We start from the raw sequence: 144,179 nt of genomic DNA, 5'->3' as shown, positions 1-144,179 counted from the left end.
CCCCATTGGTAATGGATGACACAATGTTGCCTTTCCTTTAGAGATAATCTGATAAATAAGAATTAGTTATATGAGATATAAAAATATTTAATGGTCTTAACTGAGCTATTAATACTATGTAACTAACCAGACAAGATAACAATCTAAATTTGCTAATTGAACATTCACATTTTATCTAACAGCCAAAATGATGAATAAATTGTTTTGACTCTCATGTTTACAGTTTGTTTTTACCATGGGACTAACCCTCTCCAGAATGGTGTAAGCCAGCCTGTGCTCCCATTGTGGGTCACTGACCCTGTTTTGGAGAAAGCAAAGTAACCCCTATGCACATACATGGATGCCTGTATATTGATGCCAGTCTATCAGGTGGCAGCTTGAAAGACAGAAAATGGAAGCTCATTTGAGGCACCCACTCCCAGAACTTGCCCTGCTGGCAGAATGCGGCAGCCTGCTAACTCCTAAGACAGTATAAGAAACAAGACAAAGTGGTGAAGGGCAAAAGTTTACCTGTTTTAAGTCATAACATGGAGCACCCAGGAGACAGAAAATATCTATTTCACAGGGAGTAGAAAGGGCATTTGAATTCCTGTAAATAGGAGAATTTCTAAGGCCACAAACAAGCACAAATGCAGGATAAGACTTGGGCATAGAAAAAGGGAGAGAACAGTGAAATTCACATTTGCCTGGACCTGATCTTCTTGATAGGAGGGCTAAATCCTGAAGGAGAGCAACAGCCACTGCAGAGCCAATTTGCAGAAACAGAGAAAGCAGGAACCTACTATATATTATTTACATGAGACTCACCTTAAATTTAAAGACACAAGTAGGTTAAAATAAATGAAGGGTATATATACCATGCAAACAGTATCCAATCAAGAGCTGAGGTAGCTATACTAATATTAAATAAAATAGACTTTAAGTCAAAACTTGTGAGAGATAAAGAAGTTCACTATATACTGATATAGGGGTCAATTCAACTAAAAAGCATAACAATCAAAAATATATATGTATCTAATAGCACAGCCCCCAAAATATGAAACAAGTAATGACAGATTTTAAAGAAATAGACAGTTCTACATAAATAGTAGGAAACTTCAATATAACACTTTCAATAATAATAGAACATCTTGACAGAAGATCACTAAGAAGGTAGAAGATTTGAATTATACTAAAAGCCAACCAGACTTAACTGACATACATAAATGTTTCACCCCAAAGTAAGAGAATATACATTCTTTTCTAATGCACATGGATTATTCTCCAGGAGAGACAATATGTTAGATCACAAAACAAGTCTCAATAAATAAAAAAGTATTGAAATTACAATTTGTCTTTTCCAAACACAATGGACTGAAGCTAAAAATCATAACAAGAGAGAACTAGAAAATACACAAATATGTGGAAATTAGGCATTCATAAACATCCACTAGGTGAAAGAAAATATCACAAGGGAAATTAGGAAATACCCTCAAGCAAAAGAAATTAATACAAAATATACAAAAATTTATGGAATGCAGCCAAGGCAGTGCTGAGGAGGAAATCTACAACTCTAAATGCAAACATTAAAAAGAAGAAAGATCTCAAATCAGAGACCTGACCTCAAAACTGGAGAATCTCAATAAAGAAAAAACAACACAAAGTGAGCAAAAGGAAGGAAATAAGAATCAGTACAGAGAGAAATAAAATAAAGACTAGAAAAACAACAGATGCAATGAAACCAAAAGTTGATTATTTGAAAAGATCAATAAAATTGACAAATATTTAGCTAGACTGACAAGGAAACAAAGAGAGAGGATGCAAATAACTAAAATCAGAGATGAAAGTGGGGACATTACCACTGATCCCACAAAAAGAAAAAGTATTATAGGAGGATAATGTGAGCAACTGTAAAGCAACAAATTAGACACCCTAGCTGAAATGGACAGCTTCCTAGAAACACACAAACTACCTACACGGACTCAAAAAGTAATAGAAGACTTCAACAGAGCAATAACAAGTAAAGATACGGAATCAGTGATTCAAAACCTTCCAAGAAAGAAAAGAACAAAACCAAATGTTTTCACTGGTAAATTTTACCAAAAATTCCAAGAATTAACACCAACCCTGTACAAACTCTTACAAAATGGCAAAATATTGAAAAGGAAAGCATCCTTCCAAATTCATTCTAAACCAAAATCAACCTAATGTCAAAGCCATATAAAGATACCACAAGAAAAGAAAATTAGAGGAACGTTCCTTGTGAATATAGATACAAAGATTTGAAGAAAAAATACTACCAAATCAAATCCAACAGCACATTAAAAGAATTTTACAAAAAAAAAAGGGGGAGGGGGGCAGGGAGCAGATGTAGCTCAGTGGTTGAGCATTGAAAACAAAAAAAGAATTATACATGATCAAGTGGGATTTATTCCAGGTATGAGAGGGTAGTTCAACTTCAGAAACTCAATTAATGTAATACATGACATTGTAGAACAAAAGGAAAAAACCCACATCATCCCAATTGACACAGAAAAGGGATTGGACAAAATCAAGAACCCCTTCTAGATTTAGCACACTTAGAAAACAAGTAATACAAAGAAACTTTCTCAACAAATAAAGGGCATATATGAAAAGCCCACAACTAATACCTTACTCAATGGTGAAAGACTGAAAACATACTCTCTAAAATTAGGAACAAGACAAGGATGCCATTGTCACCACTGTTATTAAACATTGTACTGAAAGTTCTAGACAGAAAGATTAGGCAATAAAAATAAATTTTCAAAAACACCCAATAGGAAAGGAAGAATTAAAACTCTTCCTATTTGCAGATGACATGATTCTGTATTATATAAAATACTAGCAAATCCACAACAAAACTGCTGGAGTAAAGATACGAATTCAGCAAAGTGGTGGGGTCCAACAAGCAAAAATCAGTGGTGTTTCTATACATGAATAATGAACAACCTGAAGAGGAAATAAAACAAAAATACCTTTAAAATAGCAACTAAAAGAAGCAAATATCTATAAATTTAACCAAGGATGTACATGGAAAACTATAAAACATTGCTAAAAGAAATTAAAGAAGATTTAAATAAATGGAAGCACATTCCATGTTCATGGATTAGAAGACTAAATATTGTCAAGGTGCCAATTCTTCCCAAAGGGATTTGCAGATTTGACACAAAAATCCTAATGAAAACTCCAACAATCATATTTGCAGAAATGGAAAATCCAGTCATCAATTTAGATGGAAGAGTACGAAGTCCCAAACAGCCAAAACCATCTTGATAAAGAAGAAAAAGGATTCCCACTTCCCAGTTTTGAAACTTATTACATAGGTACAGTAATCAAAACACCATGGTACTGAAACAAGGACAGATAGATCAATGGAATAGAATTGATTTCAGAAATAAACCCTCACATCTACGGCAAACTGATTTCTGACAAAAGTGCCAAGTGCACTCAATAGAGACAGAATAGTCTCTTCAAATTGTTTTGGCCAAGCTGAATGGCCATATGCACAAGAATGAGTGATTCCTATTTCACACCAGATATAAAAATTAAATCAAAATGGGATCAAAGTTTTAAATATAAGAACCAAAATTACAAAACTCCTGAAAGAAAACACAGGGAAGCTTTCTCAGGGGCTTGTGCTAGGCAATGGTTTCTTTACACCAAAAGCATGAGCAACAAAATTAACAAATTTTGTACATTAAAGGACTTTATCATGAAAGTGAAAAGATAGCCTACAGAATGAGAGAATATATGTGGAAACCACACATCTAAGAAGGGTTTAATATCTAGACTATCAAAACTTCCTACAATTCAACAACAACAACAAAAAAACACCCAATTAAAAAATGGGCAAAAGATTTGAATAGACATTACCTCAAAGAAAATATACAAATACCAAATAAGCATGTAAAAAGAGGTTCAACATCATCAGGAATCTGCAAATCAAATCACAATCAGATACTGTTTTATACCCACTAGAATAGCTACTATTTTTAAAAAATGGAAAGTAAGTGTTGGGTAGGCTATGGAAAAATAGGAACACTTTCGTTGTTGGTGGAAATGTAAAATGGTGCAGCCACTGTGGAAAACATTTTGATACTTCCTCAGAAAGTTAAGTATAGAATTACCATATGACCTGGCTATTCTACTTCTAGGAATATATGACAAAGAATTGAAAGCAAGAACTTGAACAGGTATTTGCACACCGATGTTTATAGAAGTGTATTAGTCAGCCAAAGGGGTCCTGATGCAAAGTACCAGAAATAGTTGGTTTTTATAATGGGTATTTATTTGGGGTAGAAGCTTACAGTTACCAACCATAAAGCCTAAGTTACTTCTCTCACCAAAGTCTTTTGCCATGCAAGATGGCTGCCAATGTCTGCCAGGGTTTAGGCTTCCTGGGTTCTTCTCTTTCCTGGATTCATTCATCCCCTGGCACAGCTCCTCTGTTTTCTCCACAAGGTCACTTACAGACTAGAGGCTCTCTAGTCTTTGCCTTGCTCCACAGGGCCAGCTGTAGACTATTAGGAGAATGGCTTGTTTCTCTTCCCAGAGCCTTCTCTTTTTCCTCATGACCAAGCTCCTTTGTGTACTTACTTTCCAGGGCTCCAGCTCAAGACTTCAACATCAAAATTCCAATATCAAAACTCCAACTAACTCCTCTGCTCTGCCATGTAATTTTATCTGTGAGTTCCTACCCACCAAGGGGATAGGGATTCAATGTCCTACTGACTTGGCCCAATCAAAGCCCTAATCATAATTTAATCATGCCCAGGTACAGTCCAGTTTACAAACATAATCCATTATCTATTTTTGGAATTCATAAATAATATCAAATTGCTACAAGTAGCATTATTCACAATAGCCAAAATAGGGAGGTAATTCAAGTATCCATCAACAGAAGAATGGATAAACAAAATATATATATGCACACACAATTTATAATGCAACTATGAAAAGGAATGAAGTTCTAATACATGGAAGAATATCAGGTTGAGTGAAAAAAGCCAAACACAAAAATACAAATATTTATGTTGTATGAAATAATTATTAGAAGCAAATTATTAAGAGAGTCAGAAATTAGAATATAGCTTAACAGGGTCCAGAATGGTAGTAAGGAATACAGAGTTAATGCTTACTTGGTACAGGATTTCTGTCTGGAGTGAGGCAAGAGTTTTGGTAAGGAAAGGAATAATAGTAGCACAATGAATATAATTAACACCACTGGATTATATATTTGAATGTAGTTAAAAGAAGACATTTTAGGTTGTATATGTGTTACTAGAAAAAAATTTTAAAAATAGACCATAAGACTGTATAAGACAAAAAGTGAAGATTTATGTAAACTAAGGACTACAGTTAATAGTAGAACTATAATAATATTATTCCATCAACTGTAACATTTTATCTCTCAGGAGGTGGTGAAGGTACACAAGAAATGCGTTAAGTTAAGGCAATATTTGGTGAGGATTTTTGTGTATTTTGCATGTAGTGGTATCTCAGAAACCATTGTGTGAGAAGGCTCAAAGATCTGAAGACCCAGGGAGAAAGGAATCATTTTCCCTGATATCTTACAGCTGACCTTGGGAAGAGAGCAGGATAGCCAAGACTGATACAGGAAACCCTAAAAGACAAGTGCTATGTCAGCCTTAAAATGAAATTGGGAAGAATTAGAGCAGCTGAGCCTGAGAGAGGAATCCCCAGACAGGAAGGCTGAAACCTCACAGATATCACCCATCCCCCCCCCCCCATCTTGCTTCAATACGTGGTAACTGGCTTTGGTGTGAAAGTACCTATTATGGTACCTTGAGTTGGACTTTCCATGGCCTTGGAAATGTAAGATTTTACCCCAAATAAATACCTTTTAAAAAAGCCAACAGATTTCTGGTACTTTGCATTGGCAGCTCTTTGGCAGACTATAAGAAGGTTCTTAACCATAACCCATTCCCACAGATGTGAACTCATTGTAAATAGGACCATTTGATGAGGTTACTTCAGTTAAGGTTTGGCACAGGATGGGTCTTAAACCTATCACTAAAGACTTTATAGCAGAGTCGATGTGGCTAAGAGCTTGAGCACCTGCTTCCAACAAGGGAGATCATACATGGTAGACCCCAGGTTCAATCCCCAGTGACTCCTAAAAAAACAAAAGGAAACAACAAGCAAACAAATGAAAATACCAACCAGGGGGAGCCAATGTGACTCGGTAGTTGAGTGCCAGCTTCCCACATATGAGGTCCCAAGTTCATTCCCTGGTACGTCAAGACAAAAAAAAAAAAGACTTTATACGGAAGGCCATAGAAAAAGAAAGCCACAGGGAGGAACCAGAAGCTGGAAGTCAACAGAACTGAGAAGCAGCAAGGAGAGGTCACCAAGTACATTGCCACCTAAGAGAAAAACCAAGGACCACAGATTGCCAGCAGCCAGCCCCAGAATATCTCAGTCTTCAGGAAGAAAGCATCACCTTGATCGCACCTTGATTTTGGACTTCTCTTAGTCTCAAAAATGTCAGGCAATAACTTCTCATTGTTTAAGCCAACCCATTGCCTGTGTTTGCTTTAGCAGCCAGGAAACTAAAACAGTGAAAAATCCACCCCAAGCTAAAGACCATTGACACGTGGAGGGGGGTGGGGAGGGGGGGAAGTCAATTTAAATGTCCACATTATAATCTTGATTACTAGATCAAGGAGTTTTCACTTCTTTAGGGAGTAAAAAGGAGCCATTGACGGGCCTCATTAGTATTTATGAAGGTGATATTTTAATTTAGCTGCTGTGAGATGATATTAACAGGAAATTTCCAGACAAAATGACCCTCAGGATGCATCATAAGGAAATCTGGAAATGGACCAACTAATGCTAAGACTAGGGAAGCCCTTATACTCCATACCAGGCCAAAGGTTATTGCTTCTTAAAAGTGAACCATTTATCAATAAATTACTTTCTTAAAAATCATTTAGATTTTATTAGCTCAAGTGTTTTTCTTTCCCTATCTTTTGTCCCTACATTTCCCCCTTTACTTTATTGAACAAAACTCTGCCATTTGGGATCAATTCCTAAAGCCTGAATAAGAGACATCTGTTGCTGAAGTGGGACTCACTGCTCAAAAAACAGCCTGGAAGTTAATAATGGGATACTATTGCTGAATAATAACTGTTACTTTCCTTCTAATGTCCCTGAAGCATTATGAAATGTGGCACTTACAGTTCCTTATATGTAATTTACCTCTATAAAAGGTCATCTCCAACTACAGTACTTAAAAATATGCCACCAGGAATTGTGAGATTACATGCTAAACCAATCATTACCTCAACGTAAGGCCCACATTGAACAAGTCTCATTTACAGTTTAGCCTCTCCTTGTTAAAAGTGACTATGGAGTTGTTTTCAATGCACATTCACAGTGAAAACCACTCTGACTCACTGTTTTTTGAACATGTGAGCAATGCCTTGACTCAGAAATGCTAACAAATCAAACATTGAAGCAGGTGAAGTTCATCTTAAATGTGTCCCACCCACTGCTCCTTTCAGTTATCCTAAAGATACAAAGGACCACTTAGACTCAGGACCACTTAGACCCACTTTAGATTTTCCCTCCCAAATGTACCCTATTCTTTGGACCTTACCCAAGTCATGCTCCCCCCAAAATTGACCTGTCCATGGAGTCCCAGGTTAAGATGGTGAATTAAAAAATTGTTACATATGTTCCACACCAATGCAAGGTGTTAATAATAGGGCGGTATATGGGAATCCTAAATTTTATGTACAATTGTTCTGTAAACACACAACTTCTCTGATTAAAAGAAAACCACAACTTTAACTTTATACCTTCAACAAACTCCTTTAAATTTAAAATAAAGTGATTTTTAAAAGATAGACCCAAAAAACCAGCAAGACGAAGAAATGGAACAAGAGCAAAATGGAAAGTGAACTAATGAATGTACTGGATTACCCTTTATGTGCCTTTGCTCAGGAACAGGAGGCACCAGATATCTGTGGTATTAGGAATAAAATGGGGGGACACTAAAAATGGGGAAGAGCTGATATCCATTCACTAAGAGAAGCAAAAGTGATGCAGGAGGGAGCAGCAGACTGCACTCCTCCAAAAGAAGCTGCAAGAAGATAGGCAAGCTTGCCAGGCATAAGGGAAGCTGCAAGACCATGGGGCTGATGAAGGTGGGTGGCTGGAAAGGAGGATCCCAGCAAGACACCAAGGGAGCAGTGGGCCACATGATGATCTGGCCAGAGAAGGGGTGCCCAGCCAGCTACCAGCAGAGCAGTGAGCTGTAGAATGATCTGGCCAGCAAGAGGGTACTTAGCCAGATATAAGAGGCTTGAGAGCCCTGTTTCTCTTTGTTTGTTTTCCCTTCTCTTCTTCCCCAGGTACCTATGGAATGGCATGGTCAGCAGCAGTTGGTGAAGAGAAACTTAGCCAGATGTTGGTGGCCAGGAAGGCTCAGTTTTGGCTATTTTTCTCTTTCTTTTTCCTATTCTTTCTCTTTCTATTTCTTTTTCTTCCATTTCTCTCATTTTTTCTTCCATTTCCTCTTTTTTTCACTTCTTTTTTCTTTTCCTTGTTTACTTTTCTCTTTTTTGCTCTTTTATTTTTTCAATTAAACGGGTACTTCTAGATTTAGAGTAAGTGGAACTAAGTGTCAAAGAAGAGCCTTAACATAAAGCAAAAAATAAATTTAAAAACACTAGCCAAGAGAGAGACACTGACAAGTGGAGTAAATTCGTAAAGATGAACAGATACCTAGACACTGACCAATGGAGTAAACCCATAAAGATAAACAGATAACTAGACATCAGCAAAAAATTACAAGCTAGGTTAAGAAACAGGGAGATATGACCCAGTCAAAAGAACAAACTAAAAAGCCAGGGAAACACAGAATTTGGAACAAATAGTCAAAGATATCCACAGAAATCATCTAAATCTAATTAAGGAGATGAAGGAAGAGATAAAGGATATTGAGAAGACACTGGATAAGTATGGTGAAGAAACTAAATATACATGAAAGAATAACAGATCTTATGGGAATGAAATGCACAATCGAAGAAATTTAAAATGCACTAGAAATATACACAACATATTTGAATGGACAGGGGAAAGAATAAGTGAATTGGAAGATATGATATCTGAAATCACACAGATAGAAGAAAAGACTGAGAAAACAGAATAAAATCATCAGGACTCAGGGAATTGAATGACAGCATGAAAGCATAAACATACACATTATGGGTGTCTCAGAAGGAGCAGAAAAGAGGAAAGGAGGCAGAAAGAATGCTTGAGGAAATAATGGCTGAAAACTTCCCAACTCTTATGAGAGACATGGATGTACATGTCCAGGAAACACTGTGTACTACAAACAGAATAAATCCTAACAGATCTACTCTGAGACACATACTATTCAGATTGTCAAACACCAAAGATTAATAGAGACTCCTGAAAGCAGCAAGAGAAAAGAGATCAACCACTTAGAAGGGATCCTTGATAAGATTAAGTGCTGATTTCTTATTTGAAACCATGGAGGCAAGAAAGCAGTGGTATGACATAATTATGGTGCTGGAAGAGAAAAACTGCCAGCCAAGAATTCTGTATCCAACAAAATTGTCCCTCAAAAAAATGAGGCAGAGATTAAAATCATCACAGATAAACAGAAATTTAGAGAATTTGTCAACAAGAGATACTTCAAGAAATACTAAATAGAGTTCTAAAGGTTGAAAGGAAAAGACAGGAGATAGAGGTTTGGAAAAGAATGTAGAAAGGAAGAATATTAGCAAGAGTAAACTAAAAGGGTAAAAAGAGAATCAAAAATAAGATATAACATATAAAACTAAAGAAAAAATGGTTGAAGTAAGTACTGCTTTTACAGTAATAACATTAAATATTAATGGATTAAACTTTCCCAATTAAGAGATGCAGATTGACAGAATGGATATAAAAAATATGACTCATTGATATGCTGTCTTCAAAAGACTCACCTTAGACCAAGGATACAAATAAGTTGCAAGTAAAAGGTTGGAAAATGATTTTCCACACAAATGGTGTGGAAAGAGTTGGGGTAGCTATACTAATGTCAGACAAAATAGATTTTAAATGCAAAATGTTGTAAATACAAAGAAGGACACCAGAGATTAATAAAAGGGCAATATACCAAGAAGAAAACACAATCATAAATATGTTTGCCCCCAACCAGGGTGCCCAAAAATACAGGAGGCAAACACTGGCAAAACTGAGGGGAGAAATAGATATCTCTACAATCAAAATGGGGGGATATAACACACCAATCAATAGAACATCTAGGCAGAGGATCAATAAAGAAACAGAGATCTTGAATAATATATTAAAGGGACTAGATATAACAAACATATACAGAACATTGCACCCCAAAACAACAAGATATGCATTCTTCCTGAGTACTCATGATGTATCATTCTCCAGGATAAACCACATGGTAGTTCACAGAATAAGTCTCAGTGAATTTAGAAAGGCTGAAATTTTACAAAGCACCTTCTCTGACCACAACAGAATGAAGGGGGGAATCAATAATTGGTGAAGAACTGGAAAATTCATAAATTTGTAGACATTAAACAACACACTTTTAAAAAGCCAGTGGGTCAAGGAGTAAATTGCAAGAGAAACCAGTAAATATCTCCAAGCAAATGAAAAGGAGAACTCAACATATCAAAACTTATGGTATGCAGTGAAAGCAGGGCTGAGAGGGAAATATATAGCCCTAAATGCCTACATTAAAAAAGAAGAAAGAGCTGAAAATTGAAGGCTTAACTATACACTTGAAGGAACTAGAAAAAGAACAGCAAACTAGTCCCAAAGCAAGCAGAAGGGAAGAAATAACAAAGATTAAAGAAGAATTGGATGAAATTGAGAATTAAAAAATAGAGATTATTAACAAAATCAAAAGCTGTGTTTTAGATGAATAAAACAGACAAACTCTTAGCTAGACAAAAAAAAAAGGAAGAAAAAAGAAAGAGAGAGAAGATGCAATTAAATAAAATAAGAAATGAGAGGGAGGATATCACAACTGACTCCACAAAAATAAAGAGTATCATAAGAGGACAATATGAAAAATTGTATGTTGACAAGTTGGCAACTTAGACAAAATGGATGGATCCCTAGAAACACACAAGTAACCAACACTGACAAAGAGGAAACAGAAGACCTCAACAGAACAATCACAATGAGATTGAATCAGTCATCAAAAACCTCCCAACAAAGGAAAGCCCAGGACGAGGTGTTTTCACAGTTGAATTCCACCAATCGTTCTGAAAAAGAATTAATACCAAAGCTACTCAAACTCTGCAAAAAAATTGAAAAGGAGGGAACATTACGTAACTCATTCTATGAAGATGGCATCACCCTAATACCAAAATCACATTAAGATTCCACAAGGAAAAAAAATTACAGACCAATCTCTCTAATGAACTTAGATGCAAAAATACTCAACAAAATATGCACAAATCAAATCCAACAACACACTGAACAAATTATACACCATGATCAAATGGTATGTAAGGATGGTTCAATATTTTAAAAATCAAGTAATGCAATACACCACATTAACAGATCTAAGGAGAAAAATTATGTGATTATTTCTATTGGCACAGAAAAAGCATTAGACAAAACTCAGCATCCTTTCTTGGTAAAAATACTTTGAAAGATTAGAATAGAAAGGAAATATCCCCAACATGATAAAGGGCGTATATGAAAAAAAAAAACACAATGAAAATCAAACTCAATGGTGAAAAGCTAAAAGCCTTCCCTCTAAGATCTGGAATAAGACAGGGATGATCTCTATCACCACTGTTATTCAACACTGCACTGGAAGTTTTAACCAGAGCAATTAGGCAAGAAATAGAAGTAAAAGGCACACAAATTGGAAAGGAAGAAGTAAAACTTTCACTATTTGCAGATGACATGATCTGATATACAGAAAGTCCTGAAAAACTACAATAAAGCTAAATAACAAGTTCAGTAAAGGGGTAGGATATAAAACCAATATGCAAAATCAGCAGTGTTTCTCAATACTAGGAATGAGCAATCTGAGCAAGAAATCAAGAAAAAAATTTCATTACAATAGCAAATAAAAGAATCAAATATTTAGGAATAAATTTAACTAAGGCTGTAAAGGACTTATACATAGAAAACTACACAATGTTGCTAAAATAAATCAAAAGAGACCTAAATAAATGGAAGGACATTCCATGTTCATGGATTGGAAGTCTAAATATCATTAAAATGTCAATTCTATGGAAACTAATTTACAGATTTAATGCAATCGCAATAAAATTCCAACAGCACTTTTTACAGAAATGGAAACTATTTATTATCAAATTTATTAGGAAGGGTAAGGGACCCTGAATAGCCACAAACATTTTGTTAAAGAAGAAAAAACTTGACTTTCAGGCATATTATGAAGCTATAGTAATCAAACCTGCATGGTATTGGCACAAGGATAGACATATTTAATGACCAATGAAACCAAACTGACAGTTCAGAAATAGACCCACACATCTACAAGGCTACCTAATCCACTCAACTGGGACAGAATAGTCTCTTCAACAAATGGTGCTGGGAGAACTGGATATCCACATTCAAAAGAATGACAGAAGCTACTTACCTCAAGCCATAGACAAAAATTAATTCAAGATGGGTAAGACTTAAATATACAAACCAGGACCATAAAACGCCTAGAAAATAATGTAGGAAAACATCTATGAGATTTTTTGGTAGGCAATGGCTTCATAAAGTTTACATTTAAAGCATGAACAATGACAGAAAAGATAGATAAATGAGACATCCTCAAAATTAAAAACTTTCATGCCTCAAAGGAGTTTGTCAAGAAAGCGAAAAGTCAGAACTCAATGAGAGAAAATATTTGGAAACCACAAATCCAATAAGGATCTAATATCCAGCATATAAAAAGAAACCCTACAACTCAATAATAAAAAGATGTATAACCCAAAATGGGCAAAAGACTTGAACAGACACTTCTCCAGAGAAGAAATACAAATGACTAAAAAGCATATGAGAAGATGCTCAATATCACTAGCTATTAGGGAAATATAAATCAAAACTACAATGAGATGTCATCTCACACTTATTATACTGATTGTCATTTTAAAAAACAGAAAACTGCAAGTGTTGGACAGGATGTGAAGAGAAAGGAACACTCATTCACTGCTGGTGGGAATGTAGAATGGTGTGGTCAGTTTGGCAGTTCCCCAGAAAGCTAAGCATAGAATTGCCATATGATTTGGCAATCCTCCTACAAAATATACACCCAGAAGAATTGAAAGTAGGGACATAAACAGTTATATGCACACTGATGTTCATAGCAGCATTATTCACAATTGCCAGAAAATGGAAGCAACCCAGTGTCCATCAACAGATAAATGGATAAACAAATTGTTATATATAAACATTTCATGAAATATTATTCTGCTATAAGAAGGAATGAAACCCTGATGCATGTGACATGGATGAACCTTGAGGACCTTATGTTGAGTAAAATGAACAAGACAGAAAGGAGCAAATATTGTAGGATCTCACTGATATGAACTAGAGTGAGCAGAATCATGGAAGTAAAGTCTGGGAGACAGGTTAACAAGAAATAGAATGGGAGTAGAGAATGATAAATCAATGCATAATTTGTGAAGAATTTATAATTAGGTTGATTGCAATGATTTAGAAAGGTATGAAGGTGATGGTGGTGCAGCAATGTGACTTAAATTAACAGCACTGAAATGTGAGTGTGATTGTGGTTGAAAGGGAAAGTTTTGAGTCCTACAGTTGTGAGAAGGAAAGCTAGAGTATAAAATGGGGGAATGTATAACACAGTGAACTCTACAGTGGCAAAATTGCCATCAATAATACAAATATAAGAATGTTCTCTCAGAATCTATAACAAAGTACATCATTAGTATAGGATATTGATAGTGTGGTGGTATAAGAGGGAAAATGCACCTAAAACATACTTCTATGGAATATAAATATATTGTTGTCATAGGTATGTTTTCTTGATAGAGACCCATAGAATAGCCAACAAAGCACTAAACTTATATCCTGGGGAAGTCCTGCTACTTTCTCAAATAAGATGAAAAAAATCTGTGGGATATATAAGCCATGCCTAATAAAAGCCATCAATCTTAATGCTTGTGCATATGAACTTTATTCCTGCAAAAATGAAACTAAGCCTGATTAGAATTAATGCCTAAGACTCACCTCCTGAAAACCTCTTTGTTAAACAAATGTGGTCTGCCTCTAAGCCAAATTCTGCAAATAAACACACTACTTTCCCCTTGGCATGGGATATTACTCCCAGGGATGAGCCTCCCTGGCACCAAGTAATTATTAAAAAGCATTAATCAGCAATGCATTTGGAATGAGACCATGACCAAAAAGAGGAAATATTAAATAAAAAAGAATTTTTATGGCTAAGATATCTCAAAATGAATAAGGAGGTCATTCCGGAGGTTACACTTATACAGGTCTCAGGTAGATTTCACAAACTTCCACAGTAAATGAGCTTCAAACGAAAGCATTCCTGAGGGCTCTAAGGATGTCTAGACTTCCTAACCAAGGCACATAGACTTGGCAGATCCTATTTGGGAATGTATAAAAATCTATTTCCCCAATACAACATAGTTATATTCATGATTCCCCTAATCATGATTCTTCTACTCCTTTTTTTTGAATCTATAATTTTCAATATACCTGTTAAATATATTTCTCAGAGACTTAAGTCTTTGGTTTGTTCATATGCCAGTTAAGGCCTGAAACCCAGTTGAGTTATGGCCAAACACTACTCTCCAGTTCTTCAGACATGCCCTGGAAAATAAGAAAAATGATAAAGATGGACAAGTCCCAGTCCAAAAACGAGGAGTACCTACAACTGCAAGCAAAACACTTCTCTCCTCTGCCTCATAATATCTAAATCCTCTCTCAGCCTGATGTGGTCAGAGTGGATATCATTCCAAATCCCTCAAAATTGAGGCATGAACAAACATAAGGGGGGAGAGTAAACATGGACCAAAACAGATGTATTGTTATTGTAGTTATTATTTTGTATTAACAGAGTAACTTGTAACACTAATATAAAATAGTGCTTGCCAGGGCTCAGAAGTGAGGGGGAGGGATGAATTGGTGGGCATTTTTAGGGCAGTGAAACTGCTCTGTATTATACTGTAATAATGGATACATGACACTATGCATTTGTCAAAACCTATAAAACTGAGCAGCACAAAGTGTAAACCATAATGTAAACTATAGACTTTGGTTAGTTGCAGTGCTTCAATATTGGTTCATTAATTGTAACAAATGTGCCACACTAATGTAACATGTTAATAGTAAGGGAAAGTGTGTGTGTGTTGGTGGTGCGGGTTATATGGGAACCCTCTGCACTTTCTGTGTAATTTTTCTGTAAATCTAAAACTTCTCTAAAAAATTTTCTTAATCTATTCAATAAGTAATTATATCCAAGATCTCCTTAACTCACAAACTGGTGGGAATCAGAGACTCTTTTCATATGAGAAGGATAAAAGAGGATCTCTTAACTGGAAGTACCTGCCATGGAGAAGGTTGGGGGTATTCTATTGAAAGCATGGGATTAAAGGAATATATGCATGTTCAATGCTGAATCCTGAAAACTCCAACCTAAGGACCCCATTCTACTCCCAAAATATAACAACCATCCTCCTACTCTCCATGCAGGAGATTGGAAAAGACTTCTCTGAAGAACATGACAATACAAAAATACAAGGGAAAACCTAAAGAACCTAGCATTTGGCAGTTCCCCTCAAAATAGCTTATCTATATTGCTGGCTAAATACTGAGAGCTTCTGAACAGGTCTTTAGGCCCTCACCCCTAATCATGAGCAGACAACCATGGATTACCAGATATTGAAAAACATAGAAATAAAGATAAAACAAACAACAAACAAAAACAATATATATAATATAAAGCAATCAAGAAAAAGGAAGAAAAAATTTGCTGAAATAAGAAAACTTAAAATTGAATTTTACTAATATCAATGGAAAATAATAGAAGATATTGCTTGCATGAAGTAAGAACAAGATATTCTAAGAAAGAAAATTCAGAGAAAAAAATCTACTCTTAGAAACTGAAAGCATGATAACAAAAATTAAAAGATTCAAAAAGGAATAAAATAGGAACCTAAAAATATCTCCAGAGAATATAACAAAAGCAAAGATATAAAATTAAGAAAGAAAAGACCAGAAACCTGAAGGAGCAATCCAAAAGAACAAATATAAATTATTAAGTGTTCCTGGAGTGGAAAAAAAAAAAAGAGAGAAAATTGGAAAGAGTAATTAGGAATAAAATAGTTCAAAAACTCCCTAAATTAAGAGACCATTTCCAGATTGAAAAGTCCCACAAAGAACCCAGCAGAATGGGTAAAAATAGATAAACCCATAATATTGCAAAAATTCGGCTCACTGCTAACAATGAGCTTTCTAGGTAGAAAATGGTCTCTAGATTGTTTGTAAACACAATATAAGCCAGAAGAGTGCCTTTAAAATTCTGAAGAAAAATAATTTCCAACATAAAATTCAATACCCAACCAAAATATCAATCAAAAATATAAGACTAGTTTGAAGATATTTTCAAACTTATAAGATTCCAAACAATTTACCTCTCACATATTTCTTTCTCAAAAACTCCTGCAAGATGTTTTGCAACAAAGTTAATTACCAAATTTATTTGGAAGGGTAAGGGGTCCTGGATAGCCTAAAGTGTCTTTAAAAAGAATGAAGTTAATGGACTCTTACTTCCTGACTTAAAGCATATTACTTAGCTACAGTGGTCAAAACAGCATGGTACTGGCATAAAGATAGATTAACCAATGGAACCTAATCAAGAACTCAGAAATAGGCCCTCAAATCTAAAGTAAAGTGATTTATGACAAGGTTATCAAGCCCACCTAGTAGAACCAGAACAGTCTATTTAAGAAATGGTTCTGGGATAACTGGATATCCATATCCAAGAGAAAGAAAGAGGACCCTTTTGCACACCTTTTACAAAAATTAACTCAAAATGAATCAAGGACCTAAATATATAAAAGCTACAACCATAAAATTCTTAGAAGAAAATGTAGGAAAACATCTTCAAGATCTTGTGGTAGACAGTAGTTTCTTAAACTTCAAACCCAAAGCATGAGCAACAAAAGAAAAAATAGACAAATGGGACCTCCTAAAAATTAAACATTTTTTTCTTCAAAAGACTTTGTCAAGAAGGTAAAAAGGCAGCCTAATCAACAGAAGAAAATAATTGCAAACCACATATCCAAAAGGGTTTGATATTCATGGTATATAAAGAGATCATACAATTCGAAGATAAAAAAACAAGCAACCTAATTTTAAAATGGGCAAAAGACTTGAATAAACATTTCTCCAAAGAGAAAACACAAATGGCCAAAAAGCACATGAAAAAATGCTCAACATTGCTAGCTATTATGATAATGTAGATCAAATCTACAATGTGATACCATTTCACACTTTATAGAATGGCCATTATTAAAGCAAAAACAGAATACTACAAGTGATGGGAAGGAGGTAGAGAAGTAGAAACACTCCTTCACTACTGGTGAAAATGTAGACTAGTGCAGCCTCTGTGGAATACAGTTTAGAAATACATCAAGAAACTGAATATTGACTTACTGTATGACCCAGAAATTTCATTACTAGGAATATATTCAGAAGAGCCAAAAGCAAGGACATGAACTGACATTCGCACACCAATGTTTATAGTAGCATTATTCACAATTGTTAAAATAGAGAACCAGACCATGTCCATCAACCGATGAATGGATAAACAAAATGTGGTATATACATGCAATGGAATATTATTCAGCTGTAAGAAAAAATGAAATTGAAATGCATATGACAGCACAGATGAACCTAGTGGATATTATGTTGAGTGAAATAAGCCAGATACAAAAGGGCAAATATTATATAGTCTCACTAATATGAACTAAATATGATTAGTAAACACACAGATACAAAAGGGCAAATATTATATGGTCTCACTAATATGAACTAAATATGATTAGTAAATGCACAGAGATAAAATCTAGAGTGTAGATTACTAGGAAATAGAATGTGCATTAAGAATGGGAGCTGATGCTTAATGTGTGTAGCAATATTAATAAGGTTAATATTAATAATATAGCAATATTAATAAAATTAGTGTAATATTAATACGGTAGAAATTAACAGAGTTGATAGTAACACATCATAGTGTATATAACGAACACTGCTGATTTATTAATGTGATTGTGGCTGAAAGGGGTCTGTGGACATAAATGCCAATTGAAATGAAACTAGAGAAAAATCTCGGGAATACATTCACTGATTTCATGGTGGATGAAGACTGTTCTTCTAGAAGGAGGTAGGGGAAAGATGGCATCCAAGTTAGTACACTGTCGTCTTCTCTCCTGCAAAGGACCGGCTGTGTGTAACAGAACTCTGTCAGAGCGGACTGTTTCGGGAACCTACGGGGCTGGAGGTGTCTGGACATTGATCTGGAGAGACTGAAGCAGAATTAGTGCTCGCTCAAGGCAGGTTTCTAACACTGAACACGGAAGCTGTGGGTAAGTAAATCCCTTCCCGCTAGGGCTGAGAGCATAGCCCTCCGAGAAAGCTGCCGGTTGTGTGGTACTGTTCCCAAGCCCCATGTTCCCCAAATGTGTGAGCCCCAAGTCCATGTTCCCTGAACCTCCGCCACCCATATTCACAGACCTACATACCCTGAGTCCAAATTCTCCAGGAACTCTGTTTACCGAGGCCAGCACTCCTGGAAACCCGGCATTGCCCTACCCCTCTGGTTGCGGACTAACTCCAGGAGTGGAAGAGTTTAGGTAGGAAGGGCAGAGGGGCCCAAGGAGTGCAGGTTCAATTTTATGGTCCCCCCCCTCCCCTTTTACTGAGTTTGGAGGAACATATAAGCTGACTTGGGGAGAGCCCGTAAGAGATAGGAAACTTGGTCAGGGAGAAGGTGGAGTCAGAAAATTAACTAGCCCCCCTGTAGCACAGCTAAGGGAGAAGGACAGTAGGACAGGCTTTCCAGGATTCCGGTGGCATATTTAATATTCCTGGCAAGGGGAGGGTGCTCTTTTTCAAGAAATTAAGAGACATTATTTTCTGAGGTGAGTTGGTTCACCAGAGACCCATTTGGATTTCCTACAGGAGCCCTCAGGCAGTCTCTTCCTGCTGCCCTGGGAGAGAGGGAAGTGAGGAAGGAAAAAACCCGGAAGGTCGGACTCCTAAGCAGTTTATTCAATTGCAAAGAGGATTCCTTGCCTGAGGCCTTGTCTGGTCTTTTTTGCTGGTTTGTTTTCTTGTTTTTCTTTCTCCTTTATTCCCCCCATGGCCCCTTCCTTTTTTTTTTCTTTTCTTTTTTTTTTTCTTTCTTTCTCTCCCTTTTTCTTGCTTGCTTTTTAAAATTTTCCCTTTTATTTATTTTTCCTTTGTTTTTTTTTTAATATTAGGTGCTACAGGAAACATTTCTTATTTGCTGTGCTTACTCATTCTCAATTTCCTCTTTTCAGTTTTCAGTGTGTACTGATTTTGGCTACCAATGCTATCTCCTATCCTTTACATCATTCTATCCTCCATCATTTATTGTTTCCCTAATCTGTTTCTATCTTTTATTCACACTTTATATTACCGTCCTTTATTTTCTCTTTCTATCTCTTCTGGCCACACTGGCCTTTTAATTCATACTTTATTCCTCCCCATATTCAGTTTACTATCTCATTATAGATACTCCACTTTTTTACAGTTATAATGATACACAGCTTATGTAAGTTCAATATCTATCCTCCTAGATCTCATATGGTTCTTCTGCTAACATTCACTGTCAATACTACTATTATATTTTATTTTCTTACAACTTTTGCTTTCTCTGGCCCTAATATTTTCCTTCAAGGGAACATAGCCAGCAACAAGGAAATAGAATAAGAAGAACAAACTGACAAAGAGGAGACTTAACACACACAAAAAAAAACTAATCAAACCTGAGACAAAGAAGCTAATCAACTGAATAAACACAGCAAGATAAAATGATGACCAGACAGCAACAAAAAACTACAGACCATACCAATAAACCAACTAAACAAATCCAATGAACCAACTAAAAACCAGGAAGAGAAGTGGAACACTGAACAAACAATTAAAGCTCTCAAAACATATATCATGGACCAATTCAATGAAGTGAAGGAAGAGATTAAGCATAGTAAGAAAACACTTGGAAAGCATACAGAAGAAATTGTAATCATGCACAAAAAGATAATGGATTTGGTGGGGATCAACAGCACAATCCAAGAAATCAAAAATACACTCTGCAAATAACAGCAGATTTGAAAAGGCAGAGGGAAGAATTAGTGATGTGGAAGACAGTATATCTGAAATCAAACAGACAGTAGAATTCATTGATAAAAAAGATAGAAAAAAAATCCAGCAGGGACTTAGGGAACTAAATGACAATGCAAAACACACAAACATATGCATCATAGGCATCCCAGAAGGAGAAGAGAAGGGAACGGGGACAGAAGAGGTGTTGGAGGAAATAATGGCAGAAAATTTATCAAATACTTTGGGAGAGATGCATGTACTTGTCCAGGAAGCACAATGCACCCCAATCAGCATAAACCCCAACAGGCCTATCCCAAGACATATACTTGTCAAATTATCCAGTGCATGAGACAAAGAAAAAATACTAAAAGGACCAAGACAAAAGAGAACCATCACATACAAGGGAGGCTCCAAAAGATTAAGTGCTGATTTCTCATCTGAAACCATGGAGGCAAGAAGGCAGTGGTATGGCATAGTCAAAGTACTAAAAGAAAACCATTTCCAACCAAGAATACTCCATCCAGCAATGCTAGCCTTCAAAAATATGCAAGTTCAAAATATTCACAGATAAACAGAAACAAAGACAGTATGCCAACAAGAAACCTGCCCTTCAGGAAATACTAAAAGGAGTACTGCAGAGGAAAGAAATAATCAGGAAAGACAGAGGGAAGAGAGTTTAAGAGCAACTAAAATGACAAAAGAGGGGGGAAAAACCCTAACAACATATGACAAACCAAATCCAAAGAAAATATGGCTAATGTAAGTAATTCCTTGAAAGTAATAACACTGAATGTCAATGGATTAAACTCATCTGTTAAGAGGCACAGATTGGAAGACTGGATAAGGAAATATGACCCATCTATATGCTGTCTACCAGAAACACATCTTAGACCCAGGGATTAAAGGTGATTGAAAGTGAATGACTGGAAAACAGTCTTACAGGAAAACAATAACCAAGAAAAGGCAGGTGTAGCTATATTAATATCAGACAAAATAGACTTTAAATGCAAAACTATTGTGAGAGACAAAGATGTGCACTACATATTAGGGAAAGGGATAATCTTTCAAGAAGAAAAAACAATCATAAACATTTATGCTCCTAACAAGGGCATCTCCAAATACGTGAGGCAAACACTGGAGAAACTAAGTGAAGGAATAGATGCCTCTACTATTTTAGTGGGGGACTTTAATACACCAATATCACCATTGGACAGGACATCTCAAAAGAGAATCTATAAAGAAACAAAGACTTTGAACAATATATTAGAGGATCTGGACCTAATAGACATATACAGAACATTACACCCAAATACAGCAGGATATACATTCTTCTCAAGTGCACATGGATAATTCTCCAAGATAGACCACATGCTAGGCCACAAAGAAAATCTCAATGAATTTAGAAAGATTAAAATCATATACAATAACTTCTCTGACCACAGTGGAATGAAGCTGGAAATCTGCAAAGGCCAGAGACACAGATTTGGCACCAAGATATGGAAGCTAAACAACACACTATTAGAAAAACAATGGGTCACGGAGGAAATCTCAACAGAAATCAATAACTACCTTGAAACTAATGAAAATGATAACACAACATATCAAAACTTATGTGATACAGCAAAATCTGTACTGAAAGGGAAATTCATAGCCATAAATTCATACATCAAAAAGGCAGAAAGAGTTAAAATTGAAGAACTAACTGCACAATTGGAAGACTTAGTAAAAAACAAACAAACTAACCCAAAGAAAGAAGAAAGCAATAACAAAGATCAGAAGAGAACTAAATGAAAAAGAAAATAAGAAAGCAATTGAAAAAATAAACAAAACCAAGAGCTGGTTCTTAGAGAAAATAAATAAAGTTGACAAACCCTTAGTTACACTAACAAAGAAAAAAAAGAGAAAAGATGCCGATACACAAAATAAGAAATGAGAAAGGGAATATCATCACTGACCCCACTGAAATAAAGACTATCATAAGAGGATACTTTGAAAAAATATATTCCAACTAGAACGGCCATTTAGAAGAAATGGACAAATTCCTAGAAACACATAAGCAGTCTACATTGGAAAAAGAAGAATCTGATAACCTGAACAAACCAATCACAAGTAAAGAGATAGAATCAGTCATTAAAAACTGCCCAACTAAGAAGAGCACTGGGCCAGATGGCTTCACAGGTGAATTCTACCAAACATTCCAGAAAGATGTAATACAAATCTTGCTTAAACTCTTGGAAAAAATCAAAATAGAAGGAACATTGCCTAACCCATTTTATGAGGCTGACATTACCCTAATACCAAAGTCAAACAAAGACACCAGAAGAAAGGAAAATTACATACCAATCTCTCTAATGAATCTAGATGCAAAAATCCTTAACAAAATACTTGTTAATCATATTCAACAACACGTTAAATGAATTATACACCACAACCAAAGTGGGTTTCATTCCTGGTATGCAAGGATGATTCAACATAAGAAAATCAATTAATGTAATACACCACATAAACAGACTGAAGGAAAAAAATCACATGATCATATCTATACATAAAGAAAGAGCATTTGACAAAATACAGCACACTTTCTTGATAAAAACACTGCAAAAGATCAGAATAGAAAACAACTTTCTGACCATGATAAAGGGTATATATGAAAAACCCACAGCTAACATCATTTACAATGCTGAAATCCTAAAATCTTTCTCTCTAAAATCAGGAACAAGACAAGGATGCCCACTATCTCCCCTTCTATTTAACATTGTGGTAAAAGTACTTGCTTGAGCACTGAGGCAAGAACCAGATATAAAAGGGATCCAAAGAGGAAAGAAGAAGTCAGAATTGTACTATTTGCAGATGACATGATCCTATGCATAGAAAGCCCTGAGAAGTCTACAACACAGCTTCTAGAACTTATGAGTTCAGTGAAGTTGTAGGCTATAAGATCAATGTGCAAAAATCAGTAGCATTTCTGTACACAGTAATAAGCAATCTGAGAAGGAAATCAAGAAACAAATGTCATTTACAATACTAAATTAAAAAATCATATACCTAGGAATAAATTTAACTAAAGATGTAAAAGACTTATACACAGAAAACAACACAACACAGTTCAAGGAAATCAAAGAAGACCTAAATAAATGGAAGAATATTCCCTGTTCATGGATAGGAAGACTAAATATTAATAATGTGTCTATCCTACCAAAACTGATCTACAGATTCAATGCAATACCAATAAAAATCAACACAGCATTTTTTAATGAAATAGAAAAACTAACTATGAAATTTATTTGGAAAGGGAAGAGACCCTGAATAGCCAAAAACATACTGAAAAAGAAAAATGAAACTGGAGGAATCATCGTATCTGACTTCAAACATACTACAAAGCTACAGTAGTTAAAACAACATGGTATAGGCACAAAGGTAGACACACTGGCCAATGGAACTGAACTGAGAGTTCTGATATAGATCCTAATATATACAGTCATCTGATATTCGACAATGTCACCAATCTCACTCAAATGGAACAGAATGGTCTCTTCAACAAATGGTGCCTAGAGAATTGGATAGCCATATGTCAAAGAAGGAGAAAAGGATTACCATCTCACACTTTATACAAAAATCAACTCACGGTGGATCAAAGACCTAAGTGTAAGAACCAAGACCATAAAGACCTTGGAAAACAATGTAGGGAAGCATCTACAGGTCCTTGTAATAGGAAATGGCTTCATGAACTTCACATCCAAAGTATGAGCAGCAAAAGAACAAATAGATAAATGGGACTTTCTCAAAATTAAAGCCTTTTGCACCTCAAAGGAGCTTGTCAAGAATGTGAAAAGAGAGCCTACGAATAGGGAGAAAATATTTGGTAACCATATATCTGATAGAAGACTTATATCCTGCATATATAAAGAACTCCTATTATCTCAAAAATAAAAAGACAAACAACCCATTTAAAAAATAGGAAAACGATTTGAACAGATGATTCTCCAAAGAAGAAATACAAATGGCTAAAAAGCACATGAAAAAATGCTCTATTAGGGAAATGCAAATCAAAACTACAATAAGATACCATCTTTCTCCCATAAGACTCACGGCTATTAAAAAAGAGAAGACTACAAGTGCTGGAGAGGATGTGGAGGAATGGAACACTCATCCACTTCTGGTGAAAATGTAGAAGGATCCAGCTATTCTGGAGGACAGTTTGGAGGTTTCTCAAAAAGTTAGCTATAGATTTGCTATATGACCCAGCTATTCCACTGCTGGGTATAAACCCAGAAAACCTGAAGATAAGAATACAAACTGTTGTATGCACACCAATGTTCATAGCAACATTAGTCACTATTGCCAAAAGTTGGAAACAACTCGAATGCTCATCAATATATGAAAGGATAAATAAATGTGAAATATACATGGAATACTACTCAGTACAAGCATGTGTGATAACATGGATGAATCTTGAGGACCTTATATTAAGTGAAGCAAGCCAAATATTGCAGGACAAATAGTACATGACCTCTCTGATATGAAACAAGCAAACCAAGCTGTCTCAGAGAGCTAGAGACTGCAAGATAGACTTAAAGGAATTTGGGGGCAGAGGAAAGTTGTGAGCTGATGCCTACATGAGTGAAGCCTAGGATAAGCTGGAGGTAAGTATTTGGACAGAGAAGGGATAAGATGGGGGCATAGGGATACCTTTGGGTGGGGCTTTGTGGACTTGATGGGCACTAGGGTTGGGAGGATGGGTCAGATGGCTCAAGAAATTGGGGGGAGGGGTGGAGGAAACAGTTGAATATGGGATAATGTCAGGTATATGTTTGAAGCTATAATGTTGAGAAAACTCTTTAGAAAATATAATAAGAAGTATTATGTGTTTAAGGTGCTTTAGGGGGGTGCATCTGGTACAGGGCGAGCTTCTAGGGAGTGTGGGAGTACTCATTTTGTCATATTGTGTTATATCATTGTGTGGAGACCCATACAATGAATGTGAAGGTGTACCCACATCCTGGGGCAACCTGATGTTCCCAAAGAGAAGGAATTGTGTTTCTCCAGAGAATCGGTGGCTCCCTATTAGTTAGGGTAGTCTAGTATATCAAGCCCTCAGCATCATTGCAGTATCTGTAAATCTGGTCCCTCAAGTAGTGAAGATTGTTTGTCACTGTGGGCCCTAAGGGAAGGGGGAAAGAGGTATAGAATAGATGGAAGCAGGGCAACTGGGGGCAAGATCATGCAATGATGGGTATAGGACATGTTAACTTATACCAAAAGTGTATAAAGTCTATAAGCTAGAATGTAAACCATAACATAAAACATAAGGAAGCTAAAATATTAGAAATTTGTACAGTCTAAAATTTAAACTATAATGAACACCAAAATGGAACCACACTTGATGGCTCTGTTTCAAAATTTGTACATCAGCTACAGCAAATATAACATGAACATATAAAAAGATCATTGCTGGGGAAAGGGGAAAAGGGTTTGATGTTGGGTATATGGGAGTCCCCTATATTGTGTATGTGAATTGTTGTAATCTAAAACTTTTTTGAAGACAAAATTAAAAATTAGGGGGAAAAAAGGATGTAGACACTGAGGTAGAAATGAAAGAAAGTGCCTTGCCACTGTACATACAGGGCAATACCTATTACACGGATGAAAGGCAAAATGTTTGAAATAAAGCTTTATAATATTTTTCATTTTATTAATTCACCAATTTATTTTAGCTTTATTTTAGTATTTCTAAATTATCATATATTCTATTTCTAAACTTTAAATCCATCACTATATTTCAACTTCCTACTAACTGAATTTGGCAATAAATTAGGCTTCATTTTTGAAGTTTTGGACCACAGAAAGGTTCAACTATGGCAGGGGAGGAACACTGGTATGGGGTGTTATTGATGGGGGCACATGAATGGGAGGGAGTTCTCCAGGTCATGTATATATAGGACATAAAAATGTTCTGATATATGTTGGTTATTTTTATAGTAGTTACAGTTACAATGTCAACTGAGGGAGTGCTGAGATCCTAATCAGGGGAGCGCTGTCACATCCCCCAATGGAACAATAATAATCCCCCAAGTGCAATGGCAAAGTCCAACAAGAAAGGATGATCCAATAATGAGCCCTTGATACTGATGACTATGCTTATGAGCCTGTGTGCCTGGAATATGAACTAGGCCTACAGTTGCAGGGTGTCTAAGAGTTACCTCCAGAGAGCCTCCATGTTGCTCAAATGTTGCCACTCCCTAAGCCAAACTCAGCATGTAAATGCATTAAATTCCCTCCAGCATGGGACATAACTCCTGGGGATGCGCCTCCCTAGCACCTAGGGATTATTACCAATCACTAACTGGTGATGCAACTAGAAAGAGACCTTGAATAAAAGGGTCAACTCAGACCAGCAGAATATCTCAGCCTACATGTTGGATCAAGTGTTAAAAACTGCTTTTTGACCTTGAGTAAAAGGGGAAAATGACAAAGACAAATGAGTTTACATGGCTAAGATTCTTCCAAAAAGAGCCAGGAGGTTATCAGAGGGGCATGCTTACACACTACTCAGCAGGAGCCCAGAAAAAGCCAAAGTAGATACAACCCTAGGTACTGGTTCTCCTGAAGGCTATGGAGATCCACAGGGTATATGGTCATGGCAAATGAATTTGGAGTTCTGTGCCATGTCAGAGGGCCTCACTTTGGAATTTGTGCTCCTGAGTGTGATCAGCTGGACTCAGATGTGACCATCCTACACATGCCTCTTGTCACTTTAACTGAACCTATGGTTGGTGATTGGGATGGTGCATACTCTGTGGACCTGTATCTCTGAACTGGCATGTGTCATCTGGGCTCTGAGCCTCAGTAGAGTTGTGACTCCTACTCTCTGCTATACTGGACTTACCCAGATCAGCTAACAGGAGGTCAACCACCACACCAAGGAATCAAGAGTGCCAACAACTGCAAGCAGAGGATCATCCATCATCCATGTGTAACCTAAGCCCCTCTTGATCTAGAGGTGGAGAGGACATCACCATCCCAGGGTACACAGAATGGAGGAATAAAATATGAATTAGAGTGGACTTACTGATATTCTACTATAAAACTATTGTGGCTAGTAATAGAAGAAATTGTAGCATTGAGGAGGAGAAAGTGACCACAGTAGTTGTTGAGTGCAGGGAGAGGGAAGAAGAGATGTGATGTGGGGGCATTTTTGGGACTCTGAGTTGACCTAAATGATATTGCAGAGTCAGATTATGGACTTTATATAACCCTGCCTTAACCTACTGACTGTACTGGGGGAGAATGTGAACTACAGGGTAAACTATTATCTATGTGGTACAGCAGTGCTCCACAATGTGTTCACCGAGTGCGATGAGTGTGCCACAATGATGGAGGAGGTTGTTGGTGTGGGAGGAGTGCGGTGGGGGTTGGGGGATGTATGGGAACCTCATATTGTTTAACGTAACATATTTTTGATGTATAGATCTTCAAAAAAATACAATTTACAAAAATGATGGAGTGGGGGGCAGGGCATATGGGAAACTCTTATGTTTTTTAATGTAACATTCTTTGTGATCTATTCACTTTAATAAAAAAAAGAATTTAAAAAATTGTTCTTCATTTAAAAAGTGCTAAGAATATGGTGATAATGGAAAAAGTACAAGTAATGTAACTTATGGACAATAGTTAACAGTAATATTATAATACTTTGCATCATTGGCAAGATGATATTATTTCAATACTAAGGGATAACAATTGAATGGAATAAAAGGTTTATGGGATTTTTCCATTTGGAATAATGGAAACATTCTAAAATTGACAGAGATTATATATCAGCACAACTCTGTGATGAAAATGAGAGCCAGTGAGTATACATTTTGAATGGATTGTAGAAAGCCTAGGACTGTATAAGACAGAGAATCTATTGGTGAATGATGGACTATTGTTAACAGGACAAATATGAGAACACTTCCTCAAGAAAGATAAAAAATACATAACACTAATACAGGGTGTTAATCAGGTAGTTTGGGAGGAAATTCACTAATGTAAGACATGGGCTATAGTTAGTAGTAATATTTTGATGATGCTCTTTCATCATTTGTAACAAATGTTTCACAACAATTCAAGGTATTGGTGAGGGAGAGATATATGGGAACTTTGTATGATGATCTGCATGTTTGCTTTTTAAATTCACAAATTTTACTATGTTCTTATCGTTTATGTATATTCCCGAATGAATGAGATTTTTCAATAAAATTTTAATTTTAAAAAATTTGTTTTCCAACAGTATTAGATATAAGAAACAGGAGATAAAACACAAGAGAGGAGGAAAGGGAAGTCTTTTCATGATGGTGAAGGGCTATCCCAGAATACCCTATGCACACCAAATGCAGACTGCAACTAACCCAGAAAGAAGCAAGTTCAAAAATTTTGGCCAGGAAGAGAGCAGGGACCCCAATCCACCCTTTCCTTCAAACTGAAATATTAGGCATACAAAATCAAAGGAACAATCATTTTGGTGAGATCCATCATAATGACAGTGTATGACTAAGACTAAATGACAAAACAGTGAAGAAATATGTTCCTATCAGGAATGCTCACACCAAAGCCTGCTGTCCGTCTTTTAATCAGTGTCCTGGCAAGATCTTGCTCCTTCCCTTAAACTACAACACAGAATAAAGCTAAAGTTTGATTATAGAAAAGGAATTCTCCTGTGTACATACTTACTTGCTTATATATGCATGAAATGTTTTTAAAGGATTCCTTACAAACTGGTAGCAGTAAATTCCTCTGAGGAGAAGAAATGGATGGCTAGATGTGGGCTGAAGACTTACTTTTCACAATTTACTCTTTTGTTCCTTTTAAAAATTGCAACATGGTCAATTACTAATGTAAATAAAATACATTTCTATAAAATTATTGTGATTGCATAGTTTTTATCCTGCAATTTTACTTCTAGAAATTTATCCTACAGATATAGCTAATGATGTGAAAGATGACAAGGGTAGGAAATTATTCATTGAATCATTGCTTCTAACACCAAAAGACTGGCAACAATAAAAATAACCACCAATAAGCCAACAGTGAGCTAAGCGAGGAAAATTATATGAAAGAAATAAAATTAGCCATATAAATAACCTCAATAAATGTCAATAAGTTAGAGAAACTCAAGGGAAAATGTCAGAGAAGGGAATTCCAGGACTCAGTTCTTCTACAAAAACAACTATTAAACAGGAAGCAACTGTTTAAACAACTATTGTGAAACACCAGAGGCCAGAAGAACACTGTACAGTACCCAGGGAAGAGGCTGATAAATTGCAGTAAAGAACTGAAAGCTGCTCTTTCTGCACAGTGGCTACTGGCACCCATCACCCACTCTCATGACAGGGCACCATGGGGTCCAGTCTCTGGCTAGTTCTTAGTGACAGAAAAGGATAAAACTCCACTTTCCCAAGAGCAGAGATGTACACAGCCAATCACTGATCATGGCTTTTGATTAGCAAATTCAGATGGCTGGGTGCCAGCTCTGAGGGCAGCTATTGTTTTCCCCCAGCCCAGACAAATGCAGCAGGGTTGTTTCAACCCTCCTCGTTCAAGGTGGGGGAGGTGGTAGAAATTTAGAGATGCAGTATGTCCTCAAGCCAGAGAGAGGGGGGCAGTTACCTGAAGGACTACATTTACTGGGCAGACCAAGAAAGCTCAGCTTTGGGAAGCCATAGGAGAAGATTTTGCTGCCCTTCTTGATACCCTCCCCAGGGCACATAAAGCCATTCTGCACCCCCTTCATGGATCCTGTCCCTGTTTGTTCTGGGAAAGACTAACTTGTGAAAGTCCTTTTGTGGGTGACTCTCCTTCCAGAATTTGCCCTGCAGGTAAAAGCAGCATGAGTCAATGAAAGGAATGTAAAAACTATAGAAGTAGACAGTATGGAATGAACGACTGGAGGCTTCAAATACCCAGGAGAAGGAGGTCTGTTCTTGGGAAACAGAGGGGACAACCAAGCTCCCATAAACAGGGGAGCTCCAAAGAAACTAGCAAGCCAAAGCCCGGGGCAAGACTGAGGCCTAGAAAGACTAGGAAAACCTTGCACACTGCATTTACCTTGGGCAGAACTTCCTGATAGGAGTGGTGAAGCTCAAGAAAATCTCTTCTTTGCTGAGATCAGCTCAGCAATAGGTCTGCACAAAGGGAAGGCAATGCAGAGCTGAAGAAATAAAAGGACAGAAAGACAGACACAAGAGAAGAAGCAAATATGGGACCAGGGGACTTCACAGCTTTTGAAACTGAGAGCATCAACACTAGTTTCCACATTGTATTTATTCGAAAGCTAATGAGCAGCTGTTTGCTACAGGAAGCAACTTGCAACATCTTCTGCAATAACAGGAAGCAACTAATAGGTAAGCAACTTTCCCACAACAGTCTTATCATCAACTGATTACAAAATCAAGAAACTTTATATTTTCAAGAAACCTCATCCCTGGACCCTAAGTCAACAGAGTTTGAGGATAATCCTTAAGTACACAAATCACATGACCTCTTATTTCATCTTATGTTTATCTTTGACTTATTTAAACTCTGGCTTTATGTGTGGGTTTCTAAAGGCATATAAATATGCTCTTTCTTAAGAACTTACTCTTTCTCTTTCAATATCATAGCAACACTTTTCTTTGGGGATTATGTATGAAATACATAATCCATGTATTATGAAAATTCATTTACTCCCAATTATGCATAGGTTTCTATTGTGTAAATAACCTGGTTTTCACTTATAAATGTTTAAATTTGCATATACCTTACTTTCTTCATTGTTTTACAGTGGCTTTTCTTTCATCATTATATTTTAGAACTTGTTCATAAATTCAAGATGTAAATCCTTTAAAAAAAAAAAGAAATGTATCTCAGGGAGTAATCCCAAAGTTTACTTTTTAAGATATTAAAATGTACAGTGTGCAACAAAAGAGTATGAGGGAAGCAGAATTGGCACAACTGATAGAGCATCCACCTACCACATGGGAGGTCCAGGGTTCAAACACAGGGTCTCTTGACACATATGGTGAGCTGGTCCACACACAGTGCTGATGTGTGCAAGTAGTGCTCTGCCACACATAGGTGTCCCCCACATTGGGGAGGCCCATGCACAGGAGTGTGCCCCATAAGGAGAGATGCCCCACATGAAAAAAGTGCAGCCTGCCCAGGAGTGGCACTGCACACACAGAGAGCTGATGTAGCAAGATGACACAACAAAAAAGAGACACAAATTCCTGGTACCACTGACAAGAATGCAAGTGGACACAGAAGAACACACAGCAAATGGACACAAAGAGCAGACAATGGGGGGGGGGGGAGGAAGGGGAGTGAAATAAATAAAAAATAAATCTTAAAAAAAAGAGTATGAGACAAATAAAGAAAAACAAAAACAGGAAATGATGGCCAATCCAAAGGAAGAGGATAAAAATACAGAAGACACCAATGAAGAAGATGACAAGGTAAATGTAACAAGCAAAACCTTTGAAAAAGTTATCTTAAAAATGCTCAAAGAGATGAAGGAAAGTACAGAGAAAGCACTAAAGGATATCAAGAAAATAATTAATGAACAAAAATAGAGTCTAAATAAAGAGATAAAAATTTTTAAAAGGAACCAAACAGAAATACTGGAGTCGAAGATCAAAATAACAGAAATGAAAAGTACCTGAGATGGTTTCAAGAACAGACTGGAGCTGGCAGAAGAAGTAATCAGTGAACTTGAAGTAAAACACTTTAAATGAGTCAGGCTGAACTGCAGAAAGAAAAAAGAGATTAAACACAAATATAAACTAAGGCAGGCTATGGGACACTATGAAGCACACCAATATTTGTGCTATGGTGGTCCCAGAAGGAGAAGAAAGAGAGAAAGAGGCAGAAGGAATAGTCAAATAAATAATGACAGAAAACTTTCCAAACTTAGCAAAAGATGTGAATATGCACATTCATGAATTCAGAGGACACCAAACATGAAGAAAAATACACTCTGCCATAAATTGATTATACTACGAAATGTAAAGGACAAGGAAAGTGTTCTGAAAGCTGCAAGAGAAAAACAGCATGTTACATAAAAGGGAATCCTTATTAGATTGAGGCCTATTTGGCATCAGAAACTATGGAGCCAAGAAGGCAGTGGGTTAAAAGATTTAAAGTGCTCAAAGAATACAACTGCTAGTCAAGAATTTTACATCTGGTGAGACTCTCCTTCAAAAATGAGGGAGATAGGGGAGCAAATGTAGCTCAAGTGGTTGAGCACCTGTTTCCCATATATGGGTCCCAGTTTTGATCCCCGGCACCTCCTAAAAACAAACAAACAAATGAAAAAACCAACTGTCTTTGGGGAGTGGATGTAGGGCAGTGATTGAACACCTGCTTCCCAAGTATGAGGTCCTAGGTTCAATCCCAAGTACCTCCTAAAATACAAACTGAGGAACAGATTAAGACATTCTCAAATAAATAAAAGCTGAGAGCTGAGAGAATTCATCACCACTAGACCAGCTCTACAAATAACGCTAAAGGGGGTTCTTAAAACTGAAAGGAAAGGACACTAAACAATAGTTCAAAGCAGCATAAAAAATAAAGACCAGCAGTAAACGTAACCATTTGGGTAATTATAAATGACAGTTTTATTGAATTCTTTACTATTTAACTCCACTTCTTACTTCCTACAGGTGATAATATGCAAATGCATAAAAAGTAATGGTAAAACTAGGTTTCTGGACATACAATGTACAAAGATATTAGAGGTAACAAACACAAAAATTATGGTGAGAGGACAAAGGGTTATAGGAAGAGCATATGTGTAAGCTATTTAAGTTAATTTGGTATCAAAACGAGTATGATTGTTATGTATTAGGATGTTAAATTTTGATCCCTGGTGTGCACTGCCTTTCTATCAATGCTACAATTTACCCCATTCTCAGTATAATAATACATCTACTTTAGTCCATAGTTGCATTCCCACCTTATGTTGTTCATTCCTCAGTCTTGAGGATTTTAGGATGGCGATGCCCAATCTGTTTCTGATTGAGAGGGTGCTTAGATCCCATGGGGCAGATGGGTGGAACGGTCTTGCTCCCATGCTAACCACAGGAACACAGATGAAAATATATCCAGGTAAAAAGATAATGCACTCAATATGGTACAACACAGAAAAGCAAATAAATATAAAATGTATTAATGGAAGTGAGGGACAAAAAAGGTACAAGACTTACAAAGGCTAAAAAGCAAAATGGCAGAAGAAAGTTCTGTATTATCAGTAGTGACTTTAAAGGTAAATGGATTAAACTCTCCAGTCAAAATGCAGAGATTGGCAGAATGGATTAAATAAAAAAGAATTGTGTTTGCTGCCACTCACCCATGCCTGCAGTGCCACTTGCTCCATGCTTAGCCTGAGGTGAAGGGGTAGTGAGGAGGTCACTGTGTCATGGCTCATACAAAGTAGACTGCCCACAAGTTCAGCATCAGTAAAACCCCCTGGAAGCAGCTGACCACCAAAGCCACATGCAAGAGCATGCCCTCTGCCAGAGGGATGAAGAAACCTCATCATTACAGACCTGGTCCTGTGGCACTCCATGAAATTAGACGTTATCATTTGTGTTGTTTTTGTAAGTTTGCTATTAAAATACATTAAACTACACAAAAAAAGAATGTTCAACTACACGCTGTCTGCAAGACCTTAAAGTCAAAGATACAAGTAGGTTGAGAATGAAAGAAATATACCATGGAAGTAGTAAACAAAGGAGTTGGGGTGGCTATACTAATAATAGATAAGTGGCCTTAAGTCAAAAACAGTTACGAGAGACTAAGACAGAAATTATATACTGATAAAGGGGGTAATTCAACAGGAACATGCAGCAATTATAAATATATATGCATCTAAATATATTTGCAACAGCAAATCCCCAAAATATATCAAGTAAATAGTATAGATCCTAGGGAAGAAACTGATGGTCCTACATTAATAGTAGGAGAATTTGACAACACACAACTTTCAGCAATGGATAAGGAAGTGAAATAAGTATCAGAAAGGAAATAAGACTTGAATGATACCTAACCTGCTAACCCACTAGATGTAATGGACATGTGCAAAACACTTCACCAAGTGAAAACAGAATGCATATTCTTCCTGAATGCACATGGATCATTCTACAGAATGGACCACATATTGGGTCAAAAAACAAGTCTCAATAAATTAAAAAATATTGAACTCATACAATGTATATTTTCTGACCACAAAAGAATGAAGCTAGAAAACAGAAAGAGATGTAGAAATGCAAAATTCACAAATTTCTGGAAATTAAACAACTAAGGGGTTAAAGGGGAAATCAAAAGCAAAATCAGGAAATATCTTGAGGAAAATGAAAATGAAAATACAACATATCAAAACTTAAAGGGTGCAACGGAGATAGTGCTGAAAGGGAAATTTGTAGTTCCACATGCTTTTAATAAAAAAAAGAAGAAAGACTTCAGATCAGAGACCTGATCTCACAACTGGCAGAACTAGAAAACAAAGAGAAAATCAAACCCAAAGCAAGCAGAAGGAAGGAAATAACAAAGATTAGAGTGGTGATAAATGAAACAGAAATGAAAAAAACAATAGAGAGGATCAACAAAACCAAAAGTTGGTTCTTTGAAATGATCATTAAAATTGACAAAACTTTATCTAGACAAGGAAATACAAATAATGAAAATCAGAAATGAAAAGGAGGACATTACTGATGACCCTGCTGGTAAAAAGGACTATAAGAGGATATTGTGAACAAATATATGCCAATAAATTAAATCACTTAGATGAAATGGACAAATTCTTAGAAACTTACAAGCTACAATATTGACTCCAGAAGCTATAGAATATTTCAACAAGCTGATTACTAGTAAAGAGACTGAATCAGTCATCAAAAACCTCCCAACAAAGAAAAACCCAGGGGAATTCTACCAAACATTCCAAGAAGACAATTCTGCTCAAACTCTTCCAAAAAAATTGATGAGCAAGGAACACTCCATAACAAATTGTATGAGGCATCAGCCTTATACCAATGCTGAAAAGATAACACAAGAAAACTACAGACCAATATCTCTTATGAATACAGATGCAAAAATTCTTAACAAAATACTAGCATACCAAATCCAACAGCATAATAACAGAATTATACATAATGATCAAGTGGGACTTATCCCTGGTATGCAAGGTTGGTTCAGCACAAGAAAATCAATGTAATACCCCACATTAACAGAATGAAGGGGAAAAAATACATGATCATCTCAAGTGAGCATCTCAAGTGATGAAGAACTTGATAAAAACACTTCAAAAGGTAGAAATAGAAGGGAACTCCCTCACATGTTAAAGGGCACACATGGAAAATTCACAGTTAATATCTTACTTAATGGTGAAAGACTGAAAGCTTTCCCTCTAAGATCAGATACAAGACAAGGATGCCTTCTATCACCACTGTTATTCAACATTGTACTGGAAGTGCTAGCCAGAGAATTAGGCAAGAATAAGAAATAAAAGGAACCCAAATAGGAAAGGAAGAAGGAAAACTTACACCAGTTGTAGGTGATATGATTCTACATACAGAAAATCTTGAAAAATCCTCAACAAAGCTACAAGAGCTAATAAATGAATACAGCAAAGTGTGGGGTACAAGATCAATGCCCAAAAATCAGTAGTGCTTCTATATACAAGCAATGAACAATAAGAAGAAATCAAGAAAAAAAATCCCATTCACAATATCTAACAAAAGAATCAAATATCTAGGTATAAATCTAACCAAGGATGTAAAGGACTTGTACACAGAAGATTACAAAATATTGCCAAAAGAAATAAAAGGACGCGTAAATAAATGGAAGGGCATTCTGGGCTCATGGACTAGAAGACTAAATAGCATTAAGATGTCAATATCACCCAAAGCCATTTATAGTTTCATTGCAATCCAAATCAAAATTCCAACAACCTTCTTTGCAAAAATACATTAGCCAAACATCAAATTTATATGGAAGGGTAAGGGGTCCTGAATAGCTACAGCCATCTTGAAAAAGAAGAATGAAATTGGAGGACCCACACTTCCCCATCTTAAAAATTTATTATAAAGCCACAGTTATTAAATCAGCATAGTACTCGTACAAGGACAGACATATAGGCCAATGAAATAGAATTAAGAGCTCAGAAATTAACCTTCACATTTATGGCCAACCAATTTCGCTGATTTTTGACAAGGTGACAAAAACCACTCACTTAGGGAAACTAATCTCTTCAACAAATGCTGCTCAGTAAACTCTATCTCCATTTGAAAAAAAAAAAAAGTATAGGACCCCTACCTCACCTCATATAAATTATCAATTCAAAATGGATCAAAGACCTTAAAATAAGAGATAGAATTATCAACTCCTAGAAGAAAATGTAGGAAAGTCTCTTCAGAATCTTTTGTTAGGCAGTGGTCTCTTAGACTTTACACTAAAAGCACAAGCAAAAAGGAAAAATAGATAAATGGGACCTCATCGGAATTAAAACCATTTGCTCCTCAAAGGACTATAACATGAAAGTAAAACCTACACAATAGGGGAAAATATCTGGAAACCACATAAGCAATAAAGGATTAATATCCAAAATTTATAAAGAAATCCTTCAACTTAAAAAAACACACAACCCAATTTAAAAATGTGCAAAAGGCCTGAAAAGACATCTCTCCAAAGAAGATATGTAAATGGCCAGAAAACACATGAAAATGTGTTCAACAAGCATTAGCCATCAGGGAAACACAAATCAAAACCACAATGAGATACTATTTCACATCCATAAGAATGGCTATTTTTAAAATGGAAAATAACATATTAGAGAGGATGCAGAGAAATATGCTGATGGCAATGTAAAAATGCAGCTGATGTAGAAGAGTTTGGCAATTCCTCAGATAGCTAAGTATAGAATTACCATATGACCCTGCAATCCCACTACTAGGTATATATCCTAAAGAATTGAAAAGAGGGATCAGATATTTGCACACCAATGTTCATAGCAGCATTATTCACAATTGCCAAAAGAAGGAAGCAACCCAACCATCCATCAACCAATAAATAGATAAATAAAATGTGGTATATACAAACAATGGAATATTATTTAACCATGAAAAGAACGAAGTCCTGATATATGCAACAACATGGATGAACTTTAAGACATCACATTGAGTGAAACAAGTCAGACACAAAAAGACACATATATTGTATGCTCTCACTGATCTGAAGCAATTAGAATAAGCAAACACAAAGTCAGAATCTAGAATGTAGGTTATAAGGGAAAGGGTGGGGCTAGGCAACAGGAAGCTAAGACTGAAAATACACAAGTTCCCATTTGGAATGGCAGAAATGTTTTGATAATGGGTGGTGGTGATGCTAGCAGAACATTGTGAAAGCAATTAATAGCACTGAAATATATATCTGAATATAATTAAGAGGGGAAATGTTAGGTTGTATATATCATAACAGAAAAAAAAATTAAAAATCCATGGTACTACACTACAGAGTGGACCCTGATTGAAACCATAGACTAATTAATAGTACATTTTAAAAATGTACTGTCATCAATTGTTCCATACCCATGCAAGGTTTTGGTGGTGGGATGGTATATGGGAATTCTGCATTTTATACACTGATTGTTCTGCAAACTCATAACTTCTCTAATAAAGAAAAAAGTCAAATTAAACATTAATTTCCAACAAATTATGACAAGATGTTCAATTACACTAATTCTTGGGGATAACCATAATAAAACATCAATGAAATGCATTTTAATACTCATCAGATTGACAGTCAATCTGTCAATATCAAATATTTGCTATAATGTAGCAAACAGGAACTCTCATGCAAATTCTAATTTTACTTGAAGTTGTTAATCTTTTTTCATCAGAAACTATATATTCCAACAAATCTGGCCAGGAATCTACTTCTTTCTACCTATTCAACGTGGGCTGTTAAAAATGTCCCCTTTGCCCTCTCACTTATCCCTTAGAAACTATCTGATTTTCACCATCCCAAGAAACCTCTCTAGATGATTCAAGATACCATCCTCACTCTTTGTGTCCTTTGACTTCATTGTAGTTTATTGTCAAGCACCACACCACATTTGCAGTTTCGAGTCCCACCACCTGTTGCCCAGTTTGCTCTTTTGTGATCCTCCTGGGGTGGGACGTCTTGGTTACTTACCATCCTTTTGATTGGTGAAATTTACTGCATTTTGGCCAGTAGGCTTTTGCTTTTAATCTGTCCAACCTCAATGCTTGCTTCCTTTGACTTTCCTAATTCTGAACGTCATACTTGTTGCTTACAAGCTACAGCAGCATGACAGTGAGGTATGCAGACAACACCGTTTGTGGAAGATGAAATGAGAAAGAGAAAGAAGGTGGGAAACTAATTTAGTGATCCTTAAACATATGTCTATAACTGTATATAATTTATTTTATTTTAGCCTTAAAATAACTTTAAAGGAAGGTATATATTATTTCCCCCATTTTACAGATAAGAAAATAGGTCCCATTTTTTTCCCTTTTCTCTTATTTTTAATTGCTTGATTTCACTGTGCAGAGGAGGAAGGTCTTGAGCTACGGCAATATTTCTAAGTCAGCATTTCAAGAAAATAGTATTTGAAAAAAACAGTAAAACAATTTTGTGGTTAAACATGATCTATATAGCACGTGGCCTCACCCCACACCACCCACTGTTATCTCCCATCTCCTATGCTCACTTCCTGTTCTAAACCCATCCGGAAGCACTGGTCTCCTTAGTTTCCTGACATACTCCACACATGTTTCTTTCTTTCTTTTTTTTAAATATATTTTTAATTTATTTTTAAAAGCTACTTAGATTATATAAAATGTTATATTAAAAAATATATGGGATTTCCATATGCCCCACTCCCCACACCACCCACTTTTCCCACATTAACAACTTCCTTCATTAGCGTGGTACATTCATTGCAATTGATGAACACATTTTGGAACATTGCCACTAAGCATGATTATAGATAACATTGTAGTTTATACTCTCTCCCTCTCAGTTCTGTAGGTTATGGCCATATATATAATGGCCCATATCTGCCATTGCAAGGTCACTCAGGACAATTCCAAGTCCTGAAAATGTCCCTGTATTACACCTCTTTTTCCCTCTCCCTGACTTCAGCACCTCCAGTGACCACTGTCTCCACGTCAATGATATAATTTCTTCCATTGCTAGAATCACAATGATTCTATAGTAGAATACCAGTAAGTCTGCTCTAGCCCATATTTTATTCCCCAGTCCTGAGGATTTGGGGATGATGATGCCTGCTCCACATCTAATTGAGAGGTGGCTTCGATCCCTTATGGCTGGTGGATGGGACTCTCTTTCTTGCAGCTGTAGACTCTCTTGGTTCCTTGGTGTGGCAGTTGTCCATCCTCACTTCCTTTTTAGTTGTTCCAGGTCAGTCCAGTGAACTGGAGAGTAGGTGTTGCAACTCTCCTGAGACTCAGGGCCCAACTGGCACATGGAGAGACAGAGAGTCAAGTCTCTTAGATATACATCTACCAACTTCAGCACCAACTATAGGTTTAATTAAAAGGGACAGAAGAGGCATGTGTAGAGAAGTCACATCTGAGTGCAACTCTGTCACACTCAGGAACACAAACTCCAAAGTAGGGCCCACTGGTAAGGCACCAAACTCTGAAGCTATCTGCCATGACAATAGGACTTGGGTGTCTCCAGAGCCCTCAGGAGCTCCACTATCTGGGGTAGTATCTACTTTGGCAGTCTATAAGATCCTGCTAAGATGTGCATAAGCATTACCTCTGGGAAGAAGACTCACTTTGAAGTCTCTTATTCATATAAACTCATTTGTCCTTACCTTTCCCCCTTTTATTCAGTGTCTTTTTCCAGTTGCATTGCTCATTGGTGTTTGGTAGTAATCCCTTGGTGCCAGGGAGGCTCATCCCTAGGAGTCATGTCCCATGTTGTGGGGAGGGTAATGCATTAATTTGCTGAGTTTGGCTTAGAGGCCACATTTGAAAAACATGGAGGCTCTCAGGAGGTAACTCTTAGGCACCTTACAACACTGGGTTATGTTGCAACTTGAAGAACAAGGCTCATAAATATCAAGGGCCCATCAAAGGACATTAGTCATTGCCCCTGTATTTGGGTGATTATTGCTCTTCCATTAGAGAATGTGGCAGAGCTTCCAAGGATGGGAATTCAATATTCTTTAAGTTGTTGTGTGAATTTCTACCCACTGTGGCAATGCCCCATGAACACTTGAACACATTTATATGCCTTATATGTATGCCCAGGTGAACTTCTTCCCATGAATCCCCCATCACTGATACCCCACACCAATGATCTTTCCCTGCCATAGTTGTAACTCTTCTGTGATTCAAAACTTCTTCAAAAATGAAACAAAGAATATCAACAAATACAATTATTAGTAAAGTGAAACAATAATAATAGGTTTAAACATAAAAAATAAAATACATAATTATTTAGAAAAATTTATAGTAAAATAAAGTAAAAAAATTGGGACATTAAAAATAATGAATAATATTTTTTTTAATTTTTGATGTTTTTCCTTTCATCACTGTAATATCTGTAGTCCTTTAAGTACAGTGGCATTTTGTTCCATTTCTTCCCCAGTGTCTTACTTATTTTTCATTTTGTCTTCAAAGATGTTTTAGATTACAGTAAAGTCACATACAGAGTATAGGGGACTCCCATACTCCCAACATCCTCTCCCCTTTCCCCCTCCTGTATTAATAACCTTTTTACATGTGGATGGTACATTTGCCACAACTGGTATACAGACATTGAAACATAGATACCCACCATGGTCAATGGTTCACATATGGTTTATCCTTTAATCCCCAGTGTTCACCTGCTCCATCCCCCATTCCTCCCCCAGTTCCATAAGGTGGAAGTGAGTAGTTGTCCAGTTAAGAGATATGACAGTGGTGTAGTGATAGTTTGGGTTGGGCAGTGCAAGCTTGGCAGGGGGGTAGGGTGAGGAGGATGGGTTGGACAGTACATGTTCCTTTCTAAGGGTCTTTGCACATGCTGCTTTCTGTACTTGGAATGCCTCTATCCCCAGTGCTTGTTCTCTCCTCTCCTTCAGGTCTTTGCTCAACACCTCGCTGATAACCACTAACCACTCAGCTTAAAATCCTATGTCCCCTCATCCTTCTTTATTTTTCTCCATGGTACTAATCACCATTTGACTTATTAAATGTTTGTTTATTTTGCACACTCTGTCTTCCCCATTAGAATGCAAATTCCAGAAGGGCAGGGATTTTTGCCTGATTGTTCATTCCCTGAGACTAGAAATTTCCTGGCACATTGCAGATGCTTGATTAACATTTACATAATGAAATAATGATTTAATAAAATTCAGAAAAAGTTGAGTTAAAGTAAAATAACCAGATATTTTAAATGCAGGACATCTGTGAGAAGTAGCCTTTCGCATGCTAATAAGATGTTTTCAACCACCAGGAATGGTATGCACAATTTCACAACTTTATGTGAACATAGAGCCCTCTGTTCATGAAAGTTTCAGGGACTGTGTTAACACTTTGGAAGATGCGGCTTTAAGCTTTCAGGCACTTATGCTTAAATGAAAATGGAGTTGTAAGAGCAGGTTTTGATATGAAGAAAAAGAGGACTCTAGAATCCAACAAGTCTGAGGCGAAGTGGGAGGGACAGGAATCTCAGTCATGTATTTGTTCAGCAATGGGCTACAAACCTTCTAGACACAGGAGATAGGGTAAAGACCAAAAGAAGATGGGGTTTCAGCTCTGATAGAATTAACATCTCAAAGTAATGGCTTTGCTGATTGCTTTTTTTTTGAAGGAGTAAAGGAGGGATTGAACCCGGGACCCCATGCATGTAAAGCAGGTGGTCAAACACTGAGCTACACCCACTCTGCTTTGCTGATTGCTTTTTTTCTTCCCCCGAATGGCTCCCTTGTTTGTTTGCTCATTGTTTGCATTCATTGTCTTTTTGCTCATTGTCTGCTTTTCTTTAGGAGACACAGGGAACCGAACCCAGGACCTCCCATGTGGGAGACTGGCACTCAACTGCTTGAGCCACATCTGTTCCCTGCTTGTTTGTTTCTGCTCATTGTCTGTTCATTGTGTTTGCTTGAAGTCTGCTCATTGTTTGTCTTCTTTAGGAGACACCTGGAACCAAGCCTGGGACCTCCCCTGTGGGAGGTAGATGCTCAACTGCTTGATTCGCTTTTAATACTATGAAGTTCCAAGGAAGAGTATGACAAGGTTGTGCTCAAATCCTTTTAAGAGTTTGTTTTCTGATAAAGAAAGATAAAGAAAGTAACTAAGCCCCAGGATGGGGAGGCCAAATGCAAATTTGTGAGGCAACCCAAAGTATGGATTCCCTACCTCTCTGATTTAATCCCTTCCAGATCTGCATGGTAATCAATATCCCTCTGTGCATAAGGTATGACTGAGTGGGTCCAGATGACCACCACAGACAGAATTGTACTCGTTCATCATATCTTCCTTTGGAGCAATGGAGGTGGTCGTAAAACAGAAGAGAGGGGCCTGGCTAGGATGTTAATTGGCAGGAGGTTGCTTTATCAACTCCAGCAGAGAATAAAAAAATAAATAATCTCATTTTTATAAAGGTCCTCTCTCCCTGATAAACAGAATTGGGCAACAGTGTATTGTTTAGTGAGTTATTGAGGCCAAAATCTCACTCTGAAAATTACTTGTCATGGCAACAAGAAAGCGTCACCCCTGCAGCCAGCAGCCTGAAGCAGATAGATTGTTTCAATTATCTAATTTTCACAATGAATGAACCCTGCTTCTAGGAAATCCATAGGTGGCTGGCAGTGGCAAATAGTGACTGCAACAAGACTAGAGCTGGTAGATTTATATCCTATCTCAAAATACAGAATAGAATTGTAATTTTCTGTAAATATTCATAGTAAAAGGAGGAAGAGCAGGAGGCATAGAACTCTTAAAATTTACTCTTCCATCTTAACTCCAGGTATGCCTTTTCCTCCCACAGTTTCCTTCCCTGGCATTTCCTCACTGCTATTTCACAAAGTAAATTTCCTATCACAGGTATGGTAAAATTGCATGTGAAGTTCTCTGCTAAACCACAAATTCAGTTTCCCTGTATTTAAATAATCCCTCTTCTGTGTCTTCTCTCAACATGTTAAGGTCAGTTGGCTAGGACATTTCTAGCCAAAAGGATAGCATCGATTTCCTGCTCCACCAGATAGACATCCTTGGCCTAGATAAAACCTGGAAGGAGGCGACCCTTGTGACTTGCATTCTGGCCCTCCCACCCCCCCCCTGCAGGGGCCTGTCCTTTCCCCCTTCACACTTCTAAAAGTGGGAAAGAGTAGAGAAGGCTCTAGTATATCTCCCTTTCTCTCATTCCAGTTTCCATCCCCTATTCTTACCAACCTCTACCTATTCTGTTTTTGATTCTTTTAGGGAGGCCATTTCAACCAGGATAACTGCCAAGAAGCTTGACGGTCCCCCAAAGTAACAGACCTTCTACGGTGGAATTTTAGGTACCAAGAGCGTTTTTGTGTTGTATTGTGCTCTTTGCAGAATTTTTTTTTCCTTTGTAACTAGTAAGGGTGAAGTCCAAAGCCATGAGTTTTCAGCACTGCTACAATGACAGTGTGTAGTCAATCTCTCCAGCCAAACCTGGTTCTTAGTATAGCTGCAACCCTGATTCAACATTCTACATTTTCACTTTATTCTCAGGGTCTTTAGAACCTGACTACGATGAAAAATAACCATTCCCTGTGTTGAGTTTTTCCACTAATGATCACATCTCTTTCTCCATGCAAATTAAAAATAATTTTTATTTTAGTGTAATCTCTTTCTGGTTGGTGCTGACATTGATTGAGTTGATTTGTTCTCAAAGAAATGCTTCCTGAATGCCAAAACTGAAACAAGGTCTTAGGCATTCAGTTATGTATCAGTGCAATATATGTGTTTGGCAAAGTTCAGTTTATTCAACTTCACAAAGCAGAACTCTAATGATTTTCTTTTTAATAAATTAGACCAGCATATAAGGGAAATATTTTCCAACGTCTACCGGCTGGTGTATGCTGTTTGCGTTTAAGAAAATCTACAACCACATTCTTTTTTTCCCAAAGACCCTGTGACAGATAAAGAAGTTATAATCATCAGTGTTTTAAGTTCTGGCCTTGGGGAAAATTCTGCTCACCCTCTTCTTTTCAATCTTTGTTCAAAGAACATCTGTCTTCAGTTCAATAGTTTAAACTCTAATGACCAAATCAGTAAATGTTTATTTTATAGACTGGCAAAGGGGAAGGCAGAAACAGGCTCAACCTTTTGCTGATATTTTTTCAGAGCAGTAGAAAATGCCATCAGATGAATTAGAGAGAGACTTTTTCTTATAGGCATAACATTCTATTAGTGGAAGGTCAAGGGTTATTTTTTAAAAATGAAAAAATAAATTGAAATAGCATTCTTGAATGTTTTGAGTCACAGCCCTTTTCCTCAGGAAGAATTAAGATGACAATGGCTTATTTGCAACAAAACCAGTATTTTGGTGTTATTGGTATTAATTAGACTGAGGTATTCATAAGATATTTCAGGAATAAATTCAGTTGGGTTCCTCTAGAGAGTGAAAGGTATGGAGAGTCAAGGGTAACATAACTTAAATTTTCCCAAAACTTGGAATAAAGTCTCTTTATGAAATATAAAGGGATTTATCCTACCCTTGAGTAGCAGCAATGGTAAGGGGAAAGTTAGATGCATGTACAATGTACATTCATCATAGTTCTATTTATACTTTAATTCCCAAATGGTTTCATTCACATTCTTAAGTTTACAATTTTGGGGAATTCCCATTGCTTAGGTCTGACTTCTTATAAATTGCAACAACCATAATATGTTAATGCAGATTAATTTATAAATATTTCCACTTGGATTTCATATTTATGTGACAAGACAAGAACGTGAGTTAGGCTTGGACTGTCTCTCATGGTACATAATATAAAATCAGTTGTTTTACAAACAGGCCTAGCAGGACCCTGAAGTTTAAAAAAATGTGATGTGGACCATTGACCATGAGGTGCAGTGGTGCTCAGAGATGTATTCACCAAGTGCAATGAATGTCTCATGATGATGGAGGAGGTTGTTGTTATGGGGAGAGGAGTGGGGGGAGGGGGGTTGGGAGTATATGGGGACATCATTTTTTTTAATGTAATATTAAAAAAATAAAGACAAAAAAATAATAACATATATTTTAAAGGATTTCATTTAAACAAGCTATGAGCAAGGGCTCAGACCACCAGCTGGGGACAAGCAAGGCTCGATTTAGAACAATTGGTCTGAGGATCTGGCCTGGATTAGGGTAGGAAGCAAGCAGGACATCGACCAAGAGCAGTACGGAGAAGCCATTTAGCACAAGGACCCAACAAAGATGTGCCCACCGATCAGAGGACTGAAACCAGGCATCCTATCCAATGGTTTTAAGAATAAAGATTAAGTGGACAGATGGCATGAGAAGGTAGATTTTTAATCATTAATAAGTATTTATAGTACCTCTTATTTGTCAAGTACTCATCAGGAGGTAAGGATATAGTGGTGGGTAAAATAGACTTAATTCTTACTTAATGGTGCTTATAGACTAGTGGGAAGGCAAACTTTTTAAAAAATCACATATAAAATATACAAACGAACTACCTTAGTCTTAAGTACTATGATGTGCAAATACAAGCCAGTTTTTATTTTGGAATCAGGGGAAACTTTCAGAGGAACTAAGTTGAGTCATGAAAGATTAATAGAGGTAAGAATGACAAAGTGTGGGAGGAAGAGAGCTCAGGCAGGAAGGTGAGAAAGCATGTGCAGAGGCTATAAAGGAGCAGATGCCTTGGGTTCAGAGAGCTGATCAAACCCAGCATAGCCAGAACACAGGAAAAGAGGGCAGGGAGCAATGGGACATGGGACCAAGGACCCTGCTATGCTTCGTAGACTGCAACAGGAGTTTGGGTATTGTTCCAAGTGTAGTGGAAAGACATTGAAAGGTTTCAACCAAGTGAGTAAATTGTATAAATTTACATTTATTTAAAAAGCTTTATGGTTTTGAAAACAGGAGCAGGCAAGATGGGAAGCAGGAAGAACAATTAAGAGTTTTTTACTTGGTCAGATGAGAGTGGCCCACTGGAACAGAGAGAAATTAGAGGAGCATAAGGCCCATTTTTCAAGTTCCCTCAGCTCACCCAACACTTTATTTCAGTCCCAGCTTGAGTAACTATCTCAATTTTGTGTTACCCAGGTTTATTCATGGGGTCCATCAAAGTCAGGGTGAAGGCCTCAAGACAACTCCTGCAATTACCTAGATCAGTAATTCTCAGGAAGGTTTTTCATAACTAAGATTCACTTGAACACACTATTGTCCCAAGTTAAAAGACTGCTTATGGCGAGCAACGCAAAATCCATTTCATCCTACTAATTCTTTGGGCAATCATTTGGCACGAGACATCTGAAAAACTAGAGCCAAACACACTAGAATTGGCCTAACCACAGGAAAGGCAATGCTGCTGAATTGAAAGTCTGCAAGAAACTCGTCATTTATTATTAATGTCACTATGGGCACTGAAGGCTTTGATATGGATGCTGGAGAGACCAGCCTGCTTTCAGCCAAGCAAGACAATCTCACACACACCGTATTTTCCCTACCTAAGAGCATTTAATTCACTGGGAAGAAAGCTTTACAGCAAGTTGACCTCTAGACCATCAGCACAATAGTAAAAGTTTTGAGTGCAGAAACCAAATCATTTCAAAGGGCATGTGGGATTTGCTCTCAGCACAACTTGGAAAACCATAAGGTTTAGAAAAAACAAGGCCTGAAAAAGAGGGGGGAGCTGCTGCACACTCCTGTCAGTCACACTCTATGTCATTTAATTTGAAACCATTGATAGGTAGGTGTCCAACCCAAATGCTCCCGATTCTTACCTTACCTTACCTTAACTTTTGGTGCCCAATAGGACCAAAATGTTTAGAACTTTGATGGTCATCCCCAGTGCTTGAACAGATATGGTATGATGTACAATAAGGCTACAGTTTGTATTTCAGCTGAGCTCTAAAAGTCCCCAAAGACTCTGTGGAAGCCCCAGTGTGGGGGCCAAGGTGGGCAGAACCATGCACTCCAGATTTTAAACAGAAATTACAGACTACTGGAGAACATAATGGGGAAAACAGAGACACCTTCCCGTTCTTAGCTTATCACTGATGTAAACCACGTGGTTTAATAAGCTCCCATTCCAAGTCTACTAAGGTTTCCCACTGCCACAGGGAATATTTATTCCTATAAAATGGAGGTAAGAGGAGTTCCCTTCATCTAGTCCCTTGCTTGGCTATAGAACTTTCATCCAGTCATTATGAATTCCATAAGTATTTGAGTGCCAGACAGTGGGCTCCCTAGACAAGTTACTTAACCTCTATGAGCTCCAGAGGCTTATTTGTATATTGGGGATCATAACCCCATTACAGAGTGGTTGTGATGGATAATGAACCAATGTTTTTAAAGCACTGAGCCCAATATCTTGCAATTTTCTAATTCTTGACCTTTGTGGGATCAGGGAGGTCTTGCTTCTGCTCGGTATGTCAGGAAAATTGGACATGTTTTGTGGTCTTAAATGGAAGAGCTTCTGCAGCTGCCCTCTGGACTACCTGGAGGCACAGTGCCCCACTGGGGTAGAGGTCTAGGGAGTGTCTTGTTATTTGAAAATGTACCACAAAATATCAAGTGAGGCAAATCACACAGCAATTGAGAAAAAACGAAATGTCCATCAGAGAACATTACAGAAATAGCATAGCTAATTTCACGAAAACTCCATCATAATAGAGGAACAAAACTAATCATGCAATAGTGTTAAGACTCAAAGCCAATATAAAATAATTGAGGGAAAGGGGAAAACAAAACAAACGTTACCTAAAAATAGAGAATGAATGCATGGAAATTGATTTAAGAAAATAGTCGCAAAGCAAGTGATGACTGGAGTCCCCTCGGGTAGTTAGGAATTTACACATTTTGCCAATATTGATGTGAAAAGCCATGCCTTACATGAAAATAACTGACTAGAGCATTAATGAAATAGGAAGAGATGAAACTTAAGAACAAAAATGCAAAAGGCTGGCAAAGTAAGAATGGAGTTGGTTTTGTTGGCCAAAATTGCAAAAGTTCTCAAACTTCTTAGTCTACATTTTCCCAAATGGAATTGGTGAGTTCATTTTTACTACCCTAACTCACTGTGTGGAACACTGAGAAAAATTCCGCCCTCCTGGGACCTGCACTCCAGAGAGTGGGGAACCTGAGAAGGATAGGTAGGACGAAGGAAGTAGCTACACTTTCTCAGGTACCTACTCTCTGCTAGGCCCTGAGCCACATGGATGAACAAATTTGAGGAGCAGCAACATAAACAGGCAGAAAGAGAAACTGCCAAATGGTCGGCAATCTCATGTTCTAATCCTTCCTTTATGAAAAACTGATGCATGTTGTTAGGCAAGTCATGGAATCTTTCTGTGCTGCAGCCCATCTATTAAATGGAAATAATACAGCTTTTTGTGCCCATCTCATAGGGTTTGTGAGAGCATCAAAGAAGATAATGAAGGGTAATAAACAAATGTAACACAAATGTAAGGTTTTTTTTTATTGTTTTATTGTTTTATTGGGATCCTCTGAATTCAGAATACTGATCAGAGGAATAAATAAATTATCTAAATCTGTCAAGAAATGGCCTCAGCCTACTGCTACTTGTTTCTGCAAGGAACTGGGAGATTAAATTCGTCCTGCTTTTAGGATGGATGTGACCTTGGCAAGCTCCTCTTTATTCATACCTTGCTCTAATTATGATGCTCATGAAAAGAAGGGGAAGTTAAGCAAGCAGTTTTATACCACTTCCACCCCCTAAGAATCTCGGAGACTAAATATTCAAAGAGATTGAATTTGTGGGAGAAAAGTTCCATTTATTTCTCCAACTACAGCAACACCGAAATAACTCTCATGTCCTTTTATTTAGGAAATTGATGTAGCCAAACTTGCTTCTGCATTTTCCCTCTTCAATGACACCTGTCTTTGTTTTCCAGGCTGTTAAAACAAATACCATGCAATGGGGTGGCTTAACCTGTGGGAATTTACTGGCTCACCCTTTTGAGGCTAAGAGAAGTCCAAAATCGAAGCATCAGCAAGGCGCTGCTTTCTCCCTGAAGACTGGTGTTCTGGGGCTGGCTACTCGTGGTGCTTGGTATTCACCTTTCTGTCACATGGCAATGCACATAGCAATGTCTTCTCCTCTCTTCTAGGTGCTATTTTCTTCCTGCTTCTTCCCATTTTTTTTTTCTTTTTTTCTCTCCATGTGTGAATTTCATACTGCTTATAATGGACTCTAGTGACCCAATTGAAGCCCAAACTGATTCAGTTGGGCAGACCCTAACTAAAAATAACATCTTTTTACAATGGGCTCACATCCACAGGAATGGATTAAGATTCAGAATATGTTTTTCTGGAGTTCTAAAAATCCAATCTCCAACAACACCCATGTCCACATTTCCCTTTCATTTCAAGCACTCTGTAGGTATAAAGTTGTCTGAATTCCTACATGCAAGCTGCAGATGTAAGCTAGAGACCTTGAATGATCTTGCATTGCTCTCTAGGTAATATAGAGTATATGGCAGAGTGTACAAATGAGATTGTTCCTGTCCTTTCATAAAATCTGAGCATTTCTGATCCCTAATAGATCTTACCAACTACAATTACCTATGCAGATTTTTAAAAATTAGTCCAGTGAGGCTCAAAGGCTTGACTGATAGCAAGGACTGGAAAACTTGTCAGTGTCCTCAGCTTTCTTTTCCTTTCGAAGTCAGGAGTCCTCCAACTGGGCGACAAGGAGCATGGCAAGGTGATTTTGTGACCATAGATAACTGAAAAAAGTGGTAGGAAAACTCTGAAAAATATAGTGTCACAAATTCAGAAACAAAACACAGAAGATGATTTCCATGTTCCCAAAACAGCCTCTTGGATAAAAAAGAAAACGAAACATAAGATCTGAGTGAAAAATTTGTGTATTTACACTAACATAACCAAAGACATAATATTTAAGGCATATAATCTAAGGTGCAGGGAATCAGAAAGTACTAGAGATATCACAGTACATCAATAAATGCCAAAAACTGCTGATGTTAAAATAGACAATTAAAATAGAGGTCTAAGCATTATTCCTTATTTAATCTCTATTGTATTACTTAATTCAATGTTTGAAAATTAACAATTGAAATGAAAGAAGCATTTTTAAATGTAAAAATTATGCAAAAACCATACCAATTTTCAGTAATATTTAGATTATTTTGAATTTTTACTTTTAATGAATAATTTTTAATGAATAAAGTTAGTCACAAATTTTAATGAGCAATTTTTTATTCCATCAAGGTAATTCATCTGAAAATTAAATGGTTTGAAAATTTAACAATGAAATAATACAGAAAGGCCTAGGTTAAAAAACAAGTCTCCTCACATACAATGAGCGGGAATGTGTTGTACGCCTATTCTAGGGAGGCCTGATATTCCTAAACAGAGGGATGGGTGGCTCCTAATGGGGGAAGACAGACTAGTGTGTTAAACCCTCAGCATTGTTGTAAGTATCTATGAATCCTGCCCTTCAAGCAGTGAAACCTGGTTGACACTGAGGGCACCAAAGGGAGGAAGAGAGAGGAATTGAATAGATGGAAGACGGGGTAATGGGGGGCAATGGAAGTGTTCTGCAAGATCATTCATGATGGATACAGGCCACGTTAAACTTCACCAAAAATATATAAAAGTGTATAGTCTAGGCAGCGGACTTGGCCCAGTGGTTAGGGTGTCTTTCTACCACATGGGAGGATCGTGGTTCAAACCCTGGGCCTCCTTGATCCGTGTGGAGCTGGCCCATGTACAGTGCTGATGCACGCAAGGAGTGCCATGTCACGCAGGGTTGTCCCCCGCGTAGGGGAGCCCCACATGCAAGGAGTGCACCCCATAAGGAGAGCCGCCCAGCGCAAAAGAAAGTGCAGCCTGCCCAGGAATGGTGCCGCACACACAGAGAGCTGACACAAGATGATGCAACAAAAAGAAAACACAGATTCCCATGCTGCTGACAACAACAGAAGTGGACAAAGAAGACGATGCAGCAAATAGACAGAGAACAGACAACTGGGGTGGGGGTGGGGGGAGGGAAGAGAAATAAATAAATAAATAAATAAATCTTTTAAAAAAAGTGCATAGTCTAAATGTAAGCGATAATGTAAAGCATAATGTAACCAAAAATTTATGAAAGTGTACAGGGAGAGGGAAGAAGATGTGATGTTGGGCATTTTCGGGACTTGGAGTTGTCCTAAATGATATTGTAAGGACAGGTGCTGGACATTATATATCCTGCCATAACCCACTGAATGGACTGGGGGAGAGTGTAAACTACCATGTAAACTATTATCCATTTGATATAGCAGTACTCCAAAATGTATTCACCAAATGCAATGAATGTGCCACAATGATGAGAGAGGTTGTTGATATGGGAGGAGTGGGGAGAAGGGAGGTGGGGGGTATATGGGAACCGCATATTTTTTGAATGTAAAATTTTTGTGATCTATGCATTTTCAAAAAAATGCAATAAAAAAAGCCTAGAAAAAAAGTGTACAGTCTAAAATATAAACCATAATGCAAACCATAATGGAATCAGCTGCAGGGTGCCTAAGAGTCACCTCCTGAGAGCCTCCATGTTGCTCAAATGTGGCCACTCTCTAAGCCAAACTCATAATGGTTGGTAGCCACGTTTCAATACCTCTACATCAGTTGTAGAAAATGTAACATCCACATGTAAAAAGATCATTGCTGGGGAATGGGGTAAAGGGTTTGATGTTGTGTATACAGCAGTCCCCTATAATCTATATGTGACTTTATTGTGACCTAAAATTTTTCGAAGACATAATAAAAATTAAAAAAAAAAAAACGATGTACACACTGAGGAAGAAATGGAATAGAATGCCTTACCACTGTACATACAGGGTAACACCTATTAGCGATGAAAGGCAAAATGTCAAAAAAAAAGCTTTATATTTTTCATTTTTTTAATACCCCAATTTATTTTTTACTTTATTTTAGTTTTTCTAAATTATTATGTATTATATTTCTAATCTTTAAAACTGTCATTATAATTTCATTGAAATTGAATTTGGCAATATATTAGACTTAATTATTGAAGAAGTTTTGGATCACAGATGGGTTCAACTATGGCAGGGGAGGAGCACTGGTGTGGGATGTCATTGATGGGGGATGCATGGGTGGAAGGGAGTTCTCCAGGGCATGCACGTAGGGTATATAGATCTGTTCAGATGTTCAGTGGGTATTGTCATAGAGGGTAGAGTTACACATGACAACTGAGGAAGTGCTGAGTTCCCATACTGGGGAGCTCTGTTGCATTCTGCAATGGAACAGTGAAAATCCCCCAAGTGCAAGAGCAAAGACCAGTGGAAAAAAATGGTCCAGTGATGGGCCCTTGTGACTGATGACTATGCTTACGAGCCCATGTGCTTGAAGTTACCTCCTGAGAGCCTCCATGTTGCTCAAATGTGACCATTCTCTAAGCCAAACCCAGCATGTAAATGCATTCTCTTCCCCTCAGTGTGGGACATGACTCCTGGGAATGAGCCTCCCTGGTGCCAAGGGATTACTACCAAGCACTGCCTGGTGATGCAACTAGGAAAAGGCCTCAAATAAAAGGCAGAAATGGTAAAGATATATGAGTTTATATGACTAAGAGACTCCAAAATGAGTTGGGAGGTCATCAGAGGGGTCACGCTTATGTGTGTCTCAGCAGGATCTCAGATACAGCCAAAGTAGATACAACCCCAGGTAGAGGTTCTCCTGAAGGCTATGGAGACACCCACATCCTACGGTCATGGCAGATGGCTCTGGTGTTCAGTGCCTTGCTAGTGGGCTCTACTTTTGAATTTGTGCTCCTGAGTGTGATGGACTCAGATGTGACCTCTCTACACATGCCTCTTCTGTCACTTTTACTGAACCTGTGGTTGGTGCTGGTGCTGGTGTATGCTCAGGAGACTTGAATCTCTAGACTGTCCATGTGCCAGCTGGGCCTAAGCCTCAGGAGAGCTGCAACACCTACTCTCCAATTTGTTGGACTTACCCAGGTCAGCTAACAGGGAGGTGAGGATGGTCAACCACGACACCAGGGAATTGAGAGAGTCTACAACTGCAAGCAAGAGAATCCAATCCATCAGCCATGTGGGATTTAAGCCCCCTCTCAATATAGAGGTGGAGTGGGCATCGCCATCCCAGGGTCCTCAGGATGGAGGAATAAAATATGGATTACAGTAGACTTACTGGTATTCTACTATAGATTTATTGTGACTCTAGCAATGGAAGAAACTGTATCATTGATGTGGAGACAGTGGCCACAGAAGTTGCTGAGGAGAGAGAGGGAAAAAGAGGTGTGATATGGGGGCATTTTCACGATTTGGAGTTGTCCTGAATGATATTGCAGGGACAGATGCAGGACATTATATATCCTGCCACATAACCCACTGAATGGACTGGGGGAGAGTGTAAATTACAATGTAAACTATAGTCCATGCTGTGTAACAGTGCTCCAAAATGTATTCATCAATGCAATGAATGTGCCACATTGATGAAAGAGATTGTTGATGTGGAAAGAGTTGGGGGGGGAGTGGAGTATATGGGAACTTCATATTTTTTAATGTAATATTTTATGTGATCTATGTATCTTTTAAAAAAGACAATAAAAAATAATAAAAAACAAAAACAATTCTCCTTTTTAACCTCACCCCACTACTCCTTCCTTATACCTGAGGTAACCACTTTTAGCTTTCCTAGGATATTTCTTTTATTAGCAGTTGTTAGCAGCTTTCATATCACTAAATAATAGGCTTAGATCAATAATTCTTGATTCATAAATTAACCAGTGATTTTTAAAACTGGCTATATTTTGTGTTTTTGCTATCAATAGTTGAACAATTAGATATATGTTAATCAAAATGAAAAAGGTTTCTTTATCTACAATATTTCAATGGCATAGATGGACAAAGGTTTATATATGCCAAAGCATGGAAAGTTATCTAATAAACACTGTTATCTCTGACTCCTAGGTAACGGGTTATGTTGATTTTATTTTGCTTTGTGACATATGTTTCTACAAATTCCTTATATAGAAATTATTTTACTCCTACAATTAGGAAAACATGTTAATAAAACAAAGACATGTATGCTACCAAGTATAAACAACTGCAATTAGAGAGGAAAAAAAAAATCTTCACTAAAATTAGGAAACATCCACAACCCCCAAACATATTTGAATTTATATCAGATTTATGAAAATATACATGCACTTTTATGTTCTCTTATGACAGAGAAATTCCAATATTATACAGCAACGCCTTCAGGACCCAAAACCACAATTCCCTTATTTAGCTCAGCAAGGACAGAGGTTTGAGCAAGCTATTGAATCAATACTGAATCCTCTGTCTCTGAGGGCTAAAGGAGGAGGACAAATGGGGAGCTTAGCAGACAAGACAAGCTATGTTCTTCAAGGAACCAGCTTTTGGTGTAGATGGGTAGGTTCTCAGCTTTGCAGCTGAAGAAAAATAAATAATTAAAACATTTAGGAGAGAGGCTGGTAGGGGGGAGGAGAGAATGAGAGAAATTTATGATATACTCAACTAAGAAGTTTGGCACAGAGATCTCCTCGTTCCTCAGAGGGGTGCTTGCAGAACTCTGAGAGCACAGAACAATATACATTTTGGACAGAATAAAGTGCAGAGTTCAAGAAAAGGTATTTGAGAAAAATATACCTGAATTGAACCTAACTCTCTACTATTTCACTTCCCCTGCCTTTTGCCATATGTATACTGGGCAACAGCTAGCCCCAAAATATGTCCATACCTACATAATTTATAATCAATTAGAATCCAGTATAGACAAAAATAAAATAAAAAAGAAGACAAATGATTTAACAAACAAAAACAGATAAAGACTTCTCTTCTGGACTATGGAAAGAAGAAAGAAAATACTGAAAATACCACTTAAATCGAATAAATTAGAAAGCATGACGTTTTGGAAATCAGTTTGTAAATAAGTGATACAGAGATTTAAAAAACAACAACAAGGTATAAGAAAGAAATGGCAGGTCTCAGTTAAAAAAAGCTAGCAGTTCTCAAGAAATGGAAAATATAATAAAAACTATCAAAGAAATGAAAAAACAAATTATGAAAAGTAAAACACTGATGAAAATAGCTAGGGATGGGTTTGAGACAACTGAACTGAGAAAAATAAAATAGTAAAAATAATTCATAGTGGAAAAATGATATAGGCAGAATATTAGATATTTTATATATATAATAAATGTTCTTGAAGTAAACAACAGACAATGGAAGAAAAATGTTCAAAGATATAGTACAAGAAACACTAAGAAATGTATTCTGAACTAAAAATAGATCTGAATATATATTTTCCTTCACATAATTTTTATTCTACTATATCATGGAACATTTTTCTTTCATTATCATGTGTTTGTGTGTGATCTAAGAAAAAATAGCATACAATGATGAATAGTGCAGTAAGATACATACTTTTAAAGATGTTACCATACTTCAAGGATTAAAGAAAAACTCTTAAGGGGGTTATGTGGGCAAAAACAATAGTTCTATTCAAAAATCAAGTTTTCCTCAAAGATTTTCATATTAATGTTCAATGTTAGAATAGTAAGAGTACAAATTTTATATCTCTATTAATACCTATTACTAAAAACATATAACATGGTATTGAATGAAAACACACAAAGCTAATAGCACTGGTTACTTTTGTAAAATATTCTAGGATTGGGAAGATAGTCAAAGAAGACTGATTTTTTTTGTAAAGTTTTAATTTTTAAAATAGAATGTGAAAATAATATTAACAACAACAACCATGATGGTAATGATGTAACAGCATCTATAAAGTTTTCAGGGCAAGAAAATGTGACCCAATAAGTTACACCCAACCCAAGGGGTTTTTCAAGGAGAAAGAAGGATAGTTATTTTCAAATATACAAGAACTAAGCCTCTTAGGCAATAAGTTTTATATATATATATATATGGGATGATTGTAGAAGCCATGATTTTTAAGAAATTGTTAGAAAGCAACCAAGTCATTTTAAAATTAAATTTAGACAACTGTGAAAATTATTTTAAGGAAGAATATATAAGTTGTAAACCATGAAAATGTAGTGAGGAGAAGCACACTTTTTTCATTGAATTGAATCCAAGGAGGAATTCGTTGAATGAGTTCTTATACAGGTAGCACTGAATAATGTGAACAATTACTGAAACTTAAATTATGCCAAAAAAAAGAAATACAATTTTGATTGCTTTCTCAGATTAGGTTCTTCCAGAAAGGTTGAAGAGTTACTCAATGTTAAATAAAATGCTAATTAAGATAACAGAAAGCCATTGCCCACTTTTGGATGGTATAGTGAATTACATCACTGTTATGAAATATTTATTTTTTCCCATCTACAACCTGTGTAAGTAAGGTATAACCCCACTCCATTAATGCAGGGCCTGACCATGTGGCTTTCTTGCTCAGTGGAATGTTAACCAGACTTTACACCCAATGAGGCACTTCTAAGATGCTTGCAAATGTAGGTATGCTCTTTCTAGATGTTGCCATTTCTGTTAGAAGAATAGCAGGTAGCTGCTCACTCTTAACTTTTGTCACCATAAGTAAAATAAATGAACAAACATGGGAGTTAGAATTAAAACACAAGCCACAACTGAGAGAAAATATTTGCAAAACATATATCAGATAAAGGATTCTGTATGACACTGTAAATATGGCCATTACATTATGCACTAGTCAAAACCTATAGAACTTTACAACACAAAGAATGAATCTTAACGTATGCACATTTTAAAAAGAATCATTTAGGAGGTCAGGAGACCCCAGAAAATAATGCACACTCTGACAAGAGAATCTAATTGTACAACAAATTATAAAACAACCTCACTGAATGGGGTAGGTGACAACATGTTGACCTAAGTAACTTTGGGAAATAAATAGACTCTGTAAGACTAAAGACAAAGGAATTATACATGAGCCCTGCACTCTAATTGATAAAGATTTTTTTCCCACAGGGATATGCATTAACAAGTCTGATACTGATATACATATATATGAAACTGAATAATTAAGTAAATGGATGGCAGATAGTAGGAGCCAGGTTTCTTCCTGTTGCCATGGGAACTTACAGAGAAGCAACAGCAACAGCTAAAATTGTCTGTATGGTAATAGATTAGAGTTGTAGACATCAGTAACAACATGTTTAACGTAATATAGATACAGATGATTACATATAGAAAAATTTATAGATATGTATCTACACGCAAGTTAGTACATGCATATATTTCCTCGCTCTGTCAGCTAAGAGGTCCTAAAAGAAACAAAACCCCAGGAACAATGAGCACACCAAGAAGCCAAATCTTGGTATCTAACATCATTCTCCAATAAAAGGAATCAGAAGCCCCTGGATAAAGGGCTGATTCTAGGACTGAAGTGTGAAATATACAAGATGAGCCTGGAGCATCTTATGGAGCCAAAAAGTAAGGAAATACTAAAACACACACACATCATTAATGGGCTGTGTCAAAAGGGCACAGAGGCCAAGTGAAAAATTGAAAGATCATCCAACAGTTAAAAAGTGAACAATTTAAGCCAGAACATAAATTAAATAGTGCCAGATTAATTCATTATAACGCAAAGTATAATATAAATATCCATAAATTCATACTGATATAATAAGTGATTGCCTAAACAAATAAATGGGGAAAAACATAAATTTTCATGTAGACAGATTCTAAATAATTTCTGTAGATATTCTGCTTTCCAGGAGGTAGAGCATAACTCTTTACTCCTTAAAGGTGAATGTCCATACTGATTTCTTCCAAAGCAGAGAGAAAAGCTTAACAGTGGAGAAACCTGACAAAAACTATCTCGACCAGATGATCAAGATTAATATCAACATCGTAAATCATGTTGATAATTTGTAACCTTGATATAATCTGATGGAAATAGAATTTTCCCTCTGCGATCTTCCTTCAAAAATCTATAACCCCAGTCTAATCAGGAGAGAGCAAACAAATCCCATAGAGGGCCATCCTGCAATATCCCTGACCAGTACCCCCTTAAAGCTGTCAGTTATCAAAAACAAGGAAAGTAAGAAACTGTCACAGCCAAGAGGAGTCTAAGGAAACATGACAACTAAATGTAAGAAGGAATCATGGAACAAAAAAAATGCATTAGGTAAAAACTAAGGAAATCAGAATAAACTAGGGGATCCAGTTAATAATAAAGAATCAATACAGGTTCATTAATTGTAACAATGAACCATATTTAAGTAAGATGCTAAAAACAGGAGAAACTATAGGTGTATGGGAGGGGTGGTATATGGGTAACTCCTAGAATCTTCTCAATTTTTCTGTATATCTAAAACTGTTCTGAATATAGTATAACATCTATTGGTTAAAGGTGGGAGTGGGGGAGAGGAACCAAATTCAGCCAGATCCATTTCAGGAGGTAGAGTTGTCCAGCAGAACTCAGCCTAAATCATGACTCACAGATCCAGAAGAAGAATTCTGGAAATTCCTGGAATTCCTGACATGGAGGATATGCAACTTCATTTTTGCTAAAAATTGCCAAATTGCTCCCCAAAATCGCTCTACTATTTAAACTTCCACACAGCATAAGAGTTCTATCTTTGCTAACACTTGTTACCCAAACATTTTAAGTTTTGGTAATCTAATAGGTAAGGTATTTTCATCTTTATTGATTGAATTTGCATGTCACCAATTCCTAGGAAAGATAAGTTTTAAGTTAGTACTCATATTTTATTACAGCATAAAAAAGTATTTTATAACATTAACTTAGTTTTGCAGTATAAATATGTTATATATATATAACTATAGAGAAACTGCTGTACAGATAGCCTCCAACTTAAAAATGGATTATATTTTAAGTCCATTGAGTTGTTTAGTAACTATTTGCAGGCTAGCCTAACAAGTCCATTTAAGCAAAAAAGTAATGGAATTAGGCATTTATAAATATGGTTTGGGTTCTGGGATCAAGATGGCTACCGGAGCCCTCTATTGCAAGGGGATCAGTAGGAGGCATTTAGTTATAAAGACCTGGTTAAGTGAGAGAAACAAGGGCCTAGAATATTTTAGTTGTTTTTTATTTGTTAAAAATAATTAAATGAAATTAGACCAACCATACATTTTTTAAAATTTTTTAATTAATTTTTTCTCCCCTCCCCGCCCCCCAGTTGTTTGCTATCTGTGTCCATTTGCTGTGTGTTCTTCTGTGTCCACTTGTATTCTAGTCAGCGGCACTCAGAAACTGCATCTCTTTTATGTTGCATCATCTTACTGCATCAGCTCTCCGTGTGTGTGGTGTCACTCCTGGGCAGACTGAACATTTTTTGTGTGAGGTGGCTCTCCTTACGGGGCACACTCCTTGCATGTGGGGCTCCCCTATGCAGGGGACACCTGCCTGGCAGGGCACTCCTTGCGCACATCAGCACTGCGCATGAGCCAGCTCACCACATGGGTCAGGAAGCCCTGGGTTTTCACCCTGGACCTCCCATGTGGTAGGCAGACATCCTATCAGTTGAGCCAGATCCACTTCTCAAACATACATTTTTAATTCTCCTATTATAGCATGTTCCCTGAGATTCCCCCACTACAGAATTCTGAGAACTAGGGGAGAAGACAATGGCACTCCTGAGCCATGCGGCACATGGATTCCTGCAAAATGAATACCTTAGAACCAGAGAGAGAAATAACTAAATGGTTTGCCTCAAAAGAAAGCCTCTAACAGCAGCAATAAAACTTGTGTGCCCTCTGCCTTTAATTCCTTCTTGGTAAATAGTAACGTTAATCTTCTAATAGGAAGAAGTAGATTATGGTACCATTCTAGCACTATCTATCCAGTCTCCTTCATAGGAAAAAAGCTGTGGAGCCATCTTGTATATCTGAAGTTCCTTTAGCATTTACTTCTTTATACTAATAGAAGTGAAGTAAGAATTCACTTAAGTCACCTTATAATGAGAAGCTAAAAATTACCCAAATGCACATAAAACTACAGCTAATCCATGTATTGTCCCCTATTGAATGATCATCCAAATCTAGAGCATACACTGGCATAAACTGCATTACAACCCTGCTAAATCTGAAATATTGCTTCAAAACAATGCTCAGCATTAATTCTCAGAAGACATGGTACAGGACCCCATGAGTAACTGTTTAGTAGATGGCCCAGGAATGCTATAGGCATCTTCACCTATATATACTTCAGCAATCCTCTCTAACTTTTGAAAAACAGGACTCTAAAAGCATGAAATTAATAATATAATATATTAATATCTAGTCCAAGCTCAAAGTTCCCAGGACTGGTTTAAAATATCTCTTTACAACTGGTTTGTTGAAATCAGGATTCATAAATGTTTCACATATTGCATTTCGATTTTGTATATCCTAAGCCTCCCTTAGCATATGACTTAGTAAAATACTCCCTCTTTTTCTGTACTATTTATCTTTTAAAGAAACTGAATGATTTGTCTTGTAGAATTTCTGGATGAGGTTGATTATATCTTTGCGGCATCATTTAACATAACCGGTCATCCCCCATGTTTTCTGTAAATTTGAGTTGGGTCTAAAGACCTGATTAGATATGGGTTCTTTCTTCTGTCAACATTACTTCCTAGGTGTTGCTGTACACTTCCTATTGCCTTACATAAAGAGAAAAATAATGTTCTGGTTGTCCTTCTTTTAGTGATGGAAAGATTATTTAGTGAATTCGGGTCATGCCAGCCTGATCCAATCTATTATAAAGTTTCACATCAAACTCTTTCCTAACGTTTTTAGCAACTATTGATTATCATTGTCTCGATCCATTAAGGGTTGCAAAATGTGGTTTACTATTTCTATCTTTCCTTCTCATTTTTTGGCAATGAATCTTTTTAAAAAGGTAAAACAAAAAACATTCTCTCAGGAATTATTTGGCTACTCTAAAACAGAATCTGTACAGGACTCTCCCAGTTGAAATACAAACTTTCTGAAGCCAGGAGACATTGATTGCAATGACTTTTTGTCAGTGGATGAGGGTAGCCGATTAAGAAGAATAGCATGCACTGCTTTCCCAATGCTATTATTTGAACCCTGAATGCCTGTGCCAACCTCCTTGTATTCACCATCTGAGTCATTTGAGAGAGTTGTCAGGGCTTCATCTGGAGAATGCCGAGACACTATCTCTGCCAAACAGGCTGGGTAGAGAGCAGGGTAGCAGGAAGAGGACAGTGTCATGCTTTCAACTTTGGTATTATTGATCAACTTTGTCCTCAAAGCAGCTTTATATTGTGGTAGACTGAAAGCAGCACATGGGCTGCAACATTTTCACTTGGCATGTTGTTTTTCTCTGTAACTCTTGACATGTATGTTAGAATTTTCACTTGGCATGATTTTTTTTCTGTAACTCTTGACACATATGCTAGGATCTATAAAATAATCAAGCTAAAGCTCATGATAGCACATTCTTCCCCCACTAAGAAATTGGCTTCTGTACAATATTAAGACCACCTCCACTGAAAACATCTCCAGGAGTCTGGAAACACACATATTTCCTTCCTAACTGTTAAGAGGAAATATATTCTATTATTTCAAGTGCTTTAAAATACAAAATTTAATTTTGACCCAACCCCTGCAAGGTTATTTTATAAAGGAATAAAATGTAACAGAAATTTAGAAATGTGCCTCTGGCAGGTTGAATTATGTACTACAACAAACACATTCTTAATCCTAATCTGCATTCCTGAGGGTGTAAAGCCTAATTAAATAGGACCTCTTGAAGATGGTATTTTATTTAAGCTGTGGACAACTGAATCAGGGTGGGTCTTAATCCAGATTTCTGGAAGCCATATAAAGTGAACTTCAAAGTCACAGAAGTCAGAAAGCAGAAGACAGTGCATGTGATGGGAGGTGGGGCTACAAATCAAGTAACCCCAATGTATTAGTCAGGGTTCTCTAGGGAAACAGAACCAACAGGAGGTATCTGTAAACTAGTATGAGATTTTATAAAATTCTCTTATGCAACTGGGGGGATGCACAAGTCCAAATTCCACAGGCAGGCTGGAAACCAGCAGCTCAGATGAAGGTCCTTGATGAGTTTCCAGGAGTCACTGGTTGTCTGAAGTAGAGCTGGAAATTCTCTGAATTCAAAAATCACTTCCCCTTTTAAGGTATTCAACTGATTGAATAAAACATTGCTCATTGTGGACAGCAATCTCCTTGGTTGATTGTAGATGTAATTAGCCATGTATGGGATCAACTCACTAATGATTAAAGCCCATAAATGTCCTTTTATTATAATTAACCCAGTGGTTCCTTGACCAAACAACTAGGCACGATTACCTAGCTGAGTTGACACATTAGCCTAACCATCACACCCATGGATTGCCAGGAGCCAGCACCAGGATGCTACAAACTCCGGGGGAAAGCAAGCATTGATTTTGGACTTCTTTGACCTTCAAAACTTGAGCCAATAAATTCCTACTGTTTAAGCCAACCCATTGCACGTATTCGTAGCAGCCTGGCAAACTGAGATGGTGCCCAAGATCATTGAGAACATTAAGTGGTGGAACTGATATTATCACCTGGCTCAGTATTGCTCCTAGTTGTTCTTTCCTTTGTACCACTCCACCAAGAATATTTGTTGAGCACCTTTAATGACCTGCTCACTGTCCTAGGTATAAGAGAAACAGAATAATCTGGTGCTCCCTGTCCTCTACAGCCCTGCCACTTGCTACTCAAAGTATGGCCTGAGAAGGACCAGCAGCAGGGGTATCACCTGGGAGCTTGTTGGCCAGGAAGAATCTCAGCATCTATCTCAGACCTACTGAATCAGAATCTGCATTTTTACAAGATACCCAGGCATTTTATATGTACATATGAAATATCAGAATCTTTAATCTAGTTGTGGAAATAGTATACACATTTATAAAGAAAACCAACCACACAGAGCAGCTAGAGATGAGTAGAAAGTGAGTGCTCCAAGACAGCAGCACTACAGGGACACAGAGGAGCTAAAAATCACATGGAACGCATCCAGGGAGGACTACGTGGGGAAGGCAGAGCTCAGCAGAACCAGGGAAACACTTTTAAAATGGAGTGAATGTTTGAGTAGAAAGACTGTGACAATGAAGGCATGATGGTGAAGGTATTTATAGAATATGTAAGAGGCAGGTTTGACTCTGCCAACAAAAACCACTCATTACATCTCCATAAAAAGGCAGAGCCTGGGACTTCATCCCCCTTCTCCTAGGATCCTACCAGAGTCAAGCATTTTGTTGGTTTTCAATAAATATTTGTTGAGTGAAGAACACTTCTCAAAAGTTACACTGCCTCCTGAATTCTTGTACGTGTGCCTAGCCTTCTTAATTAGGTTGTGGATGCTTTCTAAATGAGTATGCTAGGAATGGTGTTACCTTAAAGAGGTTGATTCAGCCATTGCCTTCCAAAACCTTGGTCAATGTGACTTTGAAAGAATTCACATGTGAAATGGACTTTGAAAGAACTCACATGTGTAATTAATTTCTTTAAGTGTGATACAGAGATCAGGGAATTACATAAGCCTCTTATTTCATAGCTGGATATATTATAGCCAGTGTTTAGGAATATTTACTGAGAGTCAAAAATGGAATTACTTAACAAAAGATATATAAATATTTTAAAGCTTTAAGTCACACTGCCAAAATGATTTTCAAAAAGGATGTTTCCTTCAGTAACACCCTGGTCTGGAAAAGCTGCTTAGGAAGAAGGTACAGAGAATTGGATTAACTATTTGATGAATAAGAAATAGATGCTGCTGTACTGAGTTATCATCACCTCCAAGAAATGTAATAGTCTCTTTATATATTTCGTATCTAATCCTTGCCACAGCTTTTAAGAGATGTATGATTATTGCTATTTTGTAGATAAGGAAACTAAGGCTAAGAGGTACTTAATAATCTTCCCAGTCACAATTAATACATGTTGAAGTCAGAATTTGAATCCAGATCTCTAAGTCTCCAAGGACTGTACTCTTTACACTACACCCAACTTTCCTATTCTAGTTATCTATTGCTACATTAAAAATTACCCCAAAATTCAGTGGCTTAAAACAGCAACAATTCTATTACATCTCACAGCTGTATGGGTCAGATATTTAGACAGCGTTTAGCTGGGCAACTCTCCTCTAGGTGGATTAGTGGGGACTCTTCATGTAGAGCTGAAATAGCCACCGCCAAGATGGTTCACTCACAGGACAGTCAGTTAGTGCTGGCTGCTGGTCGGAAGCTCAGGTAGGGCCATCAGTTGAGGGGCTTCATTGCTTTCGACATGGGCCTCTCTGCTGGGATAACCGATCTTTATCACAGCACAGTCACTTCGTTCCAAGAGTAAATACAGGAAGTAGAAGCTTCCAGTGTCTAAAGTCCCAAGCCCTAACACTGGCACAGTTACTTCTGCTGCATTCACTTGGTCAAGTCAGCAGCCTACCCAGATCTAAGGGGAATCTCTACGTAGACACAGACTCCCATTATCTATGGAGCCACCTTTAATTCATCACAAGCACAGATGTCACCTTGTTTGAAAGCTATTGTCCCAGAATCTGTACATCAGTATCAGGAAATATGATATGAATAAGCTAAAAGATTATTGCTATGGAAGGGAAAAGGTTTTATGGTGGATCTGGGGAAGTACTGTATATTGTATATATGAATTTTGGTGATCTAAGACTCTTGTGAAGCTGACATTATGTTGGGATTCACTTTACAGGAAGTTTTGAATCATAGAGTGTTTCAACAATGGCAGCAGAGGAATACTGATATAGGATGTTATTGACAGGATATATATGGCTGACAGGGAGTTATACAGGGCATATGCCCAGGGTATATAGTAATGTCTAGATATACTCATAGTGGAAACAATTAAAAACAACAGCTGGGGCGGGTACTGGGCGCCTGGCCGGGGGGTCACGGTCATGGACCCTGGGGAGCAGTGGCAGTCCGCCAGGGGCAACGGCAAGAACCAGGAAGGAAGGAGGGCCCAACAGTGGGTTCCTGATACTAATGGCTATGCTTTTGAGCCTATACGTCTGCAATAAGAACAAGGCCTAGAGTAGCACTGTGCCTGGGAGTTTCCTCCTGACAGCCTTCATGTTACTCAAATGTGGCGACTCTCACAGCCAAACTCAGCATGTAGATGCAGTGCATTCCCCCCAACGTGGGACATGACACCCGGGGATGAGCCTCCCTGGCACCGAGGGATCACTACCACATACCAGCTGAAGATGCAACTAGAAAATGACCTTGAATTAAAGGTTCAATACGGATCAGCAAAATATCCCTGTCTACATATAATAACATGACTTCAAAATGCTGTTTGACCTAATATAAGGGGGAAATGGAAAGGAGAAATGAGATTATAAGGCTATGAGTCTCTAAAAAAGAGTCTGGAGGTTGTCAGAAGGAATGCCCTTATGCACAACTGAGCAGAGTCTAAGAGACAGATAAAGTAGATACAACCCCAGGTATTGGTTCTTCTGAGGGATAAAGAGACCCACGGGTTCTATGGTCATGGCAGATGGGGTTCCCTGCCATGGCAGATGGCCCTTCTTTGGAGCTGGTGTTTCTACATGATGGAATTGAACTCAGAGGGGATCTCTTCCCACAAGACTTGCATGCTACTTTATTGGAATTGTAGTTGGTGCTGGGGTTTAAGATATATTTAGGGGATTTGAATCTCTGGACTGATAATAAGACACCCAGGCCCAGAGCCTCAACAGACTTCAGCTCCTACACTTTTATTTATTGGACTGACCCCACTCAGCTAACATGGAGTTGAAGAAGGTCAACCACCACACCATGGAGCCTAGAGTGTCTACAACTGAAAGCAGGAGGAGTGCATCCAGTATCCATGTGGAATCTAAGCCCCCACTTGACATAGATGTGCAATGGACACAACCAATCCAATGTCCACAGAGAAAATGTGGAATGGGTGTGGGAAGGGTAGCCATGGTGGCTGCTGGGTTTGGGGAATGGGAGGAAGAGATGAGATGTGGAGGCGTTTTCGGGACGTGGAGTTGTCCTGGGTGGTGCTTCACGGACAATTACAGGACATTGTAGACCCCCCCAGGGCCCACTGGATGGAACGGGGGAGAGTGTGGGCTATGATGTGGACCATTGACTACGGGGTGCAGTGATGTTCAGAGATGTACTTACTGGGTGCAATGGATGTCTCACGATGATGGGAGAGAGTGTTGCTGTGGGGGGAGTGGGGGGTGGGGGCGGTGGGGTTGATTGGGACCTTGTGTTTTTTTAATGTAATTCGTAAAAATAAATAATTTTAATTAAAAAAAAAGTAAAGACTGAACTACAATGTACCCTATAAAGAAAAAATAAATAAATAAATAAAATAGACTGCCTAAAATACCTACATCCAAGTTACCTGTTATATTTAAGTATTCCTCAGTAGTTCACAGTCCCTAAATAGCTTACAGAATACAGTTGTTTTCCATTATAATACCTTCTACACTATTCTATTATCTGTAACCACATTCATGAATGATTTTGAGAACCATAAAAATTCAAAATTTTACCATAAAGTGTTTGCTTATTTCATAAACTAGAAATGGTCAAAAAGAGGATGTTGAATCATGGAAAGGGTGCTGTGAGATTTATTTTTCTCTCCTTTGTTATATTATCTTGCTTGTTAACTCATCAGCAGGAAGCTGCAGCTTGAGGAGGGGCAACTGTCTGGACTCAATACAAGGTTTCCAGGATGCAAGCTGTTAGGTAAATACTGCTGCTTCTTTAATAAAGCACAGCAAAGTAGAGTGCTCCAGTAGATAATTTCCAAAGAAACCCCCAGTTTTCCCAGTTACAGGATAAAACTGGCCTGGCTTCATCAATGTCTTTAATCTAGTTGGAATTCAAGTGAGGTTTCCATTTTGCAAATCCATGCAGACCTTACTCTAAGCCAGTGCAGGTGTATCTGGCTCACTTGCAAATATAAGCACTGCTGATATATTTATACTGCACTAAAAATTTCCCTTCCTCCCACATCTGTGTTGAGGTTCCAAACTCACTTGGCTGAGTACACTGATTTCAGGAGTTAACCAAAGTGTCACATAATCCATTTTCCCACTTGAAGCAAATATGACAGGCCAATATAACTCCACATATCCACTTCATTTAATAGCCATGCTTTTGACATTCCTGATCTAAATAGGGATATGTTCCTTCAGGTATCTTTCTTGAGGACTCCCCAGGAAAATATAGGTTTTTCCTTCTGCTCACTGCCCAGCAAAGTTTCAGCCCTAATAGCGATGCCATCTCAAAGGAACAGCCACAGAGTGAACGGATGAGAAGACATAAAGGTGGGGTCCATTAATTCTACTTGATGAATTTCATTTCTTTGAGAACCTATCATCTTATGAATGGCAAACACATGCAGGATAAATGTATAAGAGGACATGCCTGACCCCGGATGTCACACTCTAGATCCAAATTCACAATTTAAGAATTATCTGCTCTTCCCAAAATTTCCACAGAAAATGGAATGTTCTGGATACTGGATATCCATTTGAGAAGATAATCATAGAGAGACTGCTAGACCCTGCTGGGCCATGTGAAAGATGGTCAGGTTATCTCTGCATCATTATGTTATGAAAGTTTATGCTATTAAATATCTTTCCAAGAAAATATTGACATAGAACATCTAAATGATGCTCTTTTGAGCTATCTCATACTTTCTGAGGGAGGACTTCTGTAAAGAGCAGTAACTGTTCTATAACTCTAAAAAGAATAAAGAAACTAACTCAGACTTTGTTTAATTTAACCAGAAAATTAAAGGATTAGAACACATCACCTAACAGGATTTAATGTAACTGTGTACCTAAACATACACGTAGAAAGGTTCTTTACTGCCACTGAATTCTCATAAAGCAGTAATATATTATTTTACAATATATACTGATAACATAGAGTTTCTTATGAGAAGACTATTAACAATTAAAGGAAAATGAAAACAAACAAGCCTATGTATTTGTGATTGGATATATCTGATTAAAAAGAAGGGTGGTAAAATGAAATGAATATAACTCACATAATGTTGACCCAGTATTTCCATTTTTTAGAATATCTTTTCTAAACACAGGTTTTCTAAAAAGCAAAACCTGAGACAAATTTTACATCAAGTGTTTATTCAAGGGTATAAGCCAAAAAAAAAAGCTAAAGCAGAGGAAAAAAGAGAATGAAGCAGAGAGGAGGAAAAGCAAGTAATAAGTTATGCATTATGAGTCTAGCCACAGCTTTGCCAGAGAGAGCACACCTGGTTGCTGTCACACAGAATGTCCCCTGAGATAGTACATGGAAATGGTACATCTGGCAATAGTCCATCAGGTGGAGAAAGGGAGAATAATTTACCCACTAGCACTCTCATGTCCCCTGTTTGGCATTGATCAAATCTTCCCTCTGGGGCCTATAAGAATGTAGTTATTCCAAGGCTATCTTCTCAGAAGGTCATCCAGTAGCATCTAGCAGAAAATTGTGACTGAGCAAATCTGACAGAGTGCATAGACCTAGTCCATAACAATCCTAAAGAAATGCTTGCACATGCTCTTAAAGGATATTTATCGTAGCAATATTTTTATAAAGAAAACTGGAAACAGATTGAACATCCATTTATTAATAGGCAATGGTTAAATATACTATGGTACACCTTTATCATAGATGGATTTAAAAGAATGGGGTAGATCTATATTTACTTATCCGAAAATATATCCAGGGTTTATTAAATGGAAAAAAATTAAATCTCAGAATTATATATTTATATCATAATCATAATCCATTTTCATGTAGAAAGAAAACCTCTATGTGTGTGTATATATGTAAAAATATATGTGCATATATGCATCTATACATATATGTATGTGTGTGTGTGTGTTTAGGACAAAGATTAATAAGATTTTCATCAAAATATTAACAATGGCTACAATTAAAGAGGGGAGTGGGAATGTGGAGGATGTTTTGAAGGGGGATATCGCATTTTACTCTAATTATTCCTGTGTAATTTTAAATTTTTTAAATTAAGTAACTTAAGAAAGAGGGAGAAGGAAGCAAAGCAGGAGATTGGGATCCAGGTTTACCTATATCTGAATCATTTTGATTATAGGGTAGCCAAAAATTCCAGTCAAGCAATAGTTCTCCTCTTGAGGCCTGACTTTTTTTTTTTTAAGATTTATTTTTTTATTCTTTCTCTCCCCTTCCCGACCCCCCCAGTTGTCTGCTCTCTGTGTCCATTCGCTGTGTGTTCTTCTGAGACCGCTTCCATCCTTACCAGAGTCACCAGGAATCTGTGTTTCTTTTTGTTGAATCAGCCCTCCGTGTGTGCGGCGTCATTACTGGGCAGGCTGCACTTTCTTTCGCACTGGGCAACTCTCCTTACGGGGTGAACTCCTTGCGCGTGGGGCTCCCCTACACGGGGGACACCCCTGCGTGGCAGGGCACTCCTTGCGTGCATCAGCACTGCACATGGGCCAGCTCCACACGGGTCAAGGAGGCCCGGGGTTTGAACCGCGGATCTCCCATTTGGTAGGCAGACTCCCTATCCATTGGGTCAAGTCCGCTTCCCAAGGCCTGGCTTCTGAGTTTGTCCTAATACTTCTGCGGTTATTTTTTTTTTTTTTATTTGTTTGCTTTTAGAAGAGTTTGAATGGCGTGTTTTAATGTTTTATTGACATGCATGTTAGAAGGAAATCCACTATTAAGATGAAACAGAGTAAATGACTTTTATTGACAATTACAGACCAAAAGAAAAGTGCCTCAGACAAATACTCTTGGAAAGAAGGTCCTGGGAGAGTATATGAGTGAGGCAGAAAAAAAGAGAGTCAGACAAATAAAACCATCTCAGGTGGATGTGGTCTCAGGTAGTGAAAGTAAGTAACAGGTAAGCAAAATAGCAGAATGAGCTAATGAATGCCGCGAAGGTTAAAGAATTTATTAAACCAATCTAAGTAAATACATACATTTATAAATGCGTCCTAAGTGACAGCAATGAAAACACCCTCAACTACCCCAGGACTAATAGGCTGTACAGGGAAATGAATTCCCTTGAACAAAGAGAGATCAGTCTCGTGTTTTCCAATGCCTTTTAACTGGACAAATAAAGGAAACAAATCTCTGAAATTGATAAATAAGAGATCATAGTCTGTTGTGGCTCAGCCCAAACTTAAAATTTAAATCAATAGAGTAAGCCGAGCTAACTGGTCGCAGCATATTCTCGGGCATCTTCTAAGTCATAATTTTTTTTAAAGCCCAATGAATTTTACAGGCTTTTTTACAAAATTCTCATTTCAAAAGTGAAAAACAAAACAAAGGTACAGAAGTGGTAGAATGAGGGTCACGTTAGCCTGAGGTCCAAAGACCCAGACATGGCCCTTCCTTTCCCCTAATTACTGACCTGGAGTACTAGAGGTAACTTAACCTCTCTGGATCTCTACCACTTCCCCTGTAAAGTAAACATTGCAAAACATGTTCTACCTCAGGATTCCCTGCCAGATTTACACTGTGGTGAATTATTCTCTTGCAAAATAGGAAATATATTTTGAGCTATAGGTAAGTCACCATACCTTTCCATTTCATATATGGTTAATCAGGACCTAGAAACATTGTATGACTTGTATCAAGGCCTTGGGGAGAGAGATTTGAGAAATTGCTTTCTTTCCCAAAAGAAACATAGCTTTGTTTATCCTGATCTTATAATGCTACAGGCTCATTTTTTAAAATTAAAATAATAAAAATATATATTACAAACAATCACCTGAAGTCTTATCACCTAGAACTAACACATAATATTTTGGTGAAAATGCCCGCCCCCACCCCCCAACACTCCCTCTCTTTCTCTGACTCTCACCCCAGTGGAAGGGAGAGATGTCAAGAAAACTTAATTCTTTTTTTCTTTGCCAAAAAACCATGATATGTGAAGTTTGAATATTGCTGAGATATGTGAAGAAAAATGCTGCAAATGGACCTCCAGGAGGGAAGTTAGTCTAGCCATTTATTCCAACATTTATTATTGAATAATCCATCTTTTCTCCACTACATTAACATGTTAAATCCTCAAATATCCTTGGATAATTTTCTAGACTTTATGTCTTATATCCCTTGTCTATCAGTTCATTACTGTTCTACTACTGTGCAGCTCAATTCTGATAGCTTAAAAATGTTTTAATATCAATGAATTATTTAGATATTTCTAAGAAAAGGTAACAAGTCCTAGGTGACTCAAGGATTTGAAATGATCCCAGGAAGGTGAAAGACTGTTGACAAGCATTGAAACAGAGGATACTTGAGAAACCACAGATCAAGATGATCATGAAAACAAAGCCAACCAGAGACTTTCTTACTTAGTGATTTTAGGAAAGAGTTTTAAGGACTGTGTTTGAATGTCAATAAATGCGGTTGGTGTAAATATTTCTGATTCACCCATAACATAATATCAAGAGACCAATTAAGCAATTCTGTTCAAAAATTTTCTACAATTTTAACACTATCTTTAGTTTGTCCTTGGGCTTAAAAAGTCTCTTATTTAAAAAGCATCATGTTCTTCCTCAAATGCCTCATCAATACTGTTTCCTAGAACTTCTTATACAAGATGCCTTTTTTCTACATCCTTTACAGTGAACGTATAGTTATACTACAGATTTCCCAGACCTTCTAAGAACCCAGACACTCCATTTTAAAAGGATGCAGAAACCAGTATACTCAGTATTGAATAAGAGTCATCACCTGCTGTAAAAGCTAACTGTCCCAAACATGGAAACACATATGAGGTGTATTTCTGGGAATAAATGGGGAGTGATTTCAACGTTGACCAGTGTAGGAAGGAGGTCCTAGGAAGATGGCATTGACCTTGGACAAATGAAAGGAAGAACAGACTGACATTTCAGTGCCTAAGTACTGAAATTATAACTATGGACATAATAATAACAGCAATCTAGGAGAAATACATCTGCACCTAGGGTGAGACTGGGATTGAATTTTGACCACAATTTGATCCTATCAGTTGGCCAAAAATGTGGGATAATAAACTATGAAACCAGGGATGATAATCAAGTCCAATGTAAAGCTTTGAAATTAAAATTTATCAGGGTTACCCTGTTCATAGGGTAATTTCTATTAGGGAAAACACAGAGCAAATTTACAAGAATTCTTACCTCATGATGTCACTAAAAATAAATAAATGTTATTTAGCCTAAATTTCACCTGCAGTACTCACACCATTCTTGTTTTTACAATTATCCACTCTAAATTGGAAAAGTGTTTCCTGGTTAAGCACTAGGATCAATATGGCAGAGAAGAGAGTATATTCTAGATGTAAAGTAAGAAGGACTTGCTATGGTAAAGAAAACATTTCTCCAATTTCTAGGAGAAATTTTAGGGCCAGGGTCATTTTTGTTCATGCACTCACTTATTCATTCATTATATATATATGTATGGAGAACCAGCAGTGTGTCTGATGCTGTCTAGCAGCTGGGAATAGAATTGTGACTAAAACAGGTGAGATATTTACTTTTGTGGAGATTAGAATCTAGTAGAAAAAGTTTGACAGTAACCAATAAACTATCAGATATTGAAAAATTCTGTGAAGAAGTGTGCTGAGATAATGTGAGTCAGAGAAGGCTCTGAGAAGAGATGGGATTTGAACCAAGACCCAAAAATAATGAGGGAGCACAGCATTCCAAGGTCTCGACTGGGAGCTTTCCAGGTAGAGGGAGCAGTGGCCAGAACGGTTCCAAAGAATGAGGTGGAGACTGGTAGGGCATGAGGTGGTGAGTAACAGCAGCCAGATCGGGCTGGGCCTTATAGGATGATAAGGAGTTGGATTTAATTTTCAGAGTTAATGGGAAATCATTGGGGAGTTTGAGCAGGGGAATAAGAGGATTAGATTTATATCTTTAACTGACTTTGACTGTCATTTTGAGAAATGTTTCTACAAAGGCAATAACAGAAATCCCGTTTTGCAGTGGTTTAGGAGAAAAATGACAGTGGTTGGGTCAGACTAAAAGAAGTGGAGTTGCATAGAAGCAGTCAGACTTAGGAGGGAAATTCCACATACTTGCTGATGGATTAGATTTTTAGGTCACAGAAGCCTCAGTTCAGATACTGATTCTAAGCAACCTGAGTCACACTATGATTTAATCAATAGATTAAAAATTTTTATGATAATTTTATTTTATATTATTTTGCAAAATTTAATAAATCCCTTGGTCAGAATGGTCTTGCTCAGTTTTTCAGTGTCCAAGGAATCCTTTTATTTCTTCAAGTATGTATTTTTCCCTCAAAATTCAAGTTGTCTTTTCAGATAATTCCCCTTCCTCATATATTTATGAGTATCCATAAATCCTTAGATTAAAAATAAATGGACAAATATCAAGAGATTTCTTTTGAGGTGATAAGTGTTTTCCAACAGATATTGATGCAATTTCAATAAGCAAGGCATCTGCTATTTTCTCTGGTACAAAAAATATTTTTAAAAACATGTTAATTCCATGCCTCTGTGGGATGTTGCTTGAGAATGCCATGTGCATAGGGCAAGTCATTTGTGCAGAAGAAGAGGTCTTTTATGACAATGGGTATTTTTGAATGTTTAGTTCCATCATAAAACGTCCCTTATACACACACACACACACACACACATACGCACACACACCGTCATAAATTCTGTAAACAATAGCTATAAACTAATGGGCTTGATCAGATATATTGTGACATCATGGAGTAGGCCAGTCATTTGCAGATTCACGTTTGACATTGTTTTTATTAACGATAGTGAAAATTATGACATTCCTAAAGGGAAAATAGACCCTTTCCCCATCACCAAAGATATCAAACATTGAGATTATCACTAGATGATTTATTTCTGGGCCCTATTATTTTAATTAGAGGGGAAGATCCGTGATTATCTTTTCATGGAAGCCCCTGCATTAGGCCATAAAGTAATATCAGTTCATTGAAAAAGTCTATTCCCCAGGCAGCTGTTAGGCCTATTTGTGTTTCCTGCATTAAATAAACCAGGGAATGGGAATGAGGGCAAATCCAGGATCAATGAGAACTGATTCAAAGAGTAAACTTAAACATATCTCAATCTGGTGACACACAAAATACAATAGTCTCTGAGGATGAGACTTCTTGGCTAGCTTCATGTTTAAAAAAAAAAAATTACCCTTGTAAATGTATATCATCATAAAATCACCTGAGCTCAGCTAAAATGGTTTTATGGACATAGTTAGAGGGCATTATTTTAAAGTTATGCTGGGGGCAAAATGGCAGTAGCGAAGGCTATGCATACAGGAAACCATGTTCTGCTCTCTGCACACTGATACTAGTTCCAGTATCTTCATTTTTTAATGATCACATTCAGATACTAAATCCATTTTCAATTATTTCATTAAGAAAAAAAGCAGAATCCCATTCCATGTATATTTTTTTCTTTGAGTGCTTTACCCCCAAAAGGCAATAATATTGTAAAATATTTATTCCATTAGTTTTAGGTAATTGAAATGCCAAGAGCTAAGCACTTAATCTCTGTCGGCAGGGAGAGCTGCCTGCTGTCACTTTTTATTAAGTCTTTTTTTTCTTTTGGCTGCTTTTTGCATAGTCAATAACAGAGTCTAAACCCAAAAAGAGATATAGAATAACATCTAAACGGCAGTCTATGATAAGGTAATGTTCACATTCAGGATAATATGAAAATGTCCACTCTATAGTGGCAAAGATTTTTCTCCAGGTTAACTAATTAGAATGTTTATTAGCTGCATTCATTATTCTGACAGGCCCAGGGATTTCTAAACATTATTAACTTCTTAAGCACCTTATTCCCTAAAGAGCTTATGTCTGCTAGAATCTAGACAGGTGGATTTTAGCAGCACTTGGTATTTATTTTCCCAGGCCTCTAAAAGTACAAAAACAGAATACGGAGCATTCATCCTTAATACCTGAGGGTGCCGAGAGTGGCTTCAGTGACTCCCCACATCATTTTTATGGCACTCTTCACAGCTCTTGCTGGGTAATGTATAGCTTTCCCTGCTGGACTCTGATCAGTGACTTATCACTGTAGTAAATGGACAGCAAACTGATGTGTCTTTAGTCGCCCAAACTGGAAAGAGAAAAGCATATTTCTGCCATAAAGGGTGGTAAGCAAACAAGCAGGGCTCGCAACTTCCTATTACCTGAGACACCAGATGGCGAGAGGTGGCCCCCTGAGAAACCTGGATTCTGAGTCATGCAACATAAGGAACTCATATCTTTTATTTGAATTATGATTAGCTTGCGTTTTCTGCTCCACGTGAGTATGCCTTATTCTCAACATCATCATAACTTGAGGCTGAAGTGTATTACCTCTCACCAATGCATTATGGTACGAGGAAGAGTACGGAGAGTCCAAAAAACCCAAGTGCAAGACCTGCCTTCCCTATTTTCCAGGTGGGTTACCTGAGTCAGGTTGTTTGACCTCTCTGGGCTTCAGTATTCTCATCTATAAATTAAGGGCGGTGTCGACCTCATAGAGGTACCCTTGTCAGTATTGAGAAAGATGGGAGGCAGTATAGACACATGGTTCGGTCATGGCCTTGGGAGTCAGCCTCTGGTTTTGATTCTTGGCACTACCATTTACTAAGTTTATAGTTTTGGACAAGTTACACAGTCTCTCCAAGCCCGTGTTTTCTCATCTGTAACATAAAAATAACCATAATACTCAGTGAGTGGGATAAGAGATTTACCGGTGCAACAAATATTGAGTGACTGCTATGAGTTAGGAACTAGGAATACAGCAGATCAGACAACAGTCCCTACCTTCATTGAACTTACATTCCAGCAAGGGAAGACTGACAACAAGCAACATAAATAAATAAAATTAAAGTATATGTCAAAAAGTAATATGTTGAGGAGGCAAGATGGCATCCGAGTGAGTGCACCCACGTAATCTCTCCTGCAAAGGACCAGTTGAGTGGGGCTGGAACCTTGCCGGAGCAGGTTGTTTCAGGAACCAACAAAGCAGGGGATGTCTGGACATCGATTTGGAGAGACTGCGGCAAAAATAGTGCTTGCTAAAGGTAAAATGGTGGGTTTCTAACACTGAAGTCAGAAGTTGTGGGAAGGCAAAACCCTTCCCCCTAGGGCTGAGGGCTGCAGCATTCCCTGAAAACTGTCAAGTCTTGCGGCAGCATTCCCAAGCCCAGGGTTCCCCAAATGCATGATCCCCCAGTCCAAGTTCCCTGAACCCCTGTATCCCACATTCCACAGACCCACAGACCCTGACTCCACAATATCCCAGGCTTCCATTTCCCGAATCCAGCACTCCCCAAAATCTGGGATCCCCCAAGCCCTCCGATCTCAGACTAACTCCTGGAGTGGGAGGGTTTTGGTGGGAGATACAGAGGGGCCTGATGAGTGCAGGTTCAATTTTCTGTCCACCCCCCCAGGTTTTTTGGGTTTTTTTGAGCTTGGAGGAGTATTCCAGCTGGCTTGGGGAGAGCCTAGGAAGAAAGGAGAGGCAAATCTGCTGAGAAAGCCTGATTTACCTAAATGTCCTGGGATAGGAAACTGGTATGGGAGAAGGAGGAGTCAGAAAATTATCTAGCCCTCCTGTAGCATACGTAAGGAACAGTACAGTAGGACATGCTTTGCAGGCTTCCAATAGCATATTTAGGGTTCCTGGCAAGGTGTGGGTGCTCTCTCTCAAGAAACTGAGTCATTATTTTCTGTGGTGAGTTGGTTCACCAGGGACCCATTTGAATCTCCTATTGCACCCATCACAGAGCTTTCCTGCTGACCTGGGAGAGAGGGAAGTGAGGAAGGGAGAAAAAGGGAAGGTCAGACTCCTAAGTGGTTTATTTAACTGCAAAGAGGATTCTTTGCTTGAAGCCTTGTCTGGTCTTTTTTGTTGGTTTGTTTTCTTGTTTTTCCTTTCCCTATATCCCCCCATGGCCCTTTTTTCTTTTTTTTTGCTTGCTTTTTTTTTTCTCTCCCCCACATTTTTTTCTTTTTTTCTTTTTTTATATTAGGTGCTGCAAGGAGCATTTCTTATTTGCTGCATTTCCTCATCCTTGATTTCCTCTTTTCTGAGTGTACTGATTTTGACTACCAATGCTATCCCCTTTCCTTTACATCTTTCTATCCTCCATCATTTATTGTTTCTCTTACATTCCATCTTTATTTTTTTAGCCCCCAATTTTTCTGACTTTTTATTTCTAATACTTCTGTTCTGTTTTCTATCTTTTATTCACTCTTTATATTAGTGTCTTTTCTTTTCTCTTTCCCTCTCTCCTGACCACACTGGCCTTTTAATTCATACTATACCCCTCCCCATATTCAGTTTACTATCTCATTATAGGTACTCCACTTTTCTTACTGTTATAACTCTACACAGCTTAGATGAGTCTAATATCCATTCTCCTAGATCTCATATGGTTTTTCTGCTAACAGTTACTCTCAATAATACTATTATACTTTTTCTTTTCTTACCCTTTTGCTTTCTCTGGCCCTAATATTTTCCTTCACAGAAACTTAGCCAATGACAAGAAAACAGAATAAGAAGAAAAAAGTGACAAAGCAAAGACATAACACACACACAAAAACAACAACTAATTAAGCTCCAAAACTAGATGAAGAAGCTAATAACTGAATAAACCCATCAAGATAAAATGATGACCAGACAGCAACAAAATGCTACAAACCAAACTAATAATCAAGAAAATATGGCCCAGTCCAATAAATAAACTAAAAACCAGGAAGAGGAGCAGAACATCAAACAACTAATCAAAGCTCTCAAAACATGTATCAGGGGCCAATTAAACAAAGTGAAGGAAGAGATTGAGGAAATTAAGAAAATACTTGGAGAGCATACAGAAAAAATTGTAATCATATGCAAAATATAATGGATATGATGGTGATGGACAGCATAATTCAAGAAATCAAAAATACTCTCACAGCAAATAACAGCAGATTTGAAGAGACAGAGGAAAGAATTAGTGATGCGGAAGACAGTACATCTGAAATCAAACAGATAGTAGAATTCATCGATAAAAAGATAGAAAAAATCCAGCAGGGACTTAGGGACCCGAATGACAATGCAAAACACACAAACATACACATCATAGGCATCCCAGAAGGAGAAGAGAAGGGAATGGGGACAGAAGGGGTGTTGGAGGAAATAGTGGCTGAAAAATTTCCAAAGAGACACAGATTGGAAGAGTGGATAGGAAAATATGACCCATCTCTATCCTATCAACAGAAAACACATCCTAAACCCTGGCATTCAAGGAGATTGAAAGTGAATGGCTGGAAAACAATCTTACAGGAAAACAATAACCAAAAAAGGGCAGGAGTGGCTATATTAATATTAGACAAAATAGACTTTAAATGCAAAACAATTGTGAGAGACAAAGGTGACACTACATATTAGTGAAAGGGATAATCTTTCAAGAAGAAAGAACAATCATAAACATTTATGCCCCTAACAAGGGTGCCTCCAAATACATGAGGCGAACACTGGAGAAGCTAAGTGAAGGAATAGATGCCTCTATTGTTACTGTGGGGGACTTTAATACAGCACTATTACATTTCAGAAGAGAATCAATAAAGAAACAAAGACTTTGAACAATATATTAGAGGACCTGGATCTAATAGACATATACAGAACATTACACCCAAATACAACAGGATATACATTCTTCTCGAGTGCACATGGATCATTCTCCAAGATAGACCACATGCTAGGCCACAAGGAAAGTCTCAATGAATTCAGAAAGATTGAAGTCATACAAAATAATTTCTCTGACCATAGGGGAATGAAACTGGAAATCTGCAAGGGCCAGAGACTTAGATTTGGCACCAAGATATGGAAGCTAAACAACACACACTTAGAAAAGCAGTGGGTCACAGAGGAAATCTCAACAGAAATCAATAACTACATGGAAACATGAAAATGATAACACAACATATCAAAATTTATGGGATGCAGCAAAAGCTATACTGAAAGGGAAGTTCATAGCTATAAAATCATACATCAAAAAGGAAGAAAGAGCTAAAATTGAGAACTAACTGCACAATTGGAGGAATTAGTAAAAAAAAAAAAAAAAAAAAAAAAAAACCCAAAGAAAGAAGAAAGAAAGAAATAGCAAAGATCAGAGCAGAACTAAATGAAATAGAAAATAAGAAAGAGCTCAAAAAAATAAACAAAACCAAGAGCTGGTTCTTGGAGAAGGTCAAAAAAAATTGACAAACCCTTAGTTGACTAACAAAGAAAAAAAGAGAGAAGATTCAAAAACACTAAATAAGAAATGAGAAATGAGATATCAACACTGATCCTACACACACAAAAAAAAGGACTATCATAAGAGGATAATTTGAAAAGCTATATTCCAACAAGAAGGACAATTTAGAGGAAATGGACAAGTTCCTAAAAACACATAAGCAGCCTACATTGAGGAAAGAAGAAACTGATGATCTCAACAAAGCAATCACAAGTACAGAGATAGAATTAGTCATTAAAAACCTCCCAACTGAGAAGAGTTCTGGGCCAGATGGGTTCATAGGTGAATTCTACCGAACATTCTGGAAAGAACTAACACTAATCTTGCTTAAACTCTTCCAAAAAAGGAAAACAGAAGGAACATTGTCTAATTCATTCTATGATGCCAACATTTCCTGAGTACCAAAGCCAAACAAAGACACTGCAAGAATGGAAAATTACAGACCAATTTCTCTAATGAACAAAGATGTGAAAATCCTCAACAAAATACTTGCTAATCATATCAACAACAGGTTAAAGGAATTATACACCATGACCAAGTGGGATTCATTCCTGGTATGCAAGGATGGTTCAACATAAGAAAATCAATCAATGTAATGCACCACAGAAACAGACTGAAGGAAAAAATCACATAATCATATCTATAGATACAGAAAAAACATTTGACAAAATGCAGCACCCTTTCTTGATAAAAATACTGCAAAAGATCAGAATAGAAGGAAACTTTCTGAACATATAAAGTGTATATATGAAAAACTCACAGCTAATATCATTTAATATGGTGAAATCCTAAAATCTCTTCCTCTAACATCAGGAACAAGATGAGGATGCCCACTATCACCCCTCCTAATTAACATTGTGTTAGAAGGTCTTACTCATGCACTGAGGCAAGACACAGATATAAAAGGGATCCAAGGAGGAAAGGAAGAAGTCAAAATTTCACTATTTGCAGATGACATGATCCTATACATAGAAAGCCCTGAGGAGTCTACAACAAAGCTTCTAGAATTTATAAATGAGTTTAATAAAGTTGCAGGGTATAAGATCAATGTACAAAAATCAGTAGCATTTCTCTACACAATAATGAGCAATCTGAGGAGGAAATCAAGAAAAAAATGACATTTACAATAGTAAATTAAAAAATCAAATACCTAGGATAAATTTAACTAAAGATGTAAAAGACTTACATGCAGAAAACTACACAACACTGCTCAGGGAAATCAAAGAAGACCTAAACAAATAGAAAAATATTCCCTGTTCACAGATAGGAAGACTAAATATTAATAACATGTCTATCCTACCAAAACTGATCTATAGATTCAATGCAATCCCCATAAAAATAAACCATATACAGCATTTTTTATGAACTAGAAAAACCAACTATGTAATTTATTTGGAAAAGAAAGAGGTCCTGAATAGCCATACACATATTGAAAAAGAAAAATGAAATTGGAGGAATCATACTTCCTGAATTCAAAATATAATTCAAAGTTACAATAGTGAGAATAGCATGGTATTGGCACAAGTATAGACACACTGACCAATGGGACTGAATTGAGAGTTCTCATATAGATCCTCATATCTATATGAGAATATCATATGATATTCAACAAGGCCACCAAACCCACTCAACTGGGATAGAATGGCCTTTTCACCTGGAGAACTGGATATCCATATACAAAAGACGGAAAGAGGATTACCATCTCACACCTTATACAAAAATCAACTCAAGATGAATCAAAGGCCTAAATATAGGAGCCAAGACCATAAAGACCTTGGAAAACAATGTAGGGAAGCATCTACAAGACCTTGTAATAGGAAATGGCTTCATGAAATTCATACCCAAAGCACGAGCAGGAAAAGAACAAATAGATAAATGGGACCTCCCAATTAAAACCTTTTGCACCTCAAAAAAGTTGTCAAGACAGTGAAGAGACACCCTACACAATGGGAGAAAATATTTGGTAACCATATATCTGATAGGAGACTAATATCCTGCATGTATAAAGAACTCCTATTATATCAATAATAAAAAGACAATCCATTTAAAAAATGGGCAAGTGATTGAAACAGATGTTTCTCCAAAGAAGAAATACAAATGGCTGAAAAGCACTTGAAAAAAATGCTCAAAATCACTAGCTATTAGGGAAATGCAAATCAAAACTCGCAGCTATCAAAAAACCAGAAGACTGTAAGTATTGGATAGGATGTGGAGGAAAGGGAACACTCATCCACTGCTGGTAGGAATGCAGAAGGACTAGTCATTCTGAAAGACAGTTTGGTGGTTTCTCGAAAAACTAGACATGGATTTTTTCATATGACCCAGCAATTCCACTGCTGGGTATATACACAGAAGAACTGAAAACAGGACACAACTGATATATGCACACCAATGTTCATAGCAGCATTATTCACAATTGCCAAAAGTTGAAATCAACCCAAATGCCCATCAGCAGATGAATGGATAAATAAAATATGGTATATACATACAGTGGAATACTACTCAGCTACAAGAAGGAATACAGTACAAACACATGTGATAACTTGAATGAATCTTGAAGACCTTATGTTGAGTAAAGCAAGCCAGGCATTGAAGGACAGATACTACATGATCTCTCTGATATCAAATAAGTAAACCAAGCTGTCTCAGAGAGCTAGAGACTGGATGATAGGCTTAAAGGAAGTTAAGAGGGGAGAGGAAGGTTGTGAGCTGATGCCTACATGGGTGAAATCTGTGATAAGGTGGAGGTAAGTATTTGTGGAGGGAAGGGATAAAATGGGGCATAAGGATAACTTTAGGTGGGACTTTGCAGGCTTGAGGGGGGCTAGGGTTGGGAGGATGGGTCAGATGGCCCAAGAAATTGGGGGGAGGACTGGGGTGATCATTTGAACACGGAAGATTGCCAGGTGTGTGCTTGAAACTATAATGTTGAGAAAACTCTTTAGAAAATATAGTAAGGAAGGATTACCTGTTTAAGATGCTTAAGGGGAGGCATCTGGCACAGGGGCAGGCTTCAAGGGAGTGGAAGAGCTCATTTTGTCATAATGTGTTATAGCATAGGGTGAAGACCCATACAATGAGTGTGAAGGTGTACCCACATCCTGGGAAGGACTGGTATTCTCAAACAGAGGGAATTGAGTCTCTTGAGAGAATCGGTGGCCCCCAATGGGTTAGGGCAGTCTAGGATGTCAAGCCTTCAGCATTGTTGCAAGTGTCTATGAATCTTGTCGTCCAAGTAATGAAGACTGATTGTCACTGTGAGCCCTGAGGGGAGGGGAGAGAGGTATAGAGTAGATGGAATCAGGGTAACAGAGGGGCAAGGGAAGTGTTCCACAAGACCATGCAATGATGGATATAGGACATGTTAAATTACACCAAAAATATATAAAAGTCTATAGGCTAAAATGTAAACCCTAATGTGAAATAAGGTAACTAAAATTGTAGAAAATTGTACAGTCCAAAATATAAACTATAGTGTAATTCAGAAAGGAACCATATTTGAAAGTTATGTTTCAATTATCTGTATATCAGCTTCAGCAAATATCACATGAACATGAAAATTGATCACTGCTGGGGAAGGGGGAAAAGGGTTTAGTATACAATATATGGGAGTCCCCTAAATTGTATATGTGAATTACTGTGATCTAAAACTTTTGTGAAGACAAAATTAAAAATTAGAAGAAAAAAAAAAGGATGTCGACACTGAGGAAGAAATGAAAGAAATTGCCTTGCCACTATACATACAGGGCAACACCTATTGCAATGATGAAAGGCAAAACATCAAAAACAAAGCTTTATAATATTTTTCATTTTTTAATACCCCAATTTATTTTTACTTTATTTTAGTTTTTCTAAATTAGTATATATTCCATTTCAAATCTTTAAACTTATCATTACTATTTCATTTCCCTACTAACTGAATTTGGCAATGTAATAGGCTTCATTTTTTAAGAGGTTTTCGACCACAGGGGAGGAACACTAGTGTGGGGTGTTATTGATGGGGAACACATGGTTGGGAGGGATTTCTCCAGGGCATGTATATAGGGGACATAAAACTGTTTGGATATATGTTGGGTATTTTAATAGTAGTTACAGTTACAAATGTCAACTGAGGAAGTGCTGAGTTCCTAACCAGGGGAGCTTTATCACATTCCCTAATGGAACAGCAACAATCCCCCAAGTGCAACAGCAAAGACTTACAAAGAAAGATGGTCTAACAATGAGCCCTTGATACTAATGACTATGCTTATGAGCCTGTGTGCCTGAAATATGAACTAGGCCTAGAACTGCAGGGTACCTAAGAGTTACCTCCTGAGAGCCTCCATGTTGCTCAAATGTGGCCACTCTCTAAGCCAAACTCAGCATGCAAATGCATTACCTTACCCAAACATGGGACATGACTCCTGGGAATGAGCCTCTGGCACCGAGGGATCACTACCAAGCACCAGCTGGTGATGTAAATAGAAAAAGACATTGAATAAAAGGGTCAACTCAGACCAGCAGATTATCTCAGCCTACTTGTAAGATCATATGTTAAAAACTGCTTTTTGACCTTGAATAAAAGGGGGAAATGACAAAGACAAGTGAGATTATATGGCTAAGAGTCTTCAAAAAAGAGTCAGGAGGTCATCAGAAGGGTCGCTCTTACACACACCTCAGCAAGACCCCAGGGACAGCCAAAGTAGATAAAACCCCAGGTACTGGTTCTCCTGAGGGCTATGGAGGCCAGGTTCTGTGCTCATGGGAAATGGCTCTGGAATTCAGTGCCATGTCAGTTGGCCCTACTTTGGAATTTATGTTCCTGAGAGTGATGGAGTTGGACTCAGATGTGACCTTTCTACACATGACTCTTCTGTCACTTTTACTGAACCTGTGCTTGGTCCTAGGGTTGGTGTATATTCAGGAGACTTGAAATACTGGACTCTCCATGTGCCAGCTGGGCCCTGAGCCTCAGCAGACTTGTAACACCTACTCTCTGGTTCATTGGACTTGCCCATGCCAGCTAACAGGGAGGTGTAAATGGTCAACCACCACACCACAGAACTAAGAGGGCCTACAATTATAAGCAGGAGAATTGCATCCAACATTCATGTGGAATCTAAGCCCCCTCTCAATACAGAGGTGGATGGATAATACCACCACCCCAGGGTCCACTGGATGGAGGAATAAAATATGGATTAGAGTGTACTTACTGATATTCTACTATGGAACTATTGTGACTAGTAATGGAAGAAATTATAGCATTGATATGGAGAAATTGGCCACGGTATTTGCTGAGGGCACGGAGAGGGAAGAAGAAATGAGACGTGGGGCATTTTCAGGACTTGGAGTTGTCCTAAATGATATTGCAGAGACAGATGCTGGACATTATATACCCTGCCATAGCCCAGTGAATGGACCTGGGGAGAGAGTAAACTACAATGTATACTATTATCCATGTAGTGCAGCAGTGCTCCAAAATGTATTCACCAAATGCAATGAATGTGCCACAATGATGAAAGAGGTTGTTGATGTAGGAGGAGTGCGGTGAGGGAGGATGGGGTATATATGGGAACCTCTTTTTTTTTTTAATGTAACATTTAATAAATTAAATAAAGAAATAAAGATGAAAAGTGATAAGTTGAATGGGTAAAAATAAGACAAGGAAGGAGAAATTGAATGTAAAGAGATTAGCACAGTGCCTAGCACTTGAACTCTTGTACCATTATAAAATATAGGCTGCCATTTTCCTATCTATAGTAAATACCACCCCAAATTTTATCATCTATCCTTTTACCTTACCCATCTGTGAGTTCTTCCAAATTTCTCATATTCCAGGAATAAACTGAAGTCAAACCTATATCGATGGGGAATGAACCTTTTCCAGGGTTTTTTGGCAGGCAGATATACACATGGGTCACTCAAAAATATAAGACTAAGGAATGGTCCTTCATTTCAATTCATGATGAGCCTTAAGATGCAAATGCTTGGTTGAGGTACTATCCTTAATGAGATTGAGTTGCTATAGAAAACCAAATGTCAAAAAATTAACTCACTTAATCCTCATAGGTTTTTCCCTCTTTTGATAATAGCAAGAGAAGGAAAATTAACTCTAGCAGAATGTCTCACCCAAACCTAAAAAGTAAGCCCTTTTTAGAAACTGAAGAACTGGTTAGCTCTCCAGGATCTACTTGAGAACAGCATACGCCCATCAGGGATTTTGTTGTAGGAGCCAGAGTAGAGCTGAAAGAGAAGAGTTTGTGGAGAGCTTCAGTGAAAGAGATGTGGCTTCTGAAACTGAGAGGTCTATTTTCACAAAGAACTTTGGAAAACTCACGAGAGAAGCCAGGCTTGGGACCAAAAAGTTAAAGTCAGGGCAAATTTGTACCTATTCCCTGTGGGGCTCCAGAGCCATCAGGACAGGCTGTGGGGCACTGAGCATGGCAAAGTTGACACAGGCTTTGGCAATTTCACAGAGGAATTCAGCTGGAGGTACATGGTACTGCATCCATGGGGCCAAAGCAGAAAATCACTAGGCAACTACCAGAAACCCCTCTGAGGACTTATGGAAAAAAATGGAAAAGATCTTTGGGGGAAGGGGACTCTTCTGAGAAATGAGACTGATTTGGGATAAAATTATAAACCTAACCAAACTAGTTTTTGAAGTAGAACTTTATGTATTTGTTCAAAAACCATGTTGGTATTTTGTAGTCTGGCCTTATTAAGAAACAATAACAATAAAAACTGCTTTAAAATCTATGGAAGAGAAAACCAAAAGAGAAATAGACACAAAAGATCACACAGCGAATGGATACCAATTGCAAAAACAGCAAGGTGGGGGGACGGGGAGGGAGGAAAATAAATAAACCATTTTTTAAAATCTGTGGGAGCATTCAAGCAAAAGAATAGAAAGTTTTACAAATTGTTCCCTCCACTAGAAAAATGACTGAGCTGGAAAAAGAGTTTGGAATTAACTAGGTATAAAATCTGGGAGGAGACTGGACACTTAGAAAAACTACAGGAAGTCCAAAAGAAGTGAAAGTTCACCTTTTGTGGCTGAAATCCTGAACCAGTGACTAGCTCCCATAGCTCAGCCCCAGAGCAGATGTGAAAACAAGGCCCAAATTCTGTGAAGACCGGCTGGGACCAGAGTGGAGCAGAGGCAAACCTGTCCTCCAAGTTAGGGTTGAGGGTACATGGCAGTCTAGGGGACCCTGAGAACCAGCTATTTAAAGAGAATTTAAAAATCTCACATCAATAACACCTTGAGGAACTAGAAAATGAAGAGCAAAGTAAACCAAAAGTTATTAGAATGAAGGAAATAATATTAGAGTACAAAGATATGAAATAAAGACTATAAAAACATTTGAGAAAATTTTTTAAAAATTGGTTCTCTGAAAAAAGTCAATAAAACTGACAAACCTTTAGCTGGACTGACAAAGAAATAAAGAGAAAATATGAAATAACAAAAATCAAATATAAAAATGTTGATATCACTACTGACCTAGAAATAAAAATGATTCTAAGAGAATACCATAAACTATTGTATGCCAACAAATTAGAGAATCTAATGAAAAACTTTCTAGAAATACACAAATTACCTAAATCGACTCAAGAAATATTAGAAAACTTCAAACCCATAGCAAGTACAGAGATTGAAACAATAATCAAAAACCTTCCACCAAATAAAAGTCAAGGACAAGATGGCTTCACATGGGAATTTTACCAAACATTTAAAGAAGTATTAATACCAATCCTTCCAAAGGATTGAAGAGGAAGAAATACTTCCTAATTCATGAAGTCAGCATTACCCTGATACCAAAGCCTGCTAAAGACACTATTAATATAGATGCAAAAACCCTTAACAAGATACTAGTAAACCAAATCCAATAGCATATTTTAAAAAATTATACACCATGGACCAAGTGGGATTTATCCCAGGAATGTAAAGTGACTTAACATATGAAAGTCAATCAATGAATATTCCACATAAGTAGAACAAGGGATAAAAGCCACATGGTTATCTGCACAGACACAGAAAAGACATTTGACAAAATCCATCACCTCTTTTTGATAAAAACACCCAGAAAACTAGCATTAGAAGGGAACTTTCTCAACATGATAAAGGACATTTATGAAAAACCCACAGCTAACATTAATACTCAAGATAAAAGACTAAAAGCTCGCCCCTTAAGATCAGGAAGAAGGCAAGGATGCCACTTGCACTACTGCTATTCAATATTGTAATAGAAATTCTATCCAGAGCAATTAGGAAAGAAAAAGTAATAAAAGGCATCCATATTGTAAAGGTGGAAACAACCACCTCTATTTCCAGATAACCTGATCTTTATGTAGAATATTCAAAGGAATCCACAAGAAAACTATTACAGCTAACATAGATAATGGTTTTCAGCAAAATGTCAGGGAACAAGATCAACACAAAAATTGTGTTCCTATGACCTAGCAATGAACAATGTGATGAGGAAATTAAGTAAACAATACCATTTATAATAATATATAAAAATAAAATATCTAGGAATTAATTTAACCAAGGATATCAAAGACTTATACACTGAAAACTATAAAATACTGCTGAAAGAATTTAAAGAAGACCTAAATAAATAGTGAGACTTCATATGTTATGGGTTGGAAGAGTTAAAATTATGAAGATGCCAATAATACCCAAAGCAATTTAAGGAATCAATGTAACCCCTATCAAAATTCCAGAAGCCTTTTTACAGAAATGGAAAACCTTATCCTCAAATTCATATGAAACTACAAGGGACCCTGAACAGCCAAAAAATTTTGCAAAAGAAGAACAACATTGGGGGACACACACTTTCCAATTTCAAATTGTGCTACAAAACCACAGTAAAAGAGTTTGGTACTGGTATAAAGATAGGTAAATAGGCCAATTGAAAAGAGTTTAGGATCCAGAAATAAATACATACATCGAAGGCCAATTGATTGGCAATTCTATGCTTACAATTAATTCAGTGGGTTTTCCCAGAGTCTCTTTTTTAATTATTATAGTTAATAGATCACAAAGAAAGTTACATTAAAAAACATAAAAAAAACAGCAGAGTTTCCCATATACCCCATTCCCTATCCCCACCCCATCAATTTTGTAAATTGTATTTTTTTGGATGATATAGACACCACAAAAAAATGTTACATTAAAAAATATAAGAGGTTCCCATATACCCCCCACTGCCCACCCCACTCTTCCCACATCAACCTCCCCAATCATTGTGTCACACTCATCGCACTCAGTGAACACATTGTGGAGCACTGCTGTACCACATAGATAATAGTTTACCCTGTAGTTCACACTCTCCCCCAGTACATTCAACGGGTTATGGCAAGATATATAAAGTCCAGCATCTGTCCCTGCACTTAGCAACTATTGTGGCCATTTTCTTCCCCTCAATGATACAATATTTTCTCTTATTAGTCACAATAGTTTTATAGTAGAATATCAGTAAGTCTACTCTAACCCATATTTTATTCCTCCATTCTGTGGACCCTGGGATGGTAATGTCCACTCTACTTCTGGATCAAGAGGGGGCTTAGATTCGACATGGATGGTGGATGCAATTTCCCTGCTTGCAGTTGTTGGCACTCTTGATTCCCTGGTGTGGTGGTTGACTATCTTCATCTCCCTGTTAGCTGACCTGGGTAAGTCCAATGAACCAGAGAGTAGGAGTCACAACCCTGCTGAGGCTCAGGGATCAGCTGGCACATGGGCAATCCAGCGATTCAAGTCCCCTGAGTATGCACCATCCCTATCACCAACCAAAGGGTCAGGAAAACTGACAGAAGAGGCATGTGTAGAAAAGTCACATCTGAGTTCAGTTCCATCACAGTCAGGAGCACAAATTCCAAAGTAGGGCCCTCTGACATGGCACAGAACTCCAAATCCATCTGCCATGACCATATACCCTGTGGGTCTCCATAGCCTTCAGGAGAACTAGCACCTAGGGTTGTATCTACTTTGTCTTTCTCTGGGGTCCTGATGAGGTGTGCGAAAGTGTGACCCCTCTGATGAACTTCTGACTCATTTTTGAAGCCTCTTAGCCATATAATCTTATTTGTCTTTGCCATTTCATCCTTTTATTCAAGGTCAAAAAGCAGTTTTTAACATTTGATCCATCATGTGGCCTGAGATATTCTGCTGGTCTGACTTGACCCTTTTATTCAAGGTCTCTTTCTAGTTGCATCACCAGTTAGTGATTGGTAGTAAACCCTCAGCACCAGGGAGCTCATTCCCAGGAGTCATGTCCCATGCTGGGGGAAAGGCAATGCATTTACATGCTGAGTTTGACTTCAAGAGTGGCCACATGTGAGCAACATGGAGGCTCTCAGGAGGTAACTCTTAGGCACCCTGCAACTCTAAGCCTAGTTTATATTTCAGGCACACAGGTTCATAAGCATAGTCATCAGCATCAAGGGCCATCCTTCTTTCTTAGTCTTTGCCATTGCACTTGGGTGATTTTTGTTATTCCATTGCAGAATGTGACAGAGCTTCACTGGGTAGGAACTCAGCACTCCCTCAGTTGAGGCTTGTAACTGTAACTACTATGAAAATACCCAACATATATCAGAACATTTTTATGTCCCATATGTACATGCCCTGAGAACTCCCTCCCCCATTCTTGTGCCCCCCATCAATAACATTCCACACCAGTGTTCCTCCCCTGCCTTAGTTGTACCTCTCTGTGGTCCAAAACTTCTTCAACAATGAAGCCTAATATGTTGTCAAATTCAATGAATAGGAAATTGAAATATAGTGATGGGTTTAAAGTTTAGAAATAGAATACATAATAATTTAAAAATACTAAAAAAAGTAAAAATAAATTGGTGTATTAATAAAATGAAAAATACTATAAAGCTTTGTTTCAAACATATTGCCTTTCATTCCTGTAATAGGTGTTGCCCTGTATGTACAGTGGCAATTTCTTCCTCAGAGTCTACATTGTTTTATTTCTTTCTCTAATTTTTAAATTTTGTCTTCAAAAAAGTTTAGATCACAGTAATTCACATACACAATATACAGGACTCCCATATATCCAACATCAAACCCTTTCCCCTTCCCCAGCAATCATGTTTTTACATGTTTATGTTATATTTGCTACAGCTGATTACAGATTTTGAAACATAGCTACCAAACGTGGTTCCATTTTGGTTTACATTATGGTTTATATTTTAGACTGTACAAATTTCTAAATTTTTAGCTTCCTTATGTTTTACATTATGCTTTACATTTTAGCTTATAGACTTTTATATACTTTTGGTGTAAGTTAACATGTCCTATATGCACCATTGCATGAGCTAGTGGAACACTTCCACTGCTCCCCAGTTGCCCTGCTTCCATATATACCTCTCTCCCACTCCCTTCAGGGTCCACAGTGACAATCAATCTTCACTACTTGAGGAACCAGATTTACAGATACTGTAATGATGCTGAGGGCTTAATATACTAGACTGCCCTCACTAACTGGGAGCCACCAATCCCCTCGATAGACACAATTCCCTCTATTTAGGAACTTCAGGTTTCCCAGGATGTGGTTACACCTTCACACTCACTGTATGGGTCTCCACCCAATGATATAACACACTATGACAAAATGAGCATTCTCACACTCCCTAGAAGCTTTCCCCTGTACCAGAGGCCTCCCCCCTTAAGCACCTTAAACATGTAATCCTTCTTTATTATATTTTCTAAAGAGTTTTCTCAACATTATATCTTCAGACATATACTTGACATTGTCCCATATTCAACTGTTCACCCCAGCCATCCCCCCAATTCCTTGGGCCATCTGACCCATCCTACCAACCCTAGCCCCCCTCAAGCCCACAAAGCTCCACCCAAATGTGTCCCTATGCCCCCATCTTATCCTTTCCCTATACAAATACTTACCTCCAACTTATAGACTTCACCCATGTAGGTGTCAGCTCACAACCTTCCCCTCCCCCCCAAATTCCTTTAAGCTGATCTTCCAGTCTCTAGCTCTCTGAGACACCTTGGTTTGTTGTTTCATACCAGAGAGATCATGTAGTATTTGTCCTCCAATGTCTGGCTTGCTTCACTCAAAATAAGGTCCTCAATACTCATCCATTTTATCCCATGTACTTGTACTGTATTCCTTCTTATAGCTAAGTAGTATTCCATTATATGGATATTCCACATTTTATTTATCCATTCTTCTGTTGATGGGCATTTGGGTTGATTCCAACTTTTGGCAATTGCGAAAAATGCTGCTATGAACATGGGTGTGCATATGTCGGTTTGTGTCCTTATCTTTAGTTCTTCTGGATATATACCCAGCAGTGGAATTGCTGGATCATATGGCAAATCTATAGTGAACTTTTTGAGAAACCACCAAACTGTCCTCCAGAATGGCTGGATCCTTCTGCATCCCCACCAACAGTGGATGAGGGTTCCCATTCCTCCACACCCTCTCCAGCATTTGTAGTCTTCTGTTTTTTTGATAGCTGCCAGTCTCTTGGGAGTAAGATGGTATCACATTGTAGTTTTGATTTGCATTTCCCTAATAGCTAGTGATTTTGAGCATTTTTCATATGCTTTTCAGCTATTTGTATTTCTTCTTTGGAGAAGCATCTGTTTCAATCATTTGCCCATTTTTTAAGAGGGTTTTCTTTTTATTTTTGAGATATAGGAGTTCTTTATATATTCTCTCCCAGGTGAGTGGGCTTGTTGGCCTTGTCAAATATCAGATGACTGTATATATAAGTATCTATATCAGAACTCTCAATTTGGTCCCATTGGTCAGTTTGTCTATCCTTGTGCCAGTACCATGCTGTTTTTGCTACTGTAGCTTTGTAGTATGTTTTGAAGTCCGGTAGTGTGATTCCTCCAGTTTCATTTTTCTTTTTCAATATGTCTTTGACTATTTGGGGTCTCTTTCATTTCCAAGTAAATTTCACAGTTAGATTTTCTAATTTATTAAAAAATGCTGTGTTGATTTTTATTGGGATTGCATTGAATCTGTAGATCAGTTTGGGTAGGATAGACCTCTTAATAATATTTAGTTTTCCTATTCATGAACAGGGAATATTCTTCCATTTATTTAGGTCTTCGTTGATTTCCCTGAGCAGTGTTGTGTGGTTTTCTGTGTATAAGTCTTTTATATCTTTAGTTAAATTTATTCCAAGCTATTTGATTTTTCTATTTACTATTGTAAATAGTATTTGTTTCTTGATTTCCTCCTCAGATTGCTCATAATCAGTGGACAGGAATGCTACTGATTTCTGTGCCTTGATCTTATAGCTGTGACTTTCCTGAACTCAGTTATAAGTTCTAGAAGCTTTGTTGTAGACTCTTCAGGGCTTTCTATGTGTAGGATCATGCCATCTGCAAATAGTGAAATTTTGTCTTCTTCCTTTCCTCTTTGGATCCCTTTTATATCTGGGTCTTGCCTCAGTGCTCAAGTAAATAATTCTGACACAATGTTAAATAAAATGGGTGATAGTGGGCATCCTTTTCTTGTTTCTGATCTCAGAGGGAAAGATTTTAGGATTTTACCATTGTAAATGAGGTCAGCTATGGGTTTTTCATATATATCCTTTATCATGTTCAGGATGTTTCCTTCTATTCTGATCTTTTCAGTGTTTTTATCAAGAAAGTGTGCTATATTTTGTCAAATGCTTTTTATGCATCTATAGATATGATCATGTGATTTTTCTCTTTCCATCTGTTTATGTGGTATATTACATTAATTGATTTTCTTAAGTTGAACCATCCTTGCACACCAGGAATGAAACCCACATGGTCGTGGTGTATAATTCATTTAATGTGCTGTTGAATATGATTAGAAAATATTTTATTGAGGATTTTTGCATCTAGATTCATTAGAGAGATTAGTCTGTAATTTTCCTTTCTTGTTGTGTCTTTGTTTGGCTTTGGTATTAGGGTAATGTTGGCATCATAAAATGAGTTAGGAAATGTTCCTTCTATTTTGATTTTTTGGAAGAGTTTGAGCAAGATTGGTGTTAGTTCTACCGGAATGTTTCATAGAATTCACCTGTGAAGCCATCTGGCCCAGGGCTCTTCTTAGTTGGGAGGTTTTTAATGACTGAGTCTATCTCTTTACTTGTGATTGTTTTGTTCAGGTCATCAATTTCATCTTTCATCAATGTAGGCTGCTTATATGATTCTAGGAATTTCTCCTTTTCCTCTAAATTGTCTGTCTTGTTGGAATACAGTTTTTCAAAGTATCCTCTTATGATAGTGTTTATTTCAGTGGGGTCAGTGGTGATATCCCCTTTCTCATTTCTTACTTTGTGTATTTGCATCTTCTCTCTTTTTTTCTTTGTTAGTCTAGCTAAGGGTTTGCCAATTTGATTGTTCTTCTCAGAGAATCAGCTCTTTGTTTTGGTTATTTTTTTGAATGCTTTCTTATTTTCTATTTCATTTAGTTATGCTGTGATCTTTGATATTTCTTTCTTTTTTTTTTCCTTGGGGTTAGTCTTTTTTTTTTTTACTAATTCCTCCAATTGTGCAGTTAGGTCTTCAATTTTAGTTCTTTCATCCTTTTTGGTGCATGAATTTATGGCTATGCATTTCCCTCCCAATACAGCTTTTGCTACATTCCATAAATTTTGCTATGTTGTGTTATCATTTTCATTAGTTTCAAGGTAGTTATTGATTTCTGTCGAGATTTCCTCTGTGACCTACTATTTTTCTAAGAGTATGTGGTTTAGTTTCCATATCTTGGTGCCAAATCTGGGTCTCTGGCCCTTGCAGATTTCCAGTTTCATTCCTCTGTGGTCAGAGAAATTATTTTGTATGATTTCAGTCTTTCAGAATTCACTGAGACTTCCCTTGTGGCCTAGCATGTGGTCTATCTTGGAGAATGATCCATGTGCACTTGAGAAGAATGTATATCCTGCTGTATTGGGTGTAATGTTCTGTATATGTCTATTAGGTCCAGATCTTCTAATACATTGTTCAAAGTCTTTGTTTCTTTAATGATTCTCTCTTGAGATGTTCTGTCCACTGGTGACAGTGTGTGTTAAATTACCCCACTATAATGGTAGAGGCATCTATTCCTTCACTTAGTTTCTCCAGTGTTTGCCTCATATATTTGGAGGTGCCCTTGTTAGGTGCATAAATGTTTATGATTGTTCTTTCTTCTTGAAAGATTATCCCTTTCACAAATATGTAGTGTCCATCTTTACCTCTCACAATAATTTTGCATTTAAAGTCTATTTTGTCTGATATTAATATAGCTACCCCTGCACTATTTTGGTTATTGTTTTCCTGTAAGATTGTTTTCCAGCCATTCACTTTCAATCTCCTTGAATCCCTGGGTCAAAGATGTGTTTCTTGTAGACAGCATATAGATGGGTCATATTTCCTCATCCAATCTTCCAATCTGTGTCTCTTAACAGGTAGTTTAATCCATTGACATTCAGTGTTATTACTTTCAAGGAATTACTTATTTAGCCATATTTTCTTTGGATTTGTGTTTGTCATATTTCATTTGATTTTTTTTCTCTTTTGTTGTTTTGGTTGATCTTACACTCTCCTCCAGCTCTGTCTCTCCTGACTTTTTTTTCCCCCTGCAGAACTCACTTTAATATTTCCTGAGGAGCAGGTTTCTTGTTGGCATACTCTGTTTCTTTTTATCTGGGAATATGTTGAACTCTCCAACAGTTTTGAATGCTAGCTTTGCTGGATAGAGTATTCTTGGTTGGAAATTCTTTTCTTTTAGTACCTTGATTATGTCATACCACTGCCTTCTTGCCTCCATGGTTTCAGATGAGAAATCAGCAATTAATCTTATGAAGCCTCCCTTGTATGTGATGGTTCTCTTTTCTCTTGCTGCTTTTAGTATTTTCTCTTTGTCTTGAACATTGGATAATTTGACAAGTATATGTCTTGTGGAAGACCTATTGGGATTTATGCTGTTTTGGTGCATTGTGCTTCCTGGACATGTACATGCATCTCCTTCAATAGGTTTTGGAAGTTTTCAGCCATTATTTCCTCCAGCACCCTTTTTGTCCCCTTTCCCTTCTCTTCTCCTTCTGGTATACCTATGATGCATATGTTTGTGTGCTTTGCATTGTCATTCAGGTCCCTAAGTCCCTGCTGCATTTTTCTACCTTTTCATCAGTCAATTCTACTATTTGTTTGGTTTCAGATGTACTGTCTTCCACCTCGCTAATTCTTTCCTCTGTCTCTTCAAATCTGCTGTTATTTGCTGAGAGTGTATTTTTTATTTCCTAAATTGTGCTGTTTATTCCCATCATATCTGCTATCTTTTTGTGCATGATTACAGTCTCTCTGTATGTTCTCCAAGTATTTTCTTAATATGCTTAATCTCTTCTTCACTTCATTCAATTGGTCCATGATACATGTTTTGAGAGCTTTAATTATTTGTTTGGTGTTCCACTTCTCTTCCTGGTTTTCAGTTTGTTCATTGGATTGGGCCATGTTTTCCTGATTATTGGTATGTTCTGTAGTTTTTGTTGCTATCTGGTCATCATTTTATCTTGTTGGATTTATTAAAGCTAATCCATTCCTGAGGGTGTAAAGATATTGTAAGTAGGACATTTTGATGAGGTTGCTTCAGTTAAGGCATAGCCTAGGGTGGGTCTTAGTCCTCTTACTGGGGTCTTTTATAAACAAGACATATAAAGAGAGAGAAAGAAAGGAAACACAGACAGAAGCAAGAAGCTGAAAGCAACAAACTCCATATGAGAGGGAGAAACTAGTAGATGCCACCATGTTCCTTTCCATGTAACAGAGGAGTCTAGGATCTCCAGCAGCAATGTCTTCAGGAAGAAATCATCGCCTTGATGATGCCTTGATTTGGACACTTTTCTCAGCCTCAAAGTTGTAAGCTAATAAATTCTGTTTTTAAGGCAACCCATTTCATGGCATCTGCTTTCAGCAGCCTAGGAAACTAAAAATCATATGACCCAGCAATTTTACTTCCAAAGAAAGTGAAAACAGGGCCTCAAATATACACTTACACACCAATGTTCATAGCAGCATTATTCATGATAGCCAAATGGTGGGCAATCCAAGTATCCATTAACAAATGAATGGATAAAAAAATGTGGTACCTGTACACAATGGAATAGTATTAGGCATAACAAAATGAAATTATGAGACATGCTGCAACATGTTAGGCCTGTGAAAACATTATACTTAGTGAAATAAGCAAGGCACATAAACACAAACATTTATGGTAGTACTTATGAGATGAATAGGAATTGAAATTCACAGAGAGAGAAAATAGATGATAGGTTATCAGGGAATGGGCAGTGGGGAGATACCGAGATGTATGTGTTGGAATAAAAAGAATGAAAACAGATTAGACTCAATTCATTAAAGTATATCCCAGCAGTCAGTGCTATCCAAAGCTAGGATGACTTATTTTAGGATGCAGTTGAAAAAAAAATTATGGAGATCCTTTTGTGTGGCAATGGCTTATGAAGACTTCAGCTAAATTCAGATGAAATAAAATCCCTGCACTGTCAGATATAAATCATGAGCCTGTTGTTTGCATCTCTTCAAAACTTTATGTTCAGGATTTGTAGACTAAAATTTATCCTGGAAATTGGCAAATGCTGTACAAATCAGGTGAGTTTTCCCCTTCCCCCCCAAAAAAGCAGGTTATTAAACATTTACCAGCACACCACTGTGCTTTTGGTTTTTTTACTGGTTTCATCTGTACTAAGGTGGGAAGCCAGGGTTCTTGAGTAAGGGTCATGTGAGATTTCCACCTTGCTGGGTATTTGCAGTTTAAGGTGGCTTGGTCCACACAAAAAGGCTGTTTGAAGAAGGGTGTCGGTGTAGAAGTCAAGCCTTAAACTTGAAAAAGGCCTTTCCAAAGATGCAGGAGCAAGTTGGCCTAGGGACAGCAACAGTGTGGCACTAGCCTTGGTCCAGGTGGGGGCAGAGGAGCACTCATCCAAGCACTGGTCCCAGAGGTGACATCTGCAGACACGATCAATTCAGGGCCTAGCAAGAAAAAGCTGTGTACTAGACCATTAGCTGGTTCCATCAGCTCAGGGACAGCTTTTCCTAAGCTACACAATCCCAACTTTTCCTAAACATATAGAGGACAAAAGTGAAAAATAGTGTCTTTTCCAATACAGGCCATTGAGATATTATGGGGCAACAAATATTCGCTACTTTCCCAATACAAGTAAGTTGTGTTCTGCCCAACAAATGTTATTACTAAGTTTATATTATTAATTCTAGGCACCTGTAAGCAGGACAAATGGAAAAAGAATCTTCAAAAAATTAAAAGAATACTTGGGGTAGAGTTTTTCTTTCTTTGCTATTATTATTTTTGAAGTAACACAAATGCTGTAATATTAATTGACATGAAATGCACAACTCTTGGGATTATACCAAATATCATTGATTCTACACTTTGGGTAGAATGCATGTTTTAGGGAAAAAAGAAGAATACTTGAAAAGAACCAAAGGAACCTCAAATAATATCCAGTCTGCCACTACTGCAGTGGGTCTGCCACTATTGCAAATTTCTAAATTATTGAATGAGAAAGCAGCAGTGTCTCAAATCGCTCTCCGGAAAATTAAGTAGTCTGAATTGGTGGACTTTTTCTCTAAAATAGACTAAGAGCATGTTCCCCAAAGTAACCTCTTGTTGAAGATTTGCTCCCAGATTAGTTTAATTTACAAGTCATAAACAGTAGAAAACTGGCATAAATTACATGGTTTTCTGATACAGCCGATATTTAGATTTCCTTCATTTATAGGAATAATCACATAATTAATTTTCCTAATGAGATATTTTGGAGAGTAAAAATGGCACCTTTCAATCATTACTTTGGGATAAGGGGAAGATGCTGGGACTGCCCCAGAGAAACTAGTATTTATGGTTGCCGTCCTCAGTAACCACTGAATCTTTTCCCTGGACTAGGGCAAAGCCAAATTCTGTGTTCTGGGAACAAAGCTTTGCCTGGAGTAATTTCTCTAAGGTCTGGGACTGGCTTGCTTTCTGAATATTGTGTGTAGGGCAAATAATTATTAGTGTCCTACTACCTCTGGAGTCTTTTAAAGTGAGGCTCATACTAATTCATCTTCTGAGGGCCTGAAGAGATCATAATCATTCCAGCGACAGCTGCTAAAGGAACCTCAATTTCACCCAAAAGACAGTCACTGGCTAAAAGTGAAAATAAGAAATAGGGAGAACTTTTATTTCATTAGACTTCTAATTCACAAGGGCAAGCAAATTTGATTTCTGACTTTAATTCTTTTGCACTTGAATTTTCAAAGCAATTTAATTTTCAGACTAATATCTCCCCAGGAATTTGATAATGGGGGGGTGTTTATATTCAATTTGGGGCATCTCTATGTTCTTGACATTTTATTATTAGAGTATCTTAATGTTGTCATTTAATTTTATTGTAGTACCTCTGGTGGGCTATATTGGGAAATATGGCTAGACATAATTTCAAATGGGAAAAAGAACTGGAGATGAATTTTCAGACTTGGTCACAGAGTGACCTCAGAGTTAATTTAATTAATATACTCTTATGCCTCACTTCCGAGTCTTCCAGGGGCAAAATCTACCCTGCCCACTAAGGGTCCCAGGAAGACAGTCAAAAGAACAGTGGTTTGGAGTAGGGGAATGACACTGATGCTAGGAGTAGACTTCCTTTTGGACTACTATCACGTTACTGGAGAAGATGTTCATATGTCTATCTTTTTCCTTCCACAGGGAGAAGACCCTGTTAGCATCACACTCCTGGTTTCTCCCTACTCTCCCTCTTCCTTTTGCTCATCTCCAGGAGAAGCAAAAAAAGGATACTAGGAAAGAGCCTTTGCTGTATGTTTCTCCAGTGGGAAGAAGGAGTTGATGCACACTCCTACAAAAGAGATATGGACTTTTTCTCCTTCTCTCCCCACCCAGACCAGTAGGAGGCAGTAACCTGAGGGGGAGAGGGGGAGAGTGATAACCTATTCTTCAGACTTCAGCTTTCCTCAGCTGAGCTGTCCCATGGGTAAGACACTAGCAACATGCTTTGTTTCTCCATCTGCTCTTTCTTTTGTCTTCTCAGTCGGTTCAGAACCTGAGCAGATTCTAATATTTATTGAATGAATGATAAGAGCTGAGATGTACAAAACACAGTAAAAACATAGTGATTTCCAAGGTAAAGCAATTTTTGACTAAAGTTATTGACATATGTAAAAAAAAATTGTTAATCATGTGGGGGCAGATCTATGTTGCCAAGGAACACAGATCAAAGAAAAGACCAAAAGGTATATATTGACAACATTCACCTAAGCTATGTCAAGAGAGGGGAGGTCTTGTCTATAGACTTCCTGATAAGCAGGAAGATGTGCCATTGACAAGCCCTTGATATCAATGCCTGTGCTTATGAAACTTTACTCTTGAAATTGAAACTTAGCCTAGTTTTACAGGGTACCTAAGAGTTGCCTCCTGGGAGCCTCCTTGTTACTCAAATGTGGCCTCCCTCTAAGCCAAACTCAGCATACAAATACATTACCTTCCTCTCAGTGTGGAACATGACTCCTGGGTATAAGCCTCCCTGGCATTGAGGGATTACTACCAAGAACCAACTACCAATGCAACCAGGAAAAGACTTAACCAAAATGGGGGAAATGTAAAGACGAGTGAGTTTATATGGCTAAGACACTTCAAAGTGAGTTGGGAGGTCATTCCAGAGGTGATGCATATGCAGGTCTCAGTAGGATCTTATAGACTGCCAAAGTAGATACTACCCTAACTAGCAGGGCTACTGAGGGCTCTGGAGACATTCAGACACTATAGTCAGGGCAGATAGCTCAGGAGTTTGGTGACGGGCAAGTGGCCCTACTTTGGAATTTATGCTTCCCAGTGAGGCAGAGTTGGATTCAGTTGTGTTTTCCCTACATATGGCTCTTCTGTCCTTCTATTTGAACCTATAACTAGCACTAAAGTTGGTATGTATACATCAAAGAGACTTAAATCTTTGGACTGCCCATGAGCCAGCTGGGCCCTGAATCTCAACAGAGTTGCAACACTTACTCTCCAGTTCATTGGTCCTACCCAGAACAATTAACAAGGAGGTGATGATGGACAACAGCCATATCAAGGAACTGAGAGAGTCCACAACTGCAAGCAAGAGCATCCCATCCAACAGGCCCATGTGATTCCCACCCCCTCTCAATTAGAGGTGAGGTGGACCATCCCAGAATCCTCAGAATTAGAGAATGAACTATGGACTAAAGTAAACTTACTGGTATTCTATTGTAGACTTATTGTGATTCTAGAAATGGAAGAATTCATATCATTGATGTCGAGGCAGTGGCCACTGGAGGTTCTGAGGGAGGGAGAAGGAAAAACAGGTGTAATATGGGGCATTTGGGGACTTGAGAATTACCCTGAATGGCATTGAAACAACAGATGCAGCCCATTATATATCTTGCCATAACCCACAGAATTGGGTGGGAGAAAGTGTAAACTACAATGTAAACTTTAATCCATGCTTAGTGGCAATGCTCCAAAATATGTTCATCAATTACAATGAATGTACCTCACTAATGATGGATGTTGTTAATATGGGAAAATGTGGGAAGTGTGGGGAGTGGGGAATATGGGAATCCCCTATATTTTTTATGTGACATTTGTGTAATCTAAGTATCTTTTTTAAAAATAAAATAAAAAATGGATTTAAAAATAAGAGTTTGATAAGGAATTTCAGTGTGCAAGAGATGCCCTCAAGTAATCAGTCTCTTACCTGAAATTTTTTATAATACAAGGAATTAATGTTCATAACAGAATTATTGGAAAACCAAAATAATACAGTCAAAATCAATAGCCTGAAATCCTACTACCCACAGAGAATAATTACCATTTTGATGTAGATCTTCATACTTTTTATTTTGCAATTAAATGCACATGCTTATATATAGAATTTTTCATGAAAATAGGACCAAAATTCTATTTTTGGCGTGTTTCTTTCATGTGATATATTGTGACAATCTCCACATATCAATGAATGTACTACCATATCATATTTTTTAATGAATGCAAATATGAAATGATTTATGTGTACAATAATATATTTAATTGATCCTCTATTTTGCAACATATAGATGTTTCTGACTTTAAAACAAAACCATACTCTTAACTAAAGGGTACAAAGTTTCTGTTTGGGGTGATGAAAAAGTTTTGGAAATAAACAGTGGAAATGTTGGCACAGGATTGTGAATGTAATTAACACTGCTGAATTATACTTTTAAAAACTGTTAAAATAAAAAATTTTATGTTATATATAGATTTTATAACAATAAAAAAAAATTAAAGCACTAAGAACTTATTTGTGTATGTGTATTTGTGCAAATGATTGACTTTTCCTGAAATGGGTTGTTACCCTGTGCCAGCAGGGTTTTGCAATTTTCTCAATAATAATCTAATTATGTGAAAGCATTTTACTGGATACCTTGTTTCATTTGATCCATCCTACCTCCTCCACACTCTTCTCCCTGCCTAAAAGATTATTCTCTCAGTTTCACAGAGGAGGGCACAAGCTCAGGTTACTTAACTTGACAATGGTTACATAACTTTTAAGGAGCAGAACTGGAATTGAAAAGGATCTCCCTTTCTCCAAAGTTGGACACAAATATTGCACACACACTGGAACCCCACTATGCTATGCAGGTTCAGGATGTCTTATGTTTTATCCTAGGCAATTCCTTCTTTTTCGTGCTACTATAAATGAGATGTCTTCTCCAATTCGTTTTCTATTTAATAAGTGTTGTTGTGCAGTAGAACCTTATTAAAATCTTTTTGAACTTCTATTTTTCCAGTAGCTGGTTTCAGATGATTTTGTTAAATTTTTCAGATGATCATTCGTGTCATTGTATCTTCCTTAAGTAATAATTGCCTTTCATCCTTTCCAATTTTCATTATCTCTTTTATTGTTGTTTTCTGTTTGTAAAGGCTAGGATTTTCAAAACTATGCTAATAATAAGGAAAGCAGTAGGTATTTTTGTTTCATTTCATCTAACTAACCTAGTGTATCATTGGTAAGCCTGGGACAGTGTTTGCTGGATACAGATTCCCCTTACCCTTCATGTTAAGGAAGGATACATCTATTCCTAAAAACTGTCTGTTTTTTTTTTAAATCATGAGGACAAATTTCATCAAATGCATTTTTGACAACCCCTCAACCTAGTCATATCATGGATTATACTAATAGATTTCCTATAGTTGCTCCATACCAGCTATCCTAGAATAATGCCTATGGGGTCATGATGAACTGTTCATTGACTACGCTGCTGGATTTGATTTTCCAATATTTTATTTAAGATCTTTGCTTCATACATAAATGAGAAATTAGTCAGGAATTTTCTGTGTCCTCTTTTCCAAGTTTTGTTTGCCAAGTTTACATTACCCTTGTAAAAATAAATTAAATCATTGCAAGGTGTTTCTTTCACGTGCTATGTAAAGTTTAAGTAGTATCAGCATCATGATCTCACAAAGGACCATAATCCACCTGTGAAACCATCAATGTATGCCAAAGCCTTTCTTGGGCTAGTTTTTTAAGATAATCTTTAGATTTATTTTAGAGTTATTAATCTACTCATGTCTTCCATCTCATTATATACCAATTTTGGTAATTTGTCAAAAAAAATATTTAATGAGACTTTGGAGCTTATAAACTAGAATTTCAAGTATTTTTGTATAATTGATTTAATTTGCTTATATTTATTCTTCCTAATTTTGCATATACGTTTGTTTTTTCATCCAACTCAATAATAATTTATCTATATTACTGTTTTCACAAAATAAACTCTTGGAATTCAATATAAATTGTATCATTTTTTGTTTTCTAGATTATAAAATTTTGCTTTAATCTTTATTAATACTCTCCTCCTATTTCTTTGTATTTTTTTGCTGCTTTTTTTCATTTATTTCAAATTGTTCATTTATCTTCTTTTTTCTTAAAGTATGTTTGTTTTTTTAAAATGTGCAAAAGCCTTTGCATATCCTTACATCTTTTCTTTATTGCTTTCAGATAGGTGACAACTTGACTATGGATAGAACTGGGGGTTATAAACTTTTCCATTGAACTCCTGTAATTATTGCTTCATTATCTTCTTGTATCTAGCATTGCAAAGCAATCTGAGAGCCATGTGGCTTTTCCTTTTTAAGCACCTGTTTTTGCTGTTGGTTAATTGATTGTTGTTGTGTTAATATTACAATGCTTTCAGAATTCTTCCTTCATCCTTGAAATTCAACATTTTCATTTTTAATTAAGTTTACCTGGTATTCATGAACTCTTTCCATATGCAATTCATCCATCGTTTTCCACAAGGTTGATTATTGTAATTCCACCCATTTCTAGTGTGGAGACAAAAGCTGTTTTCTAAGCCTGTTTAGAAGTTAGCCCATGAGTGCTTGGAAAGTCCCCTGTGTAAATGTCATTCTATGGACACCCTGGGCCATCAGCCAGCTGGTCTACCCCAGTCAGGATCATGAGTTCCTGGGATCTTCCCTCCAGGCTTCTAATGGATGAGTTGGGTTGACTGGACTGACATGTAGAGATGAAAGGGGAACTTAAGATTCAATGCTCTGTACAGGTAGGGAGGTAAGTGAGGGATTACATTATGAGGTAAAAATATTATGACAATTTACTACACCCATTACTCTAAAAGACTCAAATAAGAAAGGAAATGGGAGGAAGAAGCCTTAAAGATAACTCTGGATTCAGCACAATGTCTTTTTCACTTCTTCAAGATTCTAGCTAGTTTGGAGGCCATGCCCATTTTCTCTTTGCATTTTCTTGCTATCTTTATTCATGTTCCATTATCATCACAGCAGAGAAAGGACTGTGGGGAACCTGGTACATTGTTTCTTGCCCTTTTAACTGAGTTTCATTTTTATTCACTGCACTGGCCCTATTTTCTTCTTATATATTTTTGGAGGCAATCAGAAGATAAAACTTCTCTCTGAATGCAAAGGAGGTTGCACGTGTGTAAAGGAGGACTAGTGAACAAAGAAAGCATTTTCCAGGGAGGGAAAAATTAAAGGCCCTAAAATGATAAGGAATAAATAGATGTGTCCTAAGCATTTAATAGTACATGCCACAGTCATAGGAATGACCTAGAGATCAAGGGATCTGTGAATTTGAGATTACATAGAAGCAATCTCAGCCAGGAACAATCTGATCTGATTATTAACAAATACAGCAACTTGGTGATGAGAAATATGAAAAAGACAGTTAAGTCTGATAACATCAATAGTTTTCAGTAACTATATATGCAATACCAAGCAAGCAGTTGGGGAGCAGATGTCGCTCAAGTGGTTGAGTGCCTGCTTCCCATGTACAAGGTCCCAGGTTTTATCCCGGGTACCTCTTTAATAAAGAAATGCAATAAAGGTAATGAGAGATATCGTGTGGAAAAGCCGTTATTTTTAGGACCATCTCTCATGTCAACAGTTACATGAGGGAGCTTGGAAGCAGATTTTCCAGCCTTAGTCATGCCTTCAAGTAACCGCAGCCCTGACAGACATTTTGGCTGTGACATTATGATGTCCTGGTCCAGAACTATCCAGCAAACCTTTCTCAGACCCTAATCCTCAAAACCCATGTGAAATGGTAAGTGTTTGCTAAGTTTGAGGGTAATTGGTTACATAGCAATAAATATTTCATGTCCTGTGATTTGGATGAAAACTGGACATTGTAGGTAAAACATTGCAGCAACTCTGGATTCTACCATGTACTTCTGAAAATTATTGGGTTTTTGCCTGTTTAGCAACTAAGTTTCTTGGAATCTATCTTCAAACACTATCATCCCCATAGTATGCAGCTATTTATATCTTTTTCTGTTCTAATGTCCTCCCACTACTGCTTCTTGAACCTGGCCCCATGGGTCGTCCCTGTGTGGATGGAATTTGTCAATCAGGCAAGGAATTGAGTAGATATAGGGTTCACTCTTGTATAGTTTCCTGGCTTCTAAGGATCTCCCTAATTTAGGCTGCTTTCTTAGCCTTAGGCTCTATACTCTATCCCTTCAGTATTTTGCATCCCAGGCATGGTTGGGAAATGTAGTCAATTAAGAAAAGCAAGAAACTCATAGAGCTGGCTCTACATTCCTTCATCTTTCAGGAGTAGATTTATCTCTGGTCTCTGTCTGATTTTCTGCCATGCTCCCTCTGAAGGTTCTCAGGAAGAATCAGTCCAATGCTTCTCTTCTAGCTTCTGGTACTTACCAGCAATTCTTGGTGTATTAGTCAACTAAAGGAGTACTGATGCAAAAGACCAGAAATCGGTTGGTTTTTGTAAAGCGTATTCATTTGGGGTAGAAGCTTACAGTTACCAGGCCATAAAGTGTAAATTACTTCCCTCACCAAAGTCTATTGTCATGTGATAAAACAAGATAGCTGCTAACATCTGCAAGGGTTCAGGCTTCCTGGGGTCTTCTCTTCCTGGGGCTTGCTTCTCTCCAGGCTTAGCCCTGCTGCTTTCTCCACAAGGCCAGCTGTAGGCTATCAGGCAAATGGCTTTCTTCTCTTCCTGGGGAGTTTTCTCTGTCCTCACAACCAAGCTCTCTGTGTGCTTACTTCCCAGGGCTCTTGTTCAAAAGCTCCCAACTCTGTCCTTTGCCATGTCTTTTCCAAGGGGACTCGATGTCCTACTGACATGGCCCAATCAAAGTCTTAATCATAATTTAAGCAATTAAAAGTGATACCTCTGTTTATAAATATAATCCAATAACTATTTTTGGAATTCATGAACAATGCAAAACTGCTACACTTGGTATTCCTTGGTTTGTAGCAACATCACTCCAGTCTCTGCCACCATCTTCATATGACCTTCCCTTGTGTCTCTGTGTGTCATTTCCTCTTCTTATAAAGATATCAGTCATTGGATTTGGGGCCCACACTAATCTAGTATTTCATCTTAAATTTATTGTATTTGCAAAAAAGTCACATGCACAGGTACCAGGGGTTAGGACTTGAGCATATTGTTTTAGGGAGATATGATTCAACCCACTACAAGTGACCATAGTCAGGGGGATGGGCAGTACCCTGGGGCAAAGGAGCCATGAACTCAGTTCTTAGCCTTTCCTCTTCTTCTTGTCACAATCCTTTGTTTTTGTTTTGTTTTATTGTTTTTCTTTTTTGAGCCTAAATTCTCCCTGCAGCTTCTCTCTGTTTTTTATACTTTCCAGAATTTTCTTTTTCTTTTATCCATCTTTAATAATTGCTATCAGCCAAGGATTTGCACAACTACTTCAGTGTTTCATTATTAGCGAAAGAATTGCAAAGGCCTGATTTTAAACACTTTTGATTTTGAAAGTGACACCTTTAGACAGCATAGAAAAAGGTGAATGGAAAAAAGCTCAAGAAGACAACCATTCAGAATTATTCCTACCAAGTGGTAAGATAAATTGCAAAACTCCAAAAATTATTTTTTGAGCCAGATTCATGAATAATTTTTATATAGACCTAGTATTTATAAGAATTTATGCTCCTGACAGCCTGTTTCATCTGGCTTAACATTAGTTTTCTGTTGCTGTACAACAAAAGACCACAAACTGAGCAGCTGAAAATAGCCCCTATTTATTAGCTCACAGTGCTAGCATGGCATGACTGGGTTCTCTGCCTGGAGTATCACAAGGCTGAAATCAAGGTGGTGGCCAGACCAGGGCCTCATGTGGAGGTTCTGGGGGAAATTGCTTTCAAAGTCATTCAGGTTATTGGAAGAATTCATTTCTTTGTGGTTGTAGGAGTGAGATCCCCATTTCCTGGCTGGATGTCTGTTGGGGACCCTCTCAGTTCATTAAGGCTATCGCATTCCTTCTTTAATGGCTCTCTCCATCTTCAACCCCACCACAGCATGTTGTACCCCCCTGGTGCTTGGAATTGCTGACTTCCTCTTTTGCCGACAGTTGGAGAAAATTCCCTGCTTTTAAAGGACTTCATGTGATTATATCAGGCCCACCTGAACAATCTCCTTATCTTAAAGTCAACTGTGCTATATACATAACATAATCATGAGAATTATAGCTCATTAGAATCACAGGTTCTGGAGATTAAAGCATGGAATCTTGGTGCTCAGGTTTAGAATTCTGCCAACTACAGTACTCATCTTAAAAACATCTCTTTTCCTAGAATAAGATGTCACTTGGGCATTTGGGAGTCACCAGGGGAACTTGGGACATTATTGCAGATTGCCACTTTGGGCTTCACCTTTTAAATCCAATGATTCAGCCAGTTAATTAACAGCCATGTGTTCTCTCTTATAATCATCAAACCGAGAAAATACAATGAGTCCAGACTCCTTCCCACAGAAAAAAGAAACTCACACACATTCGCTTTTTTTTACCTATAGGTAAAATGTTTGGGTACTTTAGAAAAGTAGACTAGTCCATTGTATGCTTTGCTTGTCCTCATTGGTGGGTACTCACATGTTGGATTTTGGGAACTGGAGCATGTAATTTGCTTCTCAAAACACCCGATTTACACATGGGAAATGATTTATTTGCAATTCTTATTCAGATTCATTTATAATAATGAAAAAAATGTTTAACAATAATAGAGTGCAAAGTAAATTGTAACATATCCACAAGAGAGTCATTTATTCATTCTCTCAGCTTTTCAACAAATATTTATTGTTTGCTGACCATGTGCCATGTTCTATTATGTGCGGGGATACCATGTTGATACAAAAAAGAAATGTTTCTTATTCTTATTGAATTTATATTCTAGTTGAAGAAGAGAGATATTCAAATATTAGCATAAACTAATGTAAAATTGCAACCTCTGAAAAGTGCAATCATTTTAAATGGTCATTTTAATTTAAAAGTTGTCAAAAAAAGGAGAAACTTGCCTGTGATCTAATGTTAAGATAAATAAGGAGGACCTCTAATTTAGGAATAGAAAGATACCAATAATATATGAACTTCACAAAGAGGCAAGACTGAAAGGAAGCATGCCAAATGTTAATAGTGGTTTTCTGTGGTTTCTTCTTTATATTTTTATGTAGTTCCCAAATTCTGTAATTTTCCCATATTACTCATATGAACAGTTAAATGAACACTCTATTACAAAAATAAGAAAATCACTTTCCATTCTACCTCCTCCTACAATCAAATGCTTAAATTTTCATGGTCTGGGCCAGATTTTCACATTTTTGTTTGAGTGCTATGGCTGAACTAATTGAAAATACAAAATTAAATGTGAAGCTACTCAGTAATTACTTGGCAAATTCCCATTATTCACATAGGCTTGCAGAAGTTGCTCAATACACACAAGCCTTAAAAATCAAGCCCATAACATATCAGAATCACTGTTCCTCCACTCATCTCTACCCCATTCCTTTTCTGCTGAAACCAGTGTCAAGCCCTCCCTGTTATGCTGTCACTACATTGTGGAGGAATCATTGTGTGGCCAGCACTTCACTAGATCTTTATCCTCTTTGCCTTGAATCTGTACAATAAGATTATACAGTAGGCACTATTGCTCTCATTTGACAGATGAGGCATCTAAATGTTAATTTTACTTAATAGGTATTAAAGGGCTAGAGGCAGGTTTTGAACTCAGGTCTGTCTGACTCCCAGGATTATGCTGGGAGGCAGAATTTTAGTATAGATTCCATGATTCCTGCTGTCCTTTAATGTGCATGCTCTATAATCCCTTCCGCTTAAGTAGGGACCTGTAAGTATAATGGAATATAACTCACATGGTTTATGTTATGCTGCTATATGGGAAAAGGAATTTTGCAGATGTAATTAGATTCTCTAATCAGTTGACTTTGAGTTAATCAAAAGAGAAATTATCCTGAGTAGGCCTGGCTATTCCCCCCTCCCCCCAAGATGGCTTCCTCATCTGTCTGCTTGTTGTGTGCTCATTGTATTTGCTCATTGCGTCAGCTCGTTGTTCAGCTTGTCTTCTTCAGGAGGCATCAGGAACTGAACCCAGGACCTCCCATGTGGGATGCAGGTGCCCAACTGCTTGAGCCACATCCACTCCCTGTGCCTTGCTTTTAAAAGTAGGACCAGGACCTTCTCTAACGGGGTCAGGGAGTTTCAACTGCCATCCTTGAAGGAGCAAACAAGACTTGAAGAAGTCCTAGAGCTGTAAGGAAATGGAGTTCTGCCAACTGTGAGCTTGAAAGAGGACCCTGAGCTTTAAATAAGATCACAGTCCTGGCCAAGCTCATTTTAAGCCTGATTAGTCCCTGAGCAGAGGACTCAACTAAAAACTGTGAGATGATACATTTGTAAAATTACATTTCATGGCAGTTTGTTACATAGCAATACCAAACTCATATAAATTCCTTACTCTTCTTCCTGGTTCATAACTGTCCTTTTTGTTTGGGTAAGTAGAGATCTAGGTTTCTATCCCGGCTGTGGGACTGGGAACTTGGGCTGGCGTGAAGTAGGGAATTGAAGCTCAAGAGAGTCTTCATGCAGGATCGGTCTCAGGACCAACAGAGTAGCAGTGAACAATAAGAACCAAATCCCCAGCATGGGTCTGTAAACAAGGACAAAACAAATGGAGTGAACGGTTCAGCTGGAGGATCCTAGAGGCAACTCACAGAGTAGAAGTAGGAGCAGACTTTCATGATGGACCCAGTGGACAGAAGTGGAGTGAGGGTGTATTGATTAAGCCGTCAAGCTAGGGATCCCTCCATTTAATCCCTCCTGCCTTCCTTTGTACCTACTTAATTTCCCTAAACTGAGAGGATCCAAGTTTAAGCCAGCAGGAGAGCCATGCAGTTCCTCCTCCCCGTAACCAGCATGCTCTGCCGTGAAGTCAAGTTGGGCTTAAACACAACATCAGGCTGCAATGTTGGGGAGCTCTCCAGCTTCAGTTTCATCCTCCAGGCATAGGGATAAAAAAGAATGAGCCATTTATGCCTGCCACTTCTAGAAACACCCAAATCAAGACCCATTCTTGACTATGGAGGTTGATGGCACAGAAATACTAAACACAAACTCTTTGAAAAGCATTTTGATGCAATAAGAGCTTTTAACAAGATGGCTCTGACCCAAAATGTTCTAGACCACCCTAGAGGGATAGATTATTCTTCACATTTCAGGAGACCTTAGGCAAACAAAAAATGTCCAATGACTCCTAAATATCATAGGCCTCGGTGGTCAGCACTTGAAATTCATTGATTGAGCTCTAGTCCTATGGTTTAAGGGTCTTATGCCTATTAGGACCGTGGTGGCCCCAGAAGTGGAAGTGCAGCGCTAGCAGTTCAGGTGAGCCCACCGTTCCAAGGCTGCTTCCAGCACTTTCTCTCCCCATGCGTGCCTTGCTCGCCGGACCCGCCTGCTGTCTCTAGACTTTTTGGATAATGTGCGATGGATGAACAAGCGGCAACTCTATTACCAAGTCCTAAATTTTGGAATCATTTTCTCCTCAGCTCTAATGATCTGGAAGGGGTTAATGGTGATAACTGGAAGTGAAGGTCCAATTGTAGTGGCGTTCAGTGGCAGCATGGAACCTGCATTTCACAGAGGAGAATTTCTCTTTCTAACAAGTCAAGTTGAAGATCCCATAAGAGTGGGAGAAATTGTTAGTTTTAGGCTAGAAGGAAGAGAGATTCCTATAGTCCACCAATTCTTGAAGATTCATGAAAAACAAAATGGACATAGCAAGTTTTCGACCAAAGGAGATAATAATGGGGTTGATGACCGAGGTCTCTATAAACAAGGACAGCATTGGCTAGAGAAAAAAGATATTGTGGGAAGAGCGAGGGGATTTGTTCCTTATATTGGAATTGTGATGATCCTTATGAATGACCATCCTAAATTTAAGTATGTAGTTCTCTTTTTACTGGGTTTATCTGTGCCGGTCCACTGTGAGTAAGAAGTCTGCCTCTCTGTTCCTGGGAAGATGCTGTAATTTTTGTTACTGAATGTTTGGAGTAGATATTGGTCTGTGACTGGTAGAATGGAGAACACACATTTTGGCTTCTTGGTAGCACTGGTTTGCATTAGTTTATGTTTCCATGTCAGAGTATGTGTGGGCGGGTGCATGTGCACCACAGAGTGCACTCAAGCGGACTTTCAATATGTTCATATGTTGTCATTGTCACACTTTTGCATTTTTGGACATTAGTGAATTTTTTTGTATTAAAAGATTGAGCCAAAAAATAAATAAAATAAAATAAAATAAAAATAAATAAAATAAAATAAAATAAAATAAAATAAAATAAAATGCAGGGACTCCTGGAAGAGATGCCTCAGTTTAAAGTTCTATCAATCAACAAAAAACAACAAACATCACACACTTTCTCGTGAGCAATGTGACAGTAAAAGAAATAAGTTATGAGGAAAATACTGAAATACTGAGGAACAAACCCAGGATAGCAAACACTTTAAGAATGGACATTGGAGGTGCAAATGTTCCCTTCGTTAGAAGCATCTGGGAGCCTGAGCAGTCTTCGTGTCCTCATATATTGGTTTATACTGTTTTTCTCTTTTAGTTCTTTTGCATGAGGTGCTCAGATTTTAATAAGAATGCCCTTTACTCCTTCTGTCACCAACTCAAAGTCTACTGTTACTCCTCATCCCACCTCATAATAAGAAGTGCAAACCCCAATCCCAAAGTCACATATGGAACATGAAATCAGTGAGAAGTATCACCACATAAATGAGGAGAGGATTCATAAAGCAAAACCCACAATTTAATATCTAGGAAAGTTTAGCCATGGCTGCACCAAACCTCAGAAGATTAGCAGGCATCTTCCTCAAAGCATAGAAAAAAGTGAGGCTTGACTGACAGGCTGGTACAGTGTAGGACAAGGCCCCTGATTCGCCTGAAGTTTGGGTCCTGGCATGATGCTGTTATAGAAGTATTGTCCTCTCTCTAGACACCCAACCTCTCCTGCGTTACAAACCAGTCTCAAGAATCTGCCTTTATAACAGGATCTCTATCATCCCATTAGGCTCTTAAATGCAAAGCAACCCAGGTAACTCTCTTTTATAAACAGTAGAACTTGATTTCTCCAAAGAAGAATAAAATGTTAAATGTAAGCTTGTTTACCTTGCGATGGGGAGTAGGGAAAGTTGGGTATGGTAGAATAATTTTATCTACGGGCAGCCAGTGAAAATCTCAGATACCTCCTTTTGGAGCAGACACAAAACCACAAATGTAATCTCTGACAGGGATTATGCTGCACTCAAATTTAATAGGATTTTTCAGAGTGAGTATTAGCTCAGGCCTGGGCAAAAGTGGACCTTGAAGAATATTTAGACATGCATTCTCTCCATCCATCATCCAGAGACATGTAATACATGGGCCATGCACTGTACTACCTGCAGAACATCCAAAGATATATGGGCATTTGTAGTACAGGTCAGGGAACCAACCACCAAAAAATAGCACACTGTGTGAAGATAATACTAAAGAGGTGAAATACTGTGTCTCTGTAGCAAAGGATACAAGATAGCAGAGTCCCCTTTCCCTGGGCTGCATTTCAAACCCTTAGGTTACCATTCCAGAATGCAAACTTTCTCAGAAGCAGCCAACGTTCAAGCCTCACACACACATCCTTGTATGTGACTTGGCTCCCAGCCTTATGCATGTCGGCAGTTAAGTAAATATTTTTTGATCAATTGATCCGTGTAAAATCCTTATCAGTGGGCTTGTTAATTCAGTCTAGCAAAATGTGAAAGTTTAAAAGTTACATATACACAAACATCATTTCTAGGCATATCAGTGTAACTTCAGTGTTGGGTTGCAACAATGAGGAAGAAAGGATACATTTCAATTGCCTTTTGGCATGAGCAGAGTAGCAGGACTGATAGGAAGGCTGTCAGGTTCTAAATGGCAGCAACTTCAAAACAGAAGTCTTTTATATTCCTGGAGGTTTGCTTATCCAGAGATAAGATAGTAACTGTCAGAGAAATCAAAGGGAAATAAAATCCTAGAGTTAACCCAAATAATCAGGTTATTCAGGAAAAAGAGGTGCTCATTCAGTCAATTGTGTTCTATTAAGAATAAAATCCGCAAAGCCAAGATTTCCAAGTGGCTGTTATTTGATTTCTTCATAACAAAGATAAAAAATGTACAAACTAATGGTACTGAATTAAGTCCTATATTTTAAAAAAATTAAAGCACTGGTTCAATCTATAGAAGAGTAATTTTATAAATATAAGGATTGTTTTGGGAGAACCCTATAAACTAACAGTAAGACATTGCTGACTAGATTTTATCCTTTCAAAAGTAATATAAAAGCCTCAAATTCATCAAGATTGAGCCAGTGGACACTGCACTTTCATCTCAGCAATTCCAACCCATTTTCTTAACAATAATGAATAAATCTAAAGCTGACAATGACACAAATAACAAGGTGCTGGGGGAGAGATCTTCCTTTCTTTTTAACTGACAGGGCAATCCCACATTTCCCCAGACTGTGCTCCTTATAGACACAGACACAGTCACAGACACACACCCACACACACCCTCTCACACATATTCAAACAGCCAAAAAGTGAACAGGAAATGGAATGATCTTGGTCTTTCTGCACAGTTTGCCTGAGTCAAACTGTTTATTTAAAAAGAGAGTGAGAGAAAGAGAGAGATTCATAATTGATTGGAGTTTTGATGATGATTTGGGGATTTGTTCATAGACATACTCTGTAACACAAGGTGATTAAAATTGGCAGCTGCCATGCTACTATTTAGAGAAACTAATCTTCCTTGTCTGGTTGGGAAAATAAACCTGAGAGTAACTGAATCCATTCTTCATTTCATTTTCCCAGCACACACCTTGTTCATAGCTGACCCAATCTATAAATGTAAGTCATCCAGCCTCTAACTCAGAGGAAGAAAGTGGAGAAGCCAAGAGATTAGGCAGGTCCAATTCATCACTCAGAAAATAAACAGGGCCCTGCAACTGTAGTGGTGAGAAGATAGCAGCTGGGTTATAACTAAGAGCCCCAGAAGCAGTTGCTGAGCAAGACCCAACCAATAAAAGCTTGACCTTGAGGAGCAAAGAGAATCAGAAGACAGAGGATCTGGCCCAGAGAGATGAGTTTTGTTCTCTGTAAAAATGAAAACAGGCTATATAATACATTGTATTTCTCAAGTTCTACTTTACAAGACGTGTTAAGAAACACGTTCTCATTTGATCCTCACAACCTCGTTAGTCAGGGAGAGACAGTCTCCAAGGTCCGGATGACCTCGAATGATGCTTTCCAACTCTATCATTTTATCATTTCACAAGATTAGTGCATTCATCTTTGTTCCTGAACTCGGGTTTGTTTTCAAAATTACCTGTTGCCAGTGAATCTTGATGATCAAAACTCATAGTGTTAAGGGGTTTGGGGGTGGGGTAAAAACACAAAACACCAAGGTAGCATCTACCTAGTGTATAAGGCGTCACTATGGGGTGTTGATATTACGTTTTGGCTTAGATTGGCTCCTAGCAGAGACCAAATCAGCACTGTTTTCAATGCAGTCTGCTTATTCTAAGAATGTGTCACAGTTTCCAACACTTCTGGAGCCTTTTTATTGGATGTACAGCCAGTGTTAGCCCAAGGGCCTCCCAGAAAATCAAGCATTCTTCTTTATAGTCACACTTTGTTTTGAATCAAAGTCATCATTACTAATTGCTGAGGCTGACTTCTCAAGGACTGTCTTGTGACAGAGTGAGTTTGGCTTTTTCCAGATGTCTTATACCCCAGAAAGTAAAGATATTCGGAAGGATTTGATGTTAACTCTGTAGCCAAATCCAAATGAAAAAAATCTGCCCATGACCCCCAACCAAAAAGATGATGTCTTACTCTGATTCGTATCCACATTGCCTGGCACAGCAGCTGCCACGTACGCCAACACCCAGGGCCGTTTCATGAGCATCCTCAGATGCACTTATTTAATGTGCTGCGATCACCAAATTGAGATTCTTAATACTTAACAAAAGACCCTGCATTTTCATTTTTAACTGGGCCCCACAAATTAGGCAGTTGTTCTTCCCAATAACTATTTATAGAATGGAATTGTACAGTTATGGGTCATGATTCAACTTACAGCACATAGGAAGCATAGGAGAAAAGAACTTGAGTTTGACTGGTGTTCCCAGGATTTGCTAATTTCAGGTCTTGGCCTGTTAAATAATATTCTGATTGCATATGCATTACAATGTCTTATCTATCTTGCAAGGTTTTAAGAATTAGAAACAATATATCTAGAGCAGTTGGCACAAAATAGGCACCAAAAATTGAATAATGTCATGGGATTGGGAAGAGTTAAGACTATCAGAAATGATATATAAAATTAAAATACATGAAGGAAGTGCTGGTAAGATCCCATAGTAAACAACAAGAAAAACATAGTGACCACAATCTCTATAGTCTCAGTAGCCCCTATTCCAAAGCACAGCATTCTAATAAAAGTATCTTCCCTGTTCATTTATAACAGTTGTAGAGTTCAATTAGGATGCGGGACATCAGAGTGCTTTAAACTGAAAAGCAATAAATATAAACAGGTCAAAATCTAAGTTGAACTATATTTTAATTACATTATTCCTTTAATTAATGTGCACATTTAAAAGCTTTATGCTGTGAAATTAATACTTTTAGTATACTAGCCATTGTAATTTGTGGTCATTTCTTGAAAACCTTGAATATGAGACCCTTGTTTTAGAAACAAGCCCAAAATAGCTATAATGGAAAGAGATAAAATGTATTCCTTCACACAGAATTTGGGCTTATAAGAGATAATATTTTTGTTGGGTGAATTCTTTGGAAAACCACTTGAGGTACGAGGTATAAAGACACCACACTCCATTACCTGATCACCCTCCTGGCAAAGGACCATGTTTAAGGAACAATTGATAGTGACAGTTCTGCTAACTATCCAGTTTTGGTTTTGCTGAGTGGTACAGGTAAGCTGAGTGTGGTACCTAATTTTCTTGACACTAGAGAGAATTTTTAGAGTCCCTATTTGTAGTAGGCTGGGAAGTGGAACTATGAAAGGAAGACAGGGTGATGTAATGAGGAATTTTATTAAGAAGAATGTGACATTTTTAACCCTCTCCCCATTTCACATCTGAATATTCAGTAAAATCTCTATATCTCATCAATCGTTCAATTAGAATTGTTTGGGGAAGATGCAGCAAAGATGAAAAAGGTAATACCTGAAGCAATGCATGAGAGATCTAGCATGTTCTTGATCCAGAATAAAAACATTATATAATATTATTTCCACGGGAAATCCAGAATGCTTATTCCCTTTAATATCAGTTTTAATAAGAATGCAATCAGATGTGACTATAAGAACTATCATGTTTAAATAACAATAGTAATAATATCTTCAATATATCTTTTTCAATGATATTTTTGTTGAAAAGTCTTTCCCTTTACCTTTCAGAAGTAAAGGCAGAGAAGTGAGGAAACTGGAAAATAAATACAATGGATCTAACTGTTGTTAATTGGTGCTTGGCAACCATACCCATTCCTTTGTATGGATACCCTAAATCAAAAGGACTAGAAACCTGAAATCTACATTTCTCACACTCCCTTAGATCCAGGACTGTGTGTGCAATTTCAGTTCTGTAATGAGAGAAGGTTATGCCAGATTTGACAGGCCAATGGAGGCGTTCTTCTGGGGCTCAACTCTATGTTCCCCTTTCTGTCACCTGTTTATGTCATGAGGGTGACAGCTTTGGCTGCAATTGAAGCAGCAGAGTCCTGACCTCCAGGTCATAACTGCAGCAACAGCCCCCACATGGCTGCTACAACACCCATTTGAATAATTTGGAAGGCCCTAAAGTCCTGTATTAAATCTCTTTCTGCCTGAAGTACCTATCTAGTTTCTGTTTCCTCCACTTAATCTGTGCTAATATAATGGCATGTCCTACTGTTCTAATAGATCTCTAGATTTAACATTCCCTGCTTTAATTTGTAATCAGCATGATCTCCCTTTAAACTGTTCTGTAAAAGGAAGAAAGACACTTCCTTCAGACTATCTTAATTTATTCAATTCTATTAATATTTATAAAACACTCACCAGGTGATGGCACTACTTATTCAATTTATGAAAAACTCTATCGCCATGGGGTAAGTGATTCCACATTTTAAAGCATTCAATTATCATCAATAAAACAGAGCAGTGGCCATTAAAACAGTCAAACTGAATAGAACATCTTAAGGAAGCCTGCTAAATGAGCTTTGTACTATGGCCTAAAGTTCAGTGTGTTAATCTGCTGAGATGCTCAAATTCCCTGAAATGGGTTGGCTTTTTACAATTGAAATTTTTTAGCTTATAAACTTACAGTTTTGAGGCAATGTTTTCTTCCCAAAAACTGGCTGCTGGCAACCTGGGCTCCTCCGCCACCTGGCCAGGCACATGGCAGCATGTGCTGGCCTCTCCCTTCACTTCTGGGTTTTGTTGCTGTCACCTTCTTGACTCCCTGGCTTTTTCTCTGTATGTCTGAATTTCATTTTCTTATAAAGGACTCCAGTAAGGGGATTAAGACACACTCTGGGTTACGCCTTAACAGAAGTAACCTATTCAAAAGGTCCTACTTATAACAGGTTCACACCCACAGGAAAGGATTAGCTTTAAGAACATGGTTTTCTGGGATACACACAGCTTCAAACCACAGCAGTCAACAAGTGGCTGTCCTCGCAAAGCAGGGGAGGCAGGTCAATTTCTTTCCTCACCCTCACACAAGGCATGCTTATTGTTTCTTCTACACCGTTTTTCCAACCATTTTACTCTTTGGAGAAATTTCCACACATACACCTTCTAGTTACCTCCTTACATTTTTAACATCCTTAACAGCCCAGATGAAATCTTCTTTCCCCCAGGGAGATTTCCTTGATCCAGTTACTATGAGTTTTCTTCTATCTCTCTTCCACGACTATTCCACATCCCATTCTTTCTCACATTGTACTTTTATTCCTGTCGATTTTTTTCTATATTTACAAACATATTATAATTCCCTGAAATCTCTCTAGGCTGTAGACCCCAGATATTAAGGACAGGGTGAATCTCCAGCACCTAGCACAGTACTTGATATTTGTCCACCAAAATTCATGCACCCCTTCCATAGTGGACAGTTGTTGCTAGGATTGTATTTCCTAGGCCCTTTGCATCCAGGGGTGACCGTGTCTCAAGTTCTTACCAACAGATTATAAGCAGAAGTAATATGCATCCCTTCTAGGTGCAGTATTAGAATCAGGTATACCTTCTCCACTTTTTTGTTCCCTTCTAATAGCTGGAAACAAAGAGGGCCTATTAGGGAGCCACAAGATGAAAGAAGTCTAGATCTCCAAAATTACTATGTGGGAAAGCTGCTTGTCCACTGGGAAAATCCAAACTGAACACTTACATAAGTGAGAAATAAAAACCTATTATAGGGAAAGTGGATGTGACTCGAGTGATTGGGCTCCTGCCTACCACATTGGAGGTCTGTGGTCTGATTCCCAGTGCCTCCTAAAGAAGACAGCAAAAAGGGCAGGGATAGAGAAGAAGAGATGTGATGTGGGGCATTTTTGGGACTTGGTGTTGTCCTAAATGATACTGCAGGGACAGATGCTGGACATTATTTATCCTGCCATAACACATTGAATGGACTGGGGAGAGTGTAAACTACAATGTAACCTATAATCCATGTAGTGCAGCAGTGCCCAAAAATGTAACCACCAAATGCAATGAATGTCCCACAATTATGAAAGAGGTTGTTGATGTGGGAGGAGTGGGGGTGGGGGTTGGGGGGGTATATGAGAACCTTTTATATTTTTTAATGTAACATTTTTTTGTGATCTTTGTATCTTTAAAAAAAAATAAAGAAGACAGCAAGCTGGTGCGATGGGTAGGCACAGCAAGCTGACACAATAAGATGATGCAACAAGAGATACAAGAAGAAAAACATAATGAGAGACACAGCAAAGCAGGAAGCAGAGATTCCTAGTGCCTTCCAAAGAGGATGAACAGGATGGCGAACTGGTGCAATGGGCAGGCATATCAAGCTGATGTGACAAGATGATGCAACAAGAGACACAAAAGGAAAAACATAACAAGAAATACAACAAAGCAGGGAACAGAGGTGCCTTAATAGATTAGGCACCTCCCTCCCACATTGAAGTCCCACATTAGGTTACCAGTGCCTCCTAAAGAAACAAAGAAGACAAGATGAACAGACACAGCAAATGCAAACAAGGAGAGGGTGGGAAGAGCTAAATAAATAAAATAAATCTTTTTAAAAAAACTTATACACACAAAGATCTGTGCATGACTAATCATAGAAGCTTTATTCATAATAGCTAAAATCTGGAAACCATCCAAATGCCCATTAACTAGTAAATAGATAAACGTATTGTGGCACATCCATACAATGGAATACTATACAGAATAAAAAGAAATGTACTAGTGACATGTCCAGCAACATGGATGAGTCCCAAAAATCATGATACTAAGTAAAAGAAGGCAGACACTAAATCTATATACTGTATGATTGCATTAATATAACATTCAAGAGAAGGTAAAAACAGAAACAGAATTTAGATCAGTAGTTGCTAGTTGCTGTGGGTAGAGGGAGCAGTTTAACTCCTAAGAATTAAAGAAAAGGAAGTTTTGGGGCAATGGAATTGTTCTATATCTTGACTGAGGTGGTTTCATAACTAACTGTAAATGTTTGCCAAAACTCATTGAACTATACTCTTACAAAAAATATATAAATTATTCCTGAATAAACCTGATTTAAAAAAAAAAAACTCTTCTGTTATTTGGTGCATTGCCAAGTATGTTGGTACTATCTTAGAAAATACATGAATGAAAGAAAATAAAGTCAGATACCACATGCTAAGCTGCTTCTGCATGCTCCAAGAAACCATGGACCATGCTGAGTTCATAAGATGTGCTCAGCAAAATGTGTTAAATAAATTTAATTTCTCTCCCACAATTTTTGCATTCTGTAGTTTGACTACAATCATTTATATATTTATTCCTCTATTTCCTCCTATCGCCACACACCATAAAAATTCTGAAAACACGTTTTTCAAACATTTTACGTGCAAGCAATCAAGAATCAGCCTGTTTTATTCATAAGGCGATTTTTCTTTCTAGCTGCCAGAGCCATTTAAACATTTAATATCCATAAAACTGCTTTAATTTTTTAAGAACACAAATGGGGATTCCATTGCACTGAATATGGAATTATTTGGTGTCATAGCAACAAGCCTCATTGTGCCATTCAAAATTCACTCACAGAGGGTGATTCTCATATACTAACAGTAGGGTCCCTCAGACACCCTCTTACTCAGAGATTTAGAATCCTAGGCTTCCAACATTCACTGCCTTTCCACTTTGAAGCCATCCCTTTCTTACACGACAGTAGTTAAATATACCTAAAATTTAAATGGATCTATCTCCCAAAGTTAATGAGAACAAATGAAAGAACACTAGAAAAAAAAAAAAAGAAGAATGTAAGGGGAAAAATACACACACATTTATAAGTATATATAGTGTATACGTTGTATGTGTATGTATGTATGTGTATGCAAGCATGTGTATGTATAATGATTTCCTAGAAAGTATTCCCCAAGAACATGCAGAGTTAAAATATTAAAGAGATTTAGAAACAGGAAATGAAGGCTTTGGAATCAGTCAGATGGCAACGGGAATTCCAATTCACGTACTTAATAGTTTTGTGTCATAGGCATATAATTCAAGTGCTCTGAACCTCAGTTTTCTTAACTATAAAAATTATATGAAAAGTCAATTGGCAAGGGGTTAGGGATTTTATACATTATCCCTCCCACAGAGGGAAAATGCTTCATCTAAGGGAATGGATTTTTAAGGGAAGAATATCAGGGTGCAAGAGACAGGCCAACCTTGCATATCAGAGTTAAGAACAGTCTAGAAATGAAATCACGCACAAATTCAGAACTATTTGTTGTGATTACAAGGAGAATAAAAACCTAAGCCTGTGATCTGTATGGATTCCCATAGTGGTCCCAGACTGGTGCACTGTTACACAATAAAAAAGACTCAATGTTGCATGAAAACAGGGATTTTCTGGACCCACTTGCTACAACAGGTGTGTGCCTTTGAATAGCTCACTTCATCCCAATGGGCCTTGGCTTCCTCATATATAAAGATTACCTGAAATGGTACTACTAGCTCTGAAATGCAGTAGTTTATAGCCCCTAAAAGTGAACAGGGCCTAACGGGGTCATTTAGTTTAGCACCATTCTTGCCATCTCTGTTTTCACCCATAGCAGGAGGGCACTTAAACCCTCTATGATAGATTGTTACCCATTCTTTTGATTGAATAGATGTAAATGGCAGTGGGTGATATTTCTATGTGTCCCCTTACATGCCATTAATAATTCCCTGCCTTATAAAAAAAGCATTCCATGCCTACTAACTGAAATGTCAAAATTGACATGCAGAGATAAAAGGTACTCTAAGTACAGAGTCAAATACCTCAGAAAAGGCAATTTGTATTCTGGAGTCGGCCTCAGTGCTGGAGACTCTGCACAATGCCTTGACATTATCAGAGGCGTGTGGAAGTAAAATCTGTCTCCCAAGACATATTTTTACTCTGGTCAGACAATTAATGAGAGAGGCTATTAAAGCTAATCTATGGTTGTTAGCATTTGAAAAGGAGCTCCCTGAAAAATGGGCTAAGAAAGATGTTAAAATAGAGAAACCCAATTTTTTGATGGTGCTTTTTCCCACTCTGGATGGATGATGGACAGATAATGTGAACAGATGATGGATGAATCAGTAATGCAAAGGGCAGAGAGAGGGCTATCTTCTGCAGCAGGATGACATTCCTAGGGGTTTTGCCTGATGCAAACGAGTACAACTGCTTTGAGGGTTAAGTAAGTACTCAGTCTTTTGTAGGACCAAAGGAACATAATTTGTGATTTTTTTAAAGTTCTTAATAGTAATTAAATAAAAAGTGCCCTTCTCACCTTCCTCCATAATAAAATTCCTTCCTTAAGTCATTATGAAAAAGAGATTCCTAGAAAGCTTGCTTAAAAATGCTAAAATTTGGCAATTGTGTTATAGTAGGATGGTGAACACATTGCAGGTGTGTGAAATGGGCATGAGAGGGCAGGCAGCAGGACACATAGAGCAAAATAGACATTAGTTGGACAAGGATAGATTATGCTGGGGTAACAAACAGGCCCATCATTACACATCAAAATTTTGGTTTTGACTCATACAAAAGTGTGTTTCAGGACTGGGAAGTTTTTCAGGGCATCTGTATTCCAAGTATCTACTTAGTTATCCAGGATTCTTTGATCTGATCACTCTGCAATCTCAACATAATTTTATCTCAGGAGTCAGGGCAGGAACAAAAGGAAGTAGGAAACCATCCATTGCTGAATACCATACAGAATGGATTTTTTTTTTCATGTATTTCCATTTATTGTGGGGAAACTGCATAAGTCATTTTAATGTGTTCAAACTATTCATGGACACAAAAGATCTGAAAAAAATAGAGAAATTATTTAAACATTATAAAGGTTTTTTGTGTTTTTTTTTTCAATTTTTCCCACATTATAAATTCAAAAGAAGGCCATATTCCAACAAAAAAAGTTTTTTGGAACAAGGTGACATACTTTTGCTAAAATTACACCCATATTAAAGGAAAATTAATGGACTTTTTAGTAGACAGTACTGAGAAAACTGGCTCATTATTTGTGAAAAACAAACTCAGATATAAAACACACAAGTGGATTTCAAATAGTTTAAAGGTAGGAGTGATAAGCAATATTTAGCAACCACTACAGTCTGGCACTGACCAACCAGAACAATTGTTTGGCCACTTAGAACAGATCCCAGCCAAGGCAACATCCCACCATGTACCAGCTGAACTTAAGCTCTAAATATCAGACTAGATATGAAAGCACAAGCTAATAAGCCAACAGAAGAAAATGTAAAATATCTTAGCTACTTTTAATAAGCAATCAGGAGCAATAAACTATGTGGCAAAATAATTAATTCCTCTAATTAAGACTTTCTGTTCAGTTAAGGACCACCCCCGCTATACAAAGACAATTGCCATTCTGAGAGAGTTACAATATTTGCAATGCCTGAAAATGCAAAGAATATGAAATCACTTGGGACTTCCCATTTCTCTTTGTCCTCACCCACCCCTGTTGTTGCTCAACTCTCTAATGTGTGCCAGTCTGATGAGTGTACAGAGGCTCCATGTTTTCATGTACATACATCTGGTCACCAGTAATTTGAGGAATCTCTCCAAGTACCCATCAGCCTTTCTGTTTTCCCTAGCTGTGAATTACTCATTTACCTTTGCTTGTATATTCCTCACATTTTCAGAATGGCTTTTGATGTCCAACATGTCTTGGCTCCCAAGCCGTCTTAATGAGAAGCTGCCCACTCACAGGATTCAGCTGCATTTCTTATAACATCCTGCATCCCTAACTATTCCTGGATGCTGAGTATGAAGGTTTAATATGGGGACATTTTAATTTAAATAGACAGGAGAAGACACTCATGGAATTCAGCATGAGAGTAAGGAGGAAAGAGGCAACTAATTTGGGGGGCTGGAAAAGGACATATGAATCACAATATGATTCCTAGAATGACTAGACACCTAAAAGACCAGAATTGTATTAATCTGGAATGGTCCCCATAGAGCCAAGTTGCTGCCCTAAAATTTTCTCTTTCCCCTAAGGCCAGGCCTCACACCCCGTGCGCTTAATCCCCGTGTGAAATTCAACTGCTCCAGGATCCAGTGCAAATGTGATTCCTACACAAAGAATGCACAAAAACAGAGTCCACAGCTGAGTGCTTAACCACCTGGCAAAACTAACCTTGTCACTAACCTGGTGAGTTCATCACACTGGGCTAGCACAGGAGGCCAGAATGATCTATGTAGTAACATATTAGAGCTAGAGACATTAGTGTGAACTCATGTTTTGCTTAATATAGATACAGATGTTTTTAATGTAGAAATATTTATAGAGGTTGAATTTACCCGTGGTAGTAAACACAAATATATTTCTTTGCTCTGTCAGGCAAGAGGGCCTAGAACCAAAAATACCCCAGTAAAAATGAGCACACCCAGCATCCAGATCTTGGTTTCTAACACCATTCTCCAATTTTAAAAAGACCAAGTTTTCTTAAAGAAATGGGCTGAGTCTAGGACTGGGGCAGGAAATATAAAAGATGAGCCTGACACATCTTGTAGTGCCAAAAAACAAGGAGGTACTCAAAACAAACAAACAAACAAAAAACCAAACCCATAATGATAGGGGTTTGTCAAGGGGACAAAGAAGCCAACTGAAAGAGCTCCCAATGGCCAAAGCTATAACAATCTGAGCAGTAAATAAATAAAATAGTATTGGTAACCACAGTCTAATAAGAAAAACATCAGACAATCCTAAATGAGGAATATTCTACAAAATACCTGACCAATATCAAGACTAAACAAGGAAGAGATGAAAAACTGTCACAGTCAAGGGGAGTTTAAGGAAACATGACAACTAAATGTAATACGGTAGCCTGGATGGGATTCTGGAACACAAAATGAAATGAGGTAAAAACTAAGGAAATCTATGTAAAGTATGGACCTTAATTAATAATATATCAGTATTGGTTCATTAGTTGTAACATATGTACCATACTAATATACGTGTGACTATAGGGAAAACTGGGTATGGGATATAGGGGAATTCTCTATAATTTTTCTATCAATCTAAAACTATTAAAAAATTAAAAGTTTATTTTTAAAAAAAGGAATTGGTCTTAAGTTTCAGCTAGAATTACTTCTAATCCCATGTCTATGAGACTTGAGACAAGATGTTTAACATCTCTGATTTTCTATAACATTAGTTTAAACATAGTCGCAAACACTCTACAAGGGTGGTTTAAGGATTAAATAAGATGATGTAAGTAAAATGACTGGTACATAATTGACCCCCAATACCCCAATACATGCCCATTCTCTTCCCTGCCAAATTACAAAGGTACAGAGTTTGAAGGTCATGTCCCTCTAGCTTCTTTCCAAACAGCAAGTGGCCATTCCCTAGGCCCCAGCAGGATGGGTGTATTCTCCATGCTGAAATTCTAACAATAGTGAGGCAAGGACTACCAGAAATATTTTAATTGGGTTCCTCTGGACTAGGTCCTTCACCTTTGTGTGAAGAATTCCTTACAATTAGACAGGACCATGTCCAAGTCCTTCTAGAAAACAGCCAAGTGATCACCTTAACCCAATACCTTCCAATTACCATTCTCTCCCCTAGACTTCCTGGTCAATAATCCCTTGTCCTGCGCCTTCATTTTGATCTAATAGTCCATATATAACAATTCATGTATTTGAGCATATTCCCAACCTCTTGAGTGACTCAAGACCTATGGTATGATTAAAGCCACAGTTGACCACCTCTTCCCCTTCAGTTCCATCCTTTTTCCTTTCATTTTTTTCTTCCCTTTATCACTCTGATATATTTAGCCATAATTGGAATCCAAATAGAATCCAAAATGGAATTTTTAGCTTGAAAGCATTGCAACAAGAAGAAGAAGGATGAAATAAAGGAAGCGGTCAGAAATTTAATTTATTTAATTGTGTATATTCAAGAAATACTGATATAACTGGTAAGACTTTATAAACATTAACTAATTTCATACTCATTTCATCCTATGATGTATACTATTATTATTCCCATTTTACAGATGAAGAAATTGGAGTGTAGACAGGTTCATAACTAGCCCAGGGTCAGAGAACTAACAAGTGGCAGAGCAAAGCTGGGATTTCAACTCAGGCAATGTGTCCCCTTAGTCTAGAGGCAACAGCGTCAGGTAGTCCAAAGTATTTAATTCATTTCATTTTTGTAACAGACTTTTAGGGTTACTACTTTAAGCCACCTCTGCATACCCCTGAGAATTGAAACCTGAAGGAATTAAATGGCTTGTCTATGAAGGTAAGCCAAGAAAGGGGTAGTCAGGAAGATAGGGTTGCAGGGATGTGGAATACATCAAACAATGAAAGGAGTTAAAAAGAGGTAGCAACTCTGAATAATGTCCTCCCACCCATGTCCCCATTCTTGGTTCCTAAGCTTTCCATTCTCTGATACCCATACCCTCCCCAAGCCATATTTCTCTATAGCAGCCTGTGCTTCCCACTCCCCTCTAGTAAATCAAACAGGCCTGAAAAGCTCTGTCATCTAATACCCCTGGACAAAACCAGGACCTTATGCCACCTCCCCACAAAGTTCCCTATTTAAATAGTCATGACCCACCACCACCACACCTGCCAGAGGTTTGGCCCTACTTTCTTAAGGAACTGAGAAGCATTTATAATCCAGCGGCCCAACAAGGAAGACTAATCTTTAAGAACATTTTAAGAAAGTAATGCACTCATTGTAAAGACCATATTACTGCCTTTTATATCACTTAGCATTGAAGAGATTGACCCAATTTGCATGCTAAAAGATGTTCCTCACTCATATTGGGTATGTTCTGTACTTTTCAGAATTTGACAGAATTTTAGTAACAGGGAATTTTCCTTTAGGTTGTGTTTCCCAGTGCCCAGTGGTGGGGCTTTACTGCTGCATCTACTCTCCATCCTCATGTCCTTCCTCTCTGGCCCTCAGCTCCTAGCTCTTCCTCTCCCATGTCTCCATCACATCCATCATCAAGCATGGACCTCATCACTGAGTGGGTCATTGTTTTAACTGGATAAGCTGTTCAAAGCAGATACATGAAACGTCCTTGATTTAATGGTGGGAATTTATTAGCTTAAAAGTTTATAGCGTCTAGGCAGAGAAAAAAATGCCCAAATCCAGGCATTACCAGGTGATGCTGTCTTCCTGAAGATTAGTTGCTGGTGATCCTGGACTCCTCTGTCACATGGCAAGGCACATGGTGGCATCTACAGGTCTTTCCCTTGTCTTCCAGGTTTCTACTTTCAGCTTTTTGCTTCCATGTCTTTTTTCTCATTGTCAGAATTTCGTTCTTTTTTAAGGGACTCCAGTAAGAGGATTAAGACCCACCCTGGATGAGGTGGGTCACACCTTAACTGAAGTAGTCTCATCAAAAGATCCTATTTACAAGGGGTCTAAACTCACAGTAATGGATTAGCTTTAAGATCATGATTTTCTGGGCTACACACAGTTCCAAACCACCACAGCCATAGTCTGGGTTGAATTGGAAATAAATCAATTGTCTAATGGAAATAGCATAAAGCCAGCAGTCACAAGAATAAAATTCTGGTTCTGGTGTGATAAACAACCTTCTATGGTTTTAGGCAAGTTAACTCATATCTCCAGGTGGAAGTTTTCTTCTCAGGCAAGTCAGTATAAACCAACCCCTCTCTACCTCCTTTGCTCTGAAAATCACAAAGCAGTTCTCAACTGGGCAGTTATGCCTCCCAGAAGGGTGTTTGGAAATGTAGGCAGGGATTTTTTAGATCTTCATAATATCTAGGGAACATTACTGACATTTTAGTGGAAGGGGGATGATGATGCCAAATGGCCTGCAGTAGTGGGACAGTATACTGTGTAATGAAGAACTTTTCCATTCACATTGCCAGTAGACACCCTCTGAAAATTCCTTCTGAGCACCTAAAGATACTTAAAGATTCAGAGAGTTTTATAATGTCAAGTGTATCAGCACCAAGTAGTTAAACTCTTGCTCAATTTTGTATTTCATCAAAAGGAATTCTATAACTGGAAAATTTTGTGTGTGTGTGTGTGTCTGTACTCACACAGACTATAAAAACACTAAATTGTGAATCTAGAGACCCAGGCACTAATTCTATGACTACCACTGGCCACAGAAGACTAAGTCACACACTGTCTCCTGGTCCATGAATGAAATGGTTGTTCTGGTTAATTTCTAAGGTACCATGCCATGTGGCTCAAAATTTCCATGTCTCTAAGACCCATATAAATTTCATTATTCTTTCTGTACCTTAATAAACAAATGTGACCCATGTGAGATGATTAAGTAGAATTAAAGAAAATAAAGAAATAAATAGAGTTCAAGATTGATGGGGGTTGCTCTGTGTTTGTCCTACAAAGGTTAAGTCCAGTGAAATGACAGCAGTGACTGAGAGACACCACCATGAGCTGATGAAGGCCAATGGCAAGGTCACTGTATGCTTCTTCCAGTGGTATTTTCAGGTAAGTCAGATGCAAAGCTAAGAAAATGCTGGAGCATGTCCTATTTTCTGAGTAAAATATCTTGTATCAGTTGTGATGTAAGTAGTGGGGAAGGAAATTTAAATGCAGCCATAATTTTTCAATGAACATTTATGAAGCACATACTATGTATCAAATCCTGAGGTAGACACCGCTGTAGAAAACAAAGACATAGTCCTTGCCCTCAAAGTGCTCACAGTCTGTAAGAAAGGAAACAGATAATTTTGAATAATGTGACAAATGTTATAAATTACGAGGTGCCATGGGTAACAACAACAACAACAAAAGACCTCCCCATGCCATAGCCATGATGGGTGAGCAGGAGAGGAAGGTAGTCACCTGGTAGGGAGGTGGAGTGGAAGCTAGTGAGGAGGTCAGGAAGGGTCTCCCAGACAGGGAAGACAACACACAAAAGCATCGAGTCATGAGATAGCAAGGCAAGTTGGGAAGAAGACAAGCAACTTAGTTTGTTTTGAGAGCAGATAATTAGGAAATACAAGAGATTAGACAGAAGGGATGGACATGAACTATCTGTGTGCCTTGGACTTTATCAAGTCAGTCACAAGGATCTCTAAGGGAAGGGTAGTGGTGAGTAGCATAATCAGATTGTAATTGGTGAGACAAAAAAGATTAAGTTATCAGAGGTTAAAACAAAGTTAGGGAGATCAAGTCTATGAATAGAGACAAAAAATTATTCTTCTAAGTCTAAAACCATAAGTAGCTATGAAAAAAGAAAAAGGTGAATATGATTAGACAGAGTTCAAAAATAATGTGAGGTTCAAAATGGAAATTAGTCCAAAAGCTTTCATCTCTCCTTACTCTTAGACTCCAGCAAAAAGAACATGATAGAACTGTGGCAGTTTGAAGTTGTTTTATGAACCACAAAAAGAGAAAAATTATGTTTATAAACTAATCTATTTCTCTGGGTGTGATACCCTTTGATTGCATTAAACTCAGTTGAGGGAACTTTGATTAAATTACTTGATAAAATTGCTTTAACTTTTTTGATTGGTCTATGTCAGTGAGATATGACTCATGTTGAGTCTCTACTCCCTTGCTGGGTCTGATATAAATGGAAACACACAGACAGACTCAGACAGACACAGGAAAAGGAAGCCATCATGTTTGATCCTGCCAAGTAAGAGAGAGAATCACTTAAGCACAAAGCCCCAAGAAACTGGGCTCAAGAAGAGATGGTGAGCCTAAAGAGGAAGACTGAAACCTCTGCAGGATAGCAACCATCTTGCTTCACCACATGGGAACACTCCAGGATCAACAATAGATGACTTTGGTGGGAAAACATCTCTGATGGTGCCTCAGTTTGGACTTTTCACAGGTTTGGAACTATAAACTTTTACCCCAACTATATCCCTTTTTAAAATCCAGTAGATTTCTGGTACTGTGCATTAGCAGCCCTTTGACAAATTAAAACAATAACTAAAGTCAAACACAAATAAATGGGGGTGGGGGGAAGCTCGGCAAAAAAAGAGATGTAAAAAAATTTCTAAAAGGCAAAAAGAGGAGGAAATTTGAAGATGGTAAAAGTAACTAAAAATCCCAGAATATGCAGAAGGCAATAACCAAGACAAAGAGTCAATCTGCCCCACAGAAGACTATGGAAATTCCAAACTCTGAGTCAGCAAAAACAGGGGACATTAACTGAAACTTTAACCACTAGCCACTCTATTAGTCACAAATCTATGTGACTCATCCACTGTGGGTGCACACACACATACTCACACACACAAACAGCCCTATCCTTATCAGCACCTGCTGGCTACCTGATATTATATCTTGGGAGAACTGCCTATCACCATTATAGTAACAGTGCAAGAGAACTCTTCTCTAAAGAAACTGAGTGAATTAACCACAGGAAAATTGGGCTGCTAAGGTGGACTCAGGGTGTTAAATAAAACCATCCCTTTTCTGCATTTGAGGAGCTCTGGTATAAAGGCCAGATTTTAAAAAGCTTACCTTGAGGTAAAGACTGCCAGTCAACAACATTTCACACAAGAAATAAAGCCTGTAAGCAGCATTTTATTTATACAGCTACCTAATCTAAAGCCATATAGATAACAGAGGTAATCCACAGCAGCTGCTTAGGAAAATCAACCCAATCCTTCTTCTTAAATGCAACTAGGCACCCAAAGACAACCAAAGAACTGTAAGAAATCATCAGCCTGGAAAATGAAAAAAAAAGAAACTGGCTTCATATGGAACAAATTGAGGTAGGATAGAATAGGGACCTAAGGATAAGGGGACAGAAAACTTAATAAGCCACACAAACAGAAACTGAGGCAATGGCCTGCTAACTTAAATCAGCCTGCTAACTCACACAGGCAAGTCAGGAAAGGGCAACTTGCAGCATACACATCCAAGGGCTGCGATATCAGAAGGCGGCCAGCAACATCATTCAATGGCAGGAAAGGGGCAGGCGGGGTTCCACCCCCACCCCCCACCCACTTCCAGGGTACCTCATGCTTCATGGACAGTGACCAGAGACCAATCACCTCCAGTCAACATGGCCTGCAGAGCCTGTGCACAGCAGCCAGAAGCCAATCAACGTCAGACAGCAACCCCTAATCCCCTAAGAAAATCAAATCACCCAAGAGAGTTCTTCTGCTTTGTCTCGAATATGCCAGTCAGCACAGATCCTGGAGTCCTGTATCCCCATAAAACAGGGGACCCCAGAGCAGAACTTTGCATTTCTCTCCCTTGAGAATGCCAGGCTTCGTCCCTGAAGTTGCACTTGCTTTCTCTGGCTTTACACCCTAATAAATTCTTTACTCACCTGATTAGTTTGTGGCATGTCCTTCAATTCTTTCTCATGACAAAGCCAAGGACTTAGACACTGACCACTGGCTCTGATAACAAAATCATTCCAGAAAAAAGATTTAAATTCTAAACAAACTTTAAGCCATGACTTTTGAACTACAGTTTTATAACACATTAGTGAATTATGAAGTGAATTTGTTGTATTGCAAGCAGGATTGTCTTTTTATGGAATAGAATAGAAGAAAAGAAAACGCAGAATTAAAATTTTCAACCCAGCGGCAGCAGTTGAAATGGCTGTAGCTGAGACAACAAAGTTACCCAGATGCTAGGAGCAGCCAGCTGGGGCCAGGACTGACAGAGGAAGTCTCCTCCTCTTAAAGTTAAAATTGAGAGTCGAGGTGGGTCTGGAGGATGCCTGAGGTACCAAGGCCTCAGGTTTGTCCCTCTGGGCACCTGCACATAAAGAGCCCTTGCACCCTTTCATTTTCTTCCTACTGTGTGAGGGTGTTTCCTGACAGGTCCCTGAGGATACAGCATGGACTTCAGAGCTGGCTTCAACCCTCTCAGTGGCAGTAACTTTCGGCCTCACACCAACTACCAGGACTTAAAGGTCCATGCACGTTTTCATTGGCTGGGTTTCTTCTTACACTTTCTTGTGTGCTTTAGTCTGGCAGATCCCCGAAGACCAAAGAAAAACTCTGGCCTGGGTTTCAGCCTTTTCTGCAACAGCGGCTTATGGCTTCACATCTGTATCTTCCAGAACAAAAAGAGTCAGCGCACATCCTTTTCTTTTTGGTTGGTTGGGCTTTTTCTTTCTCTGTTTGTATTGTTGCATTTGGTGGATCCCTGAAGAAAAAGGAAGGTTGCTGGCCTAGGTTTCAGCCTCAAAAGCTGCAGCTTCTGGCTTCCCTCCAGCATATAGCAGGATACTGGGAGAGGCAATGCACTTCAATATTTTTTTCCTTGTGTCTTTTTCTTTTGGGGGCTGGTGGGGAGTAGTGCAGGTACAATATACTTTATTAATGGTACACGATGAGGTAGGGGTGTCTAAGATCTTATCCTTCTTTCAGGGGTTCTGAGATGAAAACTGTGTCAAGAGTGGGAGATTCTCAGTGCTGGGGGATTGAACTGTGGCAAGGAATCCCCAGCAGCTGACTGCCTCTTTCTTCCTTTCATGCTGTTGCTGGGGCTCATGGTCCAGGGGGCTCAAACTCCTTGGAGGAGGTCCCTGCTGCTGTAGTCAAAGTCATTGTCAATCCAGGAAAAAGTTTGGCATAGTTGTCACTGAAAACAATGCCAGCACCAGCATCAACCGTGAAAGAGTGGGCATCACAGTTAAAGCCGTAGAGACAACCTGGTCCTCAATGTAGCCCAAGATGCCCTTTAGGGGACCATTTGACACCTGCTTCACCACCTTCTTGATGTCATCATATTTGGCTACTTTCTCCAGATGGCAGGTCAGATCTACAATGGGCACATTGGGAATGGTTATGGACAAGGCCATGGCAGTGAGCTTCCCAGTCAGCTCCAGGATAACCTTGCCCACCCCTTTGGCAGTGCTACTAGATGCAGGGATAATGTTTTGGACAACCCCATGGCTGTCATGCCACAGCTTCCCAGAGAGGTCATCCATAGTCTCCTGGGTGGCTGTGATGACATGGACTGTAGTCCTAAGTCCCTCCATGATGCTAAAGATGTCATGAATGACCTTGGCTAGGGGAGAGGAGCAGGTAGTTGGAGGTACAGGAAGCATTACTGACACTCTTGAGGGAGTTGTCATTCTTCTCATGATTCACACCAATCACAAACATGGGGGCATCAGCTACAGGGGCAGAAACAATGACTCTTTTGGCTTCACACTTCAAGTGAACCCTGGCAGTCTCTAAGTCAGTGAATACACCAGTAGACTCCACAATATAGTCGGCATCAGCATCACCCCATTTGATATTGGAAGGATATTACTCCTGGAAGATAGATATGGGCCTTCCATTGATGACAAGCTTCCTATTCTCCACCTTAATGGTTCCTTTGAACTTGCCATGGGTGGAATCATATTGGAACATGTGGATCATGTAGTTGAGGTCAATGAAGGTATCATTGATGGCAAGAGCTTCCACTTCACCAGAATCAAAAGCAGCTCTGGTGATCAGGTACCCAATATGACCAAATCTACTTACTCTGACCTTCACCATCATGTCTCAGGGATGCAACTGTGTGTCAAATAGGAAGGAGCAGATAGCCTAGTTAGTCTGCGGGAGGGGGTTATCTGTTTGTTAGTATTTTTTTACTTTCTCCCCTTTCCTTCCTTCTTTTTTCTTTTTCCTTTTCTTTTTTCTTCTTTTTTTCTTAGTCTGGTAGACTGAAAAGTGGGAGAACTAGATTCCCTGAGTGACCACAACCTAATCCGCAGAATTTCCAATTCTTAACAAAAAATTACAAAACATACAAGGAGGCAAGAAAATATAGCCAGGCACAGGGAAAAAAAAGAATTCAATGGAAAATATTCCAGACAAAGCATAGTCTCTGGAATTACTAATAAAAGATCTCAGAACAATTCTCATAAGTTTATTGGGTCAGTGAACTATAGGAAAACATGGAAAAGAACTAAAGGAAATCAGAAAAACAATATATGGGAAAAATGAGAAACTCAATAATGAGATAAATATTACAAAGAAGAACTAAATGGAATTTCTGGAACTCAAAAGTACAATAACAGAGTAGAAAATTTCAATAGAGGGTATGGTGGTTTGGATCTAGGTACCCCAGAAAAACATGTTCTTAAATTTAAATCATCCCTGTGTGTGTGAACTCTTGTAAATAGCACTTCTGATGAGCTTACTTCAGTTAAGATATAGCCCAGCTGAATCAGGATGGGTATTAATTATTTTATCGAAGGCTTTATAAGGAAGATCACAGAGAGAGAAAAAGCCAGAGGAAGCAGGCAAAATCTGAAAGTCATCAGAACCTGGAAGAGAAAGGAGGAGCCAGGAGCGGCTGCCATATGCACAGCCATGTGACAGAAAAGTCAAGGACCATGGATTGCAGGCAGCCAGCCCCAGAATGCCACAATCTTCTGGGAGGAAAAAAAATGCCTGAATACACCTTAACTTTGAACTTCCCCTGGCCCCAAACCTGTGAACCAATAAATTCTCATTGTTTAAGCCAACTTATTGCATAGTATTTGCTTTGGCAGCCAGAGGGGTTCAATAGCAGATTGCAAGAGGCAGAAGAAAGGATCAACAAACTCAAAGATGAAACAATTTAAATTATCCGGGATGAGTAGAAGAAATAAAAAAGAATGAAAAAATGAGCAGAGCCTGAGGTACCTGTGGGACATAATCAAACTAACAAATATGTGTATCATAGAAGTCCCAGAAAGAAAAGAGAGAGATAAAGGACCAGAAAAACATTTGAAGAAATAATGGCAGAAAACTTCCCAAATCTGATGAAAGATATGAGTATTCAAATCCAAGGTACTCAACAAACACCAAGCAGGGCAGACCCAAAAAGATATACTCTGAGTCATTCTGAGCACACTGTCCAGTGTCAAAGACAAAAAATAATCTTAAAATCAGCAAGAGAGAAGTCATGTGTCACACATAAGTTATCTTTAAGAAGATTACCACCCAATTTCTCAAGAGAAGTCATGAAGGCCAGAAGACTGTGGAAGGACATATTTAAAGTGCTGAAAGAAAAAGTTGTTACCCAAGAAAAATATTCTTCCCAAAGCTGTTCTTAAAAATGAGGGATAAATTAAGACATTTCTGGACTTTGGAGCAAACAAAAACCAAGGAAGCTCATTACCACTAGCCCTGCCTTATGGTAAAGTCTGATGGAGTTCTCCATGTTGAAAGCAAAGGAAAATATACAGTATCTCGATGCTGGATAAAAAAATAAAGATCTCAGATGTAAGTAACAGTATGGATAAATACAAATGCCAGTATCATTGCATTTGCAATGCTGTCTTTTACTTGTTATAAATTTAAAATTAAAATTCATATTTAAAAAGTGTAAATCTTTGTTACTGGAACATAATGCATGAAGATGTAATTTGTGACAAGAACAACATAAAAGGGAGAGATGAAGGGATATAGGTACTGGATATGTTTAGGCTATTGAAGTCAAGTTGGAATTAACACAAACTAAGTTGTAATAGATTTAGTACACTAAACATAAGCCCCTTGTAACCATATTTTCTTTATGTTTAAAGAAAAAAATCTACACAAAGGGAAGGGATAAGTGGTTTGACATGGCTTATTAAAGATCATATAAACAAAAAGGAGCAGCAATGGAGGAAAGGAGGTTCAAAAATGGTATAAGACTCACAAAAATCAATTAGTAAAATGGCAGAGATAAATCTTGCATTATCAGAAATTAACTTAAATATAAATTGATTAAATTCCCCAATCAAATGGCACAAACTGGCAGAATAGATAAAGAAATATGACCCAACTACATACTGTTTACAAGTGACCCATCATAAATCCATAGATACAAATAGGTTGAAAGTGAAAGGATGGAAAAATTAATTCATTCAAATAGTAATCAAGAGAGAGGAGGGATAGCTATATTTATATCTGAAAAAGACTTTTAAGTCAAAACCTGTTAAGAGACAAAGAAGGACATTATATATCAATAAAAGGATAAATCAACATCTAAACAAAATTACAATAAGAATATAGAAATTAAACAGCAAACTCATAAGCAACCAACAGACTAAAGGAAAAATTACAAAGAAAATTAGAAAATACTTAGAGGCAAAAACAATGACACAACATACCAAAGCTTATGGGATGCAGTGAAAGTAATGCTCAGAGAGAAATTTATAGCTATGAATGCTTATATTAAAAATGAGAAAGCTCTCAAGTGAATAACCTAACTTCAGATCTTGAGGAATAGAAAATGATGAGCAAAGTAAACCAGAAGTTAGCAGAAGACATGAAATAATTAAAATTAGAGTAGAGATGAACAGAATAGAAAAAGGAAAAAAAGAATAAACAAAAAGCTGTTTCTTTGAAAAAAATAAAATTGATAAATCTTTAGCTAGATAGACAAAGAGAAAAGATGCAAATAACTAAAAACAGAAGGAAAATAGTGATGTCACTACTGACCTTACAGAAATAAAAAAATATTATTTTAAAAATTAAGATCAATTGTATGCTAAAAACTAGAAAATCTAAAAGAAATGAAAAAATTCCTAGAAATATGTCAATTATTCAAATTGACTCGAGAAGTAGAAAACAACAACAAATTCATCACTAGCACATAGATTGACTCAGTAATCAAAAACCTTTCTCCAAAGAAAAGTCCAGAATCAGACAGCTTAACTGGTGAATTATACCAATATTTAAATAAGAAGTAATTCTTCTCAATCCTTCTCAAATTGTTCCAAAGAATTCTAGAGGAACACCTTATTTTTCATTCTATAAGAGCAGAATTACTCTGATGCCAAGGCATGGTAAAGACATTGCATGTAAGGAAAATTACAGAACAATCTCTTTTATGGATATAGATGCAAAAATCATCAAAAAATAATAGCAAACTGAATCCAAAGACATAGTAAAATGATATTACAACATCATCAAATGGGATTTGTCCTAGGAATGCAAGGTGATTCAACATATGAAAATCAATCAATGTAATGCACTACGTAAGTAGTATGAAGGGGAAAAAAACATAATTATCCCAATAGATGCAGAAAAGGCATTTGACAAAACCCAGGGCCCTTTCTTGAAAACAATCAGAAAAATAGGAATAGAAGGTAAATTTTTTGATGTGAAAATCCCACAGCTAACATTGGACTCAAAAAGGTAAAAGACTTTTAAAGCCTTCCCACTAAGATGAGGAATGAGATAAGGATGCCTGCTTTCACCACCTTTTCAATATTGTATTAGCAGTTCTTGACAGAGCAATTAGGCAAGAGCAGGAAATAAATTGGAAGGGAAACAGTAAAATAATATCTATTTTCCTATGATATGATCATTTATATAGAAAATCCAAAGGAATCCATAAGAAACCTAATAGAGCTAATAAATGAATTCAGCTTAATTGCAGGGTACAAGATCAACACACACATACACACACAGTTTAGCAATTGTGAATAATGCTGCTATGAACATCAGTGTGCAAATGTCAGTTTGCATCCTTGCTTTCAGTTCTTTTGAATATATTCCTAATAATGGGGTTGTTGGGTCATACAACAGTTCTATATACAGTTTCTTGAAGTACTGCCACACTGTCTTCCACAAAGGTTGTACTACTTCATTCTACATTCCCACAAACAGTAAAGGAGTGTTCCTATTTCTCCACATCTTCACTACCATTTGTAGTGTTCTGTTTTTTCAATAATAGTCATTCTTGAGGTATGAAGTGGCATCTCTTTGAAGTTTTGATCTGCATTTTCTAGCAAATTTATTTTTTATAAACGTGCTATGTACATGCAGTGGTGAAAAATAGTATCATCAACAAATGGTGCTGTGAAATAGATATCTATGTGTAAAAGAAAGTTAGATCCCCCTACTCACACAAAATCCAGCAAAAGCAACTCAAAATGGATCAAGAACTTAAATATAAGAGCTAAAAATATAAAACTCTTGGAAGATAACATAGAGGCAAACCTTCATGACGTTAGGATTTGGTAATGGATTATTAAATATGACACAAAAAGTAAAAGCAACAAAAGATAACAATAGATAAATTTGATTTCATCAAAATTAAAAACTTGTGTCCAACTAAGGGAATTATCAAGAAAGTGAGAAGATAATCTACAGAATGGGAGAAAATAGTTGAAAACCATGTATCAGTTAAGGGTTTAATATCCAGAATATGTAAAGAACTTTTAGAATGCAACAACCAGAAGACAACCCAATTAAAAATGGGCAAAGAACATGAATAGACATTTCTCAAAAAAAAAAAAAAAAAAAGATGTACAATGGTGCTCGCTTCAGCAGCAAATATATTAAAATTGGAACACTATAGAGAATATTAGCATGGTTCCTGTACAAGGATGACATGCAAATTCATGAGAGTTCTCTATTTTTTGTCAATTGAAAGAAAGCTAGAGAATAATCTAGGGACTGAATAACACAGTGAACCCAGAGATAGACGAGAATTGTGGTTAATAGTACAAATGCAAGAATGTCCTTCTCTGAACTAGAATGGATATACATCACTATTCCAGGGTGGTGGGAATGTGAAAAATCATGGGAAAAATACAATTACTATAACCTATGGACTATAGTTAACAGCAATACTATAATATTCTTGCATCAGTACCAAGGATGTACTTTGTTAATAATAGGGGGGGTATGGAAAAAATGTGCCAAATGTATGCTACAGACCATAGTTAGTGGCAATAGTCTGATGATGTTATCTCATAATCTCTAACAAATGTTCCACAATGCTGTGGTGTGGTGTGTTGGAGAAGGATTGTTGTATGGGAATTCTATGCATGCCCATGATTGTTTTGTAAGTTCACAACTTCTGTAATATATATATATATATAAGCTATACAAGTGACCAATAAGCACATGAAAAGAGGCTCAACATCATTAGCCATTAGGGAAATACAAATTAAAACCACAATGAGATACCATTTCACCTTCACAAAAATAGCTATTGTTTAAAAATAACCAAAAAATAACAGATGTTGGAGAGAATGCAGCTCTAGTGCATTGCTGGTAGGAATGTAAAATGGTACAACTATTGTGGAAAGCAATATAGCAGTTCCTCAAAAAGTTACATAATAGAATTATCATATGAGTCAGCAATATCACGTCTAAGTATATAACTAAAGAGAAGACAGCATCTCAAACAGATACCAGTGCACCAACATTTATAGCAGCATTATTCAGCCATCATCTGGAAATAACCCAGGTGTTCATCAGCAAATGAATGGATAAACAAAATGTGGTACATACACATAATGGAATATTATTTGGCCATAAGAAAAAAATATGAAGTTAGGAGACATACTGCAGCATAGAAGAACCCCAAAAATATTATGTCAGTGAGTAAGACACATAGGTACAAAAATTATCTTATGATTTGTAAGAAATGACTAGAAATAGCAAATTCACAAAGATAGAAAGCAGGTTAGAAGTTAGCAGGGAAGAGGAATGTAGGGAGGGGGAGAGAGAGTGTGTGTTTATAACAAACAAATAAATAAATACATAAAGGAGGTAATCCTCAATGATTTGGGAGCAGATAATCCAGCAGAGGGATGAGCCAGTGCAAAGGCCCTGAGACAGACATCAGTGTGGAACACGAGAAGGACAGCCTGCATCAGTGTGACTGGAGCAGAGGAGGACAGAGAAGACAAAGTACTGAGCTTGGCCATGGCACAGTCAGATGGAAACTGAGTCAGTCTCTCAGGGGTGAAAGGAAAAAAAGAAATTGAGAGGTATGGCAGCCGCTGTAGGTAATTTGGAACAAATTCCACCACTGTATCTCTTCTGTCTCCCACCATAGTGGCTGGAAAATAAAATGATCACTTTTCCAGCCATCCTTGAAGCTTTGGGTGACCATTGGTCCAGTTCTAGCCAATGAAATACATATATGTAAGAAGTAGCCTAATGGGGTCCTCCCCGAAAGGTAGTTTGCTTCCCAATAAAAGTCTCAGATACAAGGCCAACATGCCACCATCTTATGACCAGGAAGTAACAAGCAAACTAATGAAATGATAATGAGCTAAGTACAGCTAAACTGGAGACCAAATTATTTTTAAAATTGTTGACCTGCTGAACAAAACTTTTAGCAGTCTATGCCCAGTCTTCTTTTGAGGTGAGATGATAATTATCTAAATTGTTGAAGGCACTTTAGTTGCCTTTTCTATTATTTGCAGATAAATACATCCTAACTGATGAAGGAGGTAACTATCCCTCCTAAAAAGAAGAAATGGCTAAAGGGAATGTTTTCTGGGAGTGACACTAAGTAAAGACAGGAGAGGCAGAGCTTTTCATTTTAGGCACTTTTGTACAATTTTTCAATCATATACATGTAGGATTTGATAAAATGAAAAGAAACAGACTAGGGAAAATATGTACCAGAGAACTTCTATTTGTTTTGCTAAATAAATTATTTTTTTAAATTGGGCTTTTAAATCATTTTATTTTTAAACTGTTGGATAATGGTTTGTACAAAAACAGAAACCAGAATATTGTCCATGGGATTTGATTACAGACCTACATGCTTGTGCCTTCCAGATGATGGATATTGCAGCTGTACAATCACTATTTCTTTTTTCTCATCTGGTGATGGTTAATGTAGAAAATTTAACTGTTAAAAAGCTAACTCTGTAAGTTGTTTGGTGATGAAAACTTGTTCACCTTAAGATGTTATTTTACATAGAAATGGGATTTAGAGCTACATAAACATTTAGACCATGGTTATCAATCTCAATATATAGGAGAATCACTCGGGAGCTTGCTAGCAATACGGAATTGAGTCCCACCTTCAGAGATTCTGTTTTAATAGAATCATGCATTTTAAGAAAGTTCACAAATGAGTCTGATACAGGTACCCAGGGACCACATTTTAAGAACCACCATGTTGAAGGATCAGTAGGAAAGCAAGTACCAACACATAAAATGTATTGCCTACTCTCCCATCCACCCATCAATACATTCATTCATGCAACGAATGGTTGGTGACCACAGCACGTTGGCACTTAGCAGATAAAGCTGAGTTAAGAAAACAGTCTTGCCCTTGAAGGCAAAACAGGGCAGATGCAAAGAGAGACCCTTAATAAAATTTCCCTTATAACTCCTGAAAATTGTCTCTTTAGTTCAAGAAATTTTGAGCACTTTGGAAAGCCAGGGAAACTTCTGCTCTTCAGAGTAGAAGAGTTCAATGATTGCATTTCAGAAATATTTCTTCTAACACCAGGAAGAGTGAGATTAATCCAGGATCATTGTCAGATCACTGGACTTATTGGTAGAAATGATCCTGTATCTTGAACTTCATCCTTTGTACATACACACACTCTCTCTCATATATAATTTTTCTGTGGTTATAACTTATAGTGTTGATTTTCTTCATATAATTTATATGCTTACCTATTTTGCTTGGGTCTCAGACAGGGTCTAGTTAGAGGCAACAAACAGGCAATCAACTTTTTAAAAAATCTCAGTAAATTCTGACATTTTAAATGTCATAGGGAATCAGATTGGTCAGGATTTGCTACAAACTATTGAGAACATAATATTGAAATGAGTGCTATTTCAGGTTCTACTAGTTTTCATATCATATATCTGGATTGAGTAAGATGAAAATATTTAAAACAGCCAATCATCCAGATGTTCTAGCTTCATGCTGCCAGGTAACCAGATGTGTTTGCATTATGTAGCAGCAGCCTTGGTTTCTTCATAAGTGAAAACCAAGTTTATTTTTGGTCCCAGACAGAAGTCAATATGTTTATGCTACTAGTTACACTTTAAAATTAATTTTCTCCCTAATTCTTCCAACTCAAGTTTCACGTTTAAGAATTTATTCATACCCTACTTTTAATAAATCAGGTCTGCAAAGCAATAAACAAAATTCAGACCGTGAAGCATTATAGCTTTAATTAAAATCCCCCTTCTCAGTACATCTCAAGTCCACCCTTGTGGAACCAGCAGAGTTTTAAAAATGAACCTCCCCAATTTTGAAAAGGGTCCTTCTGGAGTATAAGATTACTGCTGGTTATTTATAATGTATTAATTTTTTCCAGTAATAAATATTTTATTGAATGCCCACTGTGTGCCAAACACTTTAGTCACTTCTCCGTTCCCATTTTTCTACCTATACTGGAAGAGATTAAAATGTCAACAATTGTATATTATTATAAATAATACTTAAAAATGATAAGACCTGACAAATACAAAGCAAATATAGCCACACAACCATCCATCTGCCACAATGAAACCTCATGAAATAGGACCTAAGAGAAAACATCCATCTCATTACTGTCCCTAACAGTGATGTTGGAAAGGGGTTTTGTTCTTCAAGTTCCAGCCCAGTTCTACCAGGGCATACTTTGTCATTTTGTAAAAGGCTCTGGCAAATATATGTCCAATATCATCTTTAAAATAAGTTACAACATAGGAGTCAGTTTCTGAGTCTGGAAATATTACCATTTAAAAGATAAATTCAAATAAGGGAATATTAGACCAATGAATCATCATACCAAATTAAATGTATTATTTCGTGAACCTAAAGTCTCACAAAAAGACAGATCCTAGAAGTAATTGGCACATTTGGGCTAATGAGAAATAATGCCTTATTTTGCCTGGAAGTTATATTGAAGGAGAAATAATGAAAATAATTCTAAAGTATTTGCCCTTCCTTCCTCCTCTTTTTGAGGCATGGGCTTAAATAATTGAATCTGAAGGGGAAAAATTGTTTCATTTGAGGTTGTTTGAAAATCAACATTTCCTAAATTAACCTCCCTGGAATATTAATCCCAAAAGATCATCAATGATTTCAAAAAGTTCCCTGGCCAAATATGATTGAGAAGTGCTTTATAATGCAGTCTCTTCTTAGAGATTCCCAATGAAACTTATCATTAGCAGATATAGGAGAAATCCTGCAGTAGAGAGCCTTTCAATTTTGTTTGTGCTTAAGTTCCAGTAAGGTTTCTTATTGGAGGGAAAGGATTGAATCCTTGGAAAAGTATCCTCCTGTCTACCACGTACCTGAATATCTGAAAAATGGGTTGTTTTTCACTTTTTGATAATGTTTAATCCTTGGGCAAATAGGTTAGTGCAATGCTAAAAAATAAGAACAAAAAACAAAAAAACATAGGAATATCAAAACACTCCATTCCATTGTTGGTAAAATCTTCTGTCTATTGTTGTTCTTTGGTTTAAAAAAAAAAAAAAAGGTTGGTTTTATGAATTTTCAACAAGTATTATGTTCCCTTGTAAGAGAAAAAAAGAAAACTTTTTTTTTTCAAACACAAGTATTGCCCGTTAATTTTTCATACACATCCGCAAGTTCTCTACCCCATCGCTCTTCTTCCTGGGAATTCTCTGAAAAGGGGAGTTGACAGGCTGGAGAAGGCAGCAGTATAAATCCTACTAAAACAAAATGGGAGTACAATCTCACAAGAAGCAATTCATCTCTGCTAGAAAAGTTTAATGTTCAGTGGCAGGATACCAGCAAAATTGATGTAGAAGCCCAAAGGACTTCAAAACTGATTAAAATTCCTTTTCAGTGTGATGAGAAGACTTCTAAAATGTCTAAGCTTTCAAACCTGAATATAGTTTTTAAGATCAAGCAAGAAAGAGCATGCCCTGAGGCAAAAAGATACCTTCAAATTTTCTTAAGGTAAAATCAGTATTGTCATAAAGCCTACAAATCTAATTTGCTCAATTAGAAGCCCAATCTCCCTGCAGGGTAGTGCAGCCAGGATCTTAACAACCTTTCAGTGTAAGGAAGGATACCAATATGGAAAGATCCTTGAACTAGAAAACTG

General features: G+C 37.6%; 1 non-coding gene and 2 pseudogenes across 1 annotated transcript; 2 read left to right on the top strand and 1 right to left on the bottom strand.

Moving 5' to 3' along the window:
- Positions 1–64,790: 64,790 nt before the first annotated feature.
- Positions 64,791–111,680, top strand: LOC101416675 (signal peptidase complex catalytic subunit SEC11A pseudogene; annotated as a pseudogene).
- A 21,251-nt stretch (positions 111,681–132,931) lies between these two features.
- Positions 132,932–133,917, bottom strand: LOC101417120 (glyceraldehyde-3-phosphate dehydrogenase pseudogene; annotated as a pseudogene).
- A 4,746-nt stretch (positions 133,918–138,663) lies between these two features.
- LOC111764031 (U6 spliceosomal RNA) lies at positions 138,664–138,766 on the top strand. The gene has a single exon (XR_002796745.2). It is a non-coding gene; the product is annotated as a U6 spliceosomal RNA (small nuclear RNA).
- The last annotated feature ends 5,413 nt before the right edge of the window (positions 138,767–144,179 follow it).

The sequence above is a fragment of the Dasypus novemcinctus genome, chromosome 7 (assembly GCF_030445035.2).
Source record: "Dasypus novemcinctus isolate mDasNov1 chromosome 7, mDasNov1.1.hap2, whole genome shotgun sequence".
In the NCBI taxonomy this organism is placed as follows: domain Eukaryota; kingdom Metazoa; phylum Chordata; class Mammalia; order Cingulata; family Dasypodidae; genus Dasypus; species Dasypus novemcinctus.
Note: the sequence above shows the minus strand (reverse complement) of the source record. Positions and strands in the feature narration are given on the sequence as shown.